The 127,026-nt window shown below is 38.2% G+C and overlaps 1 protein-coding gene and 1 non-coding gene across 2 annotated transcripts; one reads left to right on the top strand and one right to left on the bottom strand.

The window, feature by feature from the left end:
• Nucleotides 1-19,037: 19,037 nt before the first annotated feature.
• IFT81 (intraflagellar transport 81) lies at nt 19,038-103,249 on the bottom strand. Its single transcript, XM_077747911.1, has 19 exons — nt 103,174-103,249; nt 100,191-100,349; nt 99,562-99,665; nt 98,831-99,011; nt 96,365-96,454; nt 93,643-93,708; nt 93,220-93,330; nt 91,812-91,896; nt 84,631-84,794; nt 82,726-82,821; nt 74,522-74,668; nt 54,894-55,043; nt 44,596-44,724; nt 42,787-42,876; nt 30,607-30,693; nt 29,504-29,575; nt 29,330-29,419; nt 24,443-24,484; nt 19,038-19,579 (listed from the first exon to the last, which is right to left on the bottom strand). The coding sequence occupies exons 2-19, from the start codon at nt 100,332-100,334 to the stop codon at nt 19,397-19,399; spliced, it is 2,031 nt and encodes a 676-aa protein (XP_077604037.1). The 5' UTR covers nt 100,335-100,349; nt 103,174-103,249; the 3' UTR covers nt 19,038-19,396.
• LOC144218232 (U6 spliceosomal RNA) lies at nt 32,002-32,111 on the top strand. Its single transcript, XR_013331092.1, has one exon. It is a non-coding gene; the product is annotated as a U6 spliceosomal RNA (small nuclear RNA).
• Nucleotides 103,250-127,026: the final 23,777 nt, after the last annotated feature.

Genomic DNA, 127,026 nt, shown 5'->3' with positions numbered 1-127,026 from the left:
CGTGCTAGAGATGTGCATGCACAGACATGGCAGGATGGAGGAATGGGTTTTACTGATGGAGGAGAAATGGGAAGGGAAAATGGGGGTCCGGGGCGAAGGATCAAGTAGGAGAGGCCCCCAGAAGCTCTTTATAAGGTTAACTGCTGAGAAGAAAACTACTGAGAGTCCAAAGATACTAAGGTCTGCCACTTAAAGGCAGACACATCATCGGAGGTGTGTAGCTGGGGTAACCGTGAACTTCCAGTTATGGGCTGGCCTCTACCCATCCTTGAGTCTCCCTGTACCTGGGGCCTCCCCAGGATGGACAACCCAAGGAAACTGCCCTTGCCCAGGTACTGTCTACTTAGACTCCATCCTGTGTAACAACAAACAGAGGGATGGCCCACAGGGTATTGACCAAAGGAGACCCCTTCCACGACCACAAATGTGACAGTATTTATACAACATTACACAGGCAAGGACAGGGACACAGTCTCCTCCTGGTTGGTTTTCCAGCCTCCGAAGAGCTGTACTTAACACACTTTGGAAGTAAAAACACCTTAAGAATCTGCAGCTACTTTCCAGGCTTCCTGTAAGAGCTTCTGAGCACCAACTGGGTGTCTCAGACCTTTTAGTAACAGGAAAAGAGGTATCTTAGGGACTAGACAGAAACATTCCAGGCCCTGGGATCTGGTCTCTAGATCTGCAAAACATTTTTTTAATAGTGGTAAAATACGCAGAACATAAAATTCACCATTTTAACCATTTTTAAGTGTAAGTGCAGTGGCATTAAGCACATTTGCGGTGTTGTGCACCCATGGCCCCTACCCTCTGAGATCTGCAAAATGTTTAATCAGACTCTGTGAAGTGATGATCACAGCAAGGTGTTAATTTCATCGGGAAGGGCTTTCCTGGTCTTCCTTCATGACATCTTTGTCTCTTAAACTATATATGGTAGCCCCCCAAAAGATACCAAAAATCCTTTTGAGCTGAGCTAGAAATGGCATGGTGCATTGGTAGTAGTAAACTCCCCTGTGCGATATAGTCACTCCTTGCTTGACTCTCTTTTCAGGCTCCACCATCCCTACCTCTTAGCAATGATTTCAGGGCCAATCCAAATCTGAACCAGCTTCATAAACGCCTGTTTCCAAAGATCCCCTCCCCTACACCTACTCATCCCTTCTGGCTTCCCTGGATGACCACATACTTAATTTCTAAATGAAAAGGAAGAATTGAAAGTTTGAGGGGTAAAGGTTTTTCAACCTGGTGTAGTCAGTTTCATAATGGAAAAGCTTCCATTTGACAGGGAATGACAGCATGGGGCAATCTTGCTGGTCTGGAGCACCTATGAAGCTGTGAAGGGGTAACTTGAGAAAGACTGTTGTGGGGAGAACTCAAGAGAGCACAGAGGGATGGGACAACAGATGGGAAGGGTGATGGGGCCTACGTGCTCTTGATGCTCACATCTTGATTGTCTTTATTCTCAGCTCTGTTCTCTCCTTGGAACTCCAGACTCCTAAATGTACTTCACACTGGACAGTTCCCCTTGTGTGTCCAGTAGGCACCTCCAGTTTCAAACAGACAACACAGAGCTCTTCATTTGACCCACCTTACCTAAATCTCCTTCTCTCAACTCAGTATATGATAAAAATATGAAAATCACCTTTTGATTATGGCTGAAATAATCTTGAAAAGGAAAAACAAAGTTAGAAGACAGATCAATGGAATAGAATTGAAAATCCAGAAATAAACTGTCACAGTTATGGCCAATTGATTTTCAACAAGGGTGCCTAGACAATTTAATGGGAGGGAAGAGGGAACGAATGATCTTTCTACAAATGGTGCTGGGACAAATGGATACACACAGTATACTGAAGTTGGATCTCTTCCTTACAGCATATACAAAACTTAAGCAAAAATGAATCATAGACTTAAATAGAAGAGCAAAAACTACTAAAAATTCTTAGAAGAAAACAGGAGCAAATGTTTGTGCCTTTTTCTTTTAAAGTTTGCTTTTTTAGTAATCTCTATACCCGACATGGGGCTCAAACTCACAACCCTGAGATCAAGAGTCATGTGCTCTTCCAAGTGGGCCAGCCAGGTGCCCCAATCTTTGTGCCTAAGAACGCAAAACCTTCTTAGATACAACACCAAAGATACAGTGTCAAAAGAAGAAATAGATCATTGGACTTCACTGAAATTAAAAACCTTCAGAGGATACCATCAAGGAAGTGAGAAAGGCAGCCCACAGAATAGGAGACAATATTTGCAAGTCAGATGTCTGACAAGGGACTTGTAGTCAGAACACACAAACAACTCTTACAACTCAACAATAACAAGACAATTAAAAAATAGACAAAGGATCTGAAGAGACATTTATCCAAAGAAGATACACAAATGGCCAATAAACACATTGAAAATTAGCCACCAGGCAAATGCAAACAACACTACAATGAGATACTACTTCCCACTTACTAGGTTGGCTATGATGAGAAGGGTGGGCAATAACAACATTCTTTTCTCCAACAGCCTTGTATACACTGGAACCTCTCTATTTTGCTAGTGTAAAACGATGCAGTTGACTTGAAAAAAGTTGCTCAGCTCCACAAAAAGTTAAACATAGAGTTTCCACATGACTCAGCAATTCCACTCCAAGGTAGATGCCCCACAGAGCTGAAAACATGTCTATACACCAACTTGTATATGCTTGTTCACAGTGGCATTATTCATAATAACCCAAAAGTGGAAATAACCCAAATCCCCATCAACGAACGAACGGTTAAACACAATATATTAAGTATATCCATACAATGGAATATTATTCACTCATAAAAAGGAACAAAGGAGGAAGGAAATTCTGACGCATGCTACAACATGAATGACAAGGTTCTTGAGGATATTGTGGTAAATGAAACAAACCAGTCACAAAAGAGCAAATACTGTAAAATCCCACTTATATAAGGTACCTGAATCAAATCCATAGAGACAAAGTAGAGTCATGCTTACTAGAGGCTGAGAAAAAGAGAGAACAGAAAACTGTTAATGGAAACAGAGTTCAGTTTTGCAAGATGAAGAGTTCTGAAGATTGGTTGCACAACAACGTGAATGTACTTAAAATACTAAAATGTATTTTAAAACCATTTAAAAATGGTTAAGATGATAAATTTTATTTTTCCACAATTAAAAAAAAGGGATAAGTGATACATCCTATAACATGGATGACCTTGAAAACATTATGCTAAGAAGCCATGCTACATATTGTATGATTCCATTTATATGACATTTCAGAACAGATAAATCTATAGAGTACAGATTAGTGGTTGTCTAGGGTTGGGGGATATGGGGAAATACGGGTACAGGGTTTCCTATGGGGGTGGTGAAATGTTCTCAAAGGGAATGTAGTGATGGTTGTGAACTCTGGGAATATACTAAAAACCATTGAATTTTTAAATGAGTGAAGCGTATGGTATGTGAATCACAGCTCAACAGAGCTGTTAAAAAATTAAGGTAGGAGGTTGCCTGGGTGTCTCAGTCGGCTAGGCATCCAACTCTTGATTTTGGCTCAGGTCATGATCTCTTAGTTCGTGAGTTCGAGCTCCAAGACAGGCTCTTGTGTTGACAGTGCAGAGCCTGCTTGGGAATTCTCTCTCCCACTTTTTCTGCCCCTCCTCCGCTTGCACCTCTTGTCTCTCTCTCTCTTTCTCAAAAAGAAACAAACATTTTCTAAAAAAAAAAAAAAAAAAAAAATTAAGGTAGGAGGACTAAAAATGAATGAGCTCTGGTTCTTCTTAAAACGTACGTACTCCTGTTCGGTTCTATGACCTAACAATATCTCCAGTTGGCGACAGCGTTCTCTTAACAAACTGTTGCAATGACAGAAAAGGGGAGGAGGGTTATTCACAAACATGAACACAGCTAACTCAATCTTAAAAAGTTGGAAAGAATGTCTGCAGGCTTGGAGGAAAAAAAAAAAAAAAAACCCAGCAGCAGAGAGAGAGGCACAGATACTTAAAAAAAAAAAAANAGTTGTACTAGGTCAAATGCATTTTTAAAACAACAAAACAAATACAAACCTTCTTGCAAAAGATCTTCAAAGTCTTGATTGCTAATTTAGCATCACATAGTCTTTCTCACACTGGGGAAGTCCTACAGTGTTTAATCACTTTATAACCTCTTTTGATTTCTTGACAGGAGAATTTGGAAGGTCAAATGTGCATTTCGACTTGCTTCTCATCATCCTGAATTTGGTTATGCTCTGGAACATTAAGATAGACAATACCTGCAAAGATGTTTAAGGATAGAATAGACTGTACCACAAAAATGATATTAAAAAGGACAGAGTTCAGTCTTTAAGGAAATTCTGTCACATTCTACAGTGTGGGTGAACCTTGAGGACTTCATGATCAGTGAAATAAGCCAGTCACAAGAAGATAAATACTGTAGAATTCCACTTATATGAGGCACTGGAGCAGTCAAACTCACAGATAGAAGGTGGAATGGTAGTTGCCAGGAGGAAGAAGAATGGAGAGTTGCTTAATGGGTATAGTTGTTTATAATGTTTTCAGTTTTGCAACATGAAAACATTCTGCAGGTCTACTGTACAGTATGAATATACCAATACTGTACAAATGTGAACATAGGTAACACTATTGAACACTCAAAGATGGTTAATATGGTAAATTTTAGGGTATGTGTTTCTTACCACAACTTAAAAAAAATTTTTTTAAAGACAGTGTTGAGTTAAAAACCTTAATAAAAATTTCATTTTTATTCTGCTGTTAAGGAATGACTGACAAGGAAAGAGTTTTCATATTCGATAAAGGAACTTGCTGGCTCTGTTTATCTTCACTTTTTACTCCTGCTGGAGTAATGAAAACAGATCACTTGGTTTAATTTTGTGATTATTTTTACTTCCTGGTTCCTGCCTGATTATGCAATGCTTTTGATTACAAAAAGAAAAAAATATTTTATGTGCTAGTCTATTATTTTTATGGGATTTTATTAAGGTGGACTGGACTGAGAAATGTTTCTATTTATATCAAGTTTTTATAAAAACTTAATTCTAAAAAATTGGAATTTTAGGGCCTGGGTCATTAGTTATCTTCCCTAAGGGCTATGAGCTGATGCTATTTAATGTTTCCAAGTTTATTCTTATTTTAACTGGTTTTACTACATACCAGCTTTCTCTTTCAACCAACTTAAAAGGTCATAGAATATATCTTGAGTAAATCACAAAATCTTTCATAGAGTTTTTTATTTCTTTACACTACTCCAAAATGTAATCATTGGTTGGAACGGGTCTCTGACAATTTGATACAAGATAAACTAAAAAGGACAGGCGTTCATTTACAATCATGTACAACAGGTCAACTCTGAGAATAGCTACTATTCTAAACATACACCATGTGCCTTCCTGAGTTATCATCTCTGCTTTTAAACAATAATCACTAGATGCATTTCTAAGCATGTTAAAGGCACGGTAACTTCCATTTTCTATAACTTTACCCTAAGCCTGAGGGGACTTCTGGTATTAGATTTATATGATACCTTAAAGATTTTTTTTTTAACATTTATTTATTTTTGAGACATAGAGCATGAGCAGGGGAGGGCAGAGAGAGAGAGGGAGACACAGAATCCGAAGCAGCCTCTAGGCTCTGTGCTGTCAGCACAGAGCTTGCTGTGGGGCTCGAACACACAAACTGTGAGATTGTGATCTGAGCTGAAGTCAGATGCTTAACCTACTGAGCCACCCAGGTGCCCCATAAGAGACCCTTGAATATTGAGAATGAGGCAGTGGTTAAGATGGCAAAATCTCTAGGTCATACTGGCAATTACTTCTATTTAGAAAGCTGCATTGTATTTACTTTATTCTCTGGTTAACCAGGAAAATGATCTGCAGGCCTGAATGGCAACTGTATCTAGCTCCGTAAAAATAATGGAGACACAGTCAGCTTGGAGCTGACTCAGTCTCACCTACCACCTTCATACATTACCTTATTTTATCCTTTCAGTAATTCTTTGAAGTTGTCAGAGAAAGAAACTGAAGTCCAAAGCAATTAAGTGATTTATTCAAGGTCACATTCATTCACTTTTCATTCATTCATTTTTCACTGATCAAAGTTGCCTGTGTGCCTAGCTCGGCACAGGAAATACAACTGTGACCAGAAACCATTCCTGCATTCCATGCTCTTCCAGTCCAAAGGAAGAATCAGATAAGGAAACATATGATTACCATACAGGACTTGTCTTTGAATGGCTTACCCTGTGTGCTAATCATTTTGCTGTTCCCCAGGTGTCTAGCACTCTTTCTGCATGTTCCTGTCCTGGCTCACTAATCTCATCTTCTGTTTTGTGCGTGTGAGTAAGAATAATGATTATATATATGGGCATTCACATAAACATATATTATGAAATATGTGTTTGTTTTTTAGGGTACAGGGTTCCTCTATCTTCCATGCCATTAAAGGATTATAGAGCTGTCTCCTTTACTAAGAGACCCGTTGACTCCCAGGAAATCTCAGCCAGTTTAAGCCCTGGTAGTGACAGTACAGTGTCAAGGAAAGAATGTTAATGAATTTTCCACTAGCTGATCCCAAAAGCTTGGCACAGGAGAGCTCAGTCCACTGAATATTTATATAGCACCTTGATTAAAAGAGCTCAAAGCAATATTGTAAGCAGCTGAATTATAACCTCATTTTGTAAACTGCGTTTTTTTTTTTGTTTTTTTTTTAAGTAGTAGTAACACAGGGGTTGAACTCACGACTCTGAGATCAAGACCCGAGCTGGGATCAAGACACAGAAGCCTAACCAACTGAGTCACTCAGATGCCCCATTAACTGCATATTTTAAATTTAAAAATAAGCTCTCTTACCAACCTTCATTATCTGCTAAAAACAACCAAAAGGTAAATTTCATAGAAAGGAGGCCAGAAGTAAAATTGTAAATGGTGATAATCTCTGGGTTGTGGGATTATACGTGACTTTAATTATCTTCTGTATTTTTCAAAATTTCTACAATTAACATGGTGGATTTTTCAATTAGAAAAAATACCACATAGCCAATTAAAAACAGGCCATCAAACCTCAACCTCACTCATAATTCTAAAAATCCAAATTAATTCTTTTGACCTATCACACTGACAAAGATGTTATAAAGCTAGTATAACTAGCTTAGGCAACAGAATGGCTAACTGGGCTGTCATACACAACTGATGGGATTACAAATTATCACCAGCTTTTTGGAGAGTAATCTATCAAATATCTATCTATCAAAATTTTAAATGCACATACCTCTGAATACAATAATGCTACTTCTAAGTTTTGTTTTGTTTTTTTTCCTGACAGATATACTTGCAACAGAGTGTAAGACACGTGTAGAGGGATGTTCAATCAGGAGCGTGTTAATTAAATTGTGCTACATGCATGTAGTGGAACACTGTTTTAAGAATTAGATACTTGCGGGGCGCCTGGGTGGCTTAGTCAGTTAAGCGTCCGACTTTCGCTTAGGTCATGATCTCGCGGTTCGTGGGTTCTAGCCCCGCGTCGGGCTCTGTGCTGACTGCCAGCTCAGAGCCTGGAGCCTGTTTCAGTCTGTGACTCCCTCTCTCTCTGACCCTCCCCTGCTCACGCTGTCTCTCTCTCTCTCTCTCTCTCTCCTAGAAATAAATAAAACATTAAAAAAAATTAAAAAAAAAAAAGAATTAGATACTTGCAACTGTTGAGAATAACTCTTTACAGACATATGACTATAACTTACTCTTTGGTGCAAAAAAGCAAGATGTAGGGGTGCTTGGGCGGCTCCATCGGTTGAGCGTCCTACTTTAGCTCAGGTCATGATCTCGTGGTTCATGAGTTCAGGCCTGCATCAGGCTCTGTGCTGACAGTTCAGAGCCTGGAGCCTGCTTCGGATTCTGTGTCTCCCTCTCTCTCTTCCCCCTCCCTCACTCATGCTCTCTCTCTCTCTCAAAAATGAATAAACATTGAAAAATTTAAAAGAGCAAGTTGTAGAACAGTGACTATAACCTCTTTGTGCACAGTTTTCAAAGGCTGTAAATACATATATGCACTTGTGTGTACAATGAAAACGTCAGCAAGAATATTCCAAAAGCTAACTTTGGAAATACGTCAGAGAAGGAAGAAGACTGAAGTAGGTGAGTAACTTTTGTTTTTTTAAACTAATATTGCTTGGTATCATTTGACTTCTGTTACATTGAGCTATATTTCCATTTTTTAACAGTTTTATTGGGGGCATAATTCACATACCACACAAATTCACCAATTTAAAGTGGTTTTAGTGTAGTCACACAATGTTTCTTAATATATCCACAGAGGGGGGAGGGGGGATGGGCATGGAGGACACTTGTGGGGATGAGCACTGAGTGTTATGTGGAAACTAATTTGACAATAAACTATTAAAAAAAAAATATCCACAGAGGTGTACAATCATCAGTGTACACAGATGTACACATCTGAAACTCATATAATGTTATATACCAAATTTACCTCAATAAAAAAATTTTGTTGGGAAGATGCTCCAAAAGTGAACTTACTAGTGGCAAGAGAATGTGTGAGATAGTCATAGAAAGTTTCACATTTATTTATTTTTAGAGAGATAGAAACAGTGCACGTGGGGGCAGGGCAGAGAGAGAGGGAGAGAGAGAATCCCAAGAAGGCTCCTTGCAGTCATCCCCAAGCCCAACATGGGGCTCAGACTCACAAAACCATGAGATCATGACCTGAGCTGAAATCAAGAGTCAGATTGACTAAGATCTAAGACACCAAGGAGCCCCACAATCTGAGAAAGCTTAAATAGTAATGGAATGATATGCATAAACAAGGAGAAAAAAATGAGAACCAAAAAAGTTGGAGAGGGTCAGGGACAGAAAAAGGTTAAAATGAGTTTGAACCAGAAACATATTAGGACTGCCTTCATTAAATAAACATATCTGGATTTTGTAAGAAAAAGATCAAGGTAAGATATTTGGGCATGATAAGAAAAAGAAAATAAAGAAACTTAATTTGATGGTACTGCAAATATTTGGGTAAACCAGCTTCTATATAAATCTGCAGACAGCTGGATATAAATTCCATCTACGGAAAAATAAAAAGCGTGTAGAGAAATACATTTACTTTGTACTTGCTAGAAATCTCTCCTGTCTTACGAAGACTGACAGCAAGATACTAACTCTCAAGCAATTACTGAACATCAATAATGATCTGATTTGGTTAAGAGCATCTGAGAATATAAGGGGAGCTGGATAGAGAGAAAAGGGCTCCCAAGACATAGTGACAGACTTAATAAAAACAAACCATGCAGGAATACTCTTTTTGGCTCAAAGTTTTGTATGTTTTTAGATGAAAGATGAGAAAACACACATTTGAAAGATATTTTATGAACACATTCAGCAAAACTCACATTTAATCTCTGTAATATTTAAAGTAAAATTACCTTTTTCTGAGACTTTTCCATCACTAAAATCTTCTTTGAGCACTACAGATCTTGGGGATATTTTGAGGTATCATCTTATTTTCTTTTGTCATATCTTTAAAAAGCACAGTTCAAAAGTTTTGTGCAGTTGGAGAGTTTCTGGTAGCAGTAAGAGCAAACTTTATTGCTTATCCTATAAAATCTATTAGTTTGGGTACTATTAACTCTTATTTATTTTTTAATACATTTTTAAAAATGATTTTTATTTCTGAGAGAGAGAGAACGAGAGAGAGAGAGAGACAGAGACAGAGAGAGAGAGATGGTGTGAGCAGGGGAGGGTCAGAGAGAGGAAGATACAGAATCCAAAACAGGGCTCCAGGCTCGGAGCTAGCTGTCAGCACAGAGCCCGACGCGGGGCTCGAACCCACGAACCATGAGATCATGGCCTGAGCTGAAGTTGGACGCTAAGCCGACTGAGCCACCCAGGCGCCCCCTATTAACTCTTATTAATTAGAGAGTGCTGTGACTGTAGCAAATACTTTAGTTCAACATCAATAAAGTAATGGAAATGTACACAGGATAGCCACGCCCATGGAAAATCTGTTTTTTTAAAAAATTTTTTTAAATGTTTTATTTATTTCTAGGAGAGAGAGAGAGAGAGAGACAGCGTGAGCAGGGGAGGGTCAGAGAGAGAGGGAGTCACAGACTGAAACAGGCTCCAGGTGGCAGTCAGCACAGAGCCCGATGCGGGGCTCGAACCCACGAACTGCGAGATCATGACCTAAGCAAAAGTCGGACACTTAACCGACTAAGCCACCCAGGCGCCCCGAAAATCTGTTTTTATTAAGGAGTAAATGTCAGATTAAAGATAAAAGTCACCAGTTTTTGAATTAGGAAACTGCAAAGCAAGGCTGGGGCGATAATTTATAACAATTAAAAATTTAAGATCACACTGTTACCTGATGGATGGATCATCTTTAAGAGTATCTTAAGTAGTAGGTTTTAAAAATCTGTTGACTGTTCAAAATCACTCACCCTGTGGCTAATCGTCGACGTAACTGATTTGATACCAAATCAAGCAACAAGGAATCCTGGCGAACAAGTTATCCTTTGAAGTACTATAAAATGGTTTTTCTATGTCTACGTGTGTGTGTGTATGTGTGTGTGCGCGTGCATGTTAACACATTCTACTGGGCATTCATGTACTGCGTATGCTGGAGACTGTTGCTAGCAACATAATCATCTCTATAAATGCTCTGATTGACTATAACATCTTAGGAAACCATATGAAAATAGAAAATGTTACTATCTCTGGTAATATGCCGTGTAGGACAATAATCAGACTGTAAGTCTCAGTTATTCATTTGTTTAAAAGTAAGATTGCTTTATCAACAGGTTACCTAAGTCTTGTCCTGTGACTGTGACAACAAATTAAAAATGGAACTGCTTGAACCTCCAAAATATGCATAATGGTAACTGAAAGAATGTTGCTTTAATGACAGTTAAAACCATCCATCTCCGTGGGCTAAATGTAGATACAACTGGAAGCTAGCCTTGGCTTTCGGGCTTGAGGTTAGACTTGTAGGACTTGTATTGTCATCTGGACAGGTGGCAATAACCTTAGCCGGGGATGTCAGAGCCTCCCCAGTCTTCTTTTAGATCTTACATCAAGTTACAATGAACCCTGGCTTTGAAACAAATTTTGAATGCCAGAAAGCAAAGGTGAAGGGTTAACTGCTCTATATTTTTTATTTCTTAGATGCTAAAATATTTCAAAAAATCAAGGACAGCTCAATTTAGATTACAAAAAGGCGCTCTGATGAAAAGCAAATGTGTTCCTAAATGTATTTTGAAATAGATGGTTAGAAAGCTAACATAGAGTTTGTGGTCTAAATATATCATTCTTTCAGAGGCAGAACATATTGCTGGGGGAAAAATCCTCTATCATAGGGCTTATGGCATATAGTAACTAAAATGTTTTTCCATCCTTTGAATTTTCAATGTTGGGAAATATTATTCAGTAGACCCAGAGAGAAGTCCTAAATTGGAAAAGCAGCTGCATCCAAGGTCATCTCTCTTGTTTCCAAATATATCTTGAAACAAATGCAAGAAGGGCACTTTGCTGAGTGTTATCTGGACATATATAGTTTCAATCAAATTCTTCAAGAAGTGTCAGAATAAAAGTTGAACATTTGTTTGACACTGCCAAGTCACTAGCAAGTGGGTCTCTTTGAGCATGGAGGCTCTCCTTGGTGACTTGGCAATTAGTACAACAAAAAACGAGTTCTTTTTCCTACTCTCAAGAAATCAGGTGCAGTTAAACACCAACTCTGAATTTTTTCCTCACATTTTTTAATATATAGAAAATCACATAAATTTATAAAAGTGTCTCTCAACAGAAGTAGAACTTTTAAATACACTGCTTCTAAGCTCAGTTCCCTGTAATTATCAAATCTGTTTCACACATCTGAAAATGTTACATGGAACAAAAAAGTTAGGATAGAGATGACATAGAGCTGTAATGTGAACCAAAGAATAAAATGCTGAATCTTTGAGTTAGTGTAAAAAATATCTCCCTAAATGCAAAGCAATAAATAACTGGCTTATTGCCTCTCCTTTGTCATTAAAAAAAAAAAAAAAAAGTTAGCCCATGATAGCAGTCTCCCATGGTAGTGACTGTTTGTCACTCTCTACAATGTAGTGAGTCTCTCATTACATCAAGTATCCAAGGGAAGCAGGGACATTAACAACTCCCAATGATCGTACACCAAATGGACAGGACTCACTATTGCACCAACCCAGAACCTTCAGCAATTTGGTTTTCAACTGCTTCTCCACCTCCAACTTGTTCCTGATTCCCTGCAGCCTTGTCTGGCTAGTACTTCAGGGCATTCCTGTCTCAGGGCTTCTCCTTCCCCACAAGCTCTTACTTCCTCCAGGAGCCACATTCTGCCCTTGTGGTCAGAAGAGTTGACTTGTATCTGCATCTCCCTCTCTAGCCTGCTCAAATTGTTCCAGCCCAAAGTGTTTTTTTTCCTTTGAATGTCCTAAGTCTGTTAACTCTTGATCCCCTTCCAAAAAGCTGAATCAAAACTTTTAGAGACCCTAAACCCTGAGAATTATTAGACTTTCTTACACTGAGAAGAGTGTAAGGAAGTCTAATAGCTCTGATTTTTCTAATAAAAACTTCTTTGATCTCTGAAATATAAAACACTTCCAGAAAGTTCAGAGTATATCAGTTTGCCCACTAGATAATCCACTGCTGTAAATTATACTTCAACTGTTGGTTACATTTTTTGTCCTGGTAACTAGACTTCAAGTTCCCTGGAAGGAGAGGCCGTGTCTTTTCCTGCTTGATATGCTTGATAAAAAGCTGGATGCAGCAAAGGGCCAATGAGCACCCGCTGGCTTCACCCCTGGTGCCCTCTCATGCTCTCCTGTTCACCTGTCCAAATCCTTATCTTTCCAGGCCCTCATCATTCCTCCCTCTTTTTTTTTTTTTTAATATTTTTATTTATTTCTAGGAGAGAGAGAGAGAGACAGCGTGAGCAGGGGAGGGTCAGAGAGAGAGGGAGTCACAGACTGAAACAGGCTCCAGGCTCTGAGCTGGCAATCAGCACAGAGCCCGACGCGGGGCTCGAACCCACGAACCGCGAGATCATGACCTAAGCGAAAGTCGGACGCTTTACCGACTAAGCCACCCAGGCGCCCCATCATTCCTCCCTCTTTGACCAGACCTGCTTGCCTTCTCTTTGACTTCTCTAGATCTCCATTTTGATAGAACTTCGATAGCACCACAGAATTCAGCACTTGGTTATTAGGTTTTGCTATGTTTGCTGCTGTTTAATGTATTGTTAGTCATGTTAATGACAGGGCTGTGTCCGACATATTTATTGTACCTTTTCATAGAGTTTAGTTCAGTGCCTAGCACACCAAATCACAGAGCACAAGGGCTTCACACATGATAGGAGCCTCTTCCTCTCCCTAGTGGGTCCCTTTCTGAGCCATATTAGACTTCTGGTCATTTCCTGAGCATGTCGTGTTCTTAAATGCCTTTACATCTTGCTCCTTTCCCCTGGCTATCAAAATCTTTAACTCCTCCTTACAAACCCAGCTCAAGTCTTACCTCAGTCCCCCGTGTCAGAATGAATCACTTCTTCCTCTGAGCTCCTTGTTCTTTTTATACATAAAAGAATTTTTAAATTCTTGCTACAAAATATTAGAGTCTTTTAGACTGTGAGCTCTTTGAAAGCCAAAACCAGATCATGCTCACTTTATATTTTAGCACTTAGCACAATGTCAGGCACACAGAGGACAATAAATATTTGTATATAAATGAATGAGTGAATGAATGAATTTACAATTTCATTCTCCAATTTAGCAAGTAATATCTTGCTAATTTCTTTGGTTTAGCTTTGCCATTTTCATAGAGGAAGGCAAGAAATGTCTATAAAACTATTCAATGGATTTTGGATTTGACCAAATTAAATGAATTTTGTGGTTTTGCTTAATATTGTATTGTATTTCAATTCTTAAGTTTCATTGCAGCATTGTTCATAAAAATAAGAAACTGGAGTCTATCTATATGTCCAGCAACAAGAGATATATATATGTGATTTTAACACTTTTACAGGAAAAGATTTAAATTCTAACATATATAGTTTCCATTTGTTCTATATCTAAAACTATTACTCGTTTCTTTTTGTATTTACTTGACATTCATTTTTAGCATAATTCCCTCATCTGGTTGGTAGAGTTTATTTTTAAACATTTCCTAAAGTTTTTTTTCCTTAAGCATATAGTCAGTGAACACATTTTTAAAAATTATAATTTCACACATATTCCTTAAATATGTTCCTTAAATGGACATGAACCTGTCTGCATATATACAGCCAGTGTATCCAGGGTCACACTCTGCTGCCTACAGCACAACAGGGAAGAGCACAGGTTTTGGGTCCTGGCTCTGCCACAGTTATTAGTTGTGAAATACTGTGGAAGCCTCTCTGTGCCTCAGTTTCCTCATCTATTAAATGGGGGCGATAGTCCTTACCTCCTAGCGTTGCTGTGAGAGCTACCTTCGTTCATACACATAAAGCATTTAGACAGTATCTGGTACATACTGAATGCTCAATAATGCGCTGGCTGCTATTGTCATCATCATCATCGTCATCATCATGATTATGATTACAAAGCTTCAGGGGGTAAAATTTGTTCAATCTTCTTTGCCTAACTGCTGTTTTTAAAAAATTTCCTTCCCATATAAGTTTGCTTCATTTTTAGAACCAAGAAACTAAGCAGGCGGTGCTCTTTAACAATGAAACAGGCTCCCTCATGAGGAGTGAGCCGCATTGCGGTTACTCTACTGTGGCTGGAAAGTGGTCTCTGCTGCAAGCGCTGTGGTACTGATTTCTGAGCTGCTGAGAGGGTGAGAGAGAGCTCTCAAAGGTCCCAATTTAATAAATGATTGCACGACTCATTCTGAGGTTCTTTTCAAGCTCCAAGATGCCATGGCTGTGCACCAGGTCACCACGTGCAGTGCTGAGCGGCAGCCCGCCAGGAACCTGCTGCTGCACTCTGAACTGGGGTGGAAACTGATACTTTCACTGAAAAACAGAAATCTTTAATTTCCTCCTGAATTCTGAACAGTGATTTTCCATAGCAGTAAACCAAGTTTGGTGACTCAAGTCTCTCAGCAATTCTAGAGAGGAAGTTGTGAAATTATCGTGTTTGCTGAGAAAGTACTTCCAGTTTGCCAAAAGAGGGAGCTTGGGAGCAGAAAGCATGTTTGTCCAAGTCTTTTACAAAACACTTGGTTGGATTCTGTGTTTTAGGTTTTTGTTTCTTTTGCAAGGATGGGATGGAACTAAATGACTGTTACAGCCAACTTTCTCTTCTTAATATTGTCTCAAGACGGGAGAGTCAAAGATTGAAAATACACAGATAACTTTGAAAGATCCCTCCCTATCCCTCCCAAACAAAATGCTCTCACCTCATGCCTGGCTGCCATATACAAACAGCTCTAATTAAACTGTTCTCATTGAAAGGAAAGGGAGGAGGAGCTAAGCCAGTGGCTCCTCCTGGCTAGAGAAACAATTACATATTTAATGAAAGTGCCTTAAAAAAAATCTGCTGGCTGCCACGGACTGTTTAAAAAGGAAGGGTTCATTGTATACATAATCTAGATCTTACCTTCACTACAACAACGTATAAGTTATTGAAATAACTTATTTATTAAACCAAATTTAATTTCATTAAACCAAGTTTAATGAAAGTTAATCATCAGGCTGCTTAGTTATCCACTCCCTAGGGCTAAACACTCCTTAATGCCAAACAAGGGGAATGATGTAAGTGCCTAGAACCATTTGTAGAAACAAGTCTTTGATTCATGCTCATTAGTCACTAATGTAAGGAAAATGCCTGCATATGACCTGGAGGTTTCTAGAAGACACACATCTCCTCCATACGAAGTCATTTCAACACAAACTTGATTTTGCCTTTGTAAAGGCAGCTTTGGCAAGGTATCCATTGCTGTGTATTTTCAAATTCAATTCAAGAATTCAGCAAATTTATACATTTTTAGTTGGAGCAACATATTCAGGTTCTTATTTTACTCCAATTACCAAAAGCGCTCTGCACCATGTTAGCCTAAAACTTTTAAGAAATAATCATACTTGGAAAATCACAGAGCTTAAAGTCTTCCAGAAAATTTATATATGTTCTATTAAACTCATAAGGCAGAATAATACATTTGGATTTAATACTAATGAAATGGCTTCTTTTATTATTGCTGCCCGCGGAAATAAAGCAAAATGATAGAAAGTATTAATCTAAAGAGGAAAGTTACATGTTTTGTAATTTCCTAAGATCTGGTTTGAGTTCCACAGGCCTTTGAACAAAGCTCTCAGACCATTCTGGTACACTCCCTGGACCCGGAAAAGACATGATCTTGTATTCAATTGTTAATAGACTTATAACAGCAAAGACATTATCCTATTGTAAGATTGTTCTTAAAGGACAACCTTTAAAGTTGGATTATTTCCTGAACTAATACAGAAAGCAAGATAAGCAGTGGCCTTTTGGAATTTACAGTTTATCCAGTCAGTTCCACGCAACAGCTGGCAGCACCGAGTCCTAGGAGGAGCAAATCCATGAACGCAAAAGCAGATTTCACAGGCTACATTTTTCTCCTTTATTTGGGCCATCATGTGGAAGACAGATTATTTTCCAAAACGATTAAGTACTCTCATCAATTAGCCAGCTAGAGTATCAGTCCTGAAGGAAAAACGCTAATAAGCTCTTCTGTAAGTGCCGGCTGTCAAAAACTGTCAGAGTTAGTCAAAGCTTTTTAATGTTCCGATCAAATCACAAAATGAGTGGAAAGTCACTGTATAAAACCCATTAAGATGCATTACTAAGTGTCCAATGTTACATAAAAACTATAAATAACTTTGTACTTTTAGGGTTTTTTTCCCCCCAATTTGCTTTTCTTGAAGTAATAATGATGTTCTGCTTCAGTTAATAAAGTAATTTTGGAGCTGCCTTAGTGTTTAATCCACATACTCTTTCTGTGTGGAATAAGATGGCAAGCAATAATCATATCAGAATTATAAGCATTCCTTGGAGTATCTGTCATTAACAATTTTAAAAATTAAGGGAAGAGCACCAAAGATAGTAAAGGCTAAAAAATTAATCATCAAGCTTAATAATCTTACAAGCTGACTTTCCTTAGGGGAATAAAATGCTGTTTCTGTGAAGGACATCTAGTCTTCAAATATTTGCAAAGGAATTCATATCCTGGTTAAAGGAACATCACTTGCCACGGGCTTAAAAATAACAAGCCAGTAGCCAATACTGAACAAATACATCTACCACAATGTTCAGAAACTGACTTAATTGAATTAAGAAAGGTTTGTTTCCACACTGAAACATAGCCTTTCCTCTTTTAGCATCCAGTGGATCAAGCTGTTGATTTAAATGCACAAATGGTAGCTGGTATTCTGGTAGCTGCTACTTGCCCAAATGAGAGGCTAAAGTAAGCTGAGGACCATATTCAAACCACATAAAACATTAAAATTCTTCTTTTTTTCCTTGAAATTTGTTAAAAGAAGTTTGTTTCCACACTTTCTTGGTAAGTTTTTCCTTGCTCTGAGGGATCCCATCTCTTCTTGCGATAGTTCCCAGAGTTACCAATAATCTCTGTGCTAGTACATTTCTCTGATAACCAGGAGCTTTCAAACAAAAAGTAAGAGTTGGAACACACTTGGAAACAAAGGGATCCAAAGCCATTATCAAGTCTGTATGTTTCTCACAGAGTAGAAACAACATTAATTTTTTTTTTAATTACTTAATGTTGATTCATTTTTAAGAGGGAGAGAGCATGAGCGTGCACAAGCAAGGGAGGGGCAGAGAGAGAGGGGGACAGAGGATCCCAAACAGGCTCTGCACCTACAGGAGAGAGCCTGATGTGGGGCTTGAACTCATGGACCATGAGATCATGACTGGAGCCGAAATTAAAGTTGGACACTTAACCAACTGAGCCACCAAGGCGTCCTGAAACGACTTTCTTCATTGAAATGTTCTTTGCCCTCACCACCCCCCGCAGGATAGCTACAAAGAACTAACCCAAGATGGACATGCTAATATGAAATCTGAGTTTTCAAATCTAAAGGGAAGACATTTAAAAAAGTATAATGAAGGGCGCCTGGGTGGCTCAGTCGGTTAAGCATCTGACTTTGGCTCAGGTCATGATCTCATGGTTCGTGGGTTTGAGCCCCGTGTCTGGCTCTGTGCTGACAGGTAGCTCAGAGCCTGGACCCTGTTTCAGATTCTGTGTCTCCCTCTCTCTCTGACCCTCCTCTGTTCACGCTGTCTCTCTCTCTCAGAAGTAAATAAAACTTAAAAAAAAAAGTATAATGAGGCTGAAATGAAGTTAAGGGTAGTATATGAATTTAGTAATATTCTTTAAGGAAAAAAAAATCAAAGAAATCTTCAAGTACCCTGTCCAAATGAAGCAGAAATGAGAAGCACTTTAGACTCTTGAATCTCACTTGGAATCCCATGCTAACTTTTTAGCACATGATAATATATATATTCCATGACTATTTTTTACACTATGTTAGATTTTGGGTGAAAATAACAATGAATCCTTAAATTTAATACAATACTATAAAATGAGGAGTGCCTGGGTGGCTCAGTTGGTTAAGCATTGGACTCTTGATTTTGACTCAGGTCATGATCTCACAGTTTGTAAGTTAGAGCGCTGTACTGGGATCTGTGCTAACAGCGTGGAGCCTACTTGGGATTCTCTCTTCCCCTCTCTCTTCCCCTCCCCTGCTCACGCTCTCTTTCTCTCTCAAAAATAGAAACAAACAAACAATACTATAAAATACTTTAAAAAAATTTGATACAAGTATAAAATTCAAAAATAAATAGCCAAGTTTTTATTTGCTTACATGCACCAAGTTTTATTTGCTTTTAAATCAAACAGACAGAACAAGCACATTATTCAAAATAGTAAATTTTCTTGAATTTTACAGAAGAGAAACTGAAGTGAAACTGTAGGAATTGCTGAACTTCAGATAAATGTTTCTTCAAAACAAGAGATATTAGTTCCTAAAAGATTCCTCTAAAGTTAAAAAAAGATTAAGAAGAACTTTAAGCCACAGGGTTATTACATTTTTGAAAAACTACAAGCTTCTTAATGGACATATGTTTACATTTACAGAGAGTAAACTTAGTCTCCTGTCTCATAAAACTCAGACAACACGACTAAGCAAACAATAAACTAAGCAAAACAATAAAAGCTGTTTTTATTATTAAAAAACTTTAAAACCTAAATCTACCTTAATATTTTATCTTCCAAGAAAACTTAATAGGGAATGGCTAATCTGAAAGCAAAACGTACAAATCACTTTCAAGAAAAGGAATACATTATGGGATTATGCTTATATCTAGTAGCATCAACTAAAACCTCAAACGATGTCACATGAATTCAGAGTATCAGCCGGTCCTCTCCTCCCTCCTGAATTACCTGACCAATGGAAGTTTGGCTTTGTTGTTTCAGAAAGCACTGTTTCTTACATTCCATCAACTGTTCAAAATCACGCCACATTTTTGCTTGTTTCATATTTGGACCATGACTTTCTCGTACAGCCTTCTGTTTTTCTCGGAGTTTCTATCATTAAAAAAAAATAGTTAAATCTCAGTTACAGCGATTTACTTCCATTGCTATGGTCTGCTTTGAACATAGAATAAGAACAGTTAACTAAAAATCAGGTTTTCGTGAGATGAATGAAAACTAAGATGATAAAAGTTAATTAAATTTATGATAGACGTAGGAGAGCTTGAAGATAAAAAGAATATAAAAATATAAAAGGGGGGGCACCTGGCTGGCTCAGTTAGTTAAGTGAGGTCAGGTCATGATCTCATGATTCGTGGGTTTGAGCCCCACACTGGGCTCTGTGCTGACAGCTTAGAGCCTGGAGCCTGCTTCAGATTCTGTGTCTTCTTCTCTCTCTCTGCCTCTCCCTGGCTTGTGCCCTCTCTTTCAAAAATAAATACATAAACATTTAAAAAATCCAAAACAGAACAACCATATCATCCAATCATTCCCCTAAAAAAAAGGAAAGAAGAAGAAAAGGCAGTGAGGGAATAAAGGGAATCATGAAAGTGGAAAATGGAACAGTATCATGGTGTAAAAAAAAAGAGTGCAGATTTTGAAAGTCGGAAGACTTTGGTATATAACTTGGCTTGGTAACTAGCTCTAAGTAAGACAATTTTTCTGGACTTCAGTTTTCTCAATTGTCAATTAAGGCTAATAATAGAGGATAATTATAAAATTATCTCCCTTATAAGATTATCTTTTCATAAGACGCAGTAGATCTGGAAATACTTGATAAACTATCATGTGTTATATGTTATTATTATTAAATATTCTATTCTTTCCTGGATCTGTGTATGCTCTGTGTATACCCAAATAAATCAATTGTATGCATATATTCCTCGGGGGGAAAGTTTTGTAATTTTTAAAAAAAGTATACTATTAAATAGGCCCAAACCCTTACCAGATTTATTTTTGTTACTAATAGCCTATATGATTCCATCTGTCAAAACTGTTCTACTCACAGACTCTAACATTATAAACAAGAATAAGAAAAGCTTTCAATAAGTTGTAAAAATGTATTTTGGTTCTATATTATGGCAAATTCAGAAAGGGTGACTGAAAGGAGGCTTAGCAGAAAGTCAGAGACAATGAGAGGAAGAAAGGAAGAGGGGAAGGATGGAAAGCAAGTAAGCAGAGGAAAACAGAGAAGATGAGAGCGCACACATCAGGAAACAGTGTACACGGTGACACTGAATGTGAGATATCACTAAGGACAGAAAAATAAACAAAGGTTCAGAAATAGGTAACAAAGAATGGTCCCTATTCTTTCCTCCCTTGATGTATGGTTGATCTAATAGTTGATGCAAGGACACAAATGAGAAGGCTGGTCATTGGTACTTGCACAAATAAGAGGCTAAACTAAGCTAGGACTAGATTCAAAACACTTGACTGAAAACTGTCCTCCACAGCTATTGCTAATGAAAGCAAAATTAACAGCAAATAGCAACAGGAAACAAAGCAGAATTAAGAAAATATAATTTAAATATAACCAGCAAATTTTTGACACAATACCTGGCATGCAAATACATCTATTTAAGTCTATGTTACAACAACAACAAAAAAATAGAGGCAAACCAAGAAACAGACTCTTAACTATCGAGAACACACTGATGGTTCCCAGAAGGGAGGTGGGTGGGTGAGGATGGGTTAAATAGTTGATGTGATGAGGATTAAGGATGCACTTATTGTGATGAGCACTGGGTGTAATACGGAAGTGCTGAATCACTATACTGTATACCTGAAACTAATATTACACTGTATGTTAATTAACTGGAATTTAAATAAAAACTTAAAAAAAACAAAGTATCTTACAACAAATATTTTTATCTTAATGAAGTAAAACAAAAGTAGTTAAGTCAGATCTAGAATTTTAAGAGTTTTTAGAATGACTTTAAGAGAAAGGTACTACCTAACTATAAATTTTCATATATTATTGAAATGAAATTTTCTTATATTATTGAAATAGTTTCCTTGTCAAAAATCCTAACAACCTATAAAAGTTATTTAAAGAACCAAAGACAGGATGTGGGCATTGTCTGTGTCAGAAATATTAAATTTAATGTGTTTCATAACCATGTGTGTTTGAAACCTGTAACTTTATGAATATAACTGCCTTAGTATATAATTTATTTTTAATGTTACTGCCACTTAATACAGATTTATTTTGTTGATAGTTATAATGAACAAAAAATACTTATCACAAATTCCATTGTTCTTTAAAGGGGAGGTGGTATAGTGGGGGTGAGTTATAACTTTCAGTACAGTATTCCACAGTACTTGGTAAGGCAAATTCTAGTATATGATCATGTGAATTTTTGCACTATGATAGGTTGGATTAATTCCATAAACTCAGTTGGACTTGGAGGTCTGTGGATGTTCAGTCTATGCTGGTTGGGAAGGCTTCGGCTATCATCACATTGAAAGTCTAGGTTTATTCAGTATTTACCTTAAAATTTAAGTCTACTCTAGGAATGAGGGGATTGAGGAACTTTTGGGGGATGAGCTAATCAATGGCTCTTTTTGCTGAAATATACTTGTCAGACTGCTATTATCACTTTTTGTAAAGATTCTTCAGTAAAACACTACACTGGAAGGGCAAAGAATAATCTTTATTCTGACGTAGCAATTACATTTGGGTCTTTGAAAGAATTCAGGTTTGATAAAAATTTCTGTACACAAAGCATCCATCCACATACTTTTTAAAACACAAGAAATTGAGGAATGTTTTCATATGAATAAATATATTACCTAAGATATGAAGTGTTTGGGTGAAAGCAAGTTACTGACAATCATACTAAATCCTAAAACCCCTGAATCTCTAGTGAATGTTTAAAACTTGATTCAAATATATGTTTTCAAATATGAAATTATTTCTTTTTTCCTTTTCGAGTATGGGATGTCATCCCATAAAGGGAAGAAGATGTACAGAACTCACAATTTCTCTGATGGAATGGAGGAATCAGCTTAAGCTTTCCTTTCTTTTTTTTAATTTACATTAATATGAGGGGCATTTATTCACCAATCATACAGAAAGAACAGATGAACACTTTTTAGAAAAATAGACAATTCCAGGTTTGGAATAGGAAAAGTCCAGGATGAGCCTGGCACATTTTGTCATACCAGAAAAGAAGCCATCAAAATCTAGCAGCATTGTTTCTAAAGGATTCAGGAGCTGACTTCAAGAGGTGCCTATTGGCTTAACATGGGGGCAATTTGAGCACTGACAGGAATAATAATTATAATAGATCAAAATATCTCCAATAAGTTAAATCTAGGAGTCATAAAGGTACTTGCCAAGGATAAGAAACAAAAACACCTCATCAGTTTGAAAACCAGTAAATAAGCAAATCAAGCAGTTATTCTGCCTTTCTTATATGGGCTGTATCTTAGGGTAACTAAATAGTTGATAAGGAGTTGCTCTTTACAGAATTATTCCAGCCAATAAATGAAGAAGGAATAACATAATTAGAATGCCATCATTTTGCAACCTCTGATGAATTAATGGGTCTCAGAAGTTATTTCATTGGCTGCCTATATTACACAAACAGAGCCTCCTCAAAGAATACATACTCCTACCTATAAAGTGTACTTACCAAATATTGAATTCCTCTAGGTCTAACTACCAATCCACACTACATACTGGGCACAGAAGAACATGCTAGTTGACACCATAGGGATGTCATCAGCAAAGTTCAGCATGTTGGAAACCCGTTAGGACAAATAAGTAGGTTTTCTTTTCCTTAAATTTTCCAACAAATATATTTTAAAGAAAGATGAAAGAATAACCTACAGGAAGAGACTTAAGAGCTATATCAACTAATAGCACTGTATGAATTCTTATTAGGATCCTGATTCAAACAAATAAACAATAAGAAATGATGACACAATTGGTGAAGGTACAACTGGTGAAATATAGATCTTAAAAAAAAGAGAAAAGAATGACAGAGCTGGTGTCTTTAAAATGACTGTTCAGGAGCACCTCAGTGGCTCAGTCAGTTGAGCGTCCGACTTCAGCTCAGGTCATCTCACTCACGGATTTGAGCTCCCCATCGGGCTCTGTGCTGACAGCTCAGAGCCTGGAGTCTGCTTTGGATTCTGTGTCTCCCTCTCTGTCTGCCTTCCCCTGCTCACACTCTGTCTCTCTGTCTCTCTCTCAAAATAAATAAACATTAAAAAAATTTAAAAAACAACAAAGTGCTTTCTTTAAAATAAAATAAAATAAAATAAAATAAAATGTCCAAATGTGTTGCTTTATGAAGTCAATTAGAAAAATCAGTGAATTAGTCATTTAAGTCCCAATGGTCAAGGTCTTTACTAGCCATCACTTCTTCTACTAGGAGTGGCTCAGAAAACTAAGAAAACAAGACTCAATCACATATTACTACATTCATAAAACTGGCAGGGAGGGAGCTGAATATGACAAGTAAGGATTTTTGATTATTTATGTCAAATGAATCAATATTTGTAAAGGACATAGACCAGTGCCTGGATCATTGTAATGAGCTTTGTGCTTACTGAATAAAATAAATAAGCATATACTTATCTCATGAAGAGATACCTGAGAATTGTAGTTCATTACACATGGCACTTTTGTTTCTTAGAACCTTCTCATAAATTCTTTGTTATTTAAAACTAGATATAAAAATAAATAAATAAAATTAGATTTTTTCCTTCAAAAATCCATGTACCTTCACTTTTGTATACACACACGCATAAATTCCTAAGGAAGAATCTTCATCTTTGTAAGAAATTAAGAAAGATCCAATTTCTCTTTGAAAACTGTACCATAACCTTTTAAAAAGAATGACAGTGTCAAAACCATGTAGTGAAAGCCTGAATTAGATACACTTAAAAAAATAAATAATACATTCTTACCTTTCCAAGGTTTTCCTGTTCGGCAATATTTTTTGTATACTGCTCCCTAAGGAATCAACATAATGATTTCGTTTCAATTTATTTCAATTGATTTGATCATACAACTAAATTATAAATTAGCATATCTATCTAAATGTATTAGACAGAGGAGTCAGAGTGAAGCCAAATACTCTCTTTCACCATCTTTTGTCAGTTCTTCTAGTAAATAGTATTTATGGGGAAAAAAAACATAGAACACCACATAAGAAGTTAAGAGAATCAAAATGTTAAGTACTGTTTCTGTACTTAGGTACCATTTTACACTTAAAACAATGGCAACCCATCTGCCTAAGTCATAATTTTTAAAAGCTTTTATTTAAGTAATCTTTACATAAAACGTGCGGTTCAAACTCATAACCCTGAAATCAAGAGTTGCCTGCTCTACTGACTGAGCCAGCCAGGCGCACCAGTCACACTTTATTTTTGAAGAGGTTGTAGAAAGGAGAAAGGATACACATTTTAAATAAACATTAACGTCTAATCCTACAATTCTACTTCTGGGAAGTCATCCTACAAAAAAACCTCTCATAACTTAAGAAAGATAAATGTAAAGACTATTTACATCACCATTACTTATAACAGTAAAAACCTGAAAACAAATTAAATGTCAATAGATGGGGAAATTTTTAATAAATTATGGTACATCCATTCAAAGGAATAATAGAGAGTTGGAAAAAGGAAGGGGTAGATCTATAAGTGCTGAAGTGGAAATAACTCTAGATATAAAATTAAGAGAAAAACTGTATCTTAAGTTCAACCTTATTTTTGTCACACACACATAAAATTTCCCCATACATTTGCTAACACACATACACGTGTGCATGTGCATGCGTGAGCTCGTGAGCACACACACACATACACACACAAAAATGCAGGGGAAAGAATATGGAGTAATTATACACCAAAATATTAATGGTAGGTATTTCTGAGGCATGGCAATGTGGATAATTTTCAGTTTTTGTGTACCATACTTCATAATGCTTACTTTTATTTTTATAAGCATTTCTTTTATAAGCTAAAAATGCCTGTCATTTTCAAGTAAAAATAAAAATACAAATAACATTGTATTGTGTTTTTAAAAATATAAAAGTATAATTATATTTTTACACCTCATAGGATGAAAAGTGATATTTGAAGTATTAAGGACAACGATGGAAGATGAGGACAAAGGAACCAATGACAAGATAAAAAGAGACTTCAGACCTCAAATTTAGACAGAAAAAGACTATGTTTCTGTATAAAGTTATGCTGTAGTAAGAAGTTAAACAACACAGGGGCGCCTGGGTGGCTTAGTTGGTTAAGCGTCCGACTTTCGCTTAGGTCATGATCTCACGGTTCGTGGGTTCGAGCCCCGCGTCGGGCTCTGTGCTGACTGCCAGCTCAGAGCCTGGAGCCTGTTTCGGTCTGTGACTCCCTCTCTCTCTGACCCTCCCCTGCTCACGCTGTCTCTCTCTCTCTCTCCCAATAAATAAAACATTAAAAAAAATTAAAAAAAAAAAAAAAGAAGTTAAACAACACAAAACTGGGAATCCAGGAAATCACAAACCACAAAGAGAAATTCTAGCAGCTTAAGTGAAGGAAGATTTGCATTCATGCAACAAGGGAAGTAAACGTAGCTAGAGTGGAGAGGATGGCCTTCACAAGTACTCAGAATCCTCAGGGTGCCTGGGTGGCCTAGTCCGTTAAGCCTCCGACTCTTATATTTATATATTATATAATACCTGTTACATAAAATAAACTTTTATATATAATAAAAAACATATAAGTAAAAAATATATTTTAAAGATTTTATTTTAGAGAAAAAGCATGAGTGGGGAAGAGGAGCAAAGTGGGGGGAGAGAGAGAGAGACAGAGACAGAGAGAGAGAGAGAGAGATGGGGGGGCAGGAGGAGGAACCCCAAGCAGGCCCCACACTCAGTGCAAAGCCTGAAGCAGGGCTCTATCCCATAATGACCCTGGGACCATGACCTGAGCTGAAATCAAGAGTCGGATGCTCAACCAACAGAGCCAGCCAGGTGTCCCACAGAATGCCATTTATATTCTATCAAGAAATCAAAGTCTCATGCTCTTTTACCACATAACACTAATGTGTAATTATTTTCATTTATTCAATGAATTTATTCAAGAAATTATTATGGAGCACCTGTTATGTACCAAGCATGCCCTGGGGTTTCAGGAAGAAAACAGAACAGAGTCTTTGTCCTTCAGTAACTCATGCTATATAATTTCCAAAATACTGCTGCATGCATTATATTTAACTTGATCTTCTGTGGTATAAATTGTTCTCCCAATTGTATAGATGAGGAAATGATATGCCCAAAGTCACAAAACTTGAAACTAGAAAAACCAGGTTAGTAAGAAAATTTTATGAGTTCCTCTTCAGCACTTTGAAATAAAACATGCTGCCTCTTTAAATAAAATTAAAATTTGCAGGCCATCTTTCAAAACCATGCTAATTTCTCTGGGTGCCTGGGTGGTTTTAGTCGGTTAAGCATATGACTCTTGGTTTTGGCTCAGGTCATGATCTAATGGTTTCATGGGTTCAAGCCCCACATCCGGCTCTGCACTGACAGTGAGGAGCCTGCCTGGCATTCTCTGTCTCCCTCTCTCTCTCCCACTCCCCCATGCACACTGTCTCTCTCTCTCTCCCAAAATAAATAAACTTAAAAAAAAAAAACCCATGCTAATTTCTTAGACCACTGGCCTTACTCAAAAGTATCATAAAAGTAGAAAATGGGGCAACCCATTTTGTCCATAATTGTATAAAACTGTGTCTATAATAATAATAATAATAATTTAAACATATATCAATGAGTTTAGAGTACAATTAACACTATTTTATTTTTAATATTCTTATGTACTACTCTTGTTAGGGCAATATATTTTTTCTATGATGGTAAAGGTTTATGATAATTTTGAAAATGGCAAAAAAGAAAATCTGGCCAGAAAACTAATAGTTCAGTGGCAATATTTCCTATTTATATTGATAACTTTGGGAAATATGAAACTTAATTTTTAAAAGTCTTTTTTCAAGAATAGAAACCTCTCACATTTGTAAAATATTAACATTGACCATACAGATTTATTTGAGCCAAGTTTACTCAATGAAAGAATGTAAATAAGCACATTAAAATTTTTTTTAATGTTTATTTCTGAGAGAGAGAGAGAGAGAGAGACAGCGTGAGCAGGGGAGTGTCAGAGAGAGAGGGAGACACAGAATCTGAAACAGGGTCCAGTCTCTGAGCTGGATGTCAGCACAGAGCCCGACGCAGGGCTTGAACCCACAAACCGTGAAATCATGACCTGAGCCAAAGTTGGACGCTTAACCGGCTGAGCCACCCAGGCGCCCCAATAAATACATTTAATATGTGTAATATGTCAGAGTATTAGAGAAAACATTGCTCTATTTATAGGGTGTTTTCAGTGTGGCTTGCATTCCAGTGCATTATATATTTAAAAAATTAGATTCTGCAAGACATTCCATTTATTAGATTCCTTTTTGAAACATTAATGTATATGCCACTAAAAATCTCAACTGCAATCTAGGATAAAGTGAATCCTATACTTGGAGTTCTTACTTGATGGTAAAAGGGAAACATGTGAATGTGGTAAGGTTCAAAGAGAGCTTAGTTTGTTCAATAACTGCATTTTATCACAGCTAGCAATTAAACCATAAATGTATTTTTTTAAGGCAGTATTTGATTTATTACAGAATGCTGCAAGCTGGGAATACCAAAAAAATCACCATATAAGGACTAGTGATATTTACACACTCTTCCTCATCTTGAGGCTGGCACACTGCAGACACACAGCTTCTAGCTGAAAAACACTCACATTGCACAGTGAGCAGGCAAATGACAAGAGTCCAGGCCATGTGGGACTTTAAAAATAGACCAATCTGAGTGCTTATAAAAAAGGAACTATGAAATTATATGTATTCCTGGGGAGGGGAATGGGGAGTTACTGTTTACTGATGACAAGAGTTTCTGTTGAGAGTGATGAAAAGGTTAGGTATTATAGAGCAGTGACGGCTGCATAGCACGGTGAATGTGATCAATGCAACTGAACTATATACTTAAAAATGGTAAACATGGCAAGTTTTATGGGTTTTTTTAGCCATGATAAAAAAAAAAGTAAAAAATCCAGAAAGCAAATTACGGGTATTCCTACTTAGTAGGGCTGGATTATTAGGAAGATATTTAACAAGATTTAATCCTAAATAATACCTTAGTATCTGCTTATTTAAGTACCCCCAATTTAGTAATTCCATTTTATTTATAAAACTTCCATAAGTGACATAAAAAAGAATGAAACCTTGCCATTTTCAACAACATGGATGGAGCTGGAGAGTACAATGCCAAGTGCAATAAGTCAGTCAGAGAAAGACAAACACCATATAATTTCACTCATATGTGGAATTTAAGAAACAAAACAAATGAACAAAGGAAAAAAGAGAGAGAGAGAAACCAAGAAATAGACACTTAACGCTAGAGAACAAACTCCTAGAGACGAGGTGGGGGAGGAGGGGGAAAACAGGTGATGGGGATTAGGAGCACAATTATCATGATGAGAACTGAGTAGNATAGACACTTAACGCTAGAGAACAAACTCCTAGAGACGAGGTGGGGGAGGAGGGGGGAAAACAGGTGATGGGGATTAGGAGCACAAGTATCATGATGAGAACTGAGTAGTGTAGGGAATTGCTGAATCACTATATTGTACACCTGAAACTAATATAACACTGTATGAGAACTATACTGTAATTTAAATACAAAATTTAGTAATATTAAAAAGAAATTTCTATAGGTGAAAACATTAAGTGACTCAATACAGAGACAACAAAATTACTTGCCTTATTGCCTTTCTTTTTTCTTGTTGATCAGAAGAGACATATACCTTCATCTCATCAGTAGCACGACGAAGTTGTACTTCTAGGTTCTAAGTGGAAAGACTAAGTTTTAGGTTAAGTCCTTGATACAGAAAAATCTCAGAAAAGTTCTTGATCCTCTTCCTTTGTTTTACCTTAATCATACAATTTGTGTAATGGTATCTACTTTCTTCCTGAAGACATTCTTCACGGAGTCCTCTGACTTCCTACAATATATAATTTTAAATGGGCAACGTTATTGAAAGAATAATCAAATACAGAGAGGATGACTTTAACCGTATAACAAAATACCATCAGAGTAATTTATTTTTTTGTGATTATAACCATAATAGGCTAGGCTGCAATCTTTTCTAGAGACTACTCATATTACTCCAAAACCTACAGGTTCAGTTATTCATTTATTAGGTCTCTACCGCATGACCAACTCTGTGCTAGGTGCTGGGGACACAACAGTGAATAAGACTATAGTCCTTGCTCTCATTCAAATAGAGGAAATAGGCATAAACAAGGAGTCAGGTAATGAAGGTGGTTTCAGATGGGGATATATTCTATGAAGAAAAGTCAGTAGTAGTAGAATGTGACAGGGTGACCCAACAGGCAACATTAGGTAGGGTAATGAGAGAAGACCTCTAGGAGGAGGTGACATTTAGGCTGAGACCTGATGATGAACAGAAGAGATCAAGGTAAAGAATTGGAGGCAGAGTGTCCCAAAGAGAGAACAGCAAAAGCAAAAGCCATGAGGTGAAAACAAGCTTAGCCTGTTTGACATGCAAGAAGAAGGCCAGTGTGGCTGTGGCCCTGTGGATGAAGAGAACAGCACATGGACATGAAGTTCACGAGGCAGGTGGGCCTTGCAGAACATAGCTTGGAAGTCAGATTTTAAGTGCAGTAGGAAGCTAGTAGAAGGTGGCCTAAGTTTTCCACAGGTTTCTTTGGCTTCTCTATAGAGAAAAAACCTTAGGATTTTTCCTAAGGATGGAAGTAAGAAAGCAGTGTTGAGTTACTGTGGGAGTCGAGGAGATACCTGCTCAGGGCCTGGACCTTGGTGGTTGTGGTACAGATGGAGAATTCAGTGTGTATGCATCAAGTCTGAAGAAATAAAGATCTCTGGAGTTTAGGAGACAGGCTCAGAGGATGAGGGTAAAGATTTGGGAATCTTTTGATGTCAGTGTAGTGAAAACATGCATACACAGGCAGTTTCTACTAAATTGTTAAAAAATAAAAACTATCTTCTTACCTGTTCTAATTTGGACCGATTGCTTTCGAGGCCTGCTGCACAGCTATCATACTGAGATTTCTTTTCATCACATTCCTGGGTTAGTTCCTAGTAGGAAAAGATAAATGACTGCATAAGTGAAAAACAAAGGCCTAAAGTGTGGCTCTAAAACAATGCATGCCCTTGTCAGTCTTGTAACTTAACTCTAAGCTTCTTGGCATACTTAAGAGTTATTTATACAACAATCAGACATTTGAGAATTATGACAGATGAAGGTGCTGATAAAAATAATAGCTACCATGTATTGAGCTGTGTGCCAGGCTCTTTATTAGGAGCTGGGATACAACAGTGAGCAAAACAGCCAAAATCCTTCCCCTAAAGTATGTTCAGACAAGTAAACAGCCTGTTGAGTGGTATGATGGGCAAATGTAAGTGTTATAGGAGAACGAGGTACTCTCACAGGACTTAACCCAGGCTTGGAGATCGGCAGAGATAGAGAAACTGATATCCAAGTTGAGGGATAAAGGATTAGTACAATAGTTAGGGGGAAGGTGAACAAGGGAGGAGAATGTTCAGAAAAAAAGAACACTATGTATAAAGGCTTGGAAGCCAGAGAGAAGAGCAATAATTTAGGACAAACAAGTAGTTTATTATACTGGAGTATGTCTGCAAAGTGGGAGAAGATGCTGTAGGCTTTGGCAGGGGCTTGGTCAGAACTTTGGAAACCATGGTAGGGCCTTTGAACTTTACCCTTGTCAGTAACTCAATCTCACCACAACCCCTTTAGGTAGGTATTAATATCCCCATATCATGCTTGGAGAAAGTTCATGGAAGCCAAATACTTTGCCAAAGATTATACTGAAGAAAAGGGGTGTCAGAATTTGAATTTAGGCTGTTTGAGTAGCTTTAAACTTTCTTCTAATGTAATATTGTGGATTAGATAACCTGAAAATCATCTATAAATACTGGAAATGCTAAAAATATCTACAAATGCTTGATAAGGTGGAGCAAACATCTTTTCAAATCCAGAGCTGAAATGAACTTCTCAGGAAGGAAGAGGAATTACCAGGGCCAGAAACAGAGGGTGACACACTGTGGCTGCCCTTGGGGAAGGAAGCTGGGAGCAGTCTCAGTACTGGAGTGGTTCTAATGTTCAGGCAGGGCAGAAGACAGAGTGGGAAGTTAGAACTGAGAAGCCCACAGAATCCTTGCTGTTTTTCAATCTGGAAGCCTGGGTGTAAAGGGTTACTACCAGGCCTGGACTGAAGCACCAGCCTCAGAATGACCTTGATTTCATGAAGCAGTTTCCTGGGGAACAGGAGAGTGAACACAAATGGGTAATGCTGTAAGTGCTTCCTTTGTTGTGTGGGGCTGCGTCTGGTTTGGGATGACCAGCATAGTATAAAAGCTGGTGGGGTGCTTGCTGTGGCAGCACATACACTAAAAATTGGAATAATACAGAGAAGATTAGCATGGCTTTTCTGTGCAAGGATGACCTGCAAATTCGTGAAGCATCTCATATTTAAAACCAACCAACCAACCAACCAACCAACCTGGTAGGTGCTGTCTCTGGGCCCAGCCCTAGTTTGTGGTGACATGGCTAAATGCACCAAGAAGGTCAGAAGGTCAGAATCATTTGTAAATATGGAACCCATTATGGTGCCTCCTTAAGGAAAATGGTGAAGAAAATTGAAATAGGCCAGCATGTCAAGTACACTGGCTCCTATGTGGTAAAATCAAGATGAAAAGACGAGCTGTGGGGATGAGGCACTGTGGTTCCGGCATGAAAATGGTAGCTGGTGGGGACCAGACTGAAACACCACTTCTGCCATCACAGTAACATCTGAAGGAATTGAATGACCAATAGAAGCTCTACCATTTCAGGCAGAAGACATGAACAGACACTTCTCCAAAGAAGATATCTAGATGGCCAACAGACACATGAAACGATGCTCAGCGTCCCTCATCATCAGGGAAATGCAGATCAAAACCACACTGAGATACCACCTCACGCCGGTCAGAGTGGCTAAAATGAACAAATCAGAGGACTCTAGATGCTGGCGAGGATGTGGAGAAATGGGCACCTTCCTACACTGTTGGTGGGAATGTAAACTGGTGCAGCCCCTCTGGAAAACAGTGTGAAGGATCCTCAAAAAATTAACAATAGCAGTCCCCTAGAACCCAGCAATAGCACTGCTGAGAATTTACCCAAAGGATACAGGAGTGCTGATGCATAGGGGCACATGTACTCCAATGTTTATAGCAGCACTCTCAACAATAGCCAAATCATGGAAAGAGCCTAAATGTCCATCAACTGATGAATGGATCAAGAAGATGTGGCTTATCTATACAATGGAATATTACATGGCAATGAGAAAGAATGAAATCTGGCCATGTGTAGCAACAAGGATGGAACTCGAGGGTGTTATGCTGAGCAAAATAAGTCAGGCAGAGAAAGACAGATACCATATGTTTTCACTTATAGGTGGATTAGGAGAAACTTAATGGCGGACATGGGGGAGGAGAAGGGGAAAAATAGTTGGGGAGAGGGAGGGAGGCAAACCATGAAAGACTCTTGAATACTGAGAACAAACTGAGGGCTGATAGGAGAGGGAGAGAGGGGAAGGCAGGGGGAGATGGGCACGGAGGAGGGCACTTGTTGGGAGGATCACTGGGTGTTATATGGAAACCAACTTGACAATAAACCATGAAAGAAAAAAAAAAAGAAGCTCTACGATTTCAAACATTACTAGCCTATAATAAATGGGTTAACTGCTGCATCAAAATTACTTTGGCTTGTTGTTAAATTTAATAATTAGACATTCTGATTTTCATTGCATTAACTGTCCTTTCTCAAAAAACACTTGAAAGCTAAAATCCTTTTAATTTTTACTGGAAAAAAGAAACTGGTTGTAAAAAGGAGCTGTGGCTTTTATGTATCAGAAGGACCTACAGATATTTGAGACTCTCATGGGTGACAGTCATTTCCACCATGAATGGGAGGAGGGGCAACAGCAGCTGTAGCGGCTGGGTCTCTCAGTGAGATGAAGGTGCTATAGCAGATGGTAGCGTGTGTGAGCGCATCTGTGGCCTGTGAGTCTGGTGGCCTAACTGACCTGAAAATGCACCTGTGCTGCTACAGGGGCAGCTGGAGAGAAGGGCTCATCGTTGGGCAGATTCACTCATATTTACCCTTACTCACACGAACTCCCGAGCCAAGACATTAACTCAAAATTAGCTCTGAGCTTGTCATATTCCCAAAACACCCAGCAGGGCCAACTGCAAAGCCATTCTGGAGGACACATGCTCCATCCTAACTGCTGGAATTCAAAAGACAAAACCCTACCGAAGATACCCTCACAATCCAAAAGTATAAATACACAAGGAAACAATCAATCCTTATGTGTGAGGATCAGAAGATTAAAAAAAACAGCAGGACTACACCTCCAGGTACTTAGGATACTAGAAACAAGTCTATTAAGTAAGTGTGCTTGAAACAAAGTCATAAAAGAGGAATTGAAAACAAAAGATTAAGAAAAAAAGTACAGTGAGTAAAAATAGACAAAAGTGAAGAAATAGTCATTAAAGTTAAAAATTAAATGGTATAAATGTAAGATTAGACACAGCTCAGAAGATAAAAAGAATGAACTCAAAACAGAGCTGAAGAAATTATTTAAAATTCATCACCGAGAGACAAAAAAGACAAAAATATGAAGACAAAGACATGCAATGGGGGAAAGACACCCCCTGTCATCCCCACAGGGACTTAAGTGTGCCTAACATGCAAATAATAGCAGTCACTGGAGAATGAACTAAAAAGAACAGGGCAGAAATATTTGAAGATATCATGGAGAATTCTCCTAGAATTAATGGAAGACAACACAAACGCCAGGAGAGCAAATAAAACTAAATACGTATTTAGATCACAGTAGTGAAATTGGACAACACCAAAGACAAAGATAAAAATATTACAACCAATTATAAGAAAGATATTACCTAAAAAGAAATGATAATTAAACTGATGGCAGACCTTCCAACATAAGAGAAACCAGAAAGCAATGAACAAGTTATTATTAAAGAAAGAAAAAGGTGATTGACTCATAGTGATGATTCTTTACTGAGAGAACTACTAAAAGAAAAAACAAAACAAGGAAATTTAATTTCAGGAAGAAAGAAACTGAATCCAAAAGGAAGAATGAAAATATAAGAAACAACAACAACAAAAAAAGAAAATATAAGAAACAACAATGAGAAGTGTTAAATATGTGGTTAAATCTAAGGAGGAAATGACTGTATAAAATAGCTAGTAATTATAAGTAATGACCACCATGACAACTACTTTTAGAGGTGAAGAAATAGGGGTTCCTGGGTGGTTCAGTCGGTTAAGCATCCGACTCTTGCTCTCAGCTCAGGGCTTGATCTCAAGGTCATGAGTTCAAGCCCCCTGTTGGACTCTACGCTGGGTGTGGAGCCTATTAAAAAAAAAAAAAGAGAGAGAGAGAGAGATGAAATAAAAAGGAAATAAACTACCAGAGGATAACAACACATATGTAAGGCAAAAGAGGGTGTTAAACTATTCTAAGGTCCCTGTATTGTTCAGGAGATGCTGATTAGATTTAGAATCTGTTGTCATGAAAATATACGTTAAAATTTAAGGATAACAATATCAGAATAGAAGAAGATAAAAAACTAAATAAAGGGAACAAAGAAGATAAAAGAACAAAGAGTGATGCAATGGAGGGCAGGAAAGAAGCAGCAAAGAAAAAGCACAGTAAACAGGATGTACAAAATAGAAATAAATCCCAATGTATCAATACTAAAAGTAAATGGGATTAAAAACACCAATTAAACGACAGATTCTCAAACTGAATGAAGAAACCACCCACATAAGATCTAACTATATGCTATTTATGAGACATATGACAAAAGTAAGGACATAGAAAGCTAAAAGAAAACAGAAAAAAAAAGATATACCAAGCAAGCCTAATCATAAGAAAGAAAGCTAGCATACTTACATTAATAGCAGACAAAATAAAAATCTTGGACCAAAAGCATTAGCAGGAATAAAGACGATAAAAAATAATAAAATGAGTAACTAACCAGGAATGTTTAAAAAAAAAAAAACCAACAGGAATTCTGGCAAAATAACATAAAATTTATCATCTTAACCGTTTTTAAGTATACAGTTAAGTACTGAGTATATTTGCTTTGTTGTACAACCAATCTCCAGAACTATTTTCATCTTGTAAAACTGAAATTCTATACCCATTAATCAACTCCCCATTCCCCAGGAAGCTTTAAATGATACATCTGAAAAGCTTGATCTGATGAACACATAGAGAACTCAGTACTCAGCAAATGGAAAATACACAATCTTTTTAACATCAAGTCACCAAAAAAAAAATTAGGTTAGTCTCTGATCTCTCCATGGCTACACTTAACTCTGGAAGACAGTAAAGCAGTATACTTTAAAAATTCTCAAGGAGGGGTGCCTGGGTGGCTCAGTTGGTTAAGTGTCTGACTTTGGCTCAGGTCACGATCTCACGGTTTGTGGGTTTGAGCCCCGTGTCGGGCTCTGTGCTGACAGCTAGCTCAGAGCCTGGAGCCTCCTTCGGATTCTGTGTCTCCCTCTCTCTCTGACCCTCCCCTGCTCATGTAGTCTCTCTCTCTCTCAGAAATAAATAAAAAACATTAAATAAATAAATAAAAATTCTCAAGGAAAGAAAGCACAATGGAAAGATTTTATGTTCAGTCAAGTTAACTTTTTTAAATGTTTGTTTATTTTTGAGAGAGAGAGTGAATGGAGAAGGGATAGAGGGAGACACAGAATCTGAAGCAGGCTCCAGGCTCTGAGCTGTCAGCACAGAGCCCGACATGGGGCTCGAACCCACGAACGGTGAGATCATGACCTGAGCGGAAGTTGGACGCCCAACCAACTGAGCCACCCAGGTTCCCCCAAGCTAATTTTTAAATATTTAAGGCAAGAAACTCTAGAACATGCAAGAACTCATTAGGGAATATTGTTCTTGTGAGGTTTCTTGAGGATTCTCCTAAAGGACAAATCAGACAATAAAAATTAGGAAAAAGGGCAGTGAAAGAATTGATAATGAGCACTGAATCTAATAATTATAGGTTTAACACTGAAAACAAGTGGGAACCAGGGTAATAGAAGAGAATGTAAATGTTACATGCCCTGACATGTAGAAATGATACAACAAAATCTGCAGGGAAGGGAAAGGGAAAAGAAAGTGGAAGTTGGAAGTCAGAATAAATAAGCTAGTTTCTTCAATTTTTAATTGTTGAGGATGAGTGGGAGAATATTAAAGGATATAATTTAAATCTGATGAATCAAGTTAAAATATAAGTATATTAAAAGTATAAAGGCAAACAGTAAAAGAGACAATATGATGGACTAAATTCAGGTACTAAAGGAGAGGGAAGGGAGGGAGAAGGAAGAGGAAAATGCTAATTTCCTCACTGCTAACAGGAGGGATTAATAGATACTACCTATAGAAATGGATGATTAATGGTAGAGTTAGCTACTACCTACAGAAATGGATGATTAATGGTAGTGTTACAAATGTAACTACCAGACCAAAACCGCAAGCCAGAAACACATAAAGGGAGAGGGAGAGGTACAAGAGAGAGAATAAGAGAGAAAATGAGAAAACAAACAAGATTTTTTATGGGCTTTAAAATCAAAAGCTATGGATGCCTGGGTGGCTTAAGTCAGTTAAGCGTCTGACTTTGGCTCAGGTCATGATCTTATAGTTCTTGGGTTCAAGCCCCATGTCGGGCTCTCTGCTGTCAGCATAGAGCCCACTTCGGACTCTCTGTTCCCTTCTCTTTCTTCACCATCCCTCCTCGCTCTCTGTCTCTCTCAAAATAAATAAACTTAAAAAAATCAAAAGCAACACATAAAGAGCACTAAGATCAAATATGTCTGCATATCAATAAATATAAATGGCCTCAACTTCCTTATTAAAACAAACCCTTCAGATTATATTGCATACCAAAACTCAACTCAAGACCTATTCAGAGACACCTACAACAATATAATTTTTAAAAAGTTAAAAGCAAAAGGTGGGCAAAAGTACAGTAGGCAAATGCAAACAAAAGTAAGCAGACATCTTGTTCTTAATATCAGTCAGTTTAATTTTGTCTCCCACCACCAAAAAATGCCTTTGTCCCTCTGGAGAGTAGAACAAACTTTAAGCAGCCAATAAATAATTATCCATTCACTAATTCACAGTAAATTTCTGGAAAACACATAAGGACCTTCTTTACTTCTGGGGAGTGTAGAGAGAAAGTTGATTTCTATTCTTCCCCGTAAATAATTCTTCATAGTTTGAATTCTTACCAAGAACATGTTATTACGTTTATAAGAAAAAGTGATCAATAAGAAATATTTCAGCGAAATCAATAATTGTCAGATTTTATACTCTAAAATGAGCATTTTAGCTTTTCCCATGTATTAGCAACGTTATGTATTATGACATTTAATTACAAGTCACTTATAGAACTAATAAACATAACACTTTTCAAGATGCTGTTCTAATTCTAGGTGATTATAAAAGATTTAGGGGCACCTGGGTGGCTCAGTCGGTTAAGTATCCAACTTTGGCTCAGGTCATGATCACACGGTTCGTGGGCTCGAGCCCCGCGTCGGGCTCTGTGCTGACAGCCAGCTCAGAGCTGGGAGCCTACTTCAGATTCTGTATCTCCCTCTCTCTCTGACCCTCCCCTGCTCACGCTCTCTCTCTCTTTCTCTCTCTCTCAGAAATAAAACATTAAAAAAATAGGTAAGTTATACGTATGGAGTTGCAGTGCTCTAATTTTCAAACAGTTGTTACTATTCAAATTCAGAAGATATAAGTACAATAAGAAAGGAAATGTCCTAACAATTCACCATAAAGTTTCCTAAATATTTCAGAGCTGCCCATTACAGCAAGAAGTATAAAGTATTTTCAAGTAGTCCTGCACTTTAACAATACATTTATGTAGTTTTGAGTGGTAAGTACATGCAAGTTAAATATAAATAATATTAGGGCACCTGGGTGGTTAGTCAGTTAAGTAAGCATCAGACTTAAGCTCAGGTCATGATCTCACAGGTGATGAGTTCGAGCCCCATGTCAGGCTCTGTGCTGACAGCTCAGAGCCTGGAACCTGCTTTGGATTCTGTGTCTCCCTCTCTCTCTGCCCCTCTCTCTTTTGCACTGTCTCTCTCTCTCAGTCTCTCTCAAAAATAAATAAACATATAAAAAATTAAAAGAAAAGTGATTTCTTTTAAAGAAATAAATAATACTCAAAGTAGAGAACAATTAAGAATTGTAGTTAAGATTTGAATAGAGCTTACAATCAATGACATTGCTAGCCGCTTTTTTTAGTATACTTTTTATCACAAAACGTTTCTGGATAAAAGTAGAACTATACATGGATGTGGGAGATGGACATATGGAGACAAGCAAAATGAGAATCAGACACTCACCAAATACACTGAACTCAACCACTGGAAAAAAAAAAAAACCAACAGCTAACACAAATATAGGCAAGTCCTGCCCCATTCAAATTTTTTTTTAATGTTTACTTATTTTTGACAAAGAGAGAGAGAGAGACAGACAGATAGAGTGTGGGTGGGGGAGGGGCAGAGAGAGAGGGAGACAGAATCTGAAGCAGGTTCCAGGCTTTGAGCAGTCAGCACAGAGACTGACATGGGGCTTGAACTTACAAACCATGAGATCATGACCTGAGCCAAAGTGGGACACTTAAATTAACCCTCTGAGCCATCCAGGCGCCCCTAAAAGATTTTTTTATTGTGGTAAAAAATATATAAAATAAAAATTACCGCTGAAACCATTTTTAAGTGTCCAGTTCAGTGGCATTAAGCACATTCACATTGTCGTGCAGCTGTCACCACCTTCCATCTCCAGATTTCTTTTCATCTTCCCACACTGAAACTCTGTCCCCATTAACACTTAACTTCCCATTCACCCTGGCCATCACAACCACCATTCTACTGTGTCTGAATGTCACTACTCTGGGTATGTCATATAAGTGGAATCATGCAGTATTTGTCCTTAGCAGAATGACTTTTCAACATGGCAGAAGACAGAGATGAAAATATTGACATGGCTTAGGTACCCCTCTGATTTGATGATATGGAAAGAACTGGAGAGTTTGGAATGATGGTCAGAGGGCTACATTTCTTTGTGATGGTAGACATAGGCAGCCCTTCACATACAGAGAAATTGAGTTAAATCACATGAAAATGAGTTTCCGGTTTGGTTACATTATTATAATACATGATTTTATAGAACTTAAGATCTGGTATATAGTTTACTCAGAAAACAATTTGGTTGAAAAGCAATACTATCCCTTCTTTTAAAAGTCTCTTTAATAATCATAATAATAAATACTTTAAAAATATCTATCTATCTATCTAGAGAAAGAGGGAATCCCAGGCAGGCTCCCCGATGTCAGTGCAGAGCCTGATGTGAGGCCTGATCTCACAAATCACCAGGTAATGACCTCAGCCAAAATCAAGAGTTGGACACTTAACCAACTGAACCACACAGGCACACTGGATAAATACTTTTTAAAAAGTTCTTATGTATTAGTCATTGTTGCAAAGTGCCTTATATAAGTTATTTCATTTAGTCTTTACAACCACCCTATGAAGAAGAGATAGTTTACAGATAAGGAAACTAAAGTTTATAGGAATAAAGTCATTTACCCAAGGTTATCCAGGGTCTGCCTGATTCTGTAGTACATGTTCTTAATCATTCTATCTACACTGTCTGAATAGAACCTTAAACTAAGTGCAGTATATACTAAAATTCCAACCATGTAAAAAAGTGTATATGAGAGGACAAGGCTGAAATGCAAAGATGAACACTGTTCAACTGTTACTAATAGGATGACAGGTGGTGTATTAAAAGATGTCAGTTAAAATACCTGGCATATCTATAGCCTCTCCAGAGGAAAAATTCTCTAGGCAGCCATACTTGGTACCACATCACCCTCCTTTCTTCTCATCCTGCCCTTACGACATAACTGGCTGGACTAAGAATGGATTCCTGACCTGACCTAAGGATAGCCAATAGTCCATGAGATAGCTGGGCATGAAAAACTGTACCCAAAAGAGAAGAGCTGCACCAGGAATTTGAATTAGAAAATGCAGAGAAAACAGCACAGTTAGTAGTGAAAAGTTCAACACAAAATATGTAGAGGGGAAGGTCTTAGCATGCAAGATGAACAATAAGGAGCCACACGGATGGCTGTGAGGCCTAAATGAGCAACATTAATTGTGCCTGGAACACAGAAAGCACATAATATGTGTTTTTAACTATCATTTCATTATCATTATCCACAAGCTCCTGCTGTTAGAATTCCTGAAACTTCCCTGACTCAAAATACTCTCTGGTTATGGTACCTGTACCTGTTTCAGGCACATTATGTTTCTGATCCTTCAAATTCCATGACAGCACATTTCCTTTACTGTCTTTAATATCCCTTCAATAAAACTCACTTAATATATAAATGACAAAAATGAATTTAATAAAAGAATTGTTTACAAACAGATTTTATTAGGGAGAAATTTTATCATCACTAGAAATACACATCACCAGTCCATTTGATTTTCAAGTTGCTTACTCAAGAAAAGCTTTAAGAAAATCAGTGGATTAGAATGTAACCATGAAAACAATTCTTGATGTCCTCAATCTCTAAGCTTTGCTCAAAAATTTCCTTTCTGAAACATTTCCTTCCTAACAATCACATCATTTGCTTCCTCTTATCAGTTATGATTCTGATTCTTTTCTTCCTTCCTTCCTTCCTTCCTTCCTTCCTTCCTTCCTTCCTTTCTCTTTTTCTTTCGTTTTTTAAAGTAAGCTCTATGCCCAATGCAGGGCTCGAACTCACAATGCTGAGATCAAGAGTCACATGCTCCATTGACTAGCCAGCCAGGCGCCTCTTTTCTATATTGTTCTTTTTTTTAATTTTTAAAAAAATTTTTAATGTTCTTATTTCTGAGAGAGAGAGAGAGACCCAGCATGAGCAGGGGAGGGACAGAGAGAGAGGGAGATACAGAATTGAAACAGGCTCCAGGCTCTGAGCTAGTTGTCAGCACAGAGCCCAATATGGGACTTGAACCCATGAACCGTGAGATCATGACCTGAGCCGAAGTCAGGCACTTAACCAACTGAGCCACCCAGGAACCCGTTCTATATTGTTCTTAAGTTGGTTTATCTTTTGTCTTTCTTGAATTTCTTCATGTTTGTCTCATCTCACCTATGAGTGTATTAACTCTACAGAATAGAGACTTGTCTCTTTCATTTCTTTTGTGATGGCAGCGGTGTGTAATGGAATGAGCAAGAGATTTGAAATATGATAATACAGATGCTGGAGTCAAGCTCCAACTCTCTCACTGCCTATTTGTCTATTTGGATAAGTCACTAAACCTGTCTCTGACCCAATGGCATTTTCTATAAAAAGGAGATGATGTCTATCTGATTTCAAAGTCCATGTGATTTTTCACTGTGCTCTGATGGATGGCATTCGTGAAGAATTTTATAGTTCCATACTCAGGCACATGCAGTACAACCCATATTCAAACCTAAAATTACTACACAGAGAGTGATAAAATAACAACTGCTAATGTCAGATGGCGGAGGCCATCTGATCTGGATTTGCGGAGGGCATTTACCTTCTAACAGTTTAGCTTCAAAGCAGTGGTTAGAATTAGCTTGCAAGTAATGGTATTCCATCACTTATCACAAGCTATCGTAGTTTGCCCCTGGCTCTGCTCCCTAGCTAAGCAAGCCCATTAATCTAAAGTTAACTTGTCACCACTCGTTGGCAGACTCTGAGCTTTTACCTGGCCACAAAAGAATGTGACTTCATATTTATAGCCCTGACATGCATCAGATTTAAAGCAAAAATCTAATCTAGCTGCACTTGTGATTTCAGCTTAAACTTCTCCTTCTCTCTCCCGCCCCCCGAAAATTTAATAAAACAAACAGCAAAAATTAAATAAAAAACTTCAAAGGTCACATTGTTACTTTTTGTGGAATCATATCAATAATAACAATAATAATAATAATTTGTTTTCTATAAATTACTCAAGTAAAATATGCAGGATTCTAACCAGCACATCTGAACAAGACAGGATGCTAAAAGTATCGCATAATCAGATTCACTTACTTGACATTTCTGACGCAACTGTCGTAGTTCTTTTATAACTGGGGCTAGAGCAGACTTCTTTTCAGATACCAGTGAATTCAGCTTTTTTACCTGTCATTTAAACAAAATACATGACATCTAGAACAAGAATTCAGAAGAACAAAAAAAATACATGCATAAATATATTTATTAAAGTGTTATGTAATGGTAAAAAAACTAAATTACTTCAACATCAAACAATGGGGAAATGATTTAGTAAATGCTGATTTGGTGATATGAAATAGCATTTAACTTTTTAAAAAAATTTTTAAATGTTTTTAATTTTGAGAGAGAGAGTGCACACATGCATGCAAGTGGGGTAAGGGCCGAAAAAGAAGGGAACAGAGATCTGAAGCAGGCTCTGCGCTGACAGTGAAGAGCCCAATGGGGGCTCAAAGTTATGAACTGTGAGATCATGACCTAAGCTGAAGTCAGACCTTAACCAACTGAGCCACTCAGGCGCCCAGCATTTAATTATTTCAAATGTTAATTACTGGGTCACTCTTAGTTGAGCGGCTGACTTCAGCTCAGGTCATGATCTCACGGTTTATGAGTTTGAGCCCTTATAGAGATTGCTGCTGTCAGCTCAGAGCCCACTTCAGATCCTCTGCCTCCCTCTCTCTCTGCCCCTCCCCCATTTGCACTCACTCTCAAAAATAAATAAACCTTTAAAAAAATAAATAAAATGCCAATTATTGGGGTGTTTGGGTGGCTCAGTTAGTTAAAGCATCTGATTCCTGACTTCAACTCAGGTCATGATCTCATGGTTTGTTAGATCAAGCCCATGTCAGACTCTGTGCTGGGCATGGAGCTTGCTTGAGATTCTCTCTCTCCCTCTGCCCCTCCCCTGCTTGCATGCACACGTGCTCCCTTCTCTCTCTCTCAAAAAAAAAAAAAAAGAAAAAAAGAAAGAAAGAAAATGTCAATTATTGAGGCTGCAAACCATATGAGAAAATACTTGTAATCTAACACTGAATAATGAAAAAAAATCACAAAATTGCCTAAATACAGCTACAATCATGTTGTATTATGTAAAAAATGTAATTTTGTAGGTTATAGAGTATATACATAATATGATGAAGTGATATTCAAAATACTTAATAACCCAAATGATATAAGTAATGACGAATCAAAATGGACACCAGCCAGGTAACAGAGTATTGAAGGCCTCTGCTGGGTTAAACGCTGATCTTTTTAGGAGTTAGACTGTAGTGAGATCCAGAGGGTTCTGGGTAAGTGGCCAATGTGGAAAAGCCAGGTGGAAGTGGGTAGTGTGAGAGTTTGAGGCAGCAGCTATTTACCAGTAAGGAAGGAAAGATTTCAATATTTTAATGCCTGCTCAAGTGGCATCAGTGCCTTCAGGCTGAGTAGCAGCTCCAAATATGGACAGATATGAAGGACAGACACAAAAATGAAATAATTTTATTAGTTAGGGTGGTATGATTTGGGAAAACTTATTTTTTATCTTCAATACTTCTTTAATGGCATAGAACTTTTACACAATTCAAAAACCACAAGATAAGGCAGGCATTTCAATACCCAATTCCATAGGGTATTTAATAAATCTATCATGTTTCCTTGGGGAAAAAACCTTGCAAAATGCCTAAATTATTACAAGTTGAACAACTTACTAAAATGGAAACATTCAAAAGAGACTGATAAAGACAGATGAAGGAATATAAAATGAACAATGTGCAGAAATAAAAATTTCAGTGTTTCACTGAAAACAAAACACAAAAACATCTGCCTCTAGCTACACAATTTTAAAAAATTATAAAAAAGTGTAATCACCATTTCAGACATGTCATCTAGTGTTCGGCCTTTCATTTCATCAACTTCGCTCTTCAGTGCAGATACCCTTTCTAGCTCTTCCTGGGTGTAACTATATCCAGATATGCCCTTTTTCTCTTCAACAGTTTGCTAAAAGTAATGAATAAAAGTAGATGTCAAAAATGGGGTCCACAAAATGGGTGCCAAAACCTTGATGATTTCACAAGAAGTATACAGACCTGATACATAGCAATAAATTTACAAATAAAATAAATTAGCTTAGAATGCTAAAGAATAATTTTTATTAACTTCAACAATAATTACATACTTTGCATGTTATAAACTTAAGCTAAATTTTGCTTTGGTATCTTTGAAAAAAAATTTTTAATGTTTTATTTATTTCTGAGAGAGAGACAGCATGAGCAGGGGAGGGTCAGAGACAGAGGGAGATACAGAATCTGAAACAGGCTCCAGGCTCTGAGCTAGCTGTCAGCACAGAGCCCTACGTGAGACTCGAACCCATGAACCATGAAATCATGACCTGAGCCGAAGTCAGCCGCTTAAATGACTGAGCCACCCAGGCGCCCCTGCTTTGGTATCTTTGGGTGCATAGTATTTCTAATTTTAGCACTCAATAAATATTTGGTGACTGAATGAATTCTCAAGTGATCAATATACTTGCATTCATTCATCCATCCAATATTTATTAGATACCTAAATGTGCTGAGCATAGTTCTAAGCACCAGATAAAAAGATAAAATAAAATGTCAATTATTAAGACTACAAACCAAATGGGAAAATACTTGTAACAAAACAGGTAAAACAAACAAATGAAAGAAAACAAAAAACAAAAAAACTTCCCTCATGGAGCTTACTTCTAGTGAGAGTAAATAAGCAATATATAGACAAGTAAAATACATATAGTGTGAGGTGAGAGTGGGATTGATATCTCAAATAACAGGGTGGTTAGAGGTCTTCCTGAGAAGATGACATCTCAACGAAGCCCGAATGAAGGGAGGGAGCAAGTCATACAGATATCCAGGAGATTAGCAAGTGCAAAAGACACGGGGTAGGAGCAAACCTGTCCTTTCCAAGAAATAGGCAGGAGACTGGTGAGCTGAAAATGGAGTGAGAGTGAGGTGGGGTGGGAAAGGGATCATATAGGACTCAGGTGGCTTGCTGGAACAGTCTCAGTTAATGTCTGATGTCCTTTCCATTCTCAAAAGTGTCCTAGTTTAGATGATAAATTATACCATCACTTTATTTTTAGGCCAATGAAAGAGGTTGAGCTTATTTTAAATGAGATGGGAGGCCTGTTGGGTGGCTCAGAGTAAGGGAATTTTTATTTTTTTTTATTTTTTATTTTTTTTTTTACAAATAGTTTATTGTCAAATTAGTTTCCACATAACACTCAGTGCTCATCCCCACAAGTGTCCTCCTCCATGCCCATCCTCCCCTCCCCCCCACATCCATCAGTTCTCAGTTTTTGTCAGCATTCAAGAGTCTCTCATGGTTTGCCTCTCTCGAGTAAGGGAATTTTTATTTTTTTTTTTTACAAATAGTTTATTGTCAAATTAGTTTCCACATAACACTCAGTGCTCATCCCCACAAGTGTCCTCCTCCATGCCCATCCTCCCCTCCCCCCCACATCCATCAGTTCTCAGTTTTTGTCAGCATTCAAGAGTCTCTCATGGTTTGCCTCTCTCGAGTAAGGGAATTTTTAAAAGACCACTTTAACATCTGTGCTAAGATCCAACTATAGAGGGACAAAGGAAGCCAGTTAGAAGACTACTCCAGTAATTTAGGTTAGAGATAATGGTAGCATGAATCAGATGGTGGTGATAGAGGTAATGAGAAGTGGTTGTGTCTATATTTTAGAGATAAATCCAACAAAATATGATGACAGATTAGATGTGGGGTATGAGGGGAAATGAGAGGTAAAGAATGACTAAGGTTTCTTACCTGCAGAACTGAGAGGCTGGAGCTGCCATTTATTGAAATGAGAAAGACTTGGTAAGACTAGGTTTGAGGGAGTAATGAAGATCAGAAATTTAGTGTTGGACATGTTAAAAATTTGAAATATCTAGCAAATATCCAATAGAGATGTCAAGATGTCATATGTACAAGATGGAAATTTGAGGAGAAATCTAGGTTGGAAATATAAATTTGTGAGTTGTTGCATAGAGAAGGTCTTTAAAGCCATAGACAGGATAAGATCACCAAAAGTAGAGAAGAGATCCAAGGGCTAAGCCTGGAAACTCCAATATTTAGACCTTGGAGAAATTGGAAGAAATCAGCCATAGAGCAGAAATAGAGTGCTAGTAAAGGAGAAAAACCAGGAGAGTGTAGTATATTAGAAGATAAGTAGAGGAAGAGGGAGTGATCAACTATGTCAAAAACTGCTAATAGGCCAAGTAGGAAAATGACTAAGAATTGCTCACTGGATTTAGCAATGTGAAGGTATTGGTGATCTTGACAAGAGAAATTCTGGTGAGATGGTGGGTGTGAAGACCTGACTAGAGAGGGTTCAAAAGAGGATGGAGAACCAAAAGGAAAGAAAGACAAGGAGAGAGGGAATGGAAGAGTTGGAACTGGGGGATGCCAGTAAGACTGAGACCCCTAAGGAAGGAGTAGTGGGAACTACAAAGTATTAGCCCAAGATTTGGTATGCAATTTCCTCTTTGGGCATTACCAAATCCTAAGCTGTGTGCAAGGAGGGTGACACTCCTCAAAACCAAGTGAAAATCAGTAGAAAGATGACTAAAAAGCTGGGCAAAGTTTTCAGTATCTCACAGTGCTGGGCAGACAGTGGTAGGAATTCAGGACTAGTCAAAGTGTGTTGCTTCAGGCTATCAGCTGAAACCCCAGAAGGGCTACTCCTTAGAAGCAGGGGTTATAACCTAGGAGTAAGAGCTAGGCCCTAGAAGTAGAGTTTCTGCCATAGGTATAAAGGCTTCATCTTAGGAATAAGAGAAAACTGGAAAAATATCAGTGCTAACAAAACTAGATCTAGATGATCTATGAGGAAAAAAACAATCAAATGCCCTTTAAAGGAAGAAAATGTTTCCAAAGGCTGATGTTCACTAAAAATTACTAAGTATGGCACAAAAACAGACACATAGACCAATGGAATAGAATAGAGAACTCAGAATTGGACCCACAAATATATGGCCAACTAATCTTTGACAAAGCGAGAAAGAGTATCCAATGGAAAAACGACAGCCTCTTTAACAGATGGTGCTGGGAGAACTGGACAGCAACATGCAGAAGAATGAAACTAGATCACTTTCTCACACCATACACAAAAATAAACTCAAAATGGATAAAGGACCTGAATGTGAGACAGGAAACCATCAAAGCCCTAGAGGAGAAAGCAGGAAACAACCTCCTTGACCTCAACCACAACAATTTCTTACTTGACACATCCCCAAAGGCAAGGGAATCAAGAGCAAAAATGAACTATTGGGACCTCATCAAGATAAAAAGCTTCTGCATGGCAAGGGAAACAATCAATAAAACTAATAGGCAACCGATGGAATGGGAAAAGATAAAGGGCTAGTATCCAAAATCTGTAAGGAACTCACCAAACTCCACACCTGAAAAACAAATAATCCAGTAAAGGAATGGGCAGAAGATATGAACAGACACTTCTCCAAAGAGGACATCCAGATGGCCAACAGACACATGAAACGATGCTCAGCATCCCTCCTCATCAGGGAAATACAAATCAAAACCACACTGAGATACCACCTCACGCCGGTCAGAGTGGCTAAAATGAGCAAATCAGAGAACTCTAGATGCTGGCGAGGATGTGGAGAAATGGGCACCCTCCTACACTGTTGGTGGGAATGTAAACTGGTGCAGCCCCTCTGGAAAACAGTGTGGAGGCTCCTCAAAAAATTAAGAATAGAACTTCCCTATGATCCAGCAATAGCACTTCTNTGAATACTGAGAACAAACTGAGGGCTGATGGGGGTGGAGGAGAGGGAAAAGGGGGTGATTGGCATGGAGGAGGGCACTTGTTGGGAGGAGCACTGGGTGTTATATGGAAACCAACTTGACAATAAACTGTGAAGGGAAAAAAAAGTACTAGGTCAGCAAAGGAACAGGAACAAATGTCTGAAAATCAATAGAAAAATACAGATGGTAGAAACAGACACCCAGATGAATTTATTAGATAGGACATTTAAAATAGCTGTGATTATTATATTCAAGACAATAAATAAAAGTTGGAGCCTGTCACAAATAACTGGAATCTATAAAATGGAATCAAATGAAAATTCTAGAACTCAAGGAAGGGAGAATGGAATGAGACTATAATATTTAAAGAAACATTCCTGGCTGAGGACTTTTCACAAACTAACAAAAGACATTAAGGCCATACATTTAAGAAGCTTTATAGACCACAAGTCAGATGACTAAAAAAATAAAACCTAGGAAAATCACAGTGAAACTGCTCAAAACCAAAGACAGAAAAAAAAATCTTAGCAACCAGAGAATAACACACGGTCTTAAAAAACCACAAGAAATAATGTAAGCCAGAAGCCAATGGAATTAAATCTTTAAAGCGCTGAAAGAAAGTAACTGCCACCCAAAAATTCTATATTTGGCAAAAATGTGCTTCAAAATGAAGGTACAATAAAGATGATTTAAGAAAAGCAAAAATTGAGTGAACTTATTACCAGAAGACCTACACTAAGTGAAATACTGAAAATGAGATCCCAATAGAATAATGATGGTGCTGAAAGGAAAAAGCCATGAAAAGAGCAAACAGGTAGATAAATCTAGAATAATATTAAATATAATAATATCATGTGGGATTTACATTATATATAGGATTTAAAAATATATATCCACAATAGCACAAAATCTGAGGAAGAGGTAAATAGATAAAGTATTAAAAGTTTCTTTTTTTAAAATGCCTTTTTATTTATTTCTTAGAGAGAGCATGAGCAGGGGAGGGTCAGAGAGAGAGGGAAACACAGAATCCGAAGTAGGCTTCAGGCTCTGAGCTAGCTGTCAGCACAGAGCCCGATGCGGGGCTCGAACCCACGAACTGTGAGATCATGACCTGACCTGAAGTTGGACGCTTAACAGATTGAGCCACCCAGGTGCCCCAGTATTCTAAGTTTCTTGCATTGACCCTGATACAGTAAAAAAGAAAAGACCAGAATCAGACAGAGGCTCATGTTATCATTTCTGGCTTATGCACTAAAAAATAACAGGGATAATAAAAAGAAGTTATAACCAGTAAGCTAAAAGAAGGGAAAAATGGAAGATAAAAATACTTGAGTAATTCAAAAGAAGGGAAGAAAGGAGAAAAAGAATGAAGAACAGATGAAACAAAATTTTATCAGTAATTACATTAAATGTAAAGAGATTAAATACCTCAAGTAAAAGACAAAGATGCCACACTGTATAAAAATAAAAAGCTAACTACATATTTCTTATAAAATATATACAATGTTTACAAAGATGAAGAAAGGTTGAAAGGATGCAAAAGATACACGTCTTTTAAACATTAACTAAATGAAAGTTTGTGTGACTGTATTAATAACTGATAAGTATATTTTAAGGCAAAGGATATTATGAGAGATTAAAAAAAAGTGATATTTCCTAATGATCACAGGGCCAATTTAACAGGAAGATAATGATACTAGATTTGTATGGACTAATAACAGAATCTTAGGATATTTGCAGTGGGTGTTCCATCCTGATCTGCTTACCAGGTCAGTGTACCTGATCTCATAGCTGTTGTGAGAATAGCTGTTGGCTATTTATGGCTTACAGCTACCCCTTCTTCAAAGTGTGCCATTGGCTGAACAGGAAACGTATCACACCAACTCCTGGGTGTTAGTGAGGGTCCAGAGCAAACGACTGATAGTGGAGTACAAAAGGGCAGTTTTTTTGCCTAAAAATGAGACCAACTTTGTGATGCAGTTTGTGCTCCAGGGCTCTTCATGGGATCAGACTGAAACTCGACTCCACATGAATCCACTTTGCCTCATTTCTTCATTCTGGTTCCTTCACTTCCTTTCTCCTAAAAGCACTCTCTGAATTAATCATGTGAAAAGGAATGAGACTTCTTGTTTCAGGTTCTGCTTCTAGAGAACCTGACCAAACTCTAAGAATGGGCTTCTAGAATGGGTAACTCACTGGCTGAAAGAAACTGAGGGCTCCATCAGTGAAAGCAGGGTGAATATTGTTAGTCCCATACATGTCATAGCAGTGCAATTGCTAAGACTTGTGGTGAACTGAGGCAGAGTATATGTGAAAGGTGACAGTGGTAACCATGAGAATGGACTGCTCAAATCTCCTTCAGGAGAGCCTGCTGAGAAGAACAGATTTGACTGATAGGCATAACTGCTGCCCCTCTGGATCCACCATCATGTTCTTACCAAGCCCATGCTTCTCCCAGGCTGTTCCTAGCAATGACTGAGCATGGCAATGGTACTAGTACTGGCCCATTCCTCCCTGACAGGGGACTCCTCTGATGGGTAACTAGCTCAGGAATTCCCCCTCATCCTAAACAAAACTTTCCCCAAACTGTGCTGCAGTCTGCGACTCTTCCTACGCAATCCTCCTCCTTCTGTCTCCCTTCATGGATGTCACACTTGTTTAGGGACTAATGATTTTCCCTGTCTCCTCTTGCTCCCTTCTCTTTATCTTTCATATGTGTCTCCTCCAACAAATCTCTTTTACGTCTAATTCCATTTTGGTGTCTGCTTCTTGAATTGTCACAGGGACACACTATACTAGCTGGTATATGATGTTGCTGGTGCTTGAGAAGTGTGGAGAAATAACTATAAGGATTAAGGAATTGGGGTGGCCAAGCTCCAAGTATAGTTGAAGAGATAAAATGACAGGCTCAAATATGTTAATGCATAATTTAAAGTAAAGCGATAAGGTTAGAGAACCTTCTTAGAAACTTTAAAGAAACCCTCACTTCCTATGGCTGAAGGGCAGAGGGAGCTGAAAACCAGGCACACAATTTAATTGTTAGCAGGGCAAAACTTCAGAGGGAGCTGAATATATTCTATGCTAAAGTCAGGGCTCTGAGAAAGGATGCTGAGTCTGGAACGGAATACCTGCCAAGACTCACTTGAGAACCTTGAACCCCTAGATTATCCTGTATCCTCTGGGCAAGTGGCAAGTGGGTTAGCTTATTGGTCAGGGGCCTGGAAGAAGCAAGGTACCAGGACTGGAAGACTGGGGACAAGGAGGTCTGGAGAAGGGCATGCAGATAGACCTATGGGTGCAATACACTGAGTATGAAGATCCTTTGATTACACACTAATGGTGTGTGAATGTCCACAGAGAAATGGTGTAGAGGATGTCCACAGCAGAAGTGACACTAAGCAGCCAAGTGGAAAGGATGATTTGGCCAACAGATGTCAGCCAGCCTCTGTTATTGGCCACCCAGTGCTTGGACGATGGGCTCATGAACAGAACGTCTATGTTGACAGAGATGGAGGCTAAGCAAGGTCCAAATGGCATCGGTCCTCTCGCCAATGCCCATTGAGCTATGTCCACTGCCAAATATCTGACCTGGCAACAACAGAGAGACCAATCCTGAGCTCTAAATATAATTATACCTTGAGGAAATCAATCATCTTTCTGCCTTAAAAAGGGCAATATTTCATCCTGACTTGGACTGATCCATATTCTGAGTAAGGATTTGCTTTTCTTGCCCACAGTGCCTTAGCCAGCATCACTACCCAAGGGCTCAGAGTATTTGGTCTACTGCTGTGGAATTCCATGTAATATCACCTCAGACTGTGGGATTCTTTATGGCAAACGAAATATGGTGGTGGACACATGACCACTGGATTCAGTCACTGTGCCACATACGCCACCATCCAGGAAGCTAATAGCCTGATAGGCTGCTAGAAAGGTCTTGTTGAAGGTACAGCTAAGTTGCCAGCTTACAGTTGATGGCCTGTGAGGGTAAGCTGTATTCTGCAGGATAGAAGGTACATCTTAAACCAATGCCCACCATTTGGTGCTGTGTTGTAAACAGAAAGAGCTATGGAATGAAAGTATGAGTGTCACCACTGACCAGGATGCCAGCTTATCCACTTAGGGAATTATTTTTCCCTTCCTGATACCTTTAGGTTCTACAGGTGTAGATTTTCTGGTTTCCAGAGTGTGTACGCTTTCATCAGAAGGTGCAACAAAAGGCCTTTAAACTTAATGCTTTGGCTACTATTTTGTCACTTGGGCTCCTCATGCCCACAGACCAGCAGACCAATAAAAGGGTTATTATACTGGCAGGACATCATGATGCTATACAGAAGCTGCTATATAATAAGGGCAGATAGGAACATGTTTGGCAGTCAGATGATCCATTAGGGCATATCTTGGTACTCCCATGCCTAGTTTTAACAGTAAATGAGTAAAGACAGCAACCACAGCCTGATAAGGTCATGATTCCTAGAGTCTCACACCTCTTAAAGATGAGGGCCTGGGTCATTCCACCAAGGAAGTCATTTAGACCAGTGGAGGTGCTAGCCAAACATGAGGAAAATCTAGAATGTATGGTAAAAGAGGGAGATGTTGACTATTACCACATCCTTGGGACCAAATGTAGTAGTGGGAGTTTTCATTCGTCTGATTAACCCTCCATCTACAATTTTTCCTAGAAATTGTGACCAATCAGAATCCTGTAGAAGCTATACCTAAATGGAGTGAGTTTAACATGAAAACCAGGTAGATCCCAACACTGCAAGGGGTGGATTGTAATGGATGTTGTTGGTGCCTCACTCAGACCTTGTCTGCAAGCTGCCATGAGTTGTTACTGACTGCTAAAGGTTCACAGGTGCCCCTTCTCCAGGGAGTGCCACCTCACTGGGCTAGGAGTTTACACCCTGCCACAGGCAATGACTGACTGATACAGGAGTATAAAAGGCCAGCCCCCTTGCCTCAAAATGGAATCAACTGCATGCTGCAACTTATGCTCCAAAGCTTCTCACAGAATCAAAATGAAGCTGTCTAGTCAGGACCATCCTTGCTTGGCTCTTTTCTGCTGCCTGAAGGCACTCCCTCCCTCAATAAATCACTTGTACAGAGTATTCCCTTCTCAGGCTCTATTTCTAGGAAAGCCAACTTAAGAAAAAATATAAAGAAAAAACTGATGGCGTTAAAGGAAAGCAGACAAAGCAATAATCATAGAGATTTTAAGACACCTCTCTCAATAACTAATGGGACAAGAAAGCAAAAATATCAGTAGGAATATGGAAGATTTGACTCTCATGGTTAACAGGCTTGACTGAATTGACACAGAGAGAACACCATTCCCAGCAAACAGCAGAATACACATTCTCCTCAACTGCACTGGCACAATTACCAAAATAGACCATTTGCTGGACCATAATGCAACACCCAACAGATCTCAAAGGACTCAAATCACACAGAACATTCTCTGGTCCCACTGAAAATCACTTAGAACTCAGTAACAGAAAGGTAAATAGAAAATGTTTAGTTTTAAGCAATAATCCATAGATCAAAGAAATCATAATGGAAATTTTAAAATATCTTGAAGTGAACAGAAACACAATTTACTACCTATCAATTTGAGAAGTAATGTCATTAGAATCCATATTTGATGCACAGTAAATTTCTATCTTAAGTTGCCTAGAAGCAAACAACATTTAACAGCATGAGACAAAAAGTTCATATTGTCAGCTTAACCATGACTGGTTGAAACTTTGTTTACCTCCACCAGATTATTGCTAGCTAGTAAACCAACAACCTGATGAAATATTTTCCCCATGGGTGAAAGGTAAAAAACCCCCTCAAATCAAGAAAACTCTGAGGAACTGATGTCCGTAATGAGAATAGCTTTGCTGTTAGAGGGACTGCTCTGGGCTTAACCCTTTTCTGACAACCAAGGCACAAATACATAAGGAACAGGCCTGCAGGCAAACTTCCATATGGTACCTTCCCTAGATATTTCTTTCCAAAGGTCCATGCAAGTGGCTGCTTAGAAACTTCTGCCCAGCAGGCCATGATAAATAAATATTTTACAGTCACTCTCTTGGTACGATCATTTTTCTCCTATTAACTAGCTAACCCAAAGAAAAATGTATTTGGAATTCAGCTTCTATTAATTACCCCAATGTTGGCACACATGAAAAAGTTAGTGCTCACTGTTACACTAAAAAAATAAATGAATCAGCTTATATGACATCTCTAATTAATCAGAGAAAATTAATAATTTTATGATGTTTTCAGTAAAAACAATGATCTCAGTATACGGCTATAACCTATAAACCTCCTGGCATTTGTATTTCTAGCACCCCAAGATAATATTGTATTACCAGTTGATGTTGAATATTTTCATGACGTTGCTTAAGAAGTTCTTCTGTCCTCTGCAAGAGACCGAATTCAGCTTTAAATTCAGCGATTATTTGATGCTTCTTTTTGAAAACTGTACTCTTGCTTCGAAGTTTACTGACATATCGTTTGAACTATAAAAGAACACAATATGTAACATGAATAGAAAAGTAGTTGCTAAATATATTAATATCAATGTATTAGAAACATTTTATTTTCTACCATCCAACATCTGTGTCACAAGTATATAACAACTTAGTTTCATTAGAAAACTTGGAAAGACTAACTGCGCAATTAAAATATTTTGTGTAGGTTTTAATTTTTGGACCTATCTAAATGTTGCAAATCCTTATGTAAAAGGTGTTCATTTGAGGCTTTACAAATAAGGGTTTAAAAAACCAGAAACTCAATCCTATGAAAGTAAAAAGGCTAAAAAAAGGAGGAGGAGGAGGAGGAAAAAAAGTCGGAAACCAATTCTGGCTATAATCTTACCATGATATCTTTTACATACTGTACTATTTTGGTAGTATTGAATCTACTGAGATTAATATGCCCAATCAGAATAGTCAAAACCTGTAGCTACTATTTATTGTTTAAGAAATGTACTGTGACCATATAAACTAAGAAGCATCTGAGACACTGGAATGAAGCTCATCCCAAACCTTAAAAAGCTAAGAATATTTCATGTTAGTGGGAATTTACAGTTGCTTTATTCAGCTATTTACCTACCAATGATATAAAGTTATAACTACTCTAAAAGAAAAACCCCATTATTAAGTAATACCAACTACAGTTTGGAAAAAGCAAATGAAAATGAATAGTAATTAAAGGGATTCATTTGATAAACTCTATTTACTAACTATTATGTATTAGGCACTGTGCCAGATACTGAGAATACAACTCTAAACAAGATACTCAGAAGTCCTGTGCTTACCAAGCTTAAGGAAATAGTGGTGAAAACTAACACTGAACTGATAGTTACAACCATGGTGAACATTATGAAGAAGTAAAGGTGTCCTGAGAATAAATAACAAGAGTTTAACCTGTTGGGATGAAGGCAGGGTTGGGATGAAGGCAGGAAACGTAGGTATTGGGATTTAGGGGAGGTAGATGATGGCAAGCTTCCCAAAATAATTACATATGAGCCAAGACTGAAAAAGTAAGAATGTGTTAGAGGAAGGAGGCAGAGGCAAAGAAGAACATTCCAGGTAGAGGAAACAGCAGGTGAAAAGATTCTGGCTCATTAAAAGTACTGCTTGATATAAGAAGTAAATGCCAGAAGCAAATGTGAGAAATTTCTGGTATTTCTGAAATAGAACATAATACTTAAAAAAATTACTTCCTCTTATGTACCATTATACTAATAATTTTCAGATTCTCTTACTACATAAAATAATTTTTCTTCCTGCTTTATCCTTTTATTAACTACATTTTTTGAAAAATTCCAACTAAGAATTTGGCCTATTTAAGCACATTACTTCAAAACAAAAGTAAGCTTCCATTTATCTAATACAAGATAATTCTTTGAGAATCTTAGCTTTTTAAATACCCAGTCCTTCTAAAGGCTAACTTGAGAAGAGAGTGATAAATAATTTCATAAATGATAAAAGTCATGAATATTTTACTGAAATTTTGGACAAATGAAGAAAGGAAAAATTCACTCAAAGCCATTATCCTACACTACTATCATACTAAGCTCTTCTACCATGTTGGTATTTTGCCTTCTAATTTATAAGGCTAAACATGAGGATAGTAATTCTAAATTTTAAGGTATAAAATAGGAAGCACGAAATTTCTAAAATTTAGGCGGTTTTTTCTTTAAAGACTTGATTGATTTTTCAGTACACAAAGAAAGTCCTCAAAAACGGTAAGATTAAAGATTCTTCACAAAAACGTAACCTTACAGGGGTGCCTGGGTGACTCAGTTGGTTAGGCGTCTCAACTCTTGATCTCAGCTCAGGTTTGAGTCCCGCATTGGGCTGCACACTTGTCAGTGCGGAGCCTGCTTGGGATTGATTCTCTCTCTCCCTCTCTCTCTGTCCCTCTCCTGTTCTCGCTCTCACTCTCTCACTCACACACACACACACACACACACACTCTCTCTCTCTCTCTCTCTCAGAATAAATACACTTTTTAAAAAACCCTTCTAATTCCTAGTTTAGACATCTTTTTAAACTTGACTTTAACTCTGAAAGAAATGAAGAACCCACTGTGTTTTAAAGGATGGAAGTTCAAAATATTTTTCTAAAATATTTTTCTACCCATGATTAAGTTAATTTTAATAGTAAGGAATCCAGCCCACACAGAGCAAATTATCAATGGCTGAATTACAGGAATGGTTTAAAAATTTAAGTCATACCAATGTACCTAGAGTCCAATAACTTGCAATTTTTCCTTTTAAAGAATAAATGTGTAAGCCTGCCATAACCCCAGACTCAGAATCCCTAGAGTAACTATATATTCTATTAAAAGTGTCCTGGGCAAAGTGCCCACAATGAAATCAACTCTATTCATCTGCTATCTTCTGTATTATCTAGACTAATTTTTCCCTTCTTTATCTTGCTGTGCTCCAGAATTATTTTTTTAAAAAGCTAAAAGCTATAAATATTTTTGGTGGAAGAACAAAACCACCAATTACTCAATCTGCTCTATGCTGATTGGTTATTATTTGACATTCACAGGACAACCTACTTAACATAAGGGTAGTCAAGGCCAGAGTAATGATGGTTATGTACAATTAAGCAATAGGTGCCATCAAAGCAGTGATGGGACCCACTACCCTGGATGAATTAGAGGAAAGAAAATACATTATCCAATGTTTTTCTTCTACTGGAAGTTTCTTCTCACTATCATTTGGATTTTAGATTGTTTCTGAATTTTCAAATTCTCACAAAAAAACAGAATGAATATATTGAAGCTAAATCTTCAGACACATTCTTTTTTTTAAAAAAATTTTTTAAATGTTTTATTTATTTCTAGGAGAGAGAGAGAGAGACAGCGTGAGCAGGGGAGGGTCATACAGAGAGGGAGTCACAGACTCTGAAACAGGCTCCAGGCTCTGGGCTGGCAGTCAGCACAGAGGCTGACACGGGGCTCGAACCCACGAACCGCGAGATCATGACCTAAGCGAAAGTCGGACACTTAACCGACTAAGCCACCCAGGCGCCCCTCTTCAGACACATTCTTAATAAGTCCTATAGGACATATTTTCAAAAATGGTGAGAAGAAAATAGGGTTTTGATAGATTTTGCCAAACTGCCCTTCAAAGGCTATTTATAGTACTTTTAATAATTGTCAATCTGATAATTAAAATGGTATTTTACTTTTTATCTATATTTCTTTACTAAGGAAATTCACTTTTTTGTCATGTCTATTATTCATCTGTGGAGATTAAAAAAATGATTTGCCTGTCTTTGGTCCACTTTTTTATTGGAGCTTTTAACTTTTTCCTGTGGATCTGTAACAGTGATTCTCAAACTTTTTGGTCTCAGAAACTATATATTTTTTAAATTACTGAAGCTCTCAAAGGGATTTTGTTTATGTAGACTGCTGTTGTGGAACATCTAAGAGAAAAGAATGGATTTTCAATTAATGGACCCTTTATTTCATAACATAAAAATCCATTCCAACTGGATTATAGACTTAAATGTGAAAGACAAAAGTAAAATTCTTCTAGAATATAGGAAAATATCACTATAATTCTGAGATAGGAAAGGCTTTCTTTTCTTTTTTTTTTTTTTGATATATTTTTTTTTTGCATGCACGTGTGCAAAAGGGGGTGGGGGGAGACACACACACACACACACACACACACAGAAAATCTTAAACAGGCTCCACACTCAGGGCAGATAGTACAGATAGTGTGGACCCTGACACAGAGCTCAATACCACGACCCTGGGATCATAACCTGAGCCAAAATCGAGTCAGACACTCAACCAACTGAGCCACCCAGGCACCACAGGAAAGGATTTCTTAAACAAGACACAAAGTGCACAAATTGAAAATAGATGAGTGATAAACTTAACTTGGCTAAAATCAAGAACATTGGTTCATCAAAATACATATTAAGAGATTAAGGATATAAATCACAAGTCAGGAGAGCATATCTGTAACACATTAAACCAATAAAGGATTTGTATCCAAAATATACAAATTAAATCTATAAATCAGTAAGTGAAAGATAAATAAATCCAGTAGGAAAATGGATAAAATACTTGAAGAGGCATTTAGCAGAAGAGAAAGGCAAGATGGCCAATAAATATAATAAAAGATGCTCAATCTCATCAGTAATCAAATCAAATTAAAATCACATTAATATACTATTTTAACACCCACCCAATTAGCAAATGTAAGTCCTTCAAAACTAAGAGTTGGTGAAGATGAGGAGGAAGTGGGACACCTGTACTCCGCTGCAGTGGGGGATTTCTCATCTAGAACAACAGTATGGAAAATATTTCATATCTGCTTAAGTTGACAGTGTGTTCACCCTATGCCCCACCAACTCCACTCCAATGAATGGCAAGGTTTTTAAATTTATCTATGGTGATGGAGCAGTTTTTAAAATTTCTAATCATTTGTGGAGTGGACACTTTACTAAAATAATAAAAATATCACATTACTGGAAAAGTTTCTAAATGTTTCTGCTCAACTTACATGGCCATGGATTAGTAACTAACAGTTTCTGGACTAGACCTGGTATCAGACAACTCTGTGATGGGTACTGCTTCAGAGCAGGGCTTCCTAAGTGGGGCGTGCTCTATGCTCCATTGTAGTCATGTGGCACAATTATTAAGTGTGTGCCAAGGCATTTATCCACTAAGATTTTGCTGCAGCTGCTAAGATATTATGAAAAATTCCCAAGCCAATCACCCTCAGCTATAAGCAGCCTTGTCCTTTTACCTCACTATGCTAAACAATGATCAACTTTTTTTAAGTGTCATGTGAAAAAAGGTAAGAAGCACTGTCCTGGAGAAACCCTGTTCACAGAAAGCCATGGGAGATATGCATAAGAATTTTGACAGAAATGCTGCAAAAGCAAAAAATTGGAAAATAAGCCACAATGAATTGTTGTAGATTCAATTGTATATATCTATATATATTTATATTTCTATAGTGGAAGTAAACAATTATAAGTTCAAGAAATAATGTAGAGCAAAACAAGCAAGTTACAGAATATATAGAATAGGGCTCCCATTAATAGTGCTTAGGAAAACAAAACAATATATCGCTTAGGGATACAAATGTCTGGTCAAACAGTGAAGAAAAGTCAGAGAATGACAAATACCTAACTTGAGATGGTGGTTACCTCTGAGAGGGCGGGGATTGAATGGGATAAAGGAGAGGCACACAGGAGCCACAAAAATTCTGTTTTAAAAGCTGAGTGTTAAGTATATATATGTTCATGATCTCATTATTCTTTACTCTTCATATATAATACAATGCACACACATATTGTTACCTACTTTTACTTAACATTTTTTTAAATTAAACATTTCGAAAAGTTAACATTAAAGAATTAATAAAGAAGACCCCAAATGTAACTAATGAACTCCAGAACAGAACAGAATTTTTAAAAAATATTTTTTAATGTGTATTTATTTTTGAGAGACAGAGCACAAGCAGAGTAGGGGCAGAGAAACAAGGAAACACAGGATCTGAAGCAGGCTCCAGGCTCTGAGCTGTCAGCACAGAGCCCAACATGGGGCTTGAACTCATGAAACCGTGAGATCATGACCTGAGCTGAAATCAGACACTTAACCAACTGAGCCACCCAGACACCTTGAACAGATTTTTTTTTAAAGAATAGAAATAATACAAGAAAATCTCCTACAACTAAAGGATATAAAATAAGATTCTAAATTACAATGGCCAATAGAATGCCCAGCTCAATGAAAGTACAAAAGAGCTACATTTAAGTTCATAATCTTAAAAATTTAGAAAATCAGAGGTAGAGAGAGAATCCCAAAAGTTTCAAGAAGAGGTAAAATAACAACAGTAATAACAATAAAAGGTCACATCAAAGGGCTGGGACTCAAAACAGCCTCAGATAGCAACAATGAATACTAGAAGACAACAGAACAATGCCTTTAAAATTCTGAGGGGGAAAAACTGTTCAACTGGAATTTATCATTCAAACTGTCAATCACGTATATGAAGACGAAATAAAGACGGTTTTAAAACAAGCAAGATTCTCAAAAATGTACCTCCCAAGTCTCCCCTTTTCAGGAACATTCTCTATTACAACAAGGAAATAAACCAAGAAAGAGAAAACTTGGGATGTGGGAAGTAGGGGATCCAAAATAAGAGAACTGTTAAAGAAATTTCCAGGATGATGACTACAAAGCCCCTGATTACAGTTTACAGTGAAATCTACAGTTTACAGCAAGCCTAGATATAAATCTTCCCAGACTGGAACAGAAGAATGAAAGGGACCCCAGAAAGAATAAACCTAAGGTTTACAAAATGTAATTAATAGATTATTGTGTGTGAACACATGCCATATTAAGATAAATTGCATGGTTCTATCAGAAGGCCTGGAGCTGGTGGGTGATAGGTACATTTAATAACTAACCAAACAAAAACAAAAAAATGAGGTCAGTTATATTTTTTTAAAGTGTAGAAGAAAGGATATGTAATCACAGTATATACTATGTGGCGCAGCTGTAAACTATGGTTCTACAATCAACACAATGAATATATTAAATGATTTAACCAAAGATTATAATTGGGAGGCTCTAATGAATGAAAGGATGGGTATGGGAGTAGGCAGGGAATGGGGAGTATAAGGGCTAAATCCTTATTTCTATGGTAGTACATCAACGATTGAAAAACGTTTTAAAATTTCAGCATAAACATGTTATTTAGAAAAATGTAGAAGTAAACACTAGAAGAGACAACTAAAGGCATTAAGAGTGGTTGCCTCACTGATGGAATCGTAAAAGATATTTGCAAATGACATTATCAGAAAAAGGGCTAGTATCCAAAATCTATAAGGAGCTCACCAAACTCCACATCTGAAAAATAAATAACACAGTGAAGACATGGGCAGAAGACATGAACAGACATTTCTCCCAAGAGGACATCCAGATGGCCAACAGACACATGAAACGATGTTTAACATCACTCCTCATCAGGGAAATACAAATCAAAACCACACTGAGATACCACCTCACACCAGTCAGAGTGGCTAAAATGAACAAATGAGGAGACTACAGATGCTGGCGAGGATGTGGAGAAACGGGCACCTTCCTACACTGTTGGTGGGAATGCAAACTGGTGCAGCTGCTCTGGGAAACAGTGTGAAGGTACCTCAAAAAATTAAAAATAGAACTCCCCTATGACCGAGCAATAGCACTGCTAGGAATTTACCCAAGGGATACGGGAGTGCTGATGCATAGGGGCACATGCACCCCAATGTTTACAGAAGCACTTTCAGCAATAGCCAAATTATGGAAAGAGCCTAAATGTCTATCAACTGACAAATGGATAAAGAAGATGTGGTTTATCCAAACAATGGAATACTACTTGGCAATGAGGAAGAATGAAATCTGGCCATTTGCAGCAACATGGATTGAATGCGAGGGTATTGAGTGAAATAAGTCAGACAGAGAAAGAAAGATACCATATGTTTTCACTCATATATGGATCTTGAGAAACTTAACAGAAGACTAAGGGGAAGGGGAAAGGGTAAAAAAAATAAAAGTTACAAAGAGGGAGGGAGGCAAACCATAACAGACTCTTGAATATTGAGAACAAACTGAAGGTTGATGGGAGTTGGGGNCCTATGACCGAGCAATAGCACTGCTAGGAATTTACCCAAGGGATACGGGAGTGCTGATGCATAGGGGCACATGCACCCCAATGTTTACAGAAGCACTTTCAGCAATAGCCAAATTATGGAAAGAGCCTAAATGTCTATCAACTGACAAATGGATAAAGAAGATGTGGTTTATCTAAACAATGGAATACTACTTGGCAATGAGGAAGAATGAAATCTGGCCATTTGCAGCAACATGGATTGAATGCGAGGGTATTGAGTGAAATAAGTCAGACAGAGAAAGAAAGATACCATATGTTTTTACTCATATATGGATCTTGAGAAACTTAACAGAAGACTAAGGGGAAGGGGAAAGGGTAAAAAAAATAAAAGTTACAAAGAGGGAGGGAGGCAAACCATAACAGACTCTTGAATATTGAGAACAAACTGAAGGTTGATGGGAGTTGGGGGAGAGGGGAAATTGGGTGATGGGCACTGAGGAGGGCACTTGTTGGGATGAGCACTGGGTATTGTATGGAAACCAACTTGATAATAAATTATATTTTTAAAAAAGTGGTTGCCTCATGGAAGGACGACTTGGGAGTGTGAAAGAGGATCATTATTTTCATTATGAGCGTTGTAGTACTGTTTTACTTTTTAACCTACATATTTGTTGGGGCACCTGGGTGGCTCAGTCAGTTAAGCGTCCAACTTCAGCTCAGGTCATGATCTCATGGTTCGTGGGTTCGAGCCCCGCGTCGGGCTCTGTGCTGACAGCTAGCTTGGAGCCTGGACCCTGTTTCGGATTCTGTGTCTCAGACCTCTCTCTCTGACTCTCCCCTGCTCATGCTATCTCTCTCTCTCAGATATAAATAAAACATTAAAAAAAATTTTAAACCCTACATATTTGTGTCAATCTATAAAAAGTGTAATTAAATTAAAAGTATAACCCACCTCAAAAAATGCCCATCACCAACAAAAACCTAACTGCTGGTAGATTTTATTTTGAATAGACTTTGAGAATTAAAATTTAAATTTACCCATAATTCTGTGTTGTAATAATGTATATGAGCAAAAAAGTCACAAATAATTTCACTTAGAACTTAATCATTAAAGGTCCTGGGAGCACTACAAGCGGTTCAGAGAGTTGTCAAGATCATGGACTTTGGAGTCAGAGAAATATTTCAAATCCTGGCTCCATCATTTAAAGTGACCTTGAGCAATTATTTTTTTTTTGTCTTTATATATCAATCAATTCAACTGGGAGAAAAAAGAAGGTAACAATACTTAGACTGATATGAAAGTGTGCGCGTAAGGCAATTAGCACAATGCTTACTGTAGTATTCAATAAATAGGAGCTCTTGTTGTTATAATTAATTATGCTGTAAGTTTAATAAAATAAAACATATTCTTGACCTAAATATCTGTAATTATTAATAACCATAATTGCCATTATTTAGTAGCCATTTCTTGAAAATACTTTATTATTGTGTAAAGGGTTTTTATAACCTCGGAGGATCAAAACATACAGTGCTTTCATTGTAAAATAAAAGATTATTTGTCTTAAATAAAACTAGGTAGTTTTTAAAAAGGATCTAGAAAATATACCAAAATTCTATAAAAATTGAATAATGATTAATAATGTCTGTCATTTTGTTTGAATATAGTTAATGAGTACCTAGAAAATAAGAGACAATTACTGTTTTTTTAAAATAGTAAAGAAATAAGGACATGTCAAGTGATTAGAATAAGCAGAAAAGTAAAAATCTAAGTGTGGTAAATGCTCTTTAGAACTAAAAAGAATAATCACTACTACAAGCAACTACAAATCTATATTCTGAGTATACACACACACACACATACACACACCAAGACTGGGAGAGAATTAAGAAATAAAAATAGATATTGTGGGGTGCCTGGGTGTCTCAGTCAGTTAAGTGTCCAACTTTGGCTCAGGTCATGATCTTGCAATCCAGGAGTTCAAGCCCTCCGTTGGACTCTGTGCTGACAGCTCAGAGCCTGGAGCCTGTTTCAGATTCTGCGCCTCCCTCTCTCTTCCTTCTCCTGCACCCTGCTCACGCTCTGTCTCTCTCAAACATAAATAAACATTAAAATTTTTTTTTAAAAAATAGAAAACTAGCCATTGTATTGGACAAGTAGGGTTATGAGTGAATTCTTTGAGGTTTCTTTCTTTTTTTTTTTTTTTTTACAAATAGTTTATTGTCAAGTTGGTTTCCATATAACACCCAGTGCTCATCCCCACAAGTGCCCTCCTCCATGTCCATCTCCCCCTCCCCCGCCACACCCATCAGTCCTCAGTTTGTTCTCAGCACTCAAGAGTCTCTCATGGTTTGCCTCTCTCCCCTTCCCCCACTATTTCCCTCCTTCTTCTCCCCCATGGTCGTCCGTTAAGTTCTTCCTTAAATGCTTGATTTAAAAAATATTTTAGTTTACATATATTTTAAAAATAATTTTTAAAGGAACTCTGGCCTAGGAGATAAGCAACAAGTCCTTGGAACATTAAGGAAAAGCTTTCTATAGTGTACTATCGCAGGTCAATCAAGCAAATTTGTCATTAAAGTGAACTATAAAGCCTTCCATTGTGCAGGAAGGCCCATTACAGCAGCCATTACTAATCATTTGGACCAACATGCATTTGTAACCTAACTTTGTCATTTAGGAAAGAATGGCCATCATTCTAAATGCTGAGATCAATAAGATTAATGCTTTATAGTGCAAGCTTCTAGCTTCAGGACTAATTTTACTCCTTTGTGATCAAAATGGAATTTGCCAGATGTTCTTTCTCTTTTTATCCACTTAATATGTTTTAGAACCTTTAATAGTAATGATCAAAATCTGGGCTACCTTTTTAAATGGACAAAGCAGCTTATTTCCTTAAGTATGTAACCATTTACAAATGCTTTTCAAGCTTATTTGGACTCGAAAGCATTATTAAACTCCAGGCAGCATTCTGGATATCTACATGGAAACAAGAATCTCTGCTCCTGCTGCAAATGCCTGAAAACTATCTGCCCAGTAATTAGCTGTGAGGACTTCACAAGACGCCATATTATATATTGTCAAGAACCACAAAGGTCTATTTGTTTTGAAGAAGCACTATTTCCCTTTTACAGAGAAAGAAACCTATGGAGAAATTCATACAACTCACCCAGGTTCAGCAAGTTAAAAAAACTGGACTAGAATGAATATTTTCTTCCTCAAATCCTGTTAGTCCAACATGCATGCTATTTTCCATTTCTTAATTAAATCACGTATTTGTCAGTTATTTCATCAAATGATTTTTAAGCATGGAAAACTACAGAAATAGGCCCAAGAGAGGCGTCAGATGAGATAACACCAACTATTCAAGAGTAGCATGACTATGCCCCATGGTCATGAGTTTTTCGCCCATTTGTCAGTGTCTTCTGGAGGGATTCAGACTTGTAGAAGACCTGAAGAGGTCGTCTTTTCATGTTATGCTCCAGTAAGTCATTTGGACTCCCTAAAGTCTGGTCTCAGAGTTGCTACTTGTTTTAAGGCAAGAAAAAATGTTTCAAACTTTGTTTTGTTAAAATGATAGTCTTTTCAAATCACTCATCATAACTATTGCCAACACAAACATACAAATACCATTCTAACCTTTTCCAAACTGTTAGTATTACATTTTTAACTTTAAATTAGAAAATCTCACCAAGCCAACCATAAGCAATGTAATTACCTATAAATGATGGCGGATGGTTAACTGCTAATTCTTTTGAGAGAGTCTGTAATAAGCAATATGATATGTGCTGGTAGAAATCTGTCTTGAATGAAACCTGTGGCACAGGAACATCCATCTGTGAAACACAGTTAATCATAACCATCCAAGGTCCTATGCTTCTATTATAAATCAAATCACCACCGCACAGCTGTTATTATATTAGAGATAATGGATTTTTCAATGGCTGTCCAAGCAGTTAACTCTCAAAAGAATTCTCTATGAAAAGTTTTCAAATTTTGAGTTGAAACTGTGGCATTACCTAGACTGCATGCATAAATACACTACTTCTACTATAGCGGATTGAGCCAAATTTATTTGATTCTGTTTTGTTCCGTCTTTCGGGAAATTTTTGGGGCCTTGGGTCCTGCTATGAACTCTAAAGAGTGTGATGTGATTTGAAAGGGTCTAAAAATATCACAGGTTTGCCTGGGCTCACTTAGAAGGGTGGATGATTCAATTACAAGTGTCAAAATTTGATTCCTAATTTTTCGGGATCTGACAGCTGCAGCAAACCTTGCCAGGATTCCCTTATCTTCACTGTGCTTCTCTTTGAAGTATTTAAAGAAGATTTCATAATCTTTGCAATTTAGCTCTAGGATTTCTATCAGTAGCTGTAGAAATGAATTGGTTGGATCTTTCTAAAGCTTCTCATAAACATTATTTGACCAAGCATATTTTTAAAGCAGTCGTAACTACAAAACAGGTGAGCTTCTTGTAACGGTTAGGGAACAAAACACAATGGATTGTATACTTACACACCATTAACCATGAGCGACCTTTCAATGCATGAAGTGCCAGTGAAAACTTAACCAGAGGTTCATTTGCTGCTATAAAAAAGTTCAGACCCAAAAGGCAGGCATTCATTTGAATGACAGCTCTAGGAAGGAGACCAGCACTGCATCGCTGGGGCTAATTTTTGGTTTGCTTTTTCAAATAATTAAAGCAGAGATTCAGAGATATGAAGGTGACTAAGACAATAAAGATCAGTAGCTATGTGAGACTATTACAAGAGGCATGGGCTCTTTCTTTGCTCATCTGAGTCTCTCTCTTAATGGAAGGGCAAAGAAAGAAATAGCAAAACTGTACTTGTCTAAGAATTAATGGAGGCTAACAGATTAAATGGCAAAGGTTTGTGGTTAGGTATCCAAAAATAATGAATCTATACAATGAAGTATCTATACAATGAAATATGCAACTATGGTTAGGTTGAAGAGTTAATATAAATAATTTTTCTTATCAACTGAAGCCTACTAAAAAGGGCCAAGACATTTTTAATATTATCACTTTTCTGATGAAAACCTACACACATCTAGATTACATTATATACTTTCAGGTTTCCGCACATTTACCAAGTGCCTGTTAGGTGCCAGGTATTGAGTACATGATGGTGAACAAGAGATAAGCCCTTGCCACTGTGAAGCTCACTGCTTTCTCAGGGGAAGCAGAAACTGAACAAGTGATCTTAAGTGTGTTATATGTTACAACACACAGAAACAGAGTGCTATGGGAGTACATTTCAGGGCCATGGGCTGTGAGCTGGGGAAACAATAACAGGGTATATATTCTGGAAGACATGCTACTTAATTATGTTATCTTTAAAAAATCATATTGACCACAGCAATGTTAATTTATTGACAACTCAGAGTCAGATGTCTGACCATTAGATATTATACTACGGTATAATACTGTGTTTTTCTATTTTTTCTCACACTGAATCCTGTAGAAGGTTAGATAATTCTGTGTAAACATTTTAAAAGCACTACAAATTATGGAAAACTAAGGTCACTTAATATTAAAATCCTGTCCAAATATTTGAAGTTACTACAATTTGGAATAATAGCAATAATTTGCACTTAGAAAATCCTAACAGAAACCACATGAGGATTCTAACCTCAGAGGGGAGTTGCTGAGTCGTATGGTAATTCTGTGTTTGACTTTTGAATTATTGCCATACTGTTTTCTACAGCAGTTGCACCCACTTTATGGGCAGGGAAACTGAGGCCCTGAGGAGTCTGGTAACATGTTAAGGTTGAAGAGCTAATAGGTGGCAAAGCAGCGATCTGCACATAGGTGTTCTGGCTCCAGAGCGGATTCTTCTAACTTCTACAGATTTCTCTTAACTTCCTCATTATGGACATGGAAAAATCTCCAAGACATTTTATTAAGAGCAAGTTGCACAATACACACAGTATAATATCATTTACATTTTTACAAACCCACAGAATAGTATGATCTACATCTATCTTTAGAGACGTAGATCAGAAAGGGCACACAAACCTGGAAGCAGTGGTTTCTCTTTGGTAAAGGGACTGAGGGACTGGGATTGGGGGTGGGAGACAGTCAAGGAAGACTTTTACTTTATGTGTATTGTTTGATTTCATACCACAAGAATGTATTCATGTATTACTTGTATAGTCAGATTTTTTTAAGGTTAAAAAACCCCCAAACATTGATCCATATAATCTTTTTTCTACTAACTGCACATATTACTTGTAAAATGTCTCTCATCCAGGTTCTGTCAAGAGTATTTTAAATGCTGGAGCACTCTACTTCACCAAAGCAGCCTGCTTCGCTACTGAAGAAAGCTTAAGTTGTAGAAAATTTTCCTTATAGTCAATCAAATATTTCTTTCTAACCATTGGTTCTAATTCTGCCTTCTGTCAAACAAACAAGAATATTAACCCATCTGTGTCAGGGGGGCCCCAAGACCATTCCCAGGTTCAGTGATTTGCTAGGAGGACTCACCTCAGCATATAGTCATATTCTGGGGTATGCTTTATTAGAATAAAAATATAAAAGCAAAACCAGCAAGAGGAAAAGGCACATGTGGCGAAGTCCAGAGGAAACCAGGGGCAAGCTTCCAAGAGCCTTCTCCCTTAATTCCTCCAGCAATGAGTTGTAACAATGCGTGTGAAATGTTGCCAACCAGGTAAGTTCATTAGACACTCCACGCCAGGCATTTTACTGGGGGGCTGGTCACAGAGGCGTACTGCCTGCCCAGCCCTCACCTAAACCCCAGGCTCCGGGAAGGAAAGCAGGTGCTCAACATAAACCACCTTCTTTGTACACACAGTTTAGGCACAGTGAGCAATTCTTATTGGAGAATGGTGGGAATCTTTCTAAAATCAAAGTTCCTGGATGCCAGACAAGAGCCAACCTTGCAAACAAGATTTTCTAATGGCAGCTTCAGGCCTGCTATGTTAACTCTTTTTCTGCACACCATCCTTGCCATAATCCTTTTGAAATTTAAATGCAATTGTATTATGTCTTCCTTTGTTGTTGTTTGTTTGTTTGTTTTTGTTCTCAGTTAATACATAATCAATTCTTTCTTTTTTTTTTTTTTTAAATATTTTTATTTATTTCTAGGAGAGAGAGAGAGAGAGAGACAGACAGCGTGAGCAGGGGAGGGTCAGAGAGAGAGGGAGATACAGACTCTGAAATAGGCTCCAGGCTCTGAGCTGGCAGTCAGCACAGAGCCCGACGCGGGGCTCGAACCCACGAACTGCGAGATCATGACCTAAGCGAAAGTCGGACGCCCAACCGACTAAGCCACCCAGGCGCCCCATAATCAATTCTTTCTATGAAAGTTTCCAGACTTTTCATCCATTTTGGTTACCTACACCTGGACTCTGCCTTGACTATGTCCTTCTTAACACACATGCCAAAACTGTGAAATAATATTCCAGGCATAATTTCACCATAAATGGGATATTACATTTTTATTAATGGAGTATAATTATTTGTTTTCTAATGCTGCATTACTCATGGGTGATAAGTTGAGATGGCAGACAGAACTTGAATTCCACAACATTGTGTTTATCATCCTATTAATGGCATTTTGTTTGTTTCAGCACAATGCTCTTACTCCCAAGATGACTTTGAATCCTACCTCTATCATCTGTCTCTTGCTGACTATTCCTTCTCGCTTCTTGTCATGTGAAAATTATTAAGGGTTTTGGAGGCAGATCACCTCAGTTCAAATCATGGCACCACTACTTACTAGCCATGTGATCTTGATAAGTTAGCATAAATCTTTCCTGTGCCTCAGTTCCCATGACTGTAAAAACCCCAAAAATTATCTTAACTCTTAGAGTTGCTCAATGAAATAAATGAGATAATGTACGTAAGAAGCCTGGCATATTGTAACTGCATAATAAACATTAATTATTAACTAATCTAAATTATTGACAAGAATAATAAACAGGTTGGTATCAGAGATGAAGCTCCATGGCACTTTTTGGGTAATTTCTCTCAGAGATGACAGCATTCAAACTTCTTTGAGAATATCAGTTCAACCAGATTTATGCTTAATTATTACATATGTAAGTCCAATATAAAAAACTTCAAGATACAGAAACATATTAATTATTATCAATTTTCAGTTATGTTAAAAGACTACAGTGTCTATGTTTAACCTTCTTATCACCTGATAAATACTGGTGTGAAGAAAAAGAAATCAAGATAGACTAGACTGGCAAGAAAGTCCCTATCACTGAGAAGATAATTTCAACAGTTCAAGAAATTCCTACCCACGTTAGAGGTCTGGCAGAATAAGAGATAAACACATTCCTGTGCTTACTGCTGTAATTAAGTAAGGCAATACAATGAAAATAAAATGTTAAAATGATAACCAAAGTACAATAAAAAAAAAAAAAGGAGCATTTTTTAGACACTTCATCTTTTATTAATAAGAAACATCCAGGGAATACTAATGAGAGTCTAGTGAAGCACAAATAGCCCCTTCATCTGCAAACAGAGGAGGTAAAATTCTCAGACGAAATGTAACATCTGTAATATTAACTTTAATGGCAGTAGGAAGCATCAAAATGCATACTTCAATACCGAACTTTAAAAACTGCTAGCTGACCTCTAAAAAGAAAATGACAAAGGTACATAAATTACTATATGTATAGTATTTAACCTCATTAACAGTCACATTCCTAAATTTTCCAAGAAAAGATTAATCAACCAACCACATATGGATAATCAAGGAATAAAGGTTTATACCCAAACCAATGGCTGTCATACAGTTTCTATCAAGCTAAAGTTTCCAGTTTGTGACTGTCAGACTCGAGTTCAAATCCTTACTCTGCAACTCACTAACTGTGTAACTTTAGGCAAGTCACTTAAACTTCTCTAAGCTTATTTCCCCAATTACAAAATGCAGATAATGTTTACCTCACAGGTGTTTCGAGAGAATTAATCAGAATATGCTACATGTGCATTTTACTGTGATTAAACATACACAGAATAACATTTATCATTTTAACCATATTTAAGGGTGCAGTTCTGTGGCATTAGGTATATTCACACTGTTGTGCAACCATCACCAATGATAATGTTTTTAAAGACTGAGCACACAGTAACTGCTCAGTGAATAGCAGCTAAAATGACTCTGATTAGTGTTATCCCATCCTCAGTCTGTGTAAATCATTTAACCATAAACAGAAACTCTTTCATATTTATTTCTACTGAATTATACCCAGTTTGGGAAATACTAATTTCAAGTATTAAGTTATAAACTGTATTCTTAGCTTTCAAACTCTTCATTCAAGTGACTGACAAAAATATAAAAATATCAAGTGCTAACACTTACTGAGCACTTAACATGTGCTAGTGCTATTTTAAGCTCTTTTCAGGTATTAACTCATTTAATCTGCACAGTAATAACTCCAGGAGGTATATAGTGATAATAGCCACATTTTACAGCTGAGTACAAAGAGTTTAAGGAATCTGCCCAATGTTGTCCAGCTGGTAAGATGACAAAGCCAAGATCTGTACTCAAACAACCAAATTCTAGAGCCCATGCCCTTAACCATTCCACTGTACTACCTCTCACACAAGCAGTGACATGAGACCCATAGGAATGACTTCCAGATGTCAGATCTTATATATGTTGACTGAAAAGCTCTGACATCAATTATTTTGTGTGTTCTTCATAATGACAACGAAGAGTAACCATCCCCATTTTATAGACAGAAAAGTGATTTGCTCAAGGTCAACAGGAACAGGTGAGAGAGACCTGGACTCCAGCTTGGCCACTATTACCTACAAGTGCACCTACAATCTCCCTGAGCTTCACTCAGCTGTAAAATGGAAATAGCAGGAATAAGAATACAAGAAGTAAAGGAGTGTGTGTTTGCAAAGCATCTAGCACAGAGCCTTGTATAAAAAGTGCTCAATAAATGTTAGCTGCCCCTTCCTCATTCTCCTATTTGTGACCCCTGCTATAGCAATTCTTTACAAATTGCTACTACTTCTACAAATTGCCACGCTACTACTTCTCAATACCCTCTCACCAACTGTGTTAACAGATGGGTGGCAAAAAAACATGATTTTTTGGTGATTACCACATGATACCAAATGAAACCTCAGCGAAGTCCAGCTATATTATATAATTTTAAGTATAACAAACTTCCTCCCTTTTGTCCATATGGTCTGCCACTTTATCAAAGTAGAAAATAAAACTGGTCTACCAAGATTTGTTCTTTACAAAATTATGCTTAATGTTCCCCAATACCTTCTGTTCTTTTAGGTAACTGCCAAATAATTTACTTGATTTGTTCTAGTTTCTGACCAGATATTGTTTAAAAATTAAGTTGACCTTATCATTTCCAAAGTTATCTTTTTCCTTTTAAGAAAAGTATGCCTTTTTCTGTCATCAGACACTTCTCCTATTCACCATAATTTATCTAAAATAAAACCTAATAGGTTGGCAGTATGTTCTATACCCTCACATATGCATAGAAAGAATGTCTAATACTGAATTTATAGGCACTATTCATGCCAACTGTAGCCATAGCAATTAGTATTTCTTGTCAACTGGGCAGCATTTTCTTAAGACAAAAATGGTAGGAAGTAGCATGGTCTCTTAGAAAACAAAATTGCTGCATAATTAACCCTTCCCTCCCCACCCACCCCCATAGCAAGGATGTCACAAAGCACTCCCTGTTGGCTTCCAAGTAACATTTAAATTATTCCTATCTCTTAAAGCAATCTGGAAGTGGATGTTAAAAGCCAAAGGAATTTTCAGTAAAGTGCTGACTGTTGAAATCTACTACTTCCCAAAAGGTAAAGGCATATTGGGAGGCTACAATCAGAAGCACCACAGAGAAAAGTGGTACCATGGGAATAACTCTTGTGTTTGGCACAGGGAAGGCTCACTGCCAATTTGTAACAGTATGAATTCTGTAACTATTCAAAGCCAAAAATGAAGTTTGGATGTGAGCAGCTTTTCAAAGTAGCATTTGCTGAGGCCTAGTAGCTAAGTAGCTAATATAAAATAAATAAGCTGCAAGGAGTGGTAAAGTACAGACAATGTTTAGGAATTGGCATTTACGATAGACATATAACCTATACCTATCTCTTGATTTGCTGAAAGCAAGCAAGCAAGCAAGCAAGCACTGTGTTTCAGACAAGATATTCTGCTTCATTCGAAATTCATTCATTCTTGAGCTAATTTTGTGAAAATGAGATGGGGAATTATATTTTTGGTGCTTAAATTTAGCCATATATATAAATGACAATATTACTTGTCCTACTAATCTCATGAGTGTGACAGAAGGATAAATGAAATAACAGCCCCTGAAACATTGTTTAAAAAATTTAAGTATATAGCAACATAAGATATAGTTGTATTTTTAAAATTTATAAGCATCTACAATGAAGTCATTTAAATGGCACCAGTCTCAGTGGCCAGATACACATTACTGACAAATAACTGAGTGATGGTATTTTCTCAGCCCTTTATGGAATTTCATTTATCAAGGAATATGAATTGTTTTACCTGTTAATTCCTACTCATTTTGTTTTACTTTTAAAACTTAATACTTATAATAAATAAATCTAATATAAATTCACTTAATTAAAAAGGGAAAATTTGGAATATTATGTTGTAAAATCACTAAGATCTATGTCATTAACATCAAGAATTTCTTAATACTATTGCAAAGATTTTTCAATTTTAAATAAATGGGTTTTATAAAATAAGATGAACTTTCCATTACTGACATTCAAATCAAAAAAGTAAAACACATGAATGGTTTCAAACAAAAGCAACACTCATAACTTTGTCCCATTAGATACTTCAACTTACTTCATCTCCCTTCAAAACTTCGGCGCCATCAAATTCACTGGTCTGATTTGTCTTCAATGACACCTCTCTCTCTAAGCTGGCTAACTTCTCCTTCGTTTCCTGAAGTTCCTCAGCTTTGGCTTCTTTTTTACGAGAAATGATGGATGCCTAATTGAGTATTAAATATGAATGTGAAATTAGACATACAATCAACTTTCTATTACCTTATGAAATTATCTAATTTTTAGATTTTCCCAAGGTAAATTTTCAATATCTGGTTGGCTTCTCCTAACCAATACTCTATTACCTGTCATCATTAATTATATGTTTAATATGAGCATGTAATGTATATTAAACATCAAACCAAAGACATTTTGGAAGACAAAAGCCCTGAAAATACAACTATATCGGCAGAGAAACAAAAATAGTATAAAAATACTATTAACAATAATATTAAAAATATTCAAACATGTCAGGTAACACTCAAATGTTAATGAAGATACTTTCTAGGTAAGTAAACAGAAGCTATCACTAATGCTAGTGTTTTTCTGCATGGTAGCTTTCCTTACACTAGAGGAAAACAAGAATGTCTTATTCTCAAAACTACAACACAGGTTATCTTACCTAAATTCAATAGCTATACTTTTAAAATAAAATGTCAAACATCTATCACATTTGGGGCATTCTAATAAATGAAGTGCGGGTTTAAAACCAAATATTATGACTCACCAGAATTATGCAAATGTTTACACAATCCAAATGGCTGCTCTCAGCCATGAACACAGCACTTTCTATTACTTAGCAACTCTTGGGGGATTTCCTCAAATGAACCACGGCTGTACTACTGTAAGTAAAACATTGCCAAACTGTCTTCTTAAGTGACATAGTATATTTTCTTCACACAAACTTGACAGGAGAGGGGAAATCTCTGATATCTCTAATAGAAACCCTTTAAACCAGACTATTCTCTCTGTCTAAAAAAAAAAGACAGATCACGAAGGAATGTTTCTCTCTATAGAATTATTCCAGCCAAAGAGAGAGAGAGAGAGAGAGAGAGAGAGAGAGAAGGAATGATAAGAGTACCAGAAGCATACAGGAATTGATGGTATACCTCCTTAACACAATAAAATAATAAATATAAACCTCAGTCTCAAAGCCTAAAAATTTGACAGGAAAAGTTGGAATTTCCTGTATGTAGTATGTGATATACATAGTATATGATTATATACCTAAAAAAAAGAGAAGAGAATCCATGGAGAAACTATAGTAAACAAATCAATAGTATTCATAGACAAATCAGTCAGAAGACATAAGGGAAGAAAAGCCCTCGATTATAAAAGCAAAAAATAAAATATGCAAGCAAGAGAAGTTCCAAAACTTTGAGGAAAACGCACACTCCTGAAAGACAAAAAATATAAACTTGAACAAATGGAGAGACATAACATAACATGTTCTTGGGTGGGAAGACTCAAATATCACAAAGATGTAAGTTCTGAGGTATAACTGATAACTATAAAGCAAACCTAATAATTAAAAAACTATGTTTTTTTTTTCAAGAGCTAGGCAAGTTGATAATAAAACTTACTGAAAGAACATACAAACAAGAATTATAAGGAAAACCCTGAAAAAGTAGAGCAATTGGAGGTGAAGGTGGCTACTTTTATTATTTATTTGAACTTGATTATAAAGCTTCTATAAATAAGTTAATATGTGTGCCTGGACAGGCCAATGGAACAATAGAAAATACAGAATAAATCCAATAGCATTCTTAAATTTAAAATAAAACTCGGGGCACCTGGGTGGCTCAGTCAGTTAAGCATCTGACTTCGGCTCAGGTCATGATCTCACAGTTCGTGGTTTCTAGCCCCGCATCGGGCTTTGTGCTGACAGCCAGCTCAGAGCCTGGAGCCTGTTTCAGATTCTGTATCTCCCTCTCTCTCTGACCCTCCCCTGCTCACACTGTCTCTCTCTCTCTCAGAAATAAATAAAAATATTTTAAAAAATTTTTTAATAAATAAATAAATAAAACAAAGACACAATCTCAAATCCATAGGGGAAAAATGGATTTTTTACTAAGTGATATTAGGACAACTAGATAATTGGATAACCATATACAATAAATAGCATATAACCAGAAAAAAACCTCAATAAATCAGAGATTTAAATACAAAAAATTAAATCGTAGAAATCCACAAGGAAAACCTGAGTAAATTTCTCTGTAACTTACAAGAGGGAAAAATGTTCCTAAATATGCCTCAAAACCTGAAATAATAAGAGAAAGAACTATTAAATTTAATTTCATCAAAATGAAGAACTTTCCCATGGTGACATAACGCCACCAAAAGCAAATTAAAAAGGCAAATACCAAGCTGGAGGAAAATGTTACAATTATAAACCAGATAAAGAGTAAATATTTCTAATACATAAAGAAAAAAAAGGCCAACAACCCTATGGAGAAATGGGGATATGGACATGAAGGGGCAATTCATAGAAAAAGAATTAAAATGACTGTTACTCATGTAAGAAGATGCTCAACCTTGTTTACAACAAGGTAAATGAAAATTAAAACTATCACAGGATACCATCTCTTATCTACAAGGAGGGCAAAACTCTAAAAGTTCAACCTCTTGGGGAGGCAGTGAGGAGGAAGGCACTCTCTTGCATTGCAGGTGGGAACAAGAAATGATGCAACTTCTATGGAGAGGGATTTGGCAATATCTAACAAACTTACATACACATTTGCCCTTTGATGGAGCAATCTCACTTCTAAGACTATATATCCTAAAAATACCACTGGCAAAAATGTACAAAGACATAGGCAAAAATCTGTTCATGGAAGCATGATTTGCAACAGCAAAAGAACAGCAGCAACCCAAATGTCCACCAACTAGTGACAGGCTGAATAAAAGGTAGCATAACCACTCAATGGGGAACTACGTACTGTGAACCAGATTAAGCATACCAACAAAGACGGCTATGATTAAAAAACAAAAACAAAAACAAAACAAAACAAAACAACCAGATAATAACAAGCGTTGGCAAGAATGTGGAGAAATGAACACGTTCATACACTGTTGGTAGGACTGGTTTGGAAAGAGTCTGGCATTTCCTCAAAATGTTAAACACAGAATTATCAAACGAACCAGCAATTCCATTCCTAGGAATATACTCAAGAGAAGTGAAAACATATTTTCACACAAACGCTTGTACAAAAATGCTACTGCTGTATTATTCATAATAGCCATAAGGTAAAATAACCCAAATTCCCATCAACTGATGTACAGATAAACAAAATATCTATCCATACAATGGAAGGTTATTCAGTAACAAAAAGAATGAAGTACCTACTCATGCTACAACATGGATGAACTTTAAATTTTTTTTAATGTTTATTTATTTTCGAGAGAGAAAGAGGGACAGAGCATAAGCGCGATAGGGGCAGAGACAGAGGAAGATGAAATCTGAAGCAGGTTCCAGGCTCTGAGCTGTCAGCACAGAGCCCAATGTGAGGCTCAAACCCACAAACCATGAAATCACGACATGAGCAGAAGTCGGACGCTCAACCGACTGAGCCACCCAGGTGCCTCAACATGGATGAACTTTAAAAACTGTGCCAAGTGAAAGACAGCTTGCTGTCTGTGGGTTTGAGCCCCACATCAGGCTCTGTGCTGACAGCTCAGAGCCTGGAGCCTGCTTTGGATTCTGTGTCTCCCTCTCTCTCTGCCCCTCCTCTGTTTGCACTCTGTCTCTGTCTCTCTCAAAGATAAAGAAACACTAAACAATTAAAAAAAATAAAAGTGATTGTGATGATGGTTGCACAACTCTGTGAATATACTAAAAACCACTGAATTATGCACTTTACAGGTGAATTATATGGTATGTGAATTGAATATCAATAAAGTTGTAAAAAAAGGAATAAAGATTATTCTACTATTTAGCAGCATATATTAAGAATTTTAAAAAGAAAAGTGTGTATAATATGATCTTCTTCTCTCAGAAGGGAGATATGTGAGTCTATGTATATATTATTATTTTGTTTTGGATTTTACTTTTATCTTGAGAGAGAGAGAGCATGTGCACATCTATGAGCAGGGGAGAGAGGCAGGAGAAGGGAGGGAAGGGGAGGGGAGGGAGGGAGAGAGAGGGAGAGAGAGGGAGGGAGAAGGAGGGAGGGAGGGAGAGAGAGAGAGAGAGAGATGGAGAGAATCTTAAGCAGGCTCCACACCCAGCACAGAGCTCAGTGTGGGGCTTGATCTCATGACTAGAAGATCATGAGCTGAGCTGTCATCAACTGAGCCATCTAGGTGTCCCATAAATAATATTTTTTAATGGAAGAATTAACTTTAATTTTTTAAAATTACCTATAAGGGAAAAAAAGATTAGGATGGATAGCATAGTAGTAGCTGCTAGAAATTTCTTTGAATATTTTTTGTTTATTAGAATTGACTTGGAATCATGTAAATATCTTGAATAATTATAAAACTAATCCCTAAAGATAAAAATAAACATATATATGTATCCAGTTTAATATGTGGCATAACCATATAGAAGAACTATTCTAAGTGACTTTAAAACAGTAATTTGTATATTTCTAGTGGCATATATCCTGAAGATAAAACAAAATAAAGTTTTCAGCAGTAATCATATTTTTGGTGGTAGTATTATTACTTTTATTTTGAAACTGTTGTGTGTAAAGTGTGGATTAAAGCAAATAATGGATTTAAATGATGGTGGTGTTACAGAGAGCCAGAATTTCCAGTGTGGGATAAGGAGAAAGATGTGAGATTGATGAGGTTAAGCAGAAGCCCAGTAGCCTTGAATTAAACTGGAAGGGTAAGCATGAGCTCAGGGTGACATTAAGAAGACAGGAAGAAAAAAAATATTTCCTAGCTTTGTGCACTAAAAAGATCTAAAAATGATGGCCAGTCAAGGAGCAATGAAAAGTGCTAATACCTAAATTTCAGTTGCTATATATAATTTCCTAATGAAACAAATCAGGCTCACAGAAGAAAGTCTAATTCCAAGCTGAGAGAAAAACTATAAAAGATTAACATCGAAATGTTCTTATCATACCAGAAAGCAAGGATATTATCAAAGACAAATAGAATATCAAAAAGGAATCAGAAGTTAACTTGAAAAGCCTCCTAGTAGCCAAAAATGGGACAATTTGAGCATCATCAAGGAAAATGTTTGAAGCTTATCAAATATAATTACATCTACGATTCATAAGGACATTAAATATCTAGATGATCTGTCCTCTGTTGTAAGTGGAGTATTAAACCCCTGCAATTACTGTATTCTTACCAATAAGACTGCTTATGTTTGTAATGAATAGTTTTATATATTATTTATATAAATATATATTATATATTCGGAATACTCCCGAATTTGGTGCATAAACATTTATAATTGTTAGCTCTTTTTGATGGATAGACCCCATAAATATTAAATAAAAAATCAAAAAATGAAAAACTAACCTTAACTGATTACTTCTGTTGGAGGATGAAAATGAGGTGGAGGAAACAAATTCTTTTTTAAAACTGATAAATAAAGAATCAAGCATGTACCTGCCTTTCCTATGTGAACTATAGTTCAGTTTAACCAAAGAGTTGATGAGAGGTTTTTCTATAGAGGCAGTCTAGCTAATAAATGAAGAAGGAATCACAGTATCAACATTTTAAAAAAACGTTTATTTCTGAGACAGAGAGAGAGAGCACTAGCAGGGGAGGTGCAGGGAGAGAGGGACAGAGGATCTGAAGCAGGCTCTGTGCTTACAGCAGTGAGGAGGATGTGGGGCTCCAACTCACAAACCATGAGATCATGACCTGAGCCAAAGTTGGATGCTTAACCGACTGAGCCACCCAGGTACCCCAAGTATCAACATTTTATAAACCCTAATGAAATTAACGTATGAGCAATGATAATCAATGGCTATTAACATTCCAAAAAAGAGACAATTAGGCATTATCACCTCCAAATGGAAGTACATAATGCTACCTAGAAAGTATTCTTGCCAAAAAAATATCAAACCAGAATTTTTCAAGCTTCTAGTTCTAATATAAAGGAAATACAGGAAACAAAGGAACATGTTAAAAGAACACCATAGGGTCTTGATCTGTAGAATACAAACTACAGAAAATGTTATAGGATGAATAAACAAGTTTCTTCAATAAATAAATTGCACAAAAATGATTAAACAGATAAGTAAGTGGGAAAGAGAATCCATAGATTAAAACAGACTTAAACACATCAATCAAATGCAGTGTATGACTCCCATATGGATCCCAATTAAAAGGAAGTAGAAAGAAGGAAAGAGGGAGAGGAAGAAAGAAAGGAAGAAAGAAAGAAAGAAAGGAAAGAAAGAAAAAAAAGAAATCAAGGAAATGTGAACACTGACTAGATATTTGACAATATTAAAGAATTATGACATTTTTCAGATGTAGTATCCTGGTAAGTTTTTTAAGCATTTATTTTTTAGAAGTAAATTCTGAAGTATTTATAAGTGATATGAAGTCTAGGATTTGCTTTAAAATAATTCAGTTGGGAGTGCCTGGGTGGCTAAGTAGGTTAAGCGTCCAATTTCAGCTCAGATCATGATCTCACAGTTCTTGAGTTCAAACCCCACATCACGCTCTGTGCTGACAGCTCAGAGCCTGGAGCCTGCTTTCATATCCTATGTTTCCCTTTTTCTCTATGTCCCTCCCCTGCTCATGCTCTGTATCTCAAAAATGAATATATGTTTAAAAATTTTTTTTAAATAATCCATTTGGGTCTGGGGGTATAGATGAATCAGGAATGGCCATGATTGCTATAGTTGAGGGACACATGAGGGTTTATTGAACTATTTTCTCTACCTTTGTATTTGGTTGAAGTTCTCCATTACAAAAAGTTTTTTAAAATTTTAGCATCCTTGAAAAATGCTTTGTTATGTAGCTCAACACTTTCTGAGGTTATAGAATGCTCATCCTACTAAATTCCTCCTGCCTGGGGTCTTTTCAGATAATCCACGGCTTTCATTTGAACCTTTAGCCTTGAAATACAAGACAACATTTATACCCTCAGGATCTAATAGTTGTGGATAAAATAATATCTTAGCCCTAAAATTTAACTTATTCTATACACCAATAGTGAAGCAGCAGAAAGAGAAATCAAGGAATCAATCCCATTTACAATTGCACCAAAAACCATAAGATGCCTAGAAATAAACCTAACCAAAGAGGTAAAAAAATCAGTACTCTGAAAACTAGAGAACATTTATGAAAGAAACTGAAGAGGACACAAAGAAATGGAAAAACATTCCATACTCATGGATTAGAAGAACAAACATTGTTAAAATGTCTATACTACCCAAGGCAATCTACACTTCTAATGTAATCCTAACAAAATACTGCCAGCATTTTTCACAGAACTAGAACAATTCTAAAATTTGTATGGAACCAGAAAAGACCCCAAATAGCCAAAGTAATGTTGAAAAAGAAAACCAAAGCTGAAGGCATCATAATTTCAGACTTCAAGGTGTATTACAAAGCTGTAATCACTAACACAGTAAAGCACTGGCACTAAACAGACACCTATATCAATGGAACAGAATAGAAAACCCCAGAAATGGACCCAAAACTATATAGTTAATCAATCTTCAACAAAGCAGAAAAGAGCATCTAATAGCAAAAAGAGAGTCTCTTCAACAAATGGTGTTGGGAAAACTGGACAACAGCATGCAGGAGAATGAAACTGGACCATTTTCTTATACCAAACATGAAAATAAATTGAAAATGGACTAAATTGAAAAAGACTAAATGTAAGAAAGGAAACCATCAAAATCCTAGAGGAGTATGCTTGCAAACTACCTTGAAACCTGAAAAAACATATTGTCTTTAATTTATTAAAGATTATAAATATTTTGATTTTATACCACTTAAACTTTCATTTAAAAAATCAAATTCCGCACTTACAGATAAGCACAAATAGCTCTATCACCACAGTTGGTGGAGGCTAAGGAAACTAAGCATTATCAGGTGTACTGAATTTCAAACTCAAACATGTGTCTTCTGTGGTTTTTCCACAAATTCTTTGTTATAATCTGGAGATTAGCAATAACAGAAGAACATTTATTCTTAACTTCCTTCTCATTTTAAGACTATCTACCACAGAGCCTAAGGTATTTGTAAAGATGTTCACCAATAAGATTAAAGATCTAAATATGAAAGCTGAAAGAGTGGTCTTACCTGCTGCCTGTATAGTGAGAGTTTGCCTTCAGTTGGTTCATTTCTCATCATTTTCTTTTCAATCAGCTGATTTATCTGTGTGTTTATTTCATTTATCTAAAACAGCATGAAAGTAAAAAAAGGTTTAAACTCTCCCTATGATTACATAAACTAAGGGACATCTGGCCAAACCAAGCTTTGAATTTACAGTTGTATGTGTGTGTGTGAGACAGACAGAGAGAGAGAGAGAGAGAGAGAGACCACAAATGGGGGAAAGGGAGACAGGGGAGAGAAAAAGAGAATATTAAGCAGGCCCCACGCTTAACAAAGAGCCTGATATGGGGCTTGATCCCCCAACCCTGGAATCATGACCTGAGCCAAATCAAGAGTCAGATGCTCAACTGACTGAGCCACCTAGGTGCCCCTGAATTCAGTTCTCATCACCAGTGATTTCATGGGAGGAACAGGTCCATTAACATTCTAAGTAGGTTATTATAATTATTTTTAGAAACAATTTACATTTCATAGTTCGTGATATATATTTATATACTTTGATTACTTATATGGATTTAACCATCCATGTTGAAATTATCCTATTCTATGTGAAATTTTATACATTATTATCAAAAAGACAATTTCTAAAAATCCAAAGTTACCCCTCACCTAGGTTGTGACCTTCAAGTCACTGCAAGTAATAAAGAAAATCCAGACTAACATTCATGAGGGATTTAGTGCAAGGAATTCATGAACTTGGGTTCATGAATGACATCTAATAACCCTTCCTGTTCTAATGATCTGTGATTCTTTGATAGCTGTCATTTATCTTATTCATTAATCCTTTACCAAATGTAATAAAATAAAAGTAAATAAGCCAATAGAAGCATATAGTCCCTCAAAAAAATAAAAAAAAAATTACATGGCTTTCAGTATATCTATCCCTTGAAAAGACTAGAGCACTCCTGTTAATTCTATAACATTAAATTTGAGCCAAATGTCACTTGGACATCTAATTTCTTTAAGTAAATTAAAGGAAATAAAATGGCAAGAATTATGTATTTAATTAGAGTGGCTATTAAGCACATATTATGCATATTAAAGGATTAGTAAGCCAAAATCTTTCAATAATTGTTATACCATTTAATTGTTGTTTTTTAAAAATATATATCTGATTGGTGCTTTATTTCTATGGAACAAAAATGGTATAATATAAAACCAGGTTCCAATGAACATTATAAGAAAGTTTAGTAATTCCAAAGCAGGCATACATAAAAGGCAAATAAAAATATTAGCTTCATTTTTTTCATTTTTCATAGTTTATTGTCAAGTCGGTTTCCATATAACACCCAGTGCTCATCCCAACAAGGGCCCTCCTCCATGCCCATCACCCATTTTCCCCTCTCCCCACCCCCATCAACCCTCAGTTTGTTCTCAGTATTTAAGAGTTTCTTATGGTTTGCCTCCCTTCCTCTCCTTAACTATTTTTCCCCTCCCCCTCCCCTATGGTCCTCTGTTAAGTTTCTCCTGTTCCACATGAGTGAAAACAAAAATATTAGCTTTAAATATAAAATTGCTATAATATTATTCTTGGAAACAAAAACTAATGATATGCAGAATATTTAAAAATTTACCATCTAAATGATTATGAATACATAAACCTATGAGTCAAGCATATGCATTAATTTACATATTCAAGCTACTTAGTTTCCTAATCAGTTGACTAGGTCTGTATAACATCATATAGATTAAGTAACAGCATTACATGCTATAATTTCTCACAAAGAACAATTCCTCATAGAAACTGTCAACTCATCACAGGTGAACTTAAGAGTTAAGAGCAGGACACCATAGAAAGCAGTTCACATAATTTTCACAGTACTGGGGATGAGATAAAATGGGAGTTATAAAAAGAAAATGATTGTCACTTACTTTAGATTCAAGTTCAAGAAGATCAGAATGGCCCATGGCAGGCTCTGAAACCACTTTTTGTAAAAAATGCAATTCTTTTTTCTTGCTCTCTAATTCTTTAGGAAATTTTTCAGTTACCATGTAAGAATTAAATTTTATCTCTTCTTCTAGTCTCTTCATTAAACCTTTAAAAATAAAATAATTATTCAGCCCAAGAGAGTAGGTATAGTGGTACTTTGTGCACTTTAAAATACAAGATCTGAATAATAGGCTTATCTATTGAAAGCATTCTGTATAATAAGTTAACCATTGAAATATTTTTTTCAATTTTAAAAAAGTAATCTACACCCAAGGTGGAGCTCAGTCTCATGACCCCAAGATCAAGGGTCACATGTACTACCAACTGGGCCAGCCAGGTGCCCCAACCATTGAAATCTTCTGAATGACAACACAAATGAAATCCCACTCAGATTCTTTCNTTTTTTACAATACATCTCTCTCTCTCTCTCTCTCTTTTTTAATGTTTATTTATTTTTGGGAGAGATAGAGACAGAGCATGAACAGGAAAGGGGAAGGGAGAGAGGGAGACACAGAACCAAAGCAGGCTCCAGGCTATGAGCTGTCAGATGTCAGCTCATCAACTGTGAGATCATGACCTGAGCTGAAGTTGGAAGCTTAACTGACTGAGCCACCGAGGTGCCCCAACTTTTACAATACTTCTGATGCAATTTATATTTCTATTCTAATATTTCATAAATGGTAATATATTGTAATTTGTCAGCTTCAAACCAATGAAAACATTACTAAAGGTACAAGTTAGAATCCAAAAAATAAGAAATTATCTACATTCAGAAACACTTCTGACTTTTCATGTTGGTAGTTTTGATATTGTAAAGTATTAGCTTATAGTAGTGGCAACTCAAATTACATTTTAAAGGTTTAATAATTTTTCTTATTTTGGCAGAGTACACAAGCATACACATACAGAGATTTTCAGTGAATAATGGTTTTGTTATAAATTCCCAGCCTAGAGAGCTTTAAAAGGTTTATTTCAGATCTTTCCATGACACATTTACAAATTTCTGGCTTGACTTTTTAAAACATTGGATTTCCGGTTTAAGTAATCTACGTAGGTAGATTGCTTAATAAATTTGGCCCCCAACCTTAAAAATTATTTTTAGTTCTGTTGTGCTAACCATATATTAACAAGTAAAAATTTATTAATGGCAAAATCACAAGTTTTCCATTCATCCCTACAACTTTCCCCCTTAAAAAGGGACTGGAGAAAGGGAAGGAAGAGAGAGTATTTAATGAATCAGACTATAATTAGGCAGTCATTCCTATGTGGTTTCCGATTAAGTCTACATCCTGGCTCCTTTCGCTATCAGGTGACTGGTTTTTCCATCTTCAAGTTCTTAAACATACTACACGTAATCAGAGATGTAAAGAATCAAATACTAAAATGCTTTTAAAGACTTAAAATTCTTAAATATTATTTTCCCTATTTAAAAGAAAGATTCTAATTTTAGAAAATACAAACTCCTGTATAGTGACAGAAAGTGGTTGCCTAGGGATAAGTAGAGGGGCACAAAGGTGCAAAAGTGAGATATTACAAAGGATACAATAAAATGTTTGGGAGTGATGAATATATTTGTTATCTTGATTAAGGTTGATGGTTTCAACAGTGTGTGCTTTATGTCAAAACTTATCAAGTATATATTTCAAATATGTGCAGTTTATTGAACATCCATTTTACCTCAATAAAACTGTTAAGAAACATAAAAATAGGGTTTCCATCACATTTAAAATTCTTCTCTTAAAAATTTTAACTTAAGACCTTGAAGAGTAGTCATATGTTCCATGCAGCTTTTGAAAAATTATCTTTCAAAATCCTGGTGAAATTAAATACACGGTCACTCAGGAAACTTTCTGATTAAAACCCCCCTTAAAACATCTCTCTGACCCTACTATAGTGGAATGAGTAGCTTCTTTTATATAATAAATCTCACAAAAGTATAGAGTATAAAGATGAATTAACTTCCATGAGTGTTTTACAACATGGCTGTTACTCTGAAAAAATACAAAGCACATTCCTACACTAAAAATATTTTTCATGTTATTTAAGTAAATAGAAACTTTCTATAAGCTATTTTTCATTACTTAAAAAGTTTAGATAGACCTTCTTAAAGGAAATACCTGGATCAATTAAACATGTTTCATCTACTCTTTTCCTAGGCTGCTGAATACAACCCTTAAAGCTATTTCCCAGAAAGATGTCAACAAAGCAAGAACTCCTTAATTTCCTACTCCCTACACTCTGCCCCAAAGAACACATACTGCACACATAACACCTTATTTTTATGTTTTCAGCCCTGTTTTTCTTACTTGATTCCCCTCTTATCTGTGGAAAAGATCATTTTCTTCCTATCCAGGGTTTTGGGGTCTACTCCTACCTTGTAACTACTTAATAGGCTATTTACTGACTGCCTGGTCTGTGTAATTTAATTTAGCATGCTAGGCCCTGGAAATAGAAAGACCAGTTATGACTTGGTGACTAGTATGTGGAGTTTAGTTGAGTCAGAGTCAGATATGCCAACAATTAACATATTGTGGTAATTGATGCAGAAATTCAATGTACTGCACACAGGAAAGGCTGTTACCAGCTCTCACCTTTTCCTCCTGAATCTTCAATTTCTGTTTGTCTAACTGACTCTCTCCTCCAGCACACAATCACTCCTATTCACAATCCCCAGCACACAATCACCCCTATCACAATCACTATCACAATCACCAGTACACAAGAAGTCTAGGCATGGTACTTTCTTATTCATTTGCACACTCCCTCTATTGCCTTTTTTTCTTCTTCTTCTTCTTTCTTGCCCTCTTTTCAAAGACAAGCAGTCAGAAGAAGCCTACCCTTTTCATCTACATTTATGTTCTTTCTGGTTAATGAGGCTTGGCATGGAATGCCTTCTACTCCTTACCTTTCCAACTTGAACCTAACCAGGTGCCACCTCATTCGGGAAGCCAGTTGACTCTGTGATAGGATTTGGTGCCTTATCTCTTCGTTCTCACAGAACCCTGCTGGGCTCCATCAGCAAAGTCATGATGCCGCATTATAACTGTTCACTGCCTGTTGTTCTTGTATTAGACTGTGAGATCCTAAATATCTTTGTTTTCTATTCTAGCACTCAGCACAGTACCTGACATGTAGTAGATGTTCAACAAAAACTGAATTAATGCACTATAGTTTTTTTTTTCTTTTCTTAAATAGTTTATTGTCAAGTTGGTTTCCATATAATACCCAGTGCTCATCCCAACAAGTGCCCTCCTCCATGCCCATCACCCCCTTTCTCCTTTCCCCCACCCCCATCAGCCCTCAGTTTGTTCTCAGCATTTAAGAGTCTCTCATGGTTTGCCTCTCTCCCTCTCCCCAACTACTTTTCCCCTTCTTCTCCCCCATGGTCCTCCTTTAAGTTCTTCCTAATCCACCTCTACGAATGCACTACATTTTTGAGCCATTTATTTCTATTACTACTTAACAATGCAATTGATTTTATTCAATAGTATCTATTAACATTACTTACATTTATATTTTACACAAACATCCCAAGAGATGCATAAAACACAATTTTATTTGTAAATTTTATTACTAAGTGAATAATTATGTATTTCCTGGCCCAAATAATTTCTCTTTAGGCTAAGAAGGGCAAAGCAAAATAAAGACTATCAATTCAAATAAAAAATGAAATATTACTAATGCTATAAATGTCTTTGGATATTCTGTTTAGTTGTCAGAATTAATACATAATAACATATTTATCCTAATTAAATTCAAGGTAACAGATATTGCAGAACATTTTAAACTGTATTAAACTTCTCTGATCAATTGTTTTTCTGCATACCAAATCTTTCAGTTCTCATACACATTACCTTCATTTCAAGAAATTCATTATTTGTTTTACATTTTCTTAATGTTTATTTATTTTTGAGACAGAGAAAGAGACAGAGCATGAGTGAAGGAGGGGCAGAGAAAGAGACACAGAATCTGAAGTAGGGTCCAGGCTCAGAGCTGGAGCCTGGTGCAGGGCTCAAACTCACAGACCATGAGATTATGACCTGAGCTGAAGTTGGATGCTTAACCAATTGAGCCCCCCAAGTGCCCCTCAAGAAATGCACTATTAGTGGTAAATTCTAATAATTTCTTAGTAAGAGTAGACCTATACAAATCACTTATTGATATTAATTTTTAAATGGCTATAACTTATAGATTTCTTTTGAAGACTTATCATAATTTTTTACAGTAAGTTTTGAGGGAAACTATATCAAATCCAAAGAATATATACTAAAAAGATACACATTACACTAAGGAGAAAAAAAATCATATGAAATTATTTTCTTAGGGCACCTGNACATAATAACATATTTATCCTAATTAAATTCAAGGTAACAGATATTGCAGAACATTTTAAACTGTATTAAACTTCTCTGATCAATTGTTTTTCTGCATACCAAATCTTTCAGTTCTCATACACATTACCTTCATTTCAAGAAATTCATTATTTGTTTTACATTTTCTTAATGTTTATTTATTTTTGAGACAGAGAAAGAGACAGAGCATGAGTGAAGGAGGGGCAGAGAAAGAGACACAGAATCTGAAGTAGGGTCCAGGCTCAGAGCTGGAGCCTGGTGCAGGGCTCAAACTCACAGACCATGAGATTATGACCTGAGCTGAAGTTGGATGCTTAACCAATTGAGCCCCCCAAGTGCCCCTCAAGAAATGCACTATTAGTGGTAAATTCTAATAATTTCTTAGTAAGAGTAGACCTATACAAATCACTTATTGATATTAATTTTTAAATGGCTATAACTTATAGATTTCTTTTGAAGACTTATCATAATTTTTTACAGTAAGTTTTGAGGGAAACTATATCAAATCCAAAGAATATATACTAAAAAGATACACATTACACTAAGGAGAAAAAAAATCATATGAAATTATTTTCTTAGGGCACCTGGGTGGCTCAGTCAGGTAAGTGTCCAACTCTTGATTTTGGCTCAGGGCATGATCTTGCAGTTTGTGAAGTCCTAACAGTGTGCTAACAGTGTGGAGCCTGTTTGGGATTCTCTGTTTCTTTCTTTTTCTGCCCTTCCCTCCCTCTCTCTCAAAAAAAAAAAAAAAAAAAAAATTAAAAGAAAAATAAATTTTTTTCTTTGTCCTGAAAATTAACATTCTCCTAGAAAGTGTAAACTTAGTGAATAAAGAATGAAATGACACCAACAATTAAATGCATGGCAACTTCCAGGTATTGCCTGAACCTGAATTTATAAGACTACAAGGAGTGAGAGAGTTTATGGAAAGCCACCAATTAACATGTATTAACCATATATTTTTAGAGGCAACACTATAGTGGTTTTTAAAATATGAATTAAATATACCGTATTTCCTTGATTCTAAGATGCCATTGATTAAGCAACAAATATCATGTTAAATGTAGGGGCACCTGGGTGGCTCAGTCGGTTAAGCATCCGACTTCGGCTCAGGTCATGATCTCATGGTTCGTGGGTTTGAGCCCCACGTCAGGCTCTGTGCTGACAGCCAGCTCAGAGCGTGGTCTGTTTCAGATTCTGTGTCTCCCTCTCTCTCTGACCCTCCCCTGCTCATGCTGTCTCTATCTCTCTCTCAAAAATAAATAAAACGTTAAAAAAATTGTTTTAATTAAAAAACAATATCATGTTAAATGTACATATAAAATGTAACATATACCCCAATGGCAAAAACAATTAAAATGGGAAAGAATATGCGTCTAGAATCAAGGAAATACTGTATTATCTCTTTTAACAATTTTATTGAAATACAATGTACATGCCATAAAATTCATCCATTTAAAGTGTTCAATGGTTTTTAGCAAATTCACATAATTGTGCAACTAGCACCACAATCAATTTTAGAACATTTTTATCAGCTCCAAAGGAAGCCTCTATACCCATCAGCAATCCCTTCCACCCTCCACCAAACATACAAACACAGACACACATAGAGCTGTCCCCACCCTAAAACTCCTGAGCCCTAGGCAATCACTATTTGGATTTTGGATTTTATCTCTCTGGATTTGCCTATTATGGACATTTCATACAAATGGAATCATACAATATGTGGTCTTTTGTAACTAGTTTTACTTAATATGTTTTTGAGGTTCATATGTGTTGTAGCATGTATCAGTACTTCATTCTTTTGCATTCCATTGCATGGATTTTGTTTACTCACTCATCAGTTTAGGGGTATTTGGGTTGTTTCCACTTATGGGCTATTATGAATAAGGTTGCTATGAATGTTTGCGTACAAGACTTTGGGTGGACATATGTTTTCAATTCTCTTGGGTAGACACCTAGGAATGAAACATGCTGGGTCATTTTGAGAAACTGCCAGATAGGTTTTTCAAAGCAGTCACACCATTTTATATTCCCACCAGCAACAATTCCACATTGTTGCCAATACCTGTTATTGTTATTGTCTATCTTTTTTATTCTATGAATTATAGCTTAAAACATAATATTTCATAGAATACTATAGAAAGATGAATTAACCCTTGAAAAGCTAGATGTTGACATTGGAATATTTCTCCAGTACCAATGAGAACTTTCCACTGCTCTTCCAGTTTACATGGTCTCCCTTCTGAGAGCGAAAATACTTTTCAAATGCCTTAGATGGGTTTGGTGGTGTAACCTTGGGTATTAGAACAATTTATCTTCTGTGTAAAGCTAATGTGCCAACAGAGCCAGGGATACCCATGTCATTAGCACAACCCAATACATGAAAAAACACCAAGCTTTAAGGGTCCAGCATTTTATTCCTTTTCTTTATGGCTCAGGCTCTAAAACAATTATTCATACTTTTCCCATCCATCTTTTCCATAACATCCACCCTAAGTACATACTCACATACGAGACAGCCTCCCTCCATGGTGGTTTTCATTACCTTTACCTTCTGACCAAACACTGAATGGAAACTATAAAACCCCAGGTAAAACTTAAGGATGTCTTCACCAGGAGTCTCATTAATTAACTAGGAAATGCCACTCTAAAATGCTGAGCTATCACTCAACAATAATTAATTCCCGTGAGTTGATTGCTTTAAGAAAAACTACTGATATAAACTAATATTCTCTGATCATCTAGATCATATAATAGTTTCCACTTACTTTCAGGCTTCGCATCTGCTGCTGCGTGGCGCATACTTTTCAGCTGATTTTGTACTCTTTGCAGTCTCTGCACTGCATGAAATAGCTTTAAAATATAATTAGATCCATTATTTCCTTAGTCTATTGAGACCTACCACTCACATGGACAAGCAAAGAAATATACAAGTTCCACTTAATTCTTGTGATATACAAAGAACAAATAATAAGAACTAAGAAAATTACGGTGTTGAGCTCAGAATGTAATTGGTTTTCTCAATACCTTTTCTTTTAAAGCTTTTTAAAAAAGGTTTCAGGTATTTTTTCTTTAGTTCTTTATTGTACTTAGTGATCAAGGAAAAATACTTGGTAAAGAAATACATACATCAGGCTTTTCTTTGTTTAATTTATTTCATCTTTAAGTTATTTCCACACCCAATGCTTGAACCCACAACCCTAAGATCAAGAGTCACATGCTCCACTGACTGGGTCAGCCAGGTGCCCCTAACATGATTTTCTTAATTCTAAAGCATATTAGCATTCTCACAAATGATGTCTTACATCAAGAGTTGTATACTCTACCAACTGAGCCAGCCACAAATGATGTCTTAGAATCAGACATTGATGTGGGGCACCAAGGTGGCTCTGTCAGTTAAGCATCCAATTCTTGATTTCAGCTCAGGTCATGATCTCATTCATTGTTGTAAGACTGAGCCATGTATCACACTGAGCATGCTCTCTCTCAAAAAAAAAGAATCAGACACTTATGCTAAGTAACCATTCAGGGACCAAGCAATACAGCTTACTAGTGCAATGGAACTACCACGATGCCAAATCAAGTTCCAAAAGAGCCAAATAACTCATTGAGTAGGAAATGGAACTGTTTCAAAGTGTATTTTTAATGTATAAAGTCTACTCAGTTTTAAGACAAATTTTTAATGAAATAAAAGTAATCCTTTCTAACCAAATTATATTTTCTTTAAGGCAAAGTCTAAAAATGTGGAGTGTAGGTGATTTTGTGCCTTTTTATGATTTGCTTATTTGCCCCTGGAATAAAGTGTAGTGGATACTATGATCGGTGGAATAAAGTGGATATTCTCATAGCCCCAGGATCTCAAGACGCCCTTTGGAGATTCTGGAAGTTTTATCAGCAATTAATCTTAATGCTTAATGTTATGATGAATGTTCTGTGATGTTGGGTCAACATGAGTTAAGCACAGGCTAAAAGGTAGTATATAGATATATACTGGGTACTGAACTCAAAAAGTAGCATTATTGCTGCTGGTGCCACAAAATCCTTTGAAGAGTATTCCATCATATTAACAAAAGAAAACACGAACTTCCACAATCTAGAATTCTTTTTTCTTCACATTTGGATAACCAAAAGGAATCATTTCTTTCACCACAAGAATATAAACTTTTGTGAGGCTACCTGATTCTTTTGTTCCTGTTTCTGTTGTGCAAGAAATTCTTCTCTCTCTTTTTCAACTCGAAGTTGCCTTGCTATTTTAAGCATTCGTTGATGATTCTGAACTGTCTCCACCTACAGTAAGGGAATAAGTAGTACATGTTACTGTCAAGTTTAAGAAAGAAATTAGCATGTCATGTGACTCAGACATCCACTTATCATTTCCTCTTGGCAAACAGTACTCCCTAGAGATGACAGTGAAGTTCCAGACTCCAGGTCTTCAAAGTTCTGGGCTACTGCCTGGGGAGATTCCCTTTCTGTCAATGTTATTTGAGTCCATCCTCAGATGTACACCCATGCCTTGTTTAATCTTTATTTCCATTCCTAAATCTGTGCAAGCGCCTGGGACCTGGGGCCAAAGTCTTACAGTGCTAATTCTTGCCTTACCCTTTTCTTCAAACGTTCAACTCTCTTAATGAGCTGATCCTTTTCTTCCACCATTGCACTGATATCCTAAAAAGTAGTCAAGGAGACATTATAAGGAAAAGTATTCTTTGTAGAATTCAAAGTTTTCATATGATTCTGCACCGACCGTTTTCACTATATATAACCAGAGCATCAAGGAACAAAGATCCTCTTTTGGATAAAGGGCATTTTTATTTCTCCCCAGGGTTCTTTATGCAGGGTAATTTATTGGGCAGCCTGGTGTTCATTTAGAAAAGCAACTAAAACAGGTTATAACATAGCAAGGTAAAGCTGCCAACCAGCACATTTGTGCTCTGATTCCAAATATGGGCACATGATTTTTCAAAAGTCTTCTATAATGGAAAGTGTGCAGGTCTAAAAACATGAACAACAGCTGCTGACATCCCATCTGCTCTGTTAAATACCAAACTATATATTCTGCCAATTTTCCATCAAAATTATTTTTAAGGCTATGGTGTTTTCAAGACATAAATTTGCATCTTATTTTGTCAATTAACCAATTCCCTTCCTAAAAATAAAGGCTTCAAAAATAAACCACCTTCCTGTTAATCAGCTCCATAATATTTTCAAGTGAAAACAAAAATTCCTTCCTAAACCTAAAAAAATGAGTATCTTAACTATCACAGTAATACTGAAGAGAAAAATAGACACAACAGCCAGTACTGACAGGATCCAGGGAAATAGGCACTTACTCACTACTGGTGGCATTGTATTGAAGAACAATATCAACAGTCTTAAAATAAACATATATACCATCTAGCCTGATAATTCCATGTCTGGGAGTTTTTCTAATAAAATATTCATGGAAGTCCAAGGACTTCTCTACGAGGAGTTTTACAGATGCTAATTATATCTAAAATTTGTAAACTACTCAGATGTCTGAAGATTATTAAATAAACTACGGCATGACACAATAGAAATTATTACAAATTATGCAGAAGAATGTTTAATGACAGAAAAAGTCATGATAGGACATTACTTGAAAGAAGCAGATTATAACATTTATATATAGCACAATATGAAGAAAAAAATTTAAATATACTCAGTAAAATGTCAATAGTAGTTATCTCTACAGTGTGGCATTATGAGTGAATTATTTTCTATTTCTTGCTTATCATATTTTCTACAAAGAATATGTTCAAAAATACCCTGGTGATAGTGAAATTAAAATGACAGACTCTTGGTTATTTTATCATTTCATTTTACTCAGATGACATAATGGAGGAAGAGTAGATGAAGGTCTAGCACTCTTGTTTCATACTATATTATAAGTATCCTACTTATGGATCTTTCTCTCCCATTAATATGAGTTCATCTTTCATTCCTAATATGCTCAAGAAACTCTTGTTGAGAAACTACCATGTACAGGGCACTGTCATAGACACTGGGCATACAGTGGTGAGCAAGATATACAGACATGGTGTTATAAAACAAAAAGAATTGGGGGAACTAAGTCATCTAGGAAATCAGGGAAGGCCTCCCTGAGGAAGCAACTTCTATTGTTTCCATGCTTGGTGAGAATGTTAAATTTTTTTTTTTTTGTAGAATGTTAAGTAACATGTGTCAAAAGTCCTAAGGAGCGCCTGGGTGGCTAAGTCGGTTAAGCAGCCCACTTCAGCTCAGGTCATAATCTCACAGTTTGTGGGTTTGAGCCTCTCATCTGAGCTGTCAGCATGGAGCCTGGAGCCTGCTTGACTCTCTCTCTCTCTCTGTCTCTCTCTGCCCCTTCCATACTTGCTCGTGAGCTCGCTCTCTCTCTCAAAAAAAAAAAATAAACATTGAAAAAAAATTTTTTTTAAGTTCTAAAAATTTTCATTGGCTTTCATAAGCAATTCAATTTCTAGAAATTTATTCTAAGGAAACAATCACAAATATCCCAAAATAAATGTATGTATAAGATAATCATAGCATTATCTATAATAGCAAAAGATAAAAAACCAAAAATGTTAACCTATCCATACTATAGAAAATTATTTAGTCATTAAAGATCACATTCAGATAGATAACAATGGGAAAGTACTCAGAATGCAATAATTTAAAAAGCAAGATACAAATAACTGTATAAGCGTGATCCCAAATACCCCCAAACACACGCACAAAACCTGAAAGTATCTGTAACACAATATTAACAATTGGGTGGTTTTTTCTTCTTTGTTCTTATCTCTATTTTCTGTAACATATCATATGTGTGTGTGTATATATACATGTATACATATATATATGGTAACGACCCAAAATGTAATCTTTTTTTTTTTTTATTCTTGAATGATAAAGAGAGTGTGCACATGTATGAATGGGTAAGAGAGAGAGAAAGAATCCCAAGTGGGCTCCACACTGATGTGAAGCTCAAACTCCTAAATCTGTGAGATCATGGGCTGAGCTGAAACCAAGAAGTCAGACACTTAATTGAGTGAGCCACTCAGGCACCCCTTAGAATGTAATCTTTTTTGATCCATGGTAGTGTGGTAGTGGTTTATATAGTAAAAAGAACTAATTATGAGTTTATCCTGGCTTCATCAATCTCTTCAGTAAAGAGCTAGCAAAAGTCCTACAAAAGAAAATCTGCCACTTGCTAGCACTAGTTCCCATATAGTTTAAAACTCATACTGAATTACCTAAAAACCAAAATGGGAAATCTAATATTCAAATCTAAAAATATATTACTATATTTTCTTTTATTTACCCTTCTTATTTCTGCTGTAGAAAATCCAGATGTCTTGAGTTGCTCACATTCTTTATGCAAAGTTTTAAAGGCTTCCATCAGTTCTTCATACTAAAATATAAGTTAAAAAATTATAAATTAATGACTAGACCCAGTAGGCTTTTCTTATTGATTAACTTATAGTGATTACTTAAACCATTATAAAATGACATTAAAAATACATTTATATAAGATATAAAAAAAAGTAGGTATATGAGATCTGGTCATTAAGTACTTCTCCAGCTTCTTCCCTGGTTACTTTCCTAACTCACACCCTCTACTCCATCTATGGTGATCTTTCAATCTCTGGAATATTCTTAGCTCTCATCTCCAGTCTGCACACCGTATTCCCTCTGAGAACACTCTATGACTTCCTCAACTGGATAATTTCAGCTCATCATCTGTCAGGTCTCAGCAAAGATACCACCATCCTCAGAGAAGACTTCTCTAGCCCTATATTATCTAGATCAGAGTGTCATGATACCAGAGTAAATATTATGTAAAATTATAATTGTCTTGTTACTTGTTTCTTTCCTACCATTAGACAGCAAGAGTCAGGAGGATAAGAACCCTACTAAGCGTGTATAATTATGTATCAGCATGGTGTATAAGTGATATAGATATTCAATAAAAAGTAGTGGAATGAATAAAAAAATCACAACTCTTACCCAAAATTCTTTAAAAGTAGTGTTTTTTGTGAGCAATGACAGGAAATTAATAATATTTTTCTTGACTGATCATATCCTACAAATCGGCAAATCATTTATTCTAAAACTCTTCATTCAGGAAGACAATGTGCATTTTTTATTAGAGTCTGTGCTAAATGACTGGCTAAGTGTATCAGTCATTTTATATATATACCTCAGATATATATGCTTCAAGAACAAACATGTCTTTCTTATCATTAATTCTTCCATTAATTATCTGGGCAGATTTAGTAAAAACTATTAATAAACTTCTTCTAGAGGAATTAGTTTTAGTCAAGTTTATTGATGGGGGTAGATAGGGAGGAGAAAATATTTCACACTCATGCTTCTCTATTTCCTACATTATGTAAATAAAGCTTTCAAATGCAGGGGTTGGGTCTCCTTCTTTTGTATTTCTCCCAAGGTATCTACTGTAACATTTGACATGATTATCTCAACCCCTAAAATGTCTTAAGGAAGCAACACTGACTCTGTTTTGAATGACTGCCACGACTATCCAAAATAACAAAACATGGATGAAGAAACATTTAGTTTTAAATAAATTTTTTTGTTGTCTTTTATTTATTTCTGAGAGAGAGACAGACAGTGTGAGCAGGGGAGAATCAGAGAGAGAGGGAGACACAGAATCTGAAACAGGCTCCAGGCTCTGAGCTGGCTGTCAGCAGCACATAGCCTGACGCGGGCCCGAACCCAAGAACCGTGAGATCATGACCCGAGCTGAAGCCGGACGTTTAACCAATTGAGCCACCCAGGTGCCCCAAGAAACATGTAGTTTTAATTGCTTTTGATTCAATCCCAATTTTGAGTACATACTGTATAGAGGCAACTCTATAAAACCCTGGAGGAAAACAAAGATGGATAAAACAGGATACCTGTCTTCACAGACCTCATAATCTGCTGGGAGAGACAGACTGACAAACTATTCACAACAAACTGGCACAAATCAATCAGTCTATGTACATAGTATAGAATAAAAGCACAAAGTGCTAAACAGAGGCACTTTTTAAAAATCAAAGTCCTTTGAAATCTTAAACTTGAATTCTCTCTTTCAATGGTCTTTGATCAGTACTATGGTTTGAAATCCCAGGACTAAGAGCCAGATCAGCCAGAATCCTCAATAGTCAAGAGCTTTAAGAATGTAAAGCCAGAGCCCAATATCCTAAAACTCTAGAAGGAAAGTGCACTGAAATTTCAAACTCCTAGCCCTTTCTCTACTTTCTACCTAACTGGGAAGTCCTTTGAGATCTCAAGCCTAGCTTCTTTGCCTATACACATATCCTGATTTGTCTGGGACAGTGTCAATTTATAACTTTGCCTAATTATTTTGATAGTTCCCTTCTCTTTGATTTGGATGACAAATTGTATAGTCACCTAACTGATCAGGAAAATACTCTACAATCCCAAACCTAAGGAGACACAGACCCACAATTTTTTTTTATTTTTTTTTTTATTTTTACAAATAGTTTATTGTACTACCCACAATTCTTAATAAATTATTCTAAAATCTTAATTTCAGGATTGTTTTCTATGTATATACCCCTATCACTGAAATGGCATTTCTGTGCAAAAGTCAAGATTTTCATACACGATTGCACTTGGACATTACTAATAACTATTTTACCTTTTGGTGCCAGTTGTACATACAGAGAAGCAAGTAAGCTAGAGAGAGATTAACAATTATCTGAACATGTGCATGTTGGCATCCATTACAGTTTAAAAACGCCATTTGTGTATTGTATACCTGTTTATTGGTATCAGCCACTGTTTCATCCTGAAGAAACTCATTTGGTACCTCAAGTTTTATTAAAAAACGAGCTAAATATGCTCTTTTCTTCAGTTCATTAGTCCTCTGAAGAAGCCAGTGGAGCACTGGATAAATTACAGGTTTACTTCCAATCACCAGACCCTGACGAAAGGTACTCCTATAAAAAGAAAATAAATATGTGTGCATGCACTACCCCCCTTATAAAGAAACCTTGAAAAGAGATAAAAGCTCAAAACCTAATTTACAATTTCCTGATGGTTTTCCATGACTACCTAAAAAAATTAAACCAAGACTATTCTAAAGTCATTCTGTATATCAACAATAAACATAAAATTAGACCTTTAGCATATCACTGGACTACAGGGGAGGTTGTATTGGAACCATAAATTGGTACAGTCAGCCTTAATGCTTCATTGAGTGGGCAGGTTTAAGTTATTGTTTCTGTCTAAGATGGCAGATAAATGATAAGTGATAAAATGGAATAGTGGATTTGCCTGACCTTTTTGATTAGGGGAAAAAATGACCCACTTAAGACTTCTCCATGACAAAATAATATTTAAAGTTCAAGATTATTTTGAAATTCGGTGATATTCTAAAGCCATTAACTAAAGGAGACCAGGTATAGCCCAGAAATTCTGACTGTAGACTATGAAGGTTTGGATATTACAGCATAGCTTTAAGAAAGGAACACGTGATCAGATTCTTACATGTCTGTGGCATTTCCTGGAGGTTTGTATTTAAGGATACCAAGGAGGCTCAACATCCTTTTGGCTGTCTGCTCTGGCATCTCCTCTCTGATATCAACAACTTGCTAACAAATAAAGAAATTGAAAAAATGCATTATTGTTGTATGTCTAACAAAGAGCAATACTTAAACTCACCGGCAAAGCTGTTTGGCAAGAGCATAACAGGTACAATGGACTCTTCATAAAACAGATTAAGTATGGAAGCCCCCAGATACCAAGTGAGGGTACATACAAGTCAGATCAGGATTCGTATTAAGAATGTCAAGCTTAAAAAGTATCCAGTGGAAGGACCAGTGTATAAGAAACATGAGCTAACTTGCAATACAATAAAACCTTTTGTAAAAGCATTTTCAATTCCAAGACCAAATCTGTTTATGTTTGAAGCAGAGAAGTAATTTCTAAATAAGGTACAAGTAGATAATTTAATTATTAAGTTAGTAGAGAAACCTTAAAGATCATTTATTTTTACTTTACAGGCATGGAAAATAAGACCCAGAGGTTAAATAAATTGCCCAAGACTCATAGATACTTAGAGGCCAAAACTGGCTTTCCTGCTACCCTTTTCATCACAAGAAAGAGAAAACTCTTACCTTTGGGTCAATCTCAGCCAGAACATCATTTAGAATTTGCAATAGTTGCATTGGCTCCAGGGAATCAAATGTGATTAAATTATAGTTCTTCCTAAAAGGCTCCTTATTGAGATTGTCCACAATGAATTTGATTTGATCGCTCATAATTAGGTCTTATAACTAAAAATAGAGATAAAATTCCTTAATACTGGTAATAAACATTCTGGAAAAAAAATCAGTATTGAATTTATAGGAAGTAGGCATGAAAAGTATAATTCTACATGGTACACAAAATGCTAAGAAAAAGGTTGTTTTGTTGAAAGAAATCAGAATATGAAGACTTTATTATGAATTTTACAGTACATACTGTTAATATTAAAATCGAATTTAAAAAAATTTTTTAATGTTTTATTTATTTCTGAGAGAGAGAAAGAGACAGCGTGAGCAGGGAAGGGTCAGAGAGAGAGGGAGATACAGAATCTGAAGCAGGCTCCAGGGTCTGAGCTGTCAGCACAGAGCCCGATGCGGGGCTCGAACCCAAGAACCGTGAAATCATGACCTGAGCCAGAGAGATGCTTAACCAACGGAGCCACCCAGGCGCCCCAATACTGAATGTTTTTGTATATTTATCTAGTATGATAGCAATCATCTGAGTTAACATTGAATTAATATGGACAAATGCATGATAAATTCCACCTACATTAACATCTCTTCCATTCAGCTCCACAACTATCCAGGGGTAAAGATTGTTAGGTTACAGACATGCTTCTAATTTCATTTTAAATAGCAGCCCATGTTTAAAAATTGGGAGATTTTTTTTACATTAAAATCCAGCTGTCTAATTTCTTGTCAAAATCAGATCTAGCAACCCTGGCCACACATTTGTGCACAGCCACACCCAACTGAAGTTGAATGGATGCTGCAGCAAGCTTTAGCCTGGGTATGCTCTCTTTGGTTTTGTTCTGGTTTCCTCCACCAAGTACTCTTCACCCATCATCGACTCTGCCAACCTTGCATAATTCAGGCCTATGTTTCCTGTGCCTTCAATAAGGTAACAGCCTCAAGTTTCTGGCCCCCACTTCTCTTATTCCAAATCACTTGTATGATTCTTCTCATTGTTCACAAAGTCCAAATTTCTTGGAATTTGAGACTCTTCAAGATCTAGCTCAAGACTTTATTTCCAAATTGTTACCTTTCACTCTTTTAAACTTCACCAGACTGAAATAGTTACTGCTCCCCTAGTTTTTCCACATCTGCCTTCAGTTGATGCTGTTTTCTTGCTTAGAAAGGCTGTTCCTTGCCTGATCTCCACAGGTGCAAATCCTAAGTCTTTCAAGCTCTGCCCTCCAAATGCACGTCCCTCCAGGAAGTCATTCTCTATCTCCCACATTCTGTATCAGAGCAACACTGTACTGCCCTCCAAGTTAACCACACTTTATCTGCACTGCTCTCTTACAGTTACTTTTCTGTTTTGTGCTAATTATTTTTGTACATCTTCCCTTCTTTACTAAACTATAAATCCCATGAGGACATATCTGTGCCTAATTCCTTCTGTGAATACCCACTGCATCAAAACAGTGACTTCTTCCATAGACTGGATGAATGTGTCCACAGGCCCAAGGCCAGAAAAAAAACAAAAAATAAAAAACATACGCATAAGTAGGTTGGTGGTGATCATAACTTTTTAAAAGATTAAATATTTAATTATTTAACAGCTGAAATGGCTTTACCAAGGGTTCCTAGTGTTTCCGGCATGAAGATATCACTTGTTTAGTAGGGGAAGGAGTGGTAGAAATTTTGCAGGCAAGCAATTTTTTAAACTAACAATTTAAAAAAATGAATTAAAAAAATGAACTGCTAAAAAAAGAAATACAGAAAAAACTACTTCAATGTTCTCTAACAGTTTTTAAGCATGAAATGAATAGATGCTATTTTATCAAAGTTGGGGCTGCCTGCATTTTGCTCTAAAATAGATTCTTTTTAATTGCGTGGGTGGAGCTGGATATTGGAAAACATCAAATGTAAAGATATCATTTCTCCATAATTATGATAAAACTATGGGTAAAGATTATTATTGTTTAAAAATAAGTCAAAAGACAATAGAAACCTCATATCAATGAGGTTTAAAATTTTGAGGTGCCTTTCAATCCATAAAAGGAAAACTTACATAAATTAAGTAAAAATCCACACTGGAGACCCAAGTTTTTCACTGTTAAAAGTATTTTAGGTAAAAATCCATGGCATAATCTTCCTACACATATTTATTTAATTTCAATGATTTAGAAATTATGTATATATAATATATAACATATACACACACATATACTTTTTCTTCCCTTTCAGAAAAAACAAATCACTTGGAAAAACGAGTGCAATGTTACCAGGAGAGGAAAAGAAGGTGGTTGGGTCCCCCCCGGTTGTCCACCAGCTTTCAGATGGTCACCCGCTGAGGACAAAGATGTACTGAACAGGTAGGTTGCCTATGCCCAGTGGGCTCTGAGCTCTAAAATTAGCAAAAGCAATTACTCTCCTTCTGCCAGCGGAAAGTCGCCACACTAATTCACGAACACTTACCCACATAAGAGCCCAAGGGGGTGGGGGTGGGGGTGGAATTAAAACCAGGACGTGCGTTTATCTGGCACAACTGGCGACAGAAACGACACTGCCCTGGTCCCAGACTGGCACCAGCGCGAGACCAGCAGCCTCTTAGGATTCCCAAAAATAGTGTTCCCCGCCCCCGCCCCCGGGGCTCGGGAAACGGGACAGGGGACCCCACATCGGACCCAGGCACCTCGATGGAGGTAATCTGGGCTCCCCGACCGCTCAACCCTCGGGGGAGAGGCCTGGACTCCCGCGAGGCCCGGCAAGCACCGACCCCCGCGTTGAGGGCTTCACGGCTGCGACCCTCCACTGGCGAGCTGCTGCACTGGGAAGGGAGAGGAGGAGGAGTTCTTTTCTTCTGGGGGGCTCAGGGGAGTTTCCGAGCGCGGGTTGGCGAGGTTACCTCAAATTCTCCTCAAGAAACCACTTTTCCCCCCCGCAGGAGGCATCCAGGCTCTAGTGGGTTCCTAGAGACGAGCTCCTTGGCAACGGTTGCTAGGCCGTGGCGTTACGTCACTTCCGGCGGGTGGGCCAGCCGGTTCCGCGAGCCCTCGCGGGTGCGCGCCGGGGCCAAGGTCCCCGGCCGGGAAGAGCGGCGTGTTCTCCCACGTTGCAAAGTGGGTTTACGGGTCCTGAGCCAGGGTGAGGAGTGGAGAACATTACTTCGTGATGTCAAATGGCAAGGAAAATATGAGAAGAAATAAACTGAATTCCTCACGCCTTTTCAAACATCTTGGAAAAATCCAGCTACAGATTTAGGATCAGTCTTAGAGCAAAATAAAACAAACAAACAAACAAATTCCATATTAGGCATCTCCTATATGCCTTGCTCTGTGCTGGCTGCTGGGGATGCAAAGGAAGCCAGGAACTAACTATGAGGGTCCCGTCCTCAAGGGCGGATAGAGACAATTTAAAGGCAACTCCAATAATACTATGATAAGTGGCATCACAAAAGGACCCAAAGATGGGGGGACCCCGATGAAGTATTCCAAGTTTATTTGGGGCTGAAGGGATGATACTCTTGGGAAAGGTTCCATCGGTCAAAATGATGTTTAAGTACCGGTGAAAATTAGCCAGTTGGGCAAGGGGATATTTTTTTGGGCAGAAGGAACAGAAAACTGCAAGATGAATCCGTTGCTGGCTGCCTTCTGATTATTGAACTATCAAGCAGAGACATCCTGTGGGGCACTTGGAGGAAAACAAAGGCCCATCCCAGCTCACAGATGCTCATGAGGAGTTGGAGGAGATAACACTTCAGACCTTGAAAAATTAAATACTTTAAATAACTTTGGGAAAAACAAAAGATTCTGCGTAGGAATTGCATAATTAATTGATCCTGGTGAGCGTATTAGGTGATTCTCTGAGCGAGCTGGATTTGAAACCTGGGTCTGGGTCTGGCCTTTTGTGGCTTCACCTTTCGGAACTTTCCTCATCTGTCTATAAAATGTGGCTCTAATAATCCCTTCCTCAAGTGGCTGATGTGAGGATGGAGTTAGCAAAGGGAAAGTGATTACAACAGTGCCTGACATTGGAAGAGTTAAGGACATTTTTCCCCCTACTTAAAAAAAAAAGAGAGAGAGAAAGATGGTTAGATTTGCTCCTTCTATAGAGTCTACAGATGTAGGCTATAGAAAGGGAAGAGTGGTTTATCGAGTAGTTTTTAGTTCCTCCTCTGCGTGTTGCAGCTATTATAGAAACACTATACTTTTCAGTTATGAGAATGCAATCTTGTGTAAATTCAAGTAAGTAATGGAATCCACTCTGCACTCAAACTTGAATGGATTTTATGCTTATTGTGGTTGCTTTGGAACACAAGAATTTGAGGCCAGTTAGCATGCTTCCTGGGATCCATATACTGAGAAGCTTATATTCCAACTTGAAGCAAGAAAAGAGATACATAGAGAAGCCAGCTCTTATTAGGTCTCTGCCTAACTATAGGGCCTAGTTACAAGCCAAAGGAAGGCTTACTACCACCCACTGATTCATTTAAGATAAAACCTTGAATGGATTCATTGAAGAGTCCAACAGGAACTTCTCAGCAATAATTCCACACCACCCAAGGCTGATAACATACCAAGTCAAGCCACCCACATGAAGACTTTTTTCCCTCTTGGATGCTATGTTGAGTCTTCCTTGTAAACCTCCAAAGATGCCTCTTTGCTGAACTATATTTGACATTTTTAAAGACTTTTAATAATTTTTAATGCTTATTTTTGAGAGAGAGAGATAGGATGAAAGTGCAAAGTGTGAGTGGGGGAGGGGCAGAGAGAAAGGGAGACAGAGGATCCGAAGTGGGCTCCAAACTGACAGCAAGAGCCTGATGTGGGGCTAGAACTCATGAGCCACAAGACCATGACCTGAACCAAAGTCGGATGCGTAACTGACTGTGCCACCCAGGCGCCCCTATACCAGACATTTTTAATAGCTGAAGGGAAGTCCAGTTATATGAGACAGTCTTTCTGAAAGATTCCCACCCTCATCCTGATTCTATATTCTAAAAAAATAGATTTATTAAGGTATAATTCACATACATACAACTCACCCATTTTATTTATTTCTTTGTTTGTTTATTTTGAGAGAGACAGAGACAGTATGAGTTGGGGAGGGAGACAGAAAATCCCAAGCAGGCTCTGCACTGCCAGTGCAAAGCCCAACACAGGGCTCAGACCCACGAACCATGAGATCATGATCTGAGCTGAAACCAAGAGTCAGATGCTTAACCAACTAGGCCACCCAGGTGCCTCTATTTTATTTATTTATTATTTTAAGTTTATTTATTTTGAGAGAGAGAGAGAGCAGGGGAGGGGCAGAGAGAAAGGAGGACAGAGGATCTGAAGTGGGTTCTGTGCTGACAGCAGAGCCCAATACAGGGCTTGAAATCCCAAGCATAAGATCATGACCTGAGCTGAACTTGGATGCTTAACCAACTAAGCCACACAAACACCCCCAATTCACCCATTTAAAGTGTATAATTCTCACTAATTCGAAAAGATATATGCATCCCTATATTTATTGCAGCATTATTTACAATAGCCAACATGTGGAAACAACCAAAGTGTCCATTGATAAACAAATGAATAAAGAAGATACACACACACACACACACACACACACACACACACACACACACACTGGAATATCTTGCCACTTGTGACAACAAGGATGGACCTAGACGGTATAGTGCTAAGCAAAATAACTCAGAAAGACAAATACCATACGATTTCACTCATATGTGGAATCTAAAAAACAAAACAAATGAATAAACAAACAAAAAGTCAAGTCATACCTATAAAACAGAGAACAAACTGGTGCTTGCCAGAGGGAAGGGGGTGAGGGGATGGGCAAAAGAGTTGAAAGGGAGTGGGAGAAACAGGCTTCCAGTTAAGGAATAACTACGTCCTGGGAATAAAAGGCACAGTGTAGAGAGTATAGTCAATGACATTGTAATAGTGACGTACGGTGACAGATGGTAGCTACACTTGTAAGCGTAACATAACATACAGCAAAGTTGAATCGCTATGTTGTATACCTGAAAACAATATTAACAATGTGTGTCAACTATACTCAAATTTTAAAAAATTATTATAAAAATAAAGTGTACAATTCAATGGCTTCAGCATACTTACAAAGTTGTGCAACCATCACCACTATCTAATCACAGAACATTTTCATCACTTCAAAAAGAAACCCTGTACCCTTTAGCCATCATCTCCTAGTTCAAGATTTTCAAAAACCCCGTCACCTCCCAGCCCCTGGCAACCACTAATCTGCTCTCCTTCTCTATGAATATACCTTTTCTGGACATTTCATATAAAAGGAATCATAAAGTAGGTGGCTCTTTGTGTCTGGCTTCTTTTACTTAGTATTGTTTTTTCAGGGTTCATCCATGTTGTAGCATGTATCAGTACCTCATTCAATTTTGTGGCCAGAATAATATTCCATTGTTCATCCGTTCCTCAGTTGGTGGACATTTGGATTGTTTCCACTTTGGCTATAATGAACGATGGTGCCATGAACATCCATGTACATACCTCCAGTGTCTCATAGATAAAGCACTTCCATTGGCCAAGTCAGATGAACAGGGTATGTACATCAAGGGCATGAGTGAGTGGGAGGTGGGTGGCCATTCATTCATGGGTTTGTCTTTTCAATTATTGTTAATCTTAGCCTCTTGGGTGCTAAGACTGGTTATATAAGGTACGGTTGTAGACTACAGAACCCAAGATGTGGATTCTTTAGTAGTAGTTTTGGTTGTAACAATAAACTGTTGTTGAAACCTACTTGTCCCTTGCACTAAAATTCCCAATATGCTTCTCACCTGAAACCCTCTGATAAAGATGCTGTTACATGGAAGTATGCTTTAAAAGTTCACCAGCTTCTAGTGGAGAAGAGGGTGGGGACAGGTGTGAAGGAGGTGAGAGAAACTAGAAGCTGCCCCTTATGACTCCCTTATTTAACCCTGTAGATACTGCAAGGCTATCCATGGTTGTGAATCTCTGCTCTGGTTATTCAGAGAGGGAAAATATCACTCCTGGTCAAGTCTATTTTTTGAGAACCAGTTTGGTACAAGATTAAAATAAGGAGGGACTCATTATTTCATGCAATTTTGAAGTCCAAGGATATTCTACCTTCAGGTATGGCTTGATTTGGTCAGTGATGTCATCTTGGTACTCTTTCTCCCTCCATTTCTCTGGGTCTTATCTCCACTTCCCTCTGAATGGGCTGCTAGTAGCAAGAGGTTTATATTCATCCAGCCTAGCAACCTCACTACAAGTAGAATCTTTTCTCCAATAGTTCCAGCAAATTCCTACGGCTGACTCTTCACTCGTCTCAAGTGTGTCAGACCATTCTTGAATCAACTGCTATGACTCTGATAGATGATGAGTCAGGTAAGGGCAACTCCCAAAAATGGAAGAGGGGGTTTCTGTTACCAGAGATAGAGATCCAATGCAAACAAGAACAGCAGATGTCTCTTACGGTAGTCAGTGAAGGTGGTTAAATATTTTTTTTAAAGTTTATTTATTTATTTGAGAGAGAGTGTGTATGTGCATGTATGTGCCAGCAGGGGAGGAGTAGAGAGAGAGAGGAGAAGGAGAAACCTAAGCAGGCTCCACGCTGTCAGTACAGAGCCCGACATGGGGCCCAATCTCATGAACTGTGAAGTCATCATGACCTGAGCTGAAATCAAGAGTTGGCCTTTTAATTGAACAAGCCACCCAGGCACCCCAAGGGAAGGTGGTTAAATCTCAAAAGCTGGGTAAGCAAAACCAGAAGAGGAAGAAATAAGCCTGTACTTATTGTGGGGAGTATCTTTATCAGTGCAAACCTTCTCCCTGATTTCCTCCCAACAAATCATCTTTCATCAGTGCAAGCTTCCATCATGGGCCAAGTGAGGCCTTGAGATATCAGCAGACTTCCGAGGTCTCCATGAAAATCTGAGGATCCTGTGAACATAATGCCTCCAGCCCCTCTCATTTCAGAACTTCCAAACAAGAATTTTCCTGTGCAGAGTACAGGGAAGCTAAGCCAATTTTCTGTTTTTGGTATTAAATTTAGACCTTTCATCCTGACCATGAGATATTTCTGGATTCTGCATGAGTATTCAGAGAATGCCAGTTTTCAAGATGCTATCCCATCTGGGGCTCCTCTGCACACTGCCCGCTTTAGCTCATTCTTTCAAAACTGGGAAAAATGACCCAGACACAGGAACAAATTTGGAAGTGGGTTATTCTGCTATCCATTAATTGCCATTTAATGCCGTTGCCATCTAGGTTACTTGGAGAGGAAAGAAATTGAATTTAAACAGAAACCTGAATTGAGTTTTGCATATATCCTAAATTGTCTTGGCTCTGGCAATTTAATCTTGTGGGTATGTTTAGTAGCATAGTGTGCTTTTCTAAAAGGTAAAAAGATAAATAATATGTGAAATATTCAACTGGATGGATGATATTCCAGAAGTCTTGTTAAATGTGTGCCTGGTACTACATTTTTGTAAAATAGTTTTTTAATGGGTTTGGGGAGATTAATGAGCAATGTAGAAGAATCAAATAATATGCAATTCCTATTAAGTCCTTGGGTACAAGTATAGATTGAAATATAGGATGCACCTAACATTTTTACTGGGCTCAAATAATAATCATATCATCACTTACTAAGTGCTTACTGTATGTGAAATGCTTCCCATATGTGTTGGAATTTAGTAAAATATTCATGTGCGTACTCCTTCTGTTTCCCCTCCTCTGGAAACAATATGCATTGCCTTGAGATTTGCAGGCTGAAATCAGAAGCTGTACTTCCTGCCTTTTGTAATGGTCTTCAGTCTTTGGGGAAGATTATACTGGCCATGGAGAGAAGAGTTCCTTCCAAAGTAAGGAGAGAGAAGAGAGATGCTCAAAAGAATGAGAAAGGATCACAGGTTGATCGTCCTGGGGCAGCTCCTAAAAAGGGAGAAATACCCTGTGGAAGCCACATTGTGAATCCAGTAGCTTCTGGTGTGGCCCAAACTCCTTGTCCCAGGCCTGACATGGAAGTACCGATCAATGCTATTGAACCTGAAAGGAGCAGGCAGTCTGGGATGATGGGTGGGTGATCAAACAGTCATCAGGATGGGCCAGCGACAGAAGATTGCAAGTGGCTCTCCAAAGCTTTGCCCCCTCAGAAGAGTCCAAGGACTTGGCACCACCCAGGATGTGTGTGAGAAGGAAATGCCAAGTCTGATGGGATCTCAGACTTGGATTTCAGTTGATTATAAAATAATGTCCTTCCTCTTGCAAATCTGAGCTGTGGAGTAAAATGGCTAATCTCTGTAACGGTCAGCTTCCTAGCAGGATAAAGATGGCATGGTCTGGGCAATTGAGGAGAGCTTAATAAAGGACCATTTATAAAGGTGTGCGCAGTGTTTAGGAAACTAACGAAGAAGAACAACAAAGGCAGCCATTGCTGCCTTAAGGCTGACTCAGCAAGAGGAGGGAACAGGCACCAAAAGCCCGACAGAGTGAGTAGCTCTATGGAGAAGGTTGCCTAAGAGGACCCATTAGATGCAGCCAGTCTTGACCTCACTCCTTCCACCCTCTGATCTGCCATCTGGTCTCTCATTGGCTAAACCCAAAAGCGTGCCAAAGGAGCAGGCATCCCTGCTTAGGTCATCAGTGCAGACTGGGCTCCCAAGAATCAGAACCAGGAAGAAAATGGTGGAATGAGGATCTGGAAGGGCAGACTGAATGAATTATACATTGAATTCTACATTGAATTATACAATCCAAGTGATGAGCGGAAAGGCCTGGTGAGGTCAACCAAACTACCTCCATGTCTCCAAGCTCCCCTGGCATGGCATGGAGTTAGGCCTAATTTCATTTCAGCACACTGCCCACATCCACATCGTCTCATTTGATCTTTACAACAAGTCTGCAAAGACAATATTGTTTTTTCTATTTTATAATTAAGGAAATTGAGGCCTAGAGAGGTAGTAGAGGGCCCAAGATGACATACCTAATAGCTGGCTGAGCCAAGATTCAGACATGGGTCGGCCTGATCCCAAGGCCATTTTCACCAACTTATTAAACTGGCTCAAAACCGGCTCAGTGGAGTCTGAAAGAAGGACCATAAATCAGGCCACTGAAGCAGGAGGCAAAGGGATTTTCTGTGTGGGAGGGCTAGTGTTAACAGGCCGTCTGGCTTTCTCTGCCTACAAGGGCTTGCCAGAGAAAGTCTTTTCTTACCCAGCTAGGGCTAATGGCTTAAAATCCAAGTGCTTACCCTGGAATCACAGAGGGGGAAGACAGAGAGAAAACACTCGTTCTGTGATGGGAAAAAAAAAGTATATTTTCATTTCAAATGCCTTTCAAGTTCTTTTTTTCCCAGCTGAATGTTGGTGTATTTATAGAATTCAGGGGGAGTATTTAAGGGTAACTAGCAGTGGAGCTGCATTTGAGGCCATCAGGAAGCTCCAAATCACGCAGGAAAAGGTTGATGGGAGGGGACAAGTAAAGGCCAAGATCAGCAGGGCACAAACTGGCCTTCTCCTTCATGTTGCCAAGAACTTTTCTCCCTTTTGGGCTGATGACGTCAAGTCCAAGTCTATAAGAGTGCTATAGATGGAATGACAGAACCGAAATGATGGGCAAATGGATGAATGGCAAAACGAACTGTGGTATAAATATACAGCAGAATGTTATTGAACCATAAAAAAAGAAGTAAGTACGGACAGCTGCTACAGCATAGATGAACCTTGAAAACCTTTTGTTGAGTCAAAGAAGCCCGACACAAAAGTCCACATACCATATGATTCAATTTATGAGAAATATCTATAAGAGACAAATCCATAAAGACAGAATGCAGACTGGTGATTGCCAGGGGCTGAGGGGAGGGGAAAATGTGGGGCACGTGCATAATGAGTACAGGATTTCCTTCTGGGGTGATGGAAATCTTCTGGAGATGGAGGTGGTGGGTGCACAGTATCGTGAATGTTCTAGATGTCACCGAATCGTTTCCTTTAAAGAGGTTAATTTTATACAATGTGAATCTCACCTGAATCACAAAGAAAGGATGGGGGAGTCAGGGGCCTGCGGGGTGAACCGTCCACTGTAAGTCTTCCAGGCCGTCTTTGCGCCTTTCAGCTGAAGTCCCAGCACTGTGTGGCGTGAGGCCTGATTTCATCCCAGCCTTGCCTTCTCTCTCTACTCCCCAACGACTGGCCTCACACACACCAAAGCCTTCCCAGCCTCAAGACCCTGGCACTGCTGTTTGCCCCGCCCTGGCCCCTGGCTGTTCTTCACCCAGATCTTCCCTGGCCTGGCTCTGCCTCATCATTCAGGAGGAGGAAATGAAGTGGAATAGAAAATATCACACAGAATAATGTAAACATTTCTGTGTCAGAGATATTTTTTCTGTGTCACAAAGCACTTCAAATTTATTAGCTTAAAAACAACGCTTTCCCTCCACACGTCTGCGGGGCAGCCAGGCTCAGCTGGGCAGTTTTTCTGCTCCATGTGGGATGTGCTGGGGTTGACTTGTGGCAGAATTCAGCTGGGGGCTCCTCTGGGGCTCGAACACCCAAGAGGGCCTCCTTCCTCTTCAGGCTTCGGTTCCGGCTGCCATTTCTCTTTTACGTGGATGCTCTGTCCCCCTGTGGTCTGTCATCATGTAGGGGCCTCACCTGCCCTCCTTGCATGACGACAGCAGGGGACTAAGAACATGAAAGTGAGAGCCACCAGGCAGGCCTCTTAAATTTAGCACAGACCCAGAACAGCAGTGCCATTATTGTTGCTCTCTGTGGGTCAAAGCAAGTCCAAAGAGCCTCCCTGATTCAAAGAAAGAAGAAACAGACTCTACCACTGGGTCAAGGAGTGGCATGTACATACCAGGAACAATGCTTTCTAAATGGTTGGCACACATCTCTGCAGACAATCTACCATGATTGTTTTGTGAAGGTTTTGTTTCAGTTGAATAAAAATACATGTGTGTTATTTGGGTCACAAGACAAACATATTTCTTGCTGTGAGTCATATCAAAAGGTTTGAAAAACATATGTCTTCTGCATCCCTTTTTAAGGTTCTTCTATAGCACTTGGTACTCTCTGAACTCAATATATTTGATTGCATATCTCTCCCATTAGAATATAAGCTCTCTGAGGGCAAGGACCTTGTCTATCTTGTCCCTGCTACATCCCCAGCACCCAACAGGGCCTGACACTTAATAGGTGCCTAATAAAATCTGTTGCTGTTAAATAGGTAGCAACAGCTATCAGTTATCGGGTGCTGAGCACCTAAAGCACTTAATTCATTCAACACTTATTTGAGCCCCTACTTTGTGATGGGTACTAGTCTAGCTGCTGGTGGAACAGCAGTGAACACAAGAGACGATAATCCTTGCTCTTTCTGAGTTTACATTTCACTATGATACTAGAATAGTATCGAGATCTGTTGATACTATTTTGACAGATAAGGAAACTGAGAGTCAGAGAGGTCAGGCAACCTGCCGAAGGTCACACAGCTAATAACTTCACCCTGACCTGGCTCTGCTCCACTCTGAGGCAAACATTGGGTTTTACCCAGAGATCAGTCTAAATGGTTACAGATCTCAATTCCTGCAATTGCTTCCCTGAAGTATCAAACTTGTCTTTCTGGGAACCAGACCCAGGCAGTGGGAAAAGGTGAGTCCCATGACCTCACAGTCCCTGCCCGCCCCCCTCCCCCCCACTTCGTGACTACGGCTCACACCTGGGGTGTTGCAGATTTGAGCCACAGCTCTCAGTCACCCCCACTGTCTTATCAGCATGTGACATCCCCAAGTGGCTGGGGCCTGCAGGCCTGGCAAAGAATGCAGCCCGAACAAAAATAAACCTGCCACATTCCTTGGCAGCCCCCTGCCCCTTCCCGCTCTCCAGCCATCCATCCTCACAGCAGAGCCTGCCAGGGAAGGCCTAGAGAGGGAGAGCAGGGTGGAGGAAGCAAGTGCTGCTGCCGGCCAACCCCTGGAAAGAGAGGGAGAGCGAAGAGAGGAAGAGAAAGAGAGAGAGAGAGATCACCTTATATGGGAACGCGCGCAGACAATGTGTGGCAATGCCTTAGAGTGCAGCAGAGGTCAGATACCAGACAGATGGAAGAAATTAAACATGGGACGGAGCGTGTTCCTGGGCCCTGAAAACAGCTCTTGTTTCACAGGGAGTTTGCACAAAGCCTGGCCCGTTTTCCTTTTTTGCCTAAGCCGAGCAAGATGTGCGTCCTAAACTCTACATGACTTTGACTCAGGCCCCCTGACTCTGGCTTGGCAGAGGTCTCCCCCCTTTCAAGTCGTTTCTTTGATGAACAAAACTCCTCTTTGCAAATAAAAAGGGAAAGACTGGGCATCTTTCCCAAGAGTTTCCAATATCTCTCCAAAGTACATAAATTAGTGGCTAATGAGTAAATATGCCTTCAGTTCTCATTCTTTCATTCATTCGTTCACTCATTCGTTCATTTGTTCAATAAATATAGAGCACCAGTTATGCCCCAGGCACCGAGCCAGGGGCTGGGAAGACTGTTGATAGTGGGTGATGATGATGATGATCTTGGTAGTTACCATTTTTTGATTTGTACTCGCAAATATTTCAATTCATAATAATTTACTCAGCCTCTTCCATGTTCTAGTCATTGGTGATACAGAACATTGATCCAGAATCATCTGGCCCCTGCCCTGCGGAGTTTCCAAAGGGGGGTGGGGGAAAGTGGAAATGGCAGCTATTAGAAACATGAGGCCAGAGGACCGTCACAACAGCGTTTTGAATTAGCTACCATTACCATCTCCATTTGACCCAAAGTTTTTGAACCCCAGCACTATGGACATTTAAGGCGGCATCATTCTTTGGCGCGTGCGCGCCTGGGGTGCTGCTCTGTGCACTGTAGAATATTCAGCAATGTCCCTGGTGTCTTGCCACATGGTGTCAGTGGCAGTAACCCCCTCTCCCTCTCGTTCCTCTGATTGTCACTACCCGAACACATCTCTAGACACTACCAAATGTCCCTGGGGGGACAAAATTGCTCCTGGCTGAGAATCACTGATTCAACAGATGAGGAAGTAGAGACTCAGAGTGGGTTAAGAAACTTCCTAACGGTTAGACCACTGGCAAGCAGGGCTCACGCCCTGATAATTCTGGTTCCAGGGCCCATGGACATCACAGTTACAATGTGAAACCCGATTTCCTTGATAGGAGATAACAGTCCCACTGTGCTCGGCCCCAGAGGGAAATAGAGCCTTACTGTGAATTTGGCAGAGCCAGAGGGCAGAACCCAAGGCTGTTAGTCAACGATGTTCTTCTTCGCAGCCGACTCTCCTGAAGGACTTCTGAACAGTACACTCTGTAGCTGCCACATCATCAGAAAAGTGCTGCCCGGTACTCACGTTCACTTTAAGGCAAGGAGATCTAAACGTTACTGGAGATATAGTGGGTTCCAAAGCCAGGCTGGCATCCTTTAAGCCAAAGGGTCCATTTTCCTTGGAGTACCTTGGGCTTCTTAGTGAACTTCAAAGTCATCTCCTCCTTGGGTACCACCAGCAAGGAGGTAAGGAGTGCTGCCTTGAGGGGCTACCTTGTAGCCTGTGGATGTGGGCACTCCCTGAGCCTCATTTTCTCCATCTGCACAATGGAACCAACCCGTCTTATCCCATAGGGCTGATGTGAGAATTGAATGAATATTTAGGGAGCTGCTTTTCAGGAGAAGATTGAGGTCCTCCTGCGTGAACTTTCTGCCTATCTCTTGGTCTTGTACAGATATCTCCCTGCTAACCACCCTCTCATTCTTCCAATGGAGATTCATCTGGGCACCTACAGAAGGGACAACAAACGAGCATTCTGAGGGCTAAGTTTGAGAGGTAGGAAAGTTGTGTTTGATTTACAGAGTGCTAAACAAACAAACCGATAGAAGGAACCAACATTTGAAAACTGAGACATTTCAAGATGAGGGCAGTCAAAGCCTATGTGTCTCAATTCTATTTATTCAGGCTGTTTGGATTTCTGGGTTCCCTTGAAAATTTAGGAAACCTGGATATACTGTGTGGCAGGCTGGCCAGGACTGAGAAGAGACTGCTCCCTCAGATGGGACATGCACTGTCCAGTTTTCCACAGTTCCCACACCCCATCATCTGCGATCCTGAAGCTCATGCACTGCCATTTTTCTTAGAATAATATTCCTGTTCTCATGTATTTATAAAAGGGGGAAATGGAGACCAGGAGGTCTATGATCTTTCTTGCGCCTGATCCCACTTCACTTGACTTAGATCACCACCTGGCACTTGCAGCATCCAAGTTTACCTTGCCAGCCTTCTAAGCCCTTCTGGAATTTCCTTCCTAAAATTATCCCTGCAATTACATAAGAATCCTCTACATTTTTGTTTCCTTTTAGTGCACAGAGCACTGTCATTCACTTCTAACAAGAACCCAAGAGGCATATGTTATTTCCTCCATTTTAGAAAGGAGTTGAGTCCTAGAGAGATGAAGTGGTTTGTCCAAGGACACAGCTGGTTAGTGGCGAAGCAAAGTCCTACTGACCCTGAGTTGATACTTCTTCCGTTACTCTAGGCTGCAAAGTGTATTAGAACTTTCAGTTGCAAAAGAAAGTTAACTGAACCTGGCTTTAAAAACAAAAGGAAATTTATTAGCTCATATAACTGGACAATCCAAAGGAGCCATAGGACCAAGCACAACGGAATCTGGGGGCTCAAATATTGTCCACAGAACTCCATCAATCCTTCTCTCCCGGTTTTACTCCTTATTCCATCGGCTTTGTTTTCATATAGCCCTCCACCCATGGTGGCAAGACTTCTACCAGCAGTTCAAGGTCTCATCCTAGCTTCAAATCCAACAGAAAGAGAGCTTCTCCTTCCAGATGGTGCCAGCAAATGGAATAGTCTCCTTGGTGCCGATTAGCATACTCTAGTTATGCACCGGGGAGCCAATCATATCCAAAGGGATATGGTGTGCTGATTGTCCAGATTCGGTCATGTGACCACCGCCAAAGGGAAGGTGGTTAGCTACACCCAAACAAGATCTGATGCATGACAGTGGAGAAGTAATGACTCCCCCAAAGTAAAATTGCATGCTGTTATCAGACGCGGGGATGAATGCCAGACAGGCATGTCTATCACACCGAGAATCTTCCCTGCCAGGGACTCCTTCCCACGGGCCTTCCAGTATGCACCAGTTTTCCCTTCTACCCCTACCTTCTCTGCCTTTGTTCCTGGGACACTCACCTCCTCTCATTCCCATCTTCATATGCTCTTTCCTACTCAAGTGGATGTCAAACCCAGATCAAGCCTCCCCTATTCAACCACCATGGGTTATAATGAAATTGTGTCTCTCTACAGTGAGAATCTGAATCACGAACACCAGCACTCACCTCCATAGTTGTTGAATGAATGAATGAGGAAACAATGTGCATGAAATCAACAATTAGAAAACAGGGTCTACATTAGAAGAAAATAAACAAAAACATTAGTGGTAGCTACCTTGTCTGGTTATTGGTGATTCTGGCTCTTCTTGATTCCTTTCAGTATTGTCTACAATTTTTTAAAAAATGATAATAGTTGGGGCGCCTGGGTGGCTTAGTCGGTTAAGCGTCCGACTTTCACTTAGGTCGTAATCTTGCGGTTCGTGGGTTCGAGCCCCGCATCGGGCTCTGTGCTGACTGCCAGCTCAGAGCCTGGAGCCTGTTTCGGTCTGTGACTCCCTCTCTCTCTGACCCTCCCCTGCTCATGCTGTCCCTCTTTCTCTCCCAGAAATAAATAAAACATTAAAAATTTAAAAAAAATGATAATAGTGAAAAAGGAAGTAATACAAGTCTGGTTTAAACAGCTGGACTATAGGGGTGCCTGGGTGGCTCAGTCGGTTGAGGGTCTGGTTCTTGATTTTGGCTCAGGTCATGATCTCATGGTTTGTGAGTTCCGGCCCCACATTGGGCTCCGCACTGGCAGCTCAGAGCCTGCTTTGGATGCTCTCTCTCCCTGCCTCTCCCCTGCTCATGCATTCTCTCTCTCTCTCTCAAAATTAAATAAATAAGCTTAAAATAACTAAGTAAATAAAAATAAACAGCTGGACTATAAGCAAGATGAGGGTAAGGGCCAAGTACTGATTCTCTTATATTCTCCTAACTCCCAATAGCAGGGTGCACTCAGTGTAAGAGTCAGTCTGAGCTCCTTGAGAGCTAAGTTAACAGCATCAGGGTTTATAACAGACTGTTGATTTCCTTCCTAAAAGCCAGTCCTCCTTTCCTCTTTCAGACTCTAGAAACGCAATTGTGTTTGGTGTCTTTCTGCCTCTTCTTCACTGCCAGGTACCTCACTGAAGTAGACCCCAGCCCCAACGCCTGCTGTAGAGGGTGAATCCTATCTGGCCTAATTCAGGGTTTCTTAACCTCAGCACTATTGACATTTTGGGGAGGATAAGTCTACTAATTTGTTGAGTTGCTTCATGAGCCATCTTGGAATTTACTTGTTATCTGAAGTAAAATCTTCCTTACCGTTTTAAGTGTTGAAGCTAATTTGAGTTGTGCCTCTCTGTTACAGCATCTTAACCAACCCAAGAGTCTATTAAAGACATTGCAAAACATACAAATGCAACAGCCATCAAAAGCAGGATGCTCGGGGCTCTTCGGAGGCTTAGTTGGTCAAGTGTCCAGCTCAGCTCAGGTCTTGATCTCAGGGTCATGAGTTCAAGCCCCATATTGAGCTCTGCACTGGGCGTAAACCTACTTAAAACAAAATAAGCAAAAAAAAAAAAAAAAAAAAAAAAAAAAAAAAAAAAAAATCCCAGGAATTCTCTCATTGGTTGGGGATGGATATCAAAATCTGGAGTTGGGGACAAGTATATCATTTAATAGTCCCTAATGAGTACCACTGTCAATCTACAGCGATTCCAGTTCCACATGGAATTGCTAAGCACCGTGCTGAGACAGAGAAAAGGGCCTAATACCTTTTGCTAACAAGAAACAATATTTGGACCAGAACTATGTCCCATCACATGAAAACTGCTGCGAAACACCAAGTTTTGTACTTTGTAAGCTAACATTTCTGGGAGTCTACCCAACAGCCTCTAAGATGGAGCTGATGAAGGAAATGCTAAGCCAAATGGCATAACCTCTAGAAGCCTCCATTTGCTCAACTGTACACTGGAGAGAACGAGATGAGGATCCCTTGACATTAAGGACCAGAAAATACTTCATGAAACATAAAGTAAAAAATGGATGATCTACACTAAGCAGATCAGACATACTGCAATGCATCCTCAGAATTGGAACAGTCTAAATTTAGGATGTGGTGTGACCAAATTTTCAGTCAATTGTTTCTATAGGGCCTTGTTAAATTTCTTATGCTTCTGAGCTCTGTTTCCTCATCTGTATCCTGTGGCAAGACCTCCTTCTGACTGTGCACTGAGGGATAAAATAAGGCTCTTTGAAAAAGAGAAACATACCACTATTACTATTGTCTGGAGTCAGACAATAGCAACAGAGCAAACAAAATTAGACTGGGAGGCGCTGACTCCACAGTGAATGTTGGGGCATCGCTGCCCTCTGCTGGTCAGAAGCGGTGCTGCAGTGGTTACAGAGAGGAGAGGGTCCCTGGAGAAGGACCCCTGGGAAACTAAGGTGCCCAGAAGGTAAGGGACTCGCCAGATGGCACAGAGTTATCTTTGGATGCAGCATCTGGGATTCCTGACTCTCAGCTCTTTCTAGAGGGAGAAGGAGGACTGGAAGTTCATCCATTATGGTTTCACTCTTGCTAGACTTCTAAGGAACTTTCTAGATAGTCTGTTTGGGATTTTCCTCTCTTATTCTTCTTTTGCCACCCAAACTGCCTGGACTTTACCTTTTCAAAGTAGCCACCATTGGCCCCGAGGCCAAGAATCCTCATTGGATGCTGGGCACTTTACAGAAATGATTTGAATCCTTACAACTGCTTTGGAAGGTGGGCTAGGAAACTAAAGCTCAGAGAGGTTAAGACATAGGCACAAGGTCCAACAGCCAGGAAGTGCAGGAACTGGGACTGAACTCTCACTTGAGACCCCAAATCCCACAGTCTATACCTGCCAAACAAAACAAACCAAAACAACATGGCGACTTATGCTGAAGACATGATTTAAAGGTAATTTTGTGTTTTTTGAAAATGGTATATGTGCTGGGAAGACACATGATGAAATCATCAAGAGAGTTTTTTAAATAACTGCCATATACCAGTGACATTCACATACAATATCTGTTCAATCTCCTATTGATACATATGATCTTGAATCCTGTCCACGATTATCGAGGCACAAATGAAGGAACTATGTTCAAGAAATTAAGAAATTTGCCTCATGTCACTTGGTGAAAGCTGGCATTCAGACCTGAATTCCTCCTGTACAAAGGACAGTACATGGTAGCCTGGTTCACACGGGCCTGCAGGTCTCCCAGCCATGAAACCCCTCAGGCTCTCCTATAAACCACTTCCTTCCTGGTGGCCTCAGGCTTTGAAGTCCTTCTGATATGGGTTCAAACCCCACATTTCTGAGCACTACTAGGTGCCAGGCCTGGGCTGGGTATATTATTTAATGTAATTCTTGTGAGAACACTGTGAAGTATATAACAATTATTTTCCCTGATGTTGATAATTTGTTAATATTCTATGTGATATTGTCTTCACAATCTTATTTTTCCCCATTTGCAGACCAGAGAACAGTTACAGACAAGTGAAAATAATTTGCCTCTGGGCCTTTGCACTTGCCATTCCCTCTGCCAGCCATTCCAGTGGCTCACTCCCTCAACCTCTTTGGGTCTTCACTTAAAAGTCATCTTCTCAGGCCTTTTCCAACCACCTTATTTAAGAGGCCAACCCCCACTCATACATGTCAATGACAAAAAGACAATCCAATGCAAGTGTGAGCAAAACTTAAAGAGACATCTCTTTTAGAAGATATACAACTGTCCAATGAGAACACAAAAAATGCTCACCTAATGACTTGCATAGGGAAATGCAAATCAAAACGTCACCAAATTCAAGCTCTTACTACTAGGATGGCTATTATTTACTAAATAGAAAATACTAAGTGTTGGCAAGGGTGTGGAGAAACTGGAAACCCTGTAAACTGTGGGTAGGCACATTAAATGGTACATCAATTGTGGAAAACAGTTTGGGGATTCCAGTCTTAGGTTGTTACCCAAAAAAAGTGAAAATTGGAACTCAACTACTTGTACCAGAAATTTTAGGGTGACATTATTCACAATATCCAAAGGTGGAAGTGACCCAAATGTCCATCAGCTGATGAATGGATATATCAGATGTGATCTCACCATATAACAGAATATTATTCAGCCATAAAAAGGAACGAACTGATACATGATAAAACAGGAGTTAACATTGAAAACATGATGCAGAGTGAAAGAAAAGACCACACAGCATATGATTCCATTTATTTGACAGGCCTGGAATAGGTAAATCCACAAAGAAAGAAAATTAGTGGTTACCAGGGGCTGGTAAATCCGTAGAGACAGAAAGCAGATTCGTGGTTGCCAGGGGCTGAAGGGGCAGGAGAAGGAAACGGGGAGTGACTCCTAATCCATGTGGGGTCTTCTTTCTGGTGATGAAAATATTTGGGAACTAGATGGAGGTGGTGTTTGCACAACATTGTGAATGTACTAAATGCCACTGAACTGTTCACTTTAAAATGGTTAATTTTATGTTATGTCAATTTCACCTTGATTTAACCAACAAGTTCAATCCCAAAGCAATCTTATTTTCCTACCCTGCATGGTTTTTCTCCATCAGGCACATGACCCTCTCACACACTATATATCTGATTTACTTATCATTTGTCCATACTGTTTCCTTACAATATAAGTTCCAAGAGGATGGGTATTTGAGTTTCTTCTATTAACTCACACATCCCTAAAGAGTCTCTGATGGGGGCGCCTGGGTGGCTCAGTCGGTTGAGCGTCCGACTTCGGCTCAGGTCATGCTCTCACGGTTCGTGGGTGCGAGCCCCGCGTCGGGCTCTGTGCTGACAGCTAGTTCAGAGCCTGGAGCCTGCTTCAGATTCTGTGTCTCCCTCTCTCTCTGACCCTCCCCTGCTCACGCTGTCTCTCCCTCCCTCTCTCTCGCTCGCTTGCTTGTTAGCTTGCTCACTCTCAGAAATAAATAAAACATTAAAAAAAAAAGAGTCTCTGGCACTCAGGAAATACTTGTGTAAATGAATTAGGAAGGACGTGGGGAGGAAGAGTCCTGTCTCCCAAACTCCACCCCATCTCCTCTTCTAACGGGCTCTTGATCCTCAAATGTGTTAACAATAACCCTCTGTCTAGGCTCATTTCTTCCTCCCTTTCCCGAGGAGTTAATTCACAGGATCTCACTGGGCTGAGCCTTTTAAACCTTCTCTCTGAGAGTTTGAAAGAAGAGGGACATGGGCCACCTGGGTGGCTCAGTCGGTTAAGGGTCTGACTTTGGCTCAAGTCATGATCTCAAAGTTAATGAGTTCAAGCCCTGTGTCGGGCTCTGTGCTGACAGCTCAGAGCTTGGAGCCTGCTTTGGATTCTGTGTCTCCCTCTCTCTCTGCTCCTGCCTCTCACACTCTGTCTCTCTCTGTCTCTCAAAAAATGAATAAACATTTAAAAATTTTAAAAAAGAAAGGAAGAAGAGGGACAGGAAAAGAGACCATGAATCTATCACAATGTAGAGAAACACTGTCTGCTCCTCGGCTTTGTGGCTTCCCACAGCAATTAATGGGAACCCCAGACCACAGCTATGAAGCCATCCTGTCCCCCAGCCAGGAGAACATCATCCCCAGCTGCTGCACAGGTGGCTCTTCAGCGGGGGACATTTACAGGAACAGGTCAATAACCATTTACAAAACAGCTACTCTGACACAGCCCCATACCAGGCACTTGGCCAAATTACAAATAGGAGATACCATTCATTCATTCATGTGGTTAACAAATGTTCTTTGAGCACCTCCTATGTGCCTTATACTCTGGTCCTTGATTTCACAGTTTACAGTTGAATTTACAGCTTAGATGCTAGCACTGTATTGACTAGGATTTCTTGGCTCAGCACTATTGATATTTTGGGTCAGACAACTCTTTGTCATGGGGGTTGATCTAGGTATTGTAGGAGGTTAATAGGATTTCTAGACCGTTGCACATGGAGGTGCTCAGTAAACATTTGTTGTCTGAATGAATGAACAAAAGAAAAGGGAAAGGATTATGAGAAAGGCCTGTAGAAGCACAGGCTGCTACTTTGGGGCTCAGGGTTCAGAAGGATGTGTATTATCTTATTTCTTTCATTATCCATCCATCCAGTGATCCATCCACTCATCCACCAAGCATTGTCCAAGCATCTGGGTTGTGCCTGGAACCGAGGAGGCTAGTTTCAAGAACTCACAGTTGACCATGAGACAGGAAATGTATTCAGGAATAACTGCAACCCCAGATATAAAGTTATAAGCCGTGGCATGAGGGCACACATAGATAGTGTGCTGGTCAAGACAAGGACATTGGTATAGTCTATGCCCAGGTTCAGTAATCTAATATACAAAGATTTGATTATAGCAGAAATTAACAGATTTTTATGCCATGCTTAACTCCTCCTTCTAACTCAACCTGAAATCAGTGGCCCTTCGTAGGCCTAACCACGGCTGATTGGAAGAGGATGGACATCTGCCCAGGTTAGCCAGACCACTGGCCGATTGTTCTTGTCTTCCCAGGGCCTATATCTTCTTCTTCTTCTTCTTGTTACTATTATGAACAACATACCAGCATTAATTAATAGCTACAATTCAATGAACATTCTTATGTACTAGGCATGGTGTTTTTACTGAGTAATCTCATTTAATTCCCTTAAAGAAAATCAGTCAGTCGGAGACCTTTCATCATGTATGGCAACCCTAGGGACATTTGGGATTTAAGTAATGTACTTTGGGGAAAGAAGTATGATTATTCAACTTTCTTAATCAGAGAAACTAAGTGGTAGGTGGCATTGTAAAGGAAGGCAAGGCACTGGGCAGGCAGATGCTAAGTGGGAGACTGTTCCAAGCATAAGGGAAATGGGGGTGGGTATGAAAAGAAAAAAAAAAAAAGCGAGAGAGAGAGAGAGAGAGAGAGAGAGCCAAAGGAAATTAGGTTTAACTGGATAAAATGAACAGTAAGAATTCTGATAAAAGCAATGAAATTGGCAGGGAGAAGTACAGAAATCTCCCCCTCCCTCTTCTGGCAGGTGAGCAGAACTAGGGTGCTCTCCTTACCCTACCCCTTCTTCCTGGGGCCTCAAGAGACTCTGAGCTCAGCCTCGGGCCTGCCCCTCGGCTCTAGCCTTCACTTCCTGTTCGCTGTGTCTGTTCTATCCCATGTCGTCATCTCCTCAGTGTGGTGACTGGCCTGGGCCCTCTCCATTCCATTGACTTCTCCATGTAACTTGGTGCTCTTGAGCTGGACTGAGTCCACCCTGACGAATGCCACATCACTGGCTCAACAAAAAGGGTCAAAGCAAGTCAACATCTTTCACATGAGGTACTGTCAGTTTGACAGGGCCAAGAGCATGAGACTGAGGCTGTGTTTTAGGAAATCTTTATCGTGAGGAATAAATAGTCACACTATGTCACTGTGGCATATAATGCATATATATACTTCATCTCTTCTCCCAGTTCCTGACATAGGGCTCCTAAAACCCTTGACATTTTCTGAGAGGGATGCTTAAGAGCATCTTATTTTGACATTTGGTCTTTGACCTTGGTTCCTGACACAGGTTCCTCACTTTTGTTCTAGTGAGGCAACTTTTGGTGGGCTCTTGGATAGCTTCAGGATGGAGGATGGTCACCAGGAAGACCAAGCCGTGACTAGAGGCTTAGAACTTTCAATCCCACCCCGCATCTTCTGGGGAGAGGAGCAGCTAGAGATTAAGTTAATAATTGATCATGCCTATGTAATGAAGCTTCCACAAAAATCCCTAAACTACAGAGTTTGGAGAGCTTCCAGGCTGGTGAACAGCTCCACATGCCAAGACAGTGGTACACCCTGACTCCATAGAGACAGAAACTCCTGCACTCAGAACCCTTCCAGCCAGACACACTTCTTCATCTGGAAGTTCATCTGTATCCTTTATTACCTCCTTTGTAATAAGCCAGTAAACATGTTTTCCTGAGTTCTATGAGCCGCTATAGCAAATTACCAAACCTGAGGAAGGGGTTGTGGGAACACCTAGTTTGTAGCCAAGTCAGTCATCTGGGGATCCACTACTTCTAATTGCCATCTGAAGTTGGTGGGGGGCAGTCTTGGGGGACTGAGCCCTTCACCTGTGGGGTCTACACTAACTCCAGATAGTTAGTGTCAAATTGAATTGTAGGACACTTAGTTGGTGTCCAGATATAGCTGAAGAATTGGTTACTGTAGAAAACCCCACCCATTTGGTGTCAGAAGTGGTGTGAGAGTAGAGACAGACCAAGGTTTTTCCTTTCATTTACACAAGGGCTTCCTATGCACATGCTCAGACAAAAATATGGAAGAGGGGATTTCATGAAAGAAAGAAAAAAAAAGCAACCTAAGAAGAGAAGTTGTAATTGGGTCAGGATTCTTGGGAGTCTCACTTCCAGCACTAGAGAGTAGACTGAGGTGAGGAGAAAGGGGCTCCAGGAAATATTTTCCCATCAGGAGACAAAAGATTCATTATCTTTCTTTCTAAGGATGAACCAACAGCAAGGGCGGCAGTGCAGAGAGACAGAAAGAACCTGGATCCCTGATGATGTTTTCAAGCCCTTACTAAATCAGCCCCTCTTGGATAGCCTATGAGATAATACTTTCTTTTCTATTTCAGCCAGCTCAGTCTGTTACCTTCAGACAAATGCATCCTAAACAACATAATTCTCGACTTCCAGCAAAATCTCAGTCCTGGATCAATGTAAATTTCTTTCTATTCTATTTTGGTATTTGTTCTGCTAAAACTGATAGAGCAATGGGTCCTCTAAAACCTCAGACACCTCTCTACCATCCACCTTTGGAAGGAATTCCCTCTGTGTTTAGGGTTGCAGAAGACTCAGTTATTAACTGAAGTGGCCATCTGTCTTGATCATGAAATAGATTTTTGAAGTTCCCAAAGGCAGTGTGTGTTATGAGTTTGGATGGAGTGGAGGGAAGGGGAGATCCTGGGATTAAAATAAACCCAACATTCATGGGAAGAATTGAGCAATTTTACCCAGAATAAATTGAGCGAACCAATCATTCCCAGTGCCCGGACTGAGTTGGAGACAAAGAAAAGCTTTCTTCTCTGTGTTGTGGGGCTGGCAAGGGACAGGAGCCCCAGGGAAGGGTGACTTGGGGCAGAGGGGCAGAAATGTAGCTTCACTCACTGTTTCAGGAACAAATGTAAAAGACCAAAATAGACATACTAGATACCAATGCTTACAAATTCTAAAACTATTTGAACTACTTGGCAAGACCTGATGGGTCCCTGGGTGTGGAGGTGGGAGGCGGATCCTGCAGGTGGGAAGGCCCCAGGCCCCTGTTATAATATCAGTCACAGAGACTGTTGCAATAACCAATTCATGGTTTTTAATTCTCACTGCCACCCTGGAATTCCTGTTTTCCCTGTTGGCTCTCTTCTCCTGTTCACCATAGCAACTGTTTTGAATTTTCTTCACTCGCATCAAACCTCCCACCACTCTTCCTTCTCCTTCTCTCTCCTCAGGTACATCTGCCTCTCATTTCACACAGAAAATGGATGCCATCTGACTAGGTCCTGCCCTGCCCTTCCTCACTCACCTGCAACTGTACTACTGTCCTCAGTACTGTCCAATAGAACTTTCTACAATGGTGTAAATGTTCTGTATCTTCACTGCCCAATATAGCATGAGCCACATGTAGCTATTGAGCACTTGAAATACGGTGAGTACAAATGAAGAACTGAATTTTAAATTTCATTCAATTTTAATGAATTTTTAATGTTCATTTATGAGAGAGAGAGAGACAGAGCACAGGCAGGGAGGGGCAGAGAGAGGGGGAGACACAGAATCCGAAGCAGGCTCCAGGCTCTGAGCTGTCAGCACAGAGCCCAACGGAGGGCTCAAACTTGTGAACTGGGAGATCATGACTTGAGCCAAAGTCGGGATGTTTAACTGACTGAGCAACCCAGGTGCTCCTAATTTTAATCAATTTAAAAATTTTAAATGTTTATTTATTTATTTAGAGAGAGATGTATGTGCATGTATGAGTAGGGGAATGGCAGAGACAGAGGAGGGACAGGGAGTCCGAGGTGGGCTCTGTCCTGATAGCAGACAGCCTCATGTGGGGCTTGAACTCACGAACCAATGACATCATGACCTAAACCAAAGTCAGACACTTAACTGACTGAGCCATCCAGGCGCCCCCAATTACTTTAAATTTAAATGACCATATGTGGTTAGTTTGTATCCTTTTAGGCAGCACTGGTTTAGTGTAACTCAAGAAAAACCGTTTTTGAATACCAGGGCACTGGGATCTCTCCTAATTCTGTGACATCATGAAGCAGTAGACTCTGGACCAACTAATTATAAGAATTCTGAATTAGAAGATGAGAGAGAAGGAAGAGAGGGTCAGAAAGGCATGTTCATGAGAAATTGCCATGGAGAAATACAGAGGATAAAAGCATCATTTGACTTGCTTTTTAAAATAATTTTTTAATGTTTATTCATTTTTTGAGTGAGAGACACAGAGAGTGAGTGGGAGAGGGGCAGAGAGAGAAGGAGACACAGAATCTGAAGCAGGCTCCGGGCTCTGAGCTGTCAGCACAGAGA

This window comes from Crocuta crocuta, unplaced genomic scaffold (assembly GCF_008692635.1).
Source record: "Crocuta crocuta isolate KB4526 unplaced genomic scaffold, BGI_CrCroc_1.0 scaffold29, whole genome shotgun sequence".
Lineage (NCBI taxonomy): Eukaryota > Metazoa > Chordata > Mammalia > Carnivora > Hyaenidae > Crocuta > Crocuta crocuta.
Note: the sequence above shows the minus strand (reverse complement) of the source record. Positions and strands in the feature narration are given on the sequence as shown.

Bases quoted from the DNA above. Each gene is read 5' to 3' on its own strand.
- IFT81 (XM_077747911.1), bottom strand. From the start codon at position 100,334: ATGAGCGATCAAATCAAATTCATTGTGGACAATCTCAATAAGGAGCCT. The intron at 55,044-74,521 runs GTAAGTTGAAGT...GTTCTTTTATAG, and splicing joins AAGTTTTGAAGGGAGATGAA to TTCAAACGATATGTCAGTAA. The intron at 19,580-24,442 runs GTAAGAATGTAT...TTTTAATGATAG, and splicing joins AACAGGAAAACCTTGGAAAG to AAACTCCGAGAAAAACAGAA.